Below are 109,415 nucleotides of genomic sequence, written 5' to 3' on the forward strand. Positions count from 1 at the left end.
TGCAATGTATGTGGGACACAGGGTTTGGTGGCAGAATAAAATGGAGTCGTAAGAGGGAGGGAGTACAGGGAAATGAGCCCTGGAGAGGAGAAGGAAAAGGCTGAATTTGATAGAGAAGGAGAGCAACAAGGTGCTCCAAAGAAAGAAGTGATAAACACTGTGTAGCAGGCAAGGAAAATACAATTCTGCTGTAATTGTTAGTCTCTTTTCCCTCCAAACACAGTTGTCTAAACAACTACATGCAAGTTTGTATACATGTGTATGTCTATGTCTATACATGTATATGTAAATAAAACACTCTTTTTATGAAACTCGTTTAATGGGGGGTTCTGTATATCCTAAATTTTATTTTTCTTCTGACACGGGAAAATTCCCTTAGGCTACCAACATCAGCTGCTTTCTGTTATGCTGCCATCTGTTATGTAAAATAACTAGAATTCCTTTTTTCTCTTCCCCCAGTGGCTTTCCTGTTTTCCAGCTTTGGTCAGCTCTGGTTAGTCATGTCTTTTTAGCTTTCTTTTATCATGCAAAATAGCCTTTTACTTGTTAAACAAATAAAATATTGCAAAATAGGATAAAAAGGTTTACCTCTACATATAAAATGCATCAAATGAATTTATGTAAGTCATTTGAGAAATACCCTTTGCTTTGCTTTCTAGTTGCTGATTTAAAACACAATGTGTTCCAAAGCGTATGGGGCATTTATGCTGGGAGCTATAGCAAGTCCACTCTGGTGGTATAGCAGAATACTTCAGATCTGAATCCAGATTCACATTTTAAAACATCTTTGAAATGCAGATGTGATTATGGGTTTCAGTTTAGAATTTTCATTCATTCAAGAGCCAATACCCAAATTATTGTGCCAGGAAGTAAATATCCATAATATTTATACTGCCAGTACTTAATAGGGCACAGCACAGATGGCTTTGAAGTCTTTGGAGACTTCTTAGGTTGAGATGGACTTTGAAAATATGTGAAATGCACTGTAAAACAAACTGTACAGTTGTATTGTTATCTTATTTTAATTCTTTTCTTAAAACTAGAACTTCGGGGTTTTTTTGATGACCCTCTGATAAGTTTTTAGGCAAAAACCTCCTCATGTCTTCTTGTGCAGCCTATACATTCACAGTTTTTTTGAACTGAATAAATATCCAGTATACATGTAGAAAATCCAATTAGTGTCTGACCAAAGGGTTTTTACAGAATAATGACTTTTCTGCAGGTTTTTAGAGGACTGTATTAAAACCAGGATTCAACAGTCCGTATTGCCCTCAGAACACAACAAACGCTGCAATGCCATGTCTATCCCTCTAGCTCACCTTTCCCCCAGGAGTTTGTGCACCTCCCTCTGTTCCCTCAGCTCATGGAAATTATCTTGGAGTCTACATACTCTCTACATCACAAATGTCACTTTATGAATGTAAGTGATGGGGAGGCTTTGCCATTTTTTAGCCTTGATTTTGAGCTAGATTTCCAGGAGGAGAGAAAATGTGATGTCATTGGAGCAGCTACAGGGTTTTGCTGATGCTCTGTGGATTTAAAAGAAAGGGACAATGAGAAGAAAGGTGTTCACTGCCTGGTGCAAACAAGTTCTTCAGCTGTGAACTTCTGGGAAGGGGCTCTGGTTGCCCTTCAGAGCTGATCAAGGAGAAGCGGAGAGGGAATGAATGAGAGGATCCGCTCTCATCTGGGACTGTTGTGTCTTTGTGTCTGCTGACCTCCAGCAGATGAGCTGGTGAAAACGGTGGAGCATTCATACAGTTTGTTTTCTAAACCATCTGAACCTCTTTTTTTTTTTTTTTTTGTCTTTGAGATGAAAAGCCACAAAACCCATGCAAAGCCTGCTTGTGTCTATGTGTAAGTGCTACCTTGCTATATGCTCCTGCAGACCTTCTTGGGTCCACAAGCTCACCAGCTTCCGGATAGCTCTCTGTATTTATATAATCAAGATGTCCTTCCTGGGAGCTGTGAGTATCCTAAGGTCCACCAAAAATGGGCTTGTGGGCCTCTTCTTCCATGAAGGACTAAGAGACAGAGATGATGGATATAATGCCACTTAAATTCAGATATGTAAAATTCATAGATTCATGGAATCATTTGGTTGGAAAAGACCTATAAGATCATCGAGTCAAACCATTAACCTAACATTGTCAAGTCCACCACTAAACCACGTCCCTAAGAGCCTACATCGCTCAAGTCTCAGCTGCTTTTCTGGCTGTCCTTTAAAATCACTATAGGTAAAATAAGAAATCGCAAGACACTTCTATTCTTATTTGACATTCCCCTTTGAATGCAAAAAATACCCCCTCAGAGCAGTCCTTTGATACCACAGATGGCAGAAAGAGCCTAAAACCAGTTTTTACACACTGAAATTTAGATGAACCTGATTCCACCTGGGCCTGTGCCTGACATGTCCCAGGAGGAGTCTTAGTGAGACACAGCAAAGCTCAAAGCCAGTGAGCAGTGAGTCCAGTGGGCTGGGAGATGTCCAGATGTGGGGATGTTGACCGGCTCTGTGGCACCAACACAGACCCAACCAAACATGATTGAATTCACTGTCTTATGCCACTCACATATGGAACCAAATGCAGCTCCACAGCAACCTTCACTGTCAACCAGTAAGGTCCCCTGGAGCAAATAAGCAGCGTGTTTTAGAGGTTCCTTTGCAAGAATATTCAGCATGAAGGTGTGCTCACTGTGTGGGGAATTACTCAGACTTCAGTCTTGTAGCAACATGACGGGAGACTGAAGACACTTCCCTCTCTTGTAAGAAATCGTGCTTTCTTGGATTACCTGAGGAATTTGGTAATAAATAGTGGCTTTGAACACTACACCCTTAAGGTTACTAAATATGGGAAAAAAATTACAAATATGCAGTTTTTACTCTATGTGAGCCCTCTAAGAAGGGACTGCATATCACGTATTTACTGAATCATTTCACAGGAATTCTCCAATTAGGAAACTGCAGGAAAGCTGTAACTAGTAAGTTACCGAATCCACACAGCAGTGCAGTTTTCTCCATGAGATTTGACTTTTGGGGTGTTTAAAGGGAGTTTAGAGAGATTTGAATATTAGGAAATTTGAAGTAGGATGGGAATAGAAACTTTTCTGTTATATGACAGATGAGCTGAGCACTACGATGAGTTGCTGAAACTCTTCAATCATGACAGCATGATCAGTATCACTAACAGAAACAAGGGATTTATCAGGGGGAAAAAGACAAAACAAAAACAATAACTCATCTGTCTGACACTTTAGAATGATATATACTTGGATTGCTTCCTCCTCCACTGACTTGCGGCCACCTTCAGGGATGGGACAAGTGCAGCTGTTCAAACAGCGTGTAGCAACCCTAAACCATGCAAGGAAGCAGAGAGATTTATCATTACTCTCCATCTGCGTGGAATTCTAGGAAGACAGTTGAAATTGCTTTGCATCCCCAAAATGCTGTGTCTCTTCTGACAAAAATATGTCAAGGTATCTTTGGTGTCCAAGCATATTTGTCTTCTTTGTTTTATGACCACCAAAGCAAGGGCACATCATTGCACATCTCATGGAAAGAGCCATATTTACTTTTCAGCTCAGTTTTGATAAACTGATAGCAAGAAAGTGTTCTGACTGAGGAAACATCGTTTAATGGGAGTACTGAAAAACACAAGTTCTGAATTTTATTTTTTCCTAATCTCTCTAAAAATGCAGAGAAGCTGAAAGAGCTTATGAAGAGATCTGGGCAAAAATCCTTTTGTTTATGGTCATTTCTGACTCTCTTATCAATACCTTCTCTGCAAGCAATATTTTTTTCTCTCAAAAAGAAGGTGGAGTAGTCATTCCCATGTGATTATCTTCAGGAGAATATTTCCAACTTGAAGATACCTTCGGAGGGTTTATCTAACCATGAAAAGAAGCTATTCTTCTAGTTGTGTTAAGGAGCCAGAACCATGTTGAGAAGTGCACTGCAAAGGAGATCTACATGGTTATACAGATAACACACCTAGCATTGTACCAGAAACTCTTGCAATCAATTTAGTTGAAACTCAACCACTGGCCTGGACTGGCAGGGCTTCACTGATTTGTCCAGAGCTCAAAACATGAAGAAAATCACAAGCAGGAGGAGTCTTTGCTGTGTCTTCATGATCCAGACATGTTGTACTATTGATACGCATTGTGAATATTACACCAGTAAAGGGTATGATCCAACAACTGGGCTTTGGATCTCTCACACAGGCTCTGCAACACCGAAGCATGGCAGCTGAAAGCGAAAAGCTGTCTGAGACTTCACACATCTTTGATTTCAGACAACGAAGCCTCCCTCTCTGGTTGACAGATCCAATGTTGCTCCTGGCATGGTTTTATGCAGCTGTAATGTCAAGGATTTACAAAATTTCAAGCAGTCGAGTATAGCCCAGGGCTCCAGCAAGAACAGTTTAAATGGTATAATTGGGCATTTACTGAGATGCTTCTTTCTGCAAATTATATTACCTGGTTTTCACACATACTTAGAGCCTTTGTTAGTGTAGGCATAAGATACTATCTTAAACCCTACTGAAGTATTCGATCTATGTTTAAAATGCTGTATTAGTAAAGCCAGCGATTCAAGCATTTCTTAGAAACACAATTTTCAGACCTTCATGTGCAACCACGAGTTGCTTATTACTAGCCAGGTCCATTGGACCTCGTGTGTTCTTCAGGCATGGCCCACAGAAGACCAGCCTGGAAGTGCAGAAGAGCAGGGCTGTCCTGGCTGACCAGCACACGTCTTTGCTGGTGACTTTGCCTCCTCCCTTGGCTTTCATCCCCCTTGTCTACCTGGACTGCAAGGTCTCCAGAGGAGCAATTCTTCCTTACTCACAGCAAGTAGTCCCAATGTAAATTGACGTCTGTGGACAGTACTCTAACATATACATATATAACATTTTCAGAGGAATAACATGACATTTGGAAGCAGGAATTACCTGCTTTTCCTCTTTGAGTTCTCTGCAATGAGACCTGCTTACCAATCTACCAGGAGCCAACACGTCCTGTCATTCTTTTAATCCCCTCTCACCCTGAACTTCCTACAACTCTAAAATGTCAGGATATAATATTCCTAGTTGTGTCGAACCTTCCTTTCCGAGAGACAAAGTTCTGAAAGTGTGACTTAGAGCAGAAAAACAAACAAACAAACAAACAAAACAAAACAACAACAACAACAACACCCCAAACAAACAAACACAAACAAACAAACCAACCAAACCAAAACCAAACCAAACCAAACCAAAACCAAACAAAAACTCTCACAGGAGATCTACTCTTCCAGATTAATTCCTCTTAATTCTTCTAATTCTTGAGGTCAGGAAATTACATAACACAAACAAAACATGGTTTAAAGTGGAAACTTATATTGAACAAGTATCTTTCCTGTTAGGATGCTCCTGATGAAAACTGCAAGCAGCTGTCAAGGGCAGCCCTTCACTCAGGGCTGTGCTTTCTTTCCTGGCTTGGGTATTCTGCTCCTCAATAATAGCTCACCTACAGCCTTAGAAAAGATGTTGAATCTCAAGCAGGTAGAAAATATCTGCCATACAAATGTGCCATATGATTTTTCAAACTATTGTTGGTAGATATTTCAATAAAGAACTGCAGATAAGATGGAAGTTACTGTATTAATAAAGGAAACCATTCTGTAGATCAGAAGCAGTTTCGCTTCTGTCATTGGGGATACAAGAAGTAAATCACTTTGGCTTCTAGTGACAATATTCACCCCTACCTGCCACTTTTATGTATTAACATGGATGCTTAGGCTACCACTTTGTCTTCATTATCTTCAGGGATACGTTCAAGCAAAACTTTGAGAAGCACCATAAGCACCACAAGCCCCAAGGCCGAGCAGCCGTGTCTGTGCTGCTGGGGGGTGTCCAGGCACTGCCCAGCCCTGGCCAGGACTCCAGAACCACCCTTCTGGTGCCCGGCCGCTCTGGAACAGCCACAGGGTATTTATCACTCGTGACCAACCCACCCCAGTTTCCACCTCTGTGCAGTGTATGCTGCCCTCTGTATCTGCAGAATACGTAAATCAAGAATAACTTGTTCTCAGTTATTGTGGCAGATGAAAGATGCTGGAAAGTAAATCTGGGTTGTTTCAGTTCTTTCTGTGCAATTTTCTTCAGCTTCAGAAAGGAGAGAAACATGCAGCGGCAAGTCTGACTGTGAATGGTTTTAGGGAGGGTGAATCTGTGGGTGTAACTATGTCATCCAGTGTACCCAAGTTCACAGAACAGGCCTATGAGCCTGAGGAAAAAGGCAGAGAAGCAGAAAGACAGGGAGAATGAGAGAAAAAAATGGGGATTGAGGTGAGAGGAAAAGGAAGAAGGAAGACAGACAAAGACATACAAAGATCAAAGAAATAAAGAAGGAAACAGAAAGAAAGAAGAAAGGAAAAAAAAGAAGAAAGAGAAAGGAGAAAAGAAAAAACAAAATAAAAAATAAAAATAAAAAAAATAAAAAAAAATAAAAAATAAAAAATAAAAGTAAAAGAAAAAAAGAAAAAAGAAATAAGAAAAAAAGAAAAAAAAAGAAAAAAGCGAAAGAAAAATAAAAATAAAAGGAAAAAGAAAAAAGGAACAAGAAAAAAGAAAAAAAAAAGAAAAAAAAAGAAAAGGGAGACAAAAAAAAAGAAGAGAAGGAACAGAGGAAAGCAGGGAAATTTATACATCTTGTTTATAAATTATGACTTACCACATAGCCTTATTTTCATCACTGAGTCAAAATATGAGATTTAAATTTTAAAATGTCTTTAGGAAGTAAAACACAGCAAATACCATCATGATGGAAATATAATCACACGCAGCAGTGAACTGAAATGTCTCCAGGGCAGGCAGACCAGCTCTGCAGACTAGCATCAAACAACACTCCATCCCCAAATACTGAGGAACAATATAAAGCCACATTAATATCTATGAACAACTTTTTCTCTCAAACTGTTCAAATCCATATCTGACCTCTGCTGGCCAGGTTTTTCTAGTCTCTTTACATGATCCATTACAGAAGACCACACGCCAGCTTCCTGAGCATGGCTGAGGCTGGTAGGAGTCACCATCCCTGGACGGTTGGACTTGATGATCTCAAAAGTCTTTTCCAACATAAATGATTTTGTGATTCTGTGATTTTGTGTCTGGTTATTTTGCTTGCTCTCTCACCGGAGCAATGACACCAGGTTCTTAAGCAACTAGAAGAGTCCAGCCACTATTTCTAACTGTTTCCCAAACCCCGAGCAGACACCAATACTCTGGAAGATAGTATTTAGTGGGATGAGGTGTGTGAGCGGTCTCCCAGCAGATACCCAGGCAATGTGGCCTTGTTTCTCTCGCCTGCCTGGGAACTCCCCAGGTCAGGTTTCCCACGGGCTCACACACCTTCTGCCACCAGCCATGGGACAGTGACGGCTGGGCTGGCAGAAAAAAACCCACCCTTGGCTGATAGAATACTCTGTGGCCAGACTATTATTAACACAGATTTTCATGTTCACATTCTTGCTGTGTTTATGTAAAACACAATTGACACTACTTGCTTGTGTTGAGCTTTTAGCGAGTGCAGGGAGAACGTGCCTGCATGGGAACAGGCTGGACTGGCCATCAAAGAGGGACAAGTTCTCTTTGGCTCAAACATGCACCCAAAATGCATGTGACAGGTAGCTGGCTAGTCTAATACATCACTGAGTGGCATTCTCATGCTGTAGTGATGGGTGTGCTGCAGGGATGTGGTACGACACAAATAAACCATGGTGAGATGCACATTGCAGAGATACAAGTTCCCACAAACACCCCAACCTTGTGCTTGGCCCTCACCGAGAGCCATCAAAGCCTCCTGGGGTTGGGGAAGCGTCCAGAGCACTGTGGGGTGCAGCCCAGCTCTTTGGGAATAATAACCATATAATTTCATGTGAACATCCAACAATGACAGATACATCAACACTAATCACAGGTGGTCTCTAAAAGTAGTTTCAGACACAAATTGCAGCGTTCCTCAGAATGGGCAAGTCCCATTTCAATGGCAGAGCTTGTGAGCTCGTTCGCTGTGATATAAAGCATATTGTGCACAAGAATCAACAGCTCCATCTGACTTTCTTTTTTCAAGCATCACTATGTATTATAGTTGGGTTTTTACTGTAATCCTTGGCTAGCCACAAAAATCTGCAGACTTTTATTTGCTTGTCCCCTATTAATGAGCCCACAAGTCTGATTTCTTGGTGTTATAACATCAATGAAACTTCATATTTACATGGAAAAAATCACTGGCAAAAAATATCAGCACAAGTCAAACCCTGAAATCCTTTCCTGAGCAGAAACTCTCATCAAAATCAGCAAGACCAAAGATGTAAGGATCACTCATGTAAGAGTTTCAGGGCTGTTCTTTCATTCTACATATCTAAAAAATACCTATTAAAATGCATCAGATCAGTTTGCCTTGTGTCTTTTCTCTCCAGCATGAAAAACGCCTTGATGATTGCACAATCACAGTCCTTCAAAGAATAGCTCTTATTTGACTTAAAAAACTTCATAATGCTGGCTTAGCCACGTAGGCTACACTTGCCTTTGGGATGAGTGAGATACTTTCTGCATATCAGGCTGAAACCCATGCGGCAATTCTCAGATTTTAATGAGCAGAAAATCTTTGTGGGAAAGACAGGTTAGACTTGATTTATTTTTTTTAAAGATGAGAAAATACTGTCAGCAGCAGTGAGAAGCAGTTGACGTGTGTTCACTGGTTATGGCAGTTACAAAATCTTGTATATGAAAAAAAGGATTAGAGCAGCATGAATTTCACCTTTTGCAGACCTGGAAAATTTAGTTATGGGTGTATATTGGTGAATAAATGCCATGAGCCGATCCTACTCCTATCAACATTAAAGGGAATTTTGTCATTCATTTTCTAAGGAACAATTCTTATTTATTTTCTTTATTTCATACCCAAGAATCTTATCAGGACATTATAACACAGACAGCGCAGAAGATCTGGTGTCTGAGATACGTCTTACTATGGGCACTCCTATAGGAACAGGGAATGGAGCCTATTGTGTAGAGAGCAGGTAGCCATGGAAATCAAGACTGAATTTAAGGGCGGCAACATGAGCTCCTAATGTAAAGCAAAAGGGGATAATGTGATTCATGGATGTATGAACAAGGAAGCAGTGAGTAGGAGTGAGGAGCTGATCTTATCTCTCCTCACTGCTCTGGTAAGACTAATATTGGCATGGTGCAAAATGTTCTGGTGCCTGTATTTTAAATGGGAAAAGTTGGAGACAGGTCAGAGAGAGGATAAGAGAAAATGTCTCTCTCTAGTGAAAGCCTGGAAGGGCTTTGCTTACCTTATCAAAAAGACGGAGACATGACTTGATTAAAGTATACAAGTACCACCACAACAAGATAATACCATATGCAAAAGATCTCCTTCATCTAGTGGAGAAAGCGTAGCAGGAATCAAGAGCTAGAAGCTGAAGCCAAACAAATTCATACAAAGAAACCCAGGCATGCATTATTAATAGTAAGAGCAATTAATCCTGGGAACTACTTACCAAAAGTAGGGTTGGATTCACTGTCTCTTGATGTTTTCAGATCAAGATTGGATGTCTTCCTAGTAGAGATGCCCTAGGCAAACCCCTATGAAAGGGAAGCAAGGTGAGACATAATAGTCCATGATATACCATCAGACCAGTTGACTGGGTGATCCTGTTGTTACTACTCACTGGCTCTATCTCCGCTAGTAAATTAAAGTGTCAAGACCCAAGTACAGACTCCAGAACATGATCACCTGCGCCATTAAATTGTTAGGATGGTCCTTCACATGCTGTTGACCTAGGTCAACTAGCCCGCTCCTAGACAGGCTTTGCACAGTTTGGGAATGAGAATAGTCCAGGGCTACAGGAAATTTGGACATGGGCACCCTATTTTGAAGAGAAAAAAAAATGTAATGTTGGTGCATGCTGACCAGAACACCCTTTGGTTGGAAAAATCAATTTTTGCCTGTATTTCTTGCAAAGGCATGAGTTGGCTATGGCTGCACAAGGTTCAATGTCAAGCAAGAGACAGGCCTGTGAATCAGATATTCCAGAGTAGGTGGAATGATGTTGCCACACTCACAGCTTTGATGAGCCCTAAAAGGGAGAAAGGAAGAATGTTTTGACATATTTTGAATATTCAGAAAGGATAATTGTTTCCTTCAGTAACTGACATTCCTCAGGAGTAGTGTATTCCTGCCAGTCATGCCCATACTAGATAGAGACGTTGAAGCAGCCCTTCCCACACAGCCCTTGCAATTAGGCAACATGGAGCCTGTTAACTGGGATATTTTAAATGTCAACACAGCTTCCTATTCCAGTGCTCACTCGGTGCTCATTAGCAGCACTGAGTTCACGTGTTTTGTTGCTGACAGTGATGATGTACAGGGACCCAAATGCTACCCTTCGATGTCTTCTGTAATTAGAAAACAAGGAGTGCAAGTTCATTACAAGATTTAGTATCTCATTTCAGGGATGCCATAAGGATGCTCTTCATTGTTTCCAAGGACTGGAAGCACTTCTTGCCTCCTGAATATTAAATAGATACTAACCCTCAGGCTTTTTATAGGAGAAAAAATCCCATATACTCTGACTAAAGATTTAGCAGGCTCTAAACAATTTCTACAGTGGAATTGCATTTGCAATGCATGTTTTCCGGCACTGCTGAAACTGACAGCACAGTAAATATTATGTGGACCATAAACACTGTTGGGCAGTAGTTGCTGAGCTACCACTGTGCACGTCAGATGCATAGTTTGATCTGTTGGGAGACGTGGGACAGAACACTGGCATTGTAGTGAGCATGTACGTAAAGACATCCAGACTTCATCTCCATTCATAAATCAACCAACGCAGAACCCTCAAAAGAAAACAGAATAGTATCATCCTTTCTTCTGCTTGAAGAAATCAAGATGGAAAGGTGAGGTACTTTTGGCTCATGAGACATCCAAAGAGAGTTGAAGGGCAGGCCTCCACTGCAGGTCACTGTGCAGACACCACTTTGTGAGCACTGCTTACCTCCAAATCAGATGTTTTCCTCCATGCTGACTACCACAGTGCCAGGACTAACTTAGCAGACAGTATCTGAATGAGTTTAGCATTAGTTCACACATCTCCACAAAACACTCAAACCTGCCATGTGCTCTGTGTGTATCACGAGATGCTCCTGACCAAGAAAATGAGCAGTTCTGAGGCTTGCCGAAAGAGCATGACAGCTGCAGCAAGGGAATGCAAAAAGACCCCTTTCAGTTCTCTTCTGAAAGCGTAAAGATCCTACGCTGACAACAAGGTCATCTATCTCAGATCAAGGTTTATTATATTTGTGACTCGGATCACTCAACACCTGGAGGCAATTTCCTAAGCATCTGCATTTTTACAATGTGAAGCCAAGGTGGGATGAAAGGGCAAAACCCAGTCAGCTCTCAAAAAACCTGGCACTCCTGGGCTTTGCAAGTTTGCCTTAGCTGAGTAAAGTTGTCATTTGCAGGGTATCCATGAAAAGCTTCTGGTTTAAGTGAAGAAACGCTGTCTGGGATTTTCCCTTTGTTATATAGAACACCCATCTTTTAGAAAATTTCAGTCACATTTCATCCTGGCCTTAAAAAACCATGTTGTCGTAAGAAGTGGATATAGCACTAGAAAAGCAGCACTCTGAGCAGAGGATGCAGTTATACCAGCAAAATGTAGAAAGGCCCATGGGCTGGCCGGTGCCCATCCCCAGCCTGGGCCAGCTTGCACTTTTGCAGACACAGCTCAGGTACAGTTCGGGAGCTGGACCGTTGCCAGCAGGCATTTTGGATGTGGCCACTTGGTTTTGGGGGAGAAAGTTGCTTACCTGCATGGACATGAGGCACATCGCAACTCCAGACCATGGGGCAGAAAGCAGTCCTTGAACTATTTTTTATTCACAATTCATCTTAGTATTTACCTTGCCAGGACATGAGAGGACAAGAGCAAATGAAGCTTTCAGCAGCACTTCAGACATCAGGACTTAGCAGGAGGTAGTGAGTTCCTGTAAAAAGTCAAGATTCAAGTTAGGACACTTAGTTGAGGTGTCTACATGTGGCTGTCAACACGTGAGGCAAATGAGCAGTTCACGTTTTACCACTTGAGATCTTCTTGGTGCCCCCTCTGGCTTCTGGACAACCATGTAAAAGACTTCGGGTCTTTTCTGTGCTGTGTCATTTCTCACAACACAACACAAATGTCTTGTGCACTCCAGAATATTTTCCTGGGCAACCAAGCTGATCCCATAGCTGTGGGGACCGGTGATCTGAATTGCTTGTTGGGCTTCACTGGCCGTACTGACAAGCTCTCCACTGATCATGACAGTCCCACATGTAAAATGCACGCTAGATGCAGTTTGCATGTACACACTGAAGTTCAGGAGTCTTAATATAGAGCTGAAACCCACCCCAACTTTCTAAAGGATTAATCTTTCATTCCTTGATAAATGTAATGGATTTTAAGACAGACAAATAAAATGATACATTGGTCTTAAGATTATTATAAAGAAAAGAAATCATAATACTACTCTTATTTGTTCTATTTAAAGCAGAGAGAAGCACAGTTATCAAGGGCTACCAGTGCTGTTTTCCATATTTTGTATTATTCTTCATTATGTCATTCTAGGGACTGGAACTTTGTCTATGGGAGATGGTATTGCATTTTCAGAGAAGGTCATGGATGGATCATATCTGTGGATGTACCACTGGCCTCTAAGTTTTTCTTAATATTTTTACAGAGCATGGAAAGCAAAGGTGGTAATAAATTCCCAGGTCATATCTAGCCTTCTACTGCCCTCTCTGCAACAGTGACCGTGAGTCTTTTCAGATGGACATACTGCAGTGTGAGAACTTCCAACAGAAGAAATGAAGGGGCAGTAGCAAGAAGAGAGAGGCTTGGCAAGTGACTGACTAACAGACTTTACTGGGCGTATTCAGACTTGCCAAACTGAGACCAAATGCATGACCTGGCATCTGTCAGAACGTGTCCATGTCCACTATGTGCTGAGTCTTGTGATGGACAGGTTGTCAGGCAGAGGTGCCTGACTCAGAGATCACTTCTCCACTCAGACACTGAGCTGGATCTTGGGACCATCCCTCACCTCTTCATGCCTTTGCTGGTCATCATTCCATCTTTTTTTGTCTCATCTGCTTACTTCTGTAACACATTCAGTGTGTGCTGCTAAGTTGAGTCCAATTTGAACTATGCCTCCTTGAAAAATGGAGCAACCCTGGCTCAATTTCAGGTTCAGAAACTTGGGAGACTAAACAACGCTGTGCATCCCAGATGGAGCGGTGTTTTCCTGGTCACAGCAGCAAGCTTTAACAAAGTATTTTAAATGAGCAGAACTTTATTAGAGGGAAGAGAGGCAAGAAAACAGAAGGAAGCATTAGTCTGGGAAAGCTGAATTAACAGCCAGCAAGCCCCAACCTTGCTCCTCAGAGTGGTTATTAAGGAACTAGCCTGGACTCAGCTTCCTGCCTGCAGCCACTGCCCTCCTCCCTGGTTGCACTTCTCTTGCAGCATGACCATGCTGAGGATGGTTCAGTGGGGTGGCTGCTCAGGCCATTTCCAGGGCTGTGATGGAGAATGTGGTTGATATCACCATCTCTCTGGTACCTGAGAAGAGATTTGTGTGCCCAGGTACAGGAGGAGGCACAATGCAAAAGGAGGGTCAGGAAAGGAAACACAGGGAACAACAAGATGAGAAATTATGAGCAGAGTGCATGATGTGAGATGGGGCAGGAGACCAGATGAGTCAGAGAAACAGCGGATTTGAGACACAGTGCAGCTGTGGGTGCATCCTTTCCATGATGTTCCATCTTCCCTGAGGATATCCCAACCCCTTCCTTCACCCCTTTCAAGTCTTCACGACCTTGGGACTGCAAACCAGGACACCTCCTGCCTGGACAGCCACAATGGCACAGGTGCTAGTGACATCCAAAAGAGCCTGAAGATCCTTGTTTCCAACTGGTACCTCTCCTCCCCATCCCTTGACACGCTTTGGCACTGATATTAGTCTTGAAGGTCTTTACATCAGGATTAAGTTGCATTTGGTTCTGGCCTGCCAAGCGCTTTCATAATTCATATTTGTATCTCTCCAAAGCCTTTCTACCAGGTCCCAGGATATATTGTCCCTCTTATTACATGTTACAGAAAATCCCTTCGAGCTGTCTCCCCTCCCCGTGCACACAGAGCAGCATGCACAGGGTTAACCGAGTTCTTCACAGCACTCAGATTTATGAAAGACGGGCCATGGGTTTTGCAGCTTTCAGCACATTTCCTCCCGTGCGGAGGCGCGGAGCTGGAGCGCACTGTGGGTGGCAGATGTGAGTGACATGGTACAAAGTTTGGGCTGGTCTGACTCGGCTGAGGCTGCAGTTGAGTGTTGGCTCAGCTCGGGAGTGAAGAAATGTCTCTGTTGGGTATGATAATGGACTGTGAGAGATGTTGGGAGGTAGAAGCTGTGGCAGACCAAGCTGGCAGCAGGACCCCACGGACACTTGCGTCCCAGTGTCGGCCAGCCAGGCTGCTTCACTCTGGTTCATGGAGATACAGTAATCAAGGGAAACATGAAATATCTGATGTTTCCTCCACCCTCTTGCAGCCAAAAATGTGTTGGCTTTCATGTCCTGCAGGCAGCTCGCTCTCATCCATCATGTGTTTCTCAGAGCAAGGCAACAACTAGCGGTGTTTCACCAGAGAAGAGAAAACACCCAAGAGGTGATAAGGACCATGCAGGATGAGAAGGAGAAGAACAAACAGCCCTCAGCACCCAGAGCTGAGAGAGGCTGTCCTTGGGCCCGGACATGCCAGCAGCCCGAGGGACATCGAGCTGGAGTGACAGTGACATATTCCCTGCAGCTGACAGTGAGGAGTCGTGGGATGAGATGGAGACTCACCTTCTGGAAGAGCCCTGGTTCACATTAAAAAAAAACTGAAAGAAAACCCAATCTAGTGCCACACATGCAGCCTGGCCCTGTTATGACTTGCGTGTGATTTTTGAGCAGTCCTCCTCATGGCTGGAGAGGCATCCATCATTTTGTGCTTAGGCACAAATTAAAGGATGTCTTGTCTTTGTTTTCCCATCATCTGTCCTCTCTGTGCTGCATACAGCTGACCTTTACGCATCCTTACTTTATAGCAAAGGGCAGAGCACCCAAGAATTCAAGTGCATTGTATCAAAGATAGTGCTTTTAAAAAAACAACAAAAACCAAAACAAAATAAATCAAACAAAACCAACCAACCAATCAAATAAAAAACACCAAAAAACCCCCAACAAACCACAAAAACCCACTCTGGGTGAAAGGAACTCTCCCTCAGGTGGAGATGCGATTTGGGGACTTTGCAATATCAATCTGGCAATTTGGGGTCCTGTTTCAATGTATCTCCTTCATTAAATAAATCCTATTTAAATCTGATTCTCTGTCACCAGAAGAACCACTCTGGGCAAATCCTACCCCTCTACCTTCTGTAAATGACTCTGATGAATTCGCTCATGTGCACTGGATTTGCATTGCTTCAAGTTAGTAACAAAAAAACTTAGTGAAATAAAATGAGCATTTTAGCCATTTCTTTCTCAGATTCTCATTTCCTGATTTCTCATTGTTATTTCCATAGGAGGAAAGCAAGTGAGATCTTCTTCATCCTTTCTGGCTGTGAAGCAATTAATTCCTCTTTTTAATTCTAAGGGTGTTTTGCCATAAATGGTTTAACTTCTACCCAGGTTGTCTTCTGCATCTCCCACTGCTCCTCAAAACCTTTAAGAAATACAGTGTGTTATTGCCTCATGGGCTCCCTAGCTCCCACACTATGCTACCTCTGGAAAATGCTCCCATAGGGGTACCTATTATGTCAAGCTTTTTTTTAAGTTTATAGGGACACTACACTATCCTGCTCCCTGCCAGTCCTGATTGCATTGCTGTGAGGACAAACAGACGCCTGGCACGTTGTCCATGCCAAGGGTGCCACTCTAACCCCTTCCCATGGGGAGTGCCTGCCTGCCCCAGCAAGGCTGATTTTTGGGGAGCAACTTCTTCATTTACCACCTCTGCGACAGTTTTTTCCCTTGGTGAAACATGAAAGAAAAATAAGTTTCCCCACAATGACCCTGGCAGCTAGAGAGGGTTAAAACTTTCCTCCAGAAACCTTCTGTATCTGAAGATTTTGGTTAATATGAACCAAATTTTTTTTGCTAGAACATGTGTGTCCAATTTGGAAGGGGCAAAAGGGGCTTAACACAAGAGAAATTTATTCCATAAAGGTAGCTAATAGGTAAGTGTCAGGGATCTTTGCCTAGACCAGAGTTCAAATGTCCTTTCTACAAATAACTGGATGTGAAGACAGGGACTTGACCTTTAGTCTTCTGTCTAGATCTGAGTATAAAAAAGATATCTGTTTAGTCAGCAGTTGAATGAACAGTTAGAGAGGGAACTTTGGTTTGGGTTGAACCAAGAGACAGAAATTTGGGATTTCTGGAGAAGAGAAATGCTTTTGTTACAATCTAAGATATTTTGGTCTAAACCAAAGTGTTTTAAGACTCTTGGGGGAGATAGAACTTAACCCTTCAAAGGTTTTCTTTTGTAGACTTAGGATAATTTTAAAATTCAAGATGCCTTTCTGCAATGAAAAGTGAAAAGTTATGTTTGGCAAATGACAGAAAGAAATACCAAAGGAACAAAGTAATAGTTTCAAAAAATATGTCTCTATTTTGAGAATCAATATTTTTGGCCAAACGTAACCCATATCTATAAATAAATTTGGTCTTTCTAAAGGTTTTGTTTGTTTGTTTTGTGTTTTGTGGGTGTGTTGTTGTTTGCTTGTTTGTTTTTTTTTTTTTCCAGGAAAAATACATAATGTTTGTAAAAGCAAATGTAAAAAGCTTCTCTCTCCACACTTGGTATAAAGCCCTTCACCATTTGGCTATGGTGGAGTAGGTGAGGGGCTTCTCCCTCACTCACATTCTTTTTTCGTCTCCAGAAATGATGATTTTGTCCTGTGGTGAAGCAAGAAATCATTTTTCTGGCTGGGCTGTGCCGTGTCTCCCAGGAGGGGTGAACTCCTTTGCAAACCTACTTTTCCATTAAATGCCTGACCGAGGCGTGGGAGCAGATCACGACCGGGAACGCAGCCAGCAAGCCCACGTACACTTGCCAGCCCTCTGGCATCTCACCAGATGGCTGACAGAGAAAGAGGTGGCAGAGAAATTAGCTAAAACTGTGGCACAGTCTCTCGTGGACCAATTCCAGAGGGAAGCAAGACAAAATTATCCTACAGGTTTGAGGCTCTTACCTTCCAAGGAAGGGAAAAAAAAACACAAATGAGTTTTGGTGAGCTAAACATCAGGGCATGTACCTGTAGGTGAGCAAGTGTTTTATTTCTTGAGCTGAATATCAGTTACACTATTGTGAGCAATATCAGCCGGATTATGACTATTCCGCCACTCCTGCAGACTCAAAGGATGGTGAGCCGAAAGAAATTGCTGCCCTTATCTGTTCTGCCTGTTTGCTCTTGTGAAGAGCCAGGGACAGGTTTTTGAGCGCGACAGGTTTCCGAGGGCTCATTGTCAAAGGCTGTGACTGCTTTCATCACAGTTCCCACCCAAAGGTAGCCAGCAAGCATTGTTTTCATGTTTTCCCTTGGAAATGTACTGAGAAACTGAGATTTTATGTAACGCAGCAATGTGGTACAGCAATCTGCAGGCGATTTACTGGACCTTGTGATTTAGACTAGCATGAAGAAGCAAGGTTACTTTCTTAAAAGCTCTCTCCTGCCTCTGCAGTATCGTCGAAACACAAAGTTTTACACGGTCTCAGCGTCAGGTGTGCTGGTTTTCAATGGCAGCGTGATGCACATGGGAACTGCAGTTTCACAGCCAATGCACATACCATAAATTCACACAAAAAAAAAAAATCTTTCCCTATATGTATAGGGCCAGGATGTTGCCGTGCCTACGATTGTATTTTTAGATTTTACAGTAGTTCCCTTCTGTGGGCAGAAACCTTATTGCCCCCAAAATAAATACCATGAAACCAAAATAAATGCCAAGGGAATACTGGCTTCAATATAAACCACCTAAATTCTGGCTCCTTAACTGGTACTTTGCTTGTGTAATAACCCCTGAGTCAGAGTATGACCCTGAATGCTCAGTTGTTGCCTCCCCAGGTGTTGTGGGGAAAGCGGGGGCTCATCTCCCCAGCTGCTAATTCTCAAAAGTGTGTAGTGAAATACAACATATGAAAGGGCAGGACGAAGCTTTACATCATTTTTTGATTCAACAACGCATTCATTCACATAAGATTTACAAAGACATTATGCAACTTTGCTGCATGCAGTCATCAAGGGTGTGTAATGAATATCTATTTCACAGCCTGAGAGATTTAATTGGATATAAATGATCTTATGACCATGGTCAGAAAGCAAACAGGGGCTGTGCAACAAATGAGCTTGTAACAAAATGTGTTAAAGTCTCTGACTCAGTTGTTGTCTTATATAAAAGAGAAATGCTAGAAGATTGTGAAACCTTGTGAATTATGCAAGGAGGGAATTTAATTACTTTTATTGAATTTATAGGTTTTTTTTGCACTGCTAGTAGCTTTTAATTACTCATTACATTTCGACTGCTTGAAAATCAGAAATAAGAACTGCAGGTTAATATGTCTTTGATACTGTTTTTAGAGAAATGAAAAATTAAATCTATATGTACCGATTATTTTACAGTAATATTTTCATTCACACATAATATAATGAATGAGAAAACAAACAAACAAACAAGAATCTTATTCCCTCATCTCTTCCCGAAAAGTAGTCAAGGACATTAAACAAATATTTCTCAGTAATCACATAACAACATTTTTACTTCCACTAGAAAGGCTCCCTCGCTTTTAAAAACTCCAAATGTATTTATTTATGTTACCAAATATTATTTCGGGAAGCTATAACACACACATATCTGTTTTCCCGCCTGCAGTTTACTGAGAATACTGGCATAGTTTCTGGCAAAAGAAAAAGGTAGGAAAAACATAGAAACATAATATCAATTGCTAGATGTATAAAAATCTAAACATAAAAACTTGACACACGGATTAATTGGAAGAAAAAGCTATTTATTTTTCACATTTAAAAATTCTAAATGTATTATCAAGTAGGAAAAACAAAAACTTAACTGTGCCTCCTTGTCTTCCCAAACTGTTCAGTGGTAATGGAGTGAAAGACATGGTGTTTTGAATTTTTTTACATGGACATCTGCAACCCTTCATTTTATAGAAAACAGCAGAAGAAAAACAAGTGAAAATGCATTTGATAATGAGTCTTACTTCCATTTGTAAACATGGCATAAGCACTCAACACAAGGAAATAGAAGTTAGATCTGAGGAGTTATGGAAAGAAACATAATGTACTTTAGCCCAGACAATTGCTGATTACTTCAAGTAATGCTAAGCCCAGTCTCCCTCATCCCTTAACATAGTCACTGGACTTAACTGAATTCTGAGTTATATTTGTGTTGCTACTTTTGGGTTTGGATTATGGGGTAGTTAACTAATTGTGTGAAACTAAGAGTGGAATTCAAGTGTCTGTGATTATCAATATCAGCATCGCTCAGTACCTGAGATTGCATCTCCGTTGATTTTATTGAACAGAAGAGACGTCAATTTGATTTGAGTATTTTGATATCTCCTCTATCATCTTTACAGCGTGAGCACAACAATAATAAATCACTACCCTTATTTATTATTTGGACCCAAAAGCCTTGGCCGAGCTCAGGAGATGACTGCAGCAACTTCTTTCTGCATAAAAGTGATGATTAGGTCTCTGCCCTCAAAGGCGATTAAAAGAAATAATTAGTATAACTCCAAGGTTTAGTCTCAATGACAGGTTCTCCTTGTAGCCAGGAGGTGGCACGACAGAGAAGGTGTTTTGGGGCTGGATGGCGCAGTGGCCTGGGCCAACACCACGGCACAGGTACCAGTGCCTGGGCTTGGACCTGCGCCCTGCAAGTGTGGAGTTTGCTGGTTTCAGCAGTTTACAAACCATAACCCAAATTACACGGTGCTCATTCATCGCACCGCTGTATATTGATGCAGTCTTGTCACTCTCAAACAAAGTTTTCAGCTAGTGGTGAAGAATTTGATGCAAAACACTGAAGAAAAATAAAGCGGGGGGATAAGTGGCAGTGGCAAAAAGCTGCGGATCCCAGCAGTCTGCGGTGGCTCTCGCTCGCCTACCCCAGTTTTGGGTTACACCACGTGTGTGACTCAGCCAGGGGGAGCCAGGATGGGTCAGAATTAAATGTGTTTGGAGGAGGAAATTAAAGGAAGAAAAGCGTTTTCTGTAGGGGAATAGAATGTTATGTAGGGCTGCATGGTGGAAATCCAACATAAGCCTCAGGAAAGTCTAACTGCTATGATCCCCCACAACTGTCTTCTCATTCCTTAAGTAATTGAGGCTTCAGCTCAGCAAAGCGTTTAATCTCAGGCTTCATTTTATGCTGTCAGTAAGTCCTTTGCTGAAGAGGGGCTTAAAGTATCAAGTTTGTTGCATGGGATTTATCCCACCTAATTTTAAATGTTTGCAGTGCAGATATCTACACCAGAGCTGGTGACCCCAGGCTCTCCTCATTATTAATGGGGAGAAATAAGTATTTCTGGGGTGCTGTTCACTCAACCTAACCTACCTTAGCACGAGAAATACCATTCACTAAAAGTGTTTGCAAGCAGAGCTTTAAATAGCTAGATCAGATGTAAACATCTACAGTCCAGATACCTACATTCATATATCTGAACCACAACAACCTCTGATGACAGATAAGTAGGAAAAAACATACCAACTGGAAGGTGTCAGGCAAATGCGAGCTGAATTTTTATAGAGTCAGAGGGAGAAATGAAACTGGAAATTATTTTCTCAGTGAAAAAGTTACAGCTTTAATTGTTTTTTAAGACAAACAGAGGAAGAAAGAATAGACCATTGTGATTCCCTTGTTTAAGGCGTTATTTCTTTCATGCTTCCATTGTCTGAAATTGCCTCTCTTCCTCCACCAGTTACTGAGGGTTCCTGCTCGCCAGCCAAAGCCCTGTGTCTCACTTCTAGAAAGCTGCAGCTAGGTAAGATTAATCTTCTCTTGCGTCGGGCAGATATTTTTGGAGGAGGAATCCCAAATATTCAAGACATTTCTGCAGTGTTGTTCAACTCAGAATTCATGTTTCTCTGAAGGCTTTCCCTGAGTAGGCAACTGGGTTGTAAACTTCTGGGAATGCCTGGAATCCCTGTGGGAAATAAGTGTAAAACCTTTAATCCTTGCTATATCTAAGAGCACGTATTTTTGTTTGCTTGATTAGCAGTGGGAGAGGATGACCGATGAGCATGTTGGGCAGTAAAGCATCGCGGTGTTTCTCTGCCCACCTCAGATGGGTGATGCTGGTGCCAGGGCAAACACCAGCCAAAAGAAGAGCAGCAGCACTTCTGGGTGTGCAGCGGTGGTGGGATCAGGGAACATGTGGTAACTGCAAAAAACAGCAGCAACAACTGAAGTTGTTGGAAGCACAACACAGCAGCAAACGCACTTTTGTTTAACTTAGGGAGGTGGTGCTTAATGTGGTCTGACACCTACAGCTGGAGCCAAGGACACCCATTCAAGCACTGAACTGAGGCAGTAAGTTAGGAGCAAAAATCGCTTGATATTTACTTCTACGAGAAGTGGAGACAGCCACCTCCAGAAAACAATTCATCCAATCCCAAGGAAAAGATTTAAAATTTGTGAATTCAGCAGCCTCTTTCTAACTGGAAGAACATCACCAGATCCTTAACCAAGGTGGATAGTCTAGTCCTTAAATGTTACTAAAATAAACTGTGTGCTTCTTAGCACTGGAAAAGTCTTGTTTTTTCTGCATTTTGACTTCTACCAAAATGAGGATGACGCTGAGATTTCTGTTTCTATGTGTTATCACAGAGCAGCTGATAACAGAGCTCTGGGCTCTGTGAAACCCGTAGAAGGAAAATTCATGTACAGGACCACAACACGTCTGGCGGTTACATGGGGACCAAATCTGGTAAAGGGTTTATTTTACTTGGGGACAGATTCTGTCTGGGTGTTTTGTGGGCTCGAGGAAAAGGAAATGATTCACTGACAAAGGAGGGAACAGACGCCTTGACTCACATTTTCCTGATCTAACCACTAGACAATTCTTCTAGCAATTCCTTAGTACATCAAAATGATGGATTAGTTTCTTAATTCCTTAAACATAATGAACTGGTTATCCTGGATTATACACCCAGGTTTACCGTACAGCCCACTGAGGGAAGATCTTCAGAGTTTATTCTGCAAGGTTGTAGAAAAAGTGCCAAAATAAGACTGTTTGCCCAACAATCTCATTGTTGCTGATGGAACCAAAATGCCAAGTCTGCTGCATTGTCTTTCTCATATGCACAGGGTTGGGGTTCTTGGGGCTGGTATACTCAAATCTCACTTATTTCGTAAAATTACAAACATAACAGAAAACATCTTTTAAGTCTAATTCTGTGAGAACCTGGATGATGGCTACAAAACACAAAAGGATTATGTCCACATGAAAGCAAATTTAAGGTATTACTGTTCAATTAAACGATTCTGGAGTTTCACTTTCCTTCCAGTAAACAGAATTTCTTTGTATCTATGGTCACTATAATTTTTTTCTAGATCACACAAAGATAATTAAAAAACTGGTTTGAGACAGAGATGTCAAAAAAAAGTTACAATTACATTTAAGCTGTCAGTTGTACTTGACAGTCTTAAACTAAACTTCACTGCTATCCGGTTACCTCATATATGCAGTTTCTTTTACAAATTATTTCCCTCAAAGAGAAAATACAGTATTTTCAAAACCAGTTTATTTATTTTGACAAATCAGTAGACGTACTCCAGGGGATCCTTTTACAGGAGCTTTCATTCACAGCCCAGGCAGTGCTCCCCCACTGCTGCCTTGCAGGCTGGTTTTAGTTTTAGGACTGTGCCATCTGCTGTTGGAATTGCAAATTTCCCTGGGTCTGCACAGTCTGCAACCGCACGCTCCGGCAGCCTGGCCATGTGTGACTGTGATTTGTTCCCATGTGAGGGACAGATGTTGTAGGGTGACTCTGTCTGCTGTACCCGTCAGAGGCTTCAGCCTTCCCAGGGTCATTTACTGCACTGATTTGAAGGGCTCTGCTTTGGCACAGACTTGTTAAGAGCCTCCCTTTGTCCCTGTCTCTCAGAGGTAATTTTATCAAAGGTGATGCGACACACATAGGATGCAGGGCCATATCTGCAATATTAAATTTTAACAGAAAATTGAACCTTCTTTCTGCTCTTCATTTCCATGAGCAGAGAAGGTGCACAGACAACTAAGGAATGGGCAATTTCAGCTTCCCAGCATATTTGCTACCTCTAGGTACCATCGCAATTGCTGTTGAGAGAGGCTATAGCTCCTGGTGAATTGAGTGGGAAGGGAAGAGTCACATTGGAGGTTGGTCCCACAAAAGGGGGCACAAGGGGCACCACAGCTTCTCAAGGGCAGTGGGGAGCACTCCTTAGCAACATGAGGATGCTGGGTCTCAAAAAATGGTTTAATACAAAGACACTTCTTAGGACGTCCCATGGCTTAGTCTGTTAGTGCCTTTGTCTGATCCTCATTATGGAGCTACTGCCATCCCTGAGACTCAAAAAATCCACTTGCTCACAGAAGTGTTTTCCTGAGGTGAGGAAAATATGGCCCGCTGGATGGCATTAGCTGTCTTGGCATGTGAGTTAGTAACACGGTTATTACAACTGCATTTCTAATCACACAGATGGACTCTCTTAGGTCTCACACAGTGGTCCTGTGCTCAGGGCTCCAAAACTTTCATCTGACTTAAGGGCTGTGATTTGGCCTCTGCTGGGCAAGAGGTCTGGAGCTGCAGGCGATGCTCTGCTTTCAAGATCTGATATTGCAAAGAGTTATTTCCAGACTCTTGCAATGGCATCTGAACAGCCATAGCCCCTCCATTTGTGCATTTTCACACAGAACCATGTATTGCATCACATGACTGGTCCCTAAGGCACATGTCTAAGGCAGCACTGTTTGCTGGTGGCTTCACACGGCACAGAGTGCCTCGTCACCAGCACCAAACACACAATCTCTTGATCTGGAAAGTGCACAGGCACATCACCACAGTACTGCAAATAACCTAACTGTTCCTGCTGGGAGACAGAGTGGGTTAGAATATATATTGTACAGACCTGGTACAGTTGTGCAATCTGCAATATCTCAGGACAGCATTTCACCCCCTTGCGTAGACACCACATGTGTGCATTTGGATCAGCCTGCGATATCTTTAACATTGCAATGAATCATGTGGCAGAGCCATGAACTGAATGTCCTCCACTGGGAACCAGCATGTTTATGAGGGCTTGGACAAGGGCAGCACAGAGCAGGATTGGCCCATTAGGGCATGTTGAATTAACAGTAAAAAAGTGCTAACAAAGTTCAAAATGCCATCAGTTTTCTGGAAAATAATACTTGCTCTGCTCACGTATTACCTCAGTTGGGGCTTAGATTGGTGTCATCTCCAGCACATCCAAGTGCCCTCCACTACGTGCTAACTCAACACTGGTGGTTTGCTCAGCAGTGTGATAAAGTAGTCTGAAAATTAGCTGCTGAGAATTGAAATAAAGTGCTAGTTTCAGTTCTGGAAGCTTGTTGGAGACTCCCATCATTTGTAGACTGGCATCTCAGAGAGGTTGCTTGTGTGTGAGAATGAGAGGATCGAGAATGAGGAATGAACTCTGACTACTACCTTATATTATACCTTAGTTCCCGTTGTTTATATGCTACTGGGATCACAGACCTATTAAAAACTAGGCTGAACAACAGAGACTGAAACTGCACTGCACTCTTAACCACAAGTATCTCTTATCTAATGTCATGAAAGCAAGACCTCTTTGGGAAAACTGAAAATGTCTGTGCATTTGGGTAGTCAGATTCCTCACAAGGGTAACCCACAGCCTCTGAAGGGGCTTTTCTGAGCTCAAAGGTCCACCAGGGAGGACTGGCCAGGGAAATCATCCTAAATGTCTTTTCAGTTTTAAAATTTCAGCAAAGGGCAGTCACTGCAGAACAGGGACACTGTGCTCCATACCTGTCTATGGCAGCTCGGGAAATCATGTGCCTGGTACAGTGATGAGCTCTCCAGGGAAACAAAGTCATGTTTCAAGAGACACAACTGACCTGGAACCTTTTCATCCCACTCCTGGTTCCTGTTTTAATTACATCCAACTGCCTCACATCAGTAGCATGTTTAACTACTGACACTATTAGGAAAGGAAATGTCTTAAGTTTTTGACAAAGAATTATGTTAGCAGTTAGTTAATAGGATTTTTTCACTGAGGGTTGAAGAATCTGGCATCTTTGGCATCTAGACTGTATAATGAGAAGGAGGTATATGCCTAGGCATCAAACCAAGAAAGGCCAGCACACCGCGCAAGAAGCTGCTTAAGCAAGCTGGTTAGAAATACTAAGAGACATATGCCTTAAATCCCATTCTTCTTCAGGTTTTAGGCAGTTTTTAAGGCATGTTTTTCTCTCTACAGCATGAAGAACTCCCAGATCAATAAGCATCATTCATACTGACAGTTGGCATGACACCAGTGCTCTACCAAATACCTGGCCTCCATGTCCATCCCAACACCAGCAGCTCCCGCACTGAAATGTCACCCCCTGGCCACACTCTTGGGAACCTGCCCTGATGCTACTCAGAAATGTGGAAGTTAAAACTGAGGCTCACAGGCAGAGTGAAGTGTGGTGTTGCCTAGAAAAGTTGTCTCCTATAGCCCATGGGCTGGTGGAGTTTGGGGAGCACTGATCTGAGGAGACAGGTAGAGGAAGGATGTAAAAGCAGAGCCATTAACCAAGATTAAATGTCTTGGCCATAGTTACTTGGCAGAGCTGGGTGGTGAATATGGCCTTCAAATGGCATGTAAACCAAAAGGTTATGTTTTCTACTTGAGAAATAAAATGGAAAGTAGCAGGAACACTAACAAAATCCCTTTTGCAGACTGAAAGTGTGTCTAACATTGCTGTGCCTCCTCCGCTTCATTTAATCATCTTAGAATTTGCCTGTAACAGCAAATGATTCATTTCCAGACAGAAACATGACGAAGTGTCAGCAGAGACCCTTGACATATAATGATGGCCAGCATTTCCTTCCAGGACTTCAGTTTTTCCCACAGGGCATGCCGTCTACTCCAAACCCTTTTTCTATGGTAGCTGCCATCACCTGCACTGCCTGTAACCTGACGCTAATTAGAAGAGAGCTGTTAAGAGGTTACATGATGCTGAAGACCTTTCCCAGTCTCCCTGACTTCATGAGTTTTCAGAGCAGACCTTGGATCAGCAGCAGGACTACAAATGCAATGGGAGCCTGAAAGTAAGAGGAAGAATGAGCTGTGAGTTTTTGGCCACAAGGGCTTCAACAAGAGCAAGCCATGATGGGAAGTGAGCTAGTCCTGGAGAGAAACTTTGGGGTCCAGCCATAGCTGCCGATGAGGAGGGCTGTGAAGTTGGTGAAGGGTTTGGAGAGGAAGTCATATGAGGAGCGGTTAAAGTCACTTGCTTTATTCAGCCTGGAGAAGAGGAGGCTGAGGGAAGACCTCATCATGGGTACAGTTTCCTCACAAGGGGAGAAGGGGCAGCTGCTGATCTCTTCTCTTTAGTGACCAATGACAGAACCTGAGGGAATGTCAGGAAGATGTGCCAGGGAAGGTTTAGGTTGGACATTAGGAAAAGGTTCTTCACCCAGAGGGTGCTGGACACTGGAACAGGCTCCCCAGGGAGCTGTCACGGCCCCAAGCCTGGCAGTGTTCAAGACTGGACAACGTCTTCAGACACATGGTGTGAACTGTGGGGTTGTCATGTGCAGGGACAGGAGTTGGACTCGATGATCCTTGTTGGTCCCTTCCAACTCAAGATATTCTGTGATCTTCAGTGGGTTGACCCAGGCATGGAGTCACCTGCCCTTCTCCTGCCTGTCCCAAGGCCACCACGACTCTACCTCGGGACAGCTCCACTGAGACACAAAGCTTGTCCTGCCTTGCCATGCCTGCCTACCATTTGCAGCCTGGATTTCTTCCTCCTGAGATACTTTGCTACCCATATTCCCTAGCTAGGCTTAAAAATAGGACTGCCTCTGATCTGTGCTGGGTAAACAGAGCTTATTATCTTGTTACCATGCATGTTTTGCATGGTATCTAAAGACCACAGCAAGCTGTGGGAAGCACAGTTATTGATAGCTGAGAAAAGAGACATCTTATCTCTGAAGATGCTCTCTGTACTGAATTTAAGCTTAACATTCTAAATTTGGGAAAATATTTTGTGAAAGGAACCTGTGGTGTAGGGAACAGCTGAAGGACTTGAGCTTGGTTTAAACACGCACTACTAGAGAGGCTCAGAAAATTGCCAGATACTCCCTTCTGAAACACACCTGCCCAACATAGCCCTCCCTTCTTAAATGGTGCATTATTTGGGAAGAAATGTGGAGGAACAATTAACCCTGTGCATGGGAGTCTCCAAAAGCACTGCTGCAACAAAATATCACACGGCGCAGCTGGCAGGGGGGTGCAAGAACAGGGTGGTGGGATGGCTTTGGATGCTAAATTATGTCAAGTTTTAAAAAAGACAGCCGCAGAAATTAAATGTTGCCAGTCTAAGTTAAAATATAGTTGCCATGGCAATTAAAAAAAGGGAAATCATTGCCGTCATTACTTGCATTGTCACATGCCTTATGGTAAAATCATGGCTCTCTGGGTTATGGAAGGAGACAAATAAAGTAGGGTTCATCCCAAAAGGCTGCATATTTTTGTGCAGGGTGAGCTGAGGAGCAGCAACTCCAGTGAAACCTGCAGGTTGCTCTGACTATGGCTGGATCCTCAGGGCACAACTCAGGGACACAAGCCTGGGATCTAGGCAAAACAACAGTTTGAAAAACCTCAGGACTTAGTCATTAACAGAGATTTCTTCTGCAGAACCAGATCCAGAAGATTCTTCATGATGACTCTAGGCCTTCAACCTGGCTGCTCACAGGACAGAGCCTTCAATAAAACAAACCTTTGTTTTAACACTTGCATCCCAGGCAACTACCAACCATGGAGGACGCTCAGCCCTTTGCTGGGACATCTCCTTCGAAGGACCCGGGGTCATGCATTTTGTCTCATGCAAAGACCAGTAAGTTCCCTGGGCATGTAGGGTTCACTCATGGGACACTTAGGAACCGAGCATTCATTTCTATGAGTCCAGGAGACCACAGCAGTCCACAATGTCTGAATTCTTTGCGCTTGTCTCAACAGTAATGCCCAAGAAGGATGATCTTCTAATATAAGGAGATCTGGGATTAAAGAAAGATAAGACAAAGCAATAAATTGTCTAGGACCAGGTTGCATCTTGGGGGCAGCACCCCCATAAGTCTCAGGTCTGACTCCCCATGCTGAGATTATTCATCCGGATCTCCTGGCCAATTCTCTGGAGCATGAGCTCCTGTGATGGGTCAGCTCTGGGTACTTCGCTGTGGTCTTTTATGGGTGAACTCGCAATTTCTCTGCCTCCAATGTAAAAGCACTGAACACAAACCAGTTCTGAGCAACCAGCTGCATATATACCGTGGGCAGCACAAATCGGCAGGTACCTACGGAGCACTGTGTAAACGCAGCCTTCATAAGCTACTTTTATTCTCGGGAGGTATGGCAGAAATATAAGATAGCAAATGCATTTATAACAATAGTTCATTACAAAGAGTGATACTGTGAACAGTTCAGAAGTGAATTTTAATCCCCTGACCACAGCTGCCGTACAGATATGATGGGACAGACCATCTGAAAGAAACACTAAGGCATCAGGGCTTTGTCTGCTAAGGTTGTCATACTGACCAAGGCTACCAGCCCAGGCAAAAACCATAAATCTCTTCAGTATCCTCAAAAGATCTGTCTGTAAATGCTCCAGATTCCCTGTTAATCACAGAAAGATTAGACTTCTTCTTCCCAACATCCTGATGAGATTAGTCTGAGCTGACAAGGTGGACTATGTGCTGTAGAAACATTATTTCTCCTTTTCAGAAGAAGGAATAAAGTACAGGGCAGTCACCTGCTGACAAACAAGTCTTACTAGTTTGTGGATGTCATTCACTCAAGTAATCCAATAAATACTTTTGAATTGAAATTGGTAAACTGTCTAAGGAGAAGGAAAAACATGAGTAAGCAGTTCCACTGGAGGTGCTAATGTCCTGGTGTGGAAAAGAGAGAGAAAAGTGATCCCACAGTGTATATGCCAGGAACAAGTGAATACGTACAAGAGGCTGAATATTACCTCTCCATATGACCATCCAGAGAAAGAATGTCAAAGGGATGTACAAAATAAAAGCCTTCAAAAATAGCATGAGACCTGGCGGAAATGCCTTTTGGTGAGAACTATAAAGAGATTTAATACATTTTATCTATCAGAAGTGAATTTAAGGGGTAACATGATGCTGAAGCACTTTCTCAGGAAGAATACAACAGCTACGAGGATATCTCTGTCAGAGAAAGTCACAGAAATCAGTGGTGGGAAACTGAAACTAGATAACATTAAGAGAGAAACAAGATGTCTTTCTTTTCATGTGGAGAATGACTAAACATGAGGAGAAACCATGAAGAATGTGGAGGATGTGGTACACTTTTCAGATCTTCGTGTCTCCAGATCAAAGTGGAGGATCCTCCTCAGATACAGAGGTTATGTGAGCATTTCTAGGGAAAACTTTGTGGCTTTTGATACCTAAATGGCATGAGAATATGATATTGTCTGAACACTGTAGCATAAGCCACACTTTTATCAGTGGATGGATACATATTCCCACATTTTTGACACCAAAGCCGCCCTGAAAGTAACGATCTCTTCCTTCCAGTGTGTGAGCTGCATCTCTCTGAAGGCTGTTTCTGACAGCAATAAACTGTGTGTCATCACTAATTTACTCCGTGTTCACTGTGTCACGTGCCAGTTTGGAATAAAGCAAGGACAGACACTTATCTTGATTTCAGGAGACTCCCTTGTAGTCATCCTTATCTTGAAAAAATGCACACGTGCTGCTGATCTCTGATGAAGGGACCTTAGAAGTTTATAAAGCAAGAGCTCAAGCTGCCTGTCAAAAGAAATAGAAAACTACCGGCTGGTTTCCCAGACAGCTGGATCAGAGACACGGGCTGAACAGCATGGAGAACAAATATACATGTAAAGAACACAATAACAGTCCTGATTTCTGCTGCTAGACAAATCCATTTTTTTATTGTATAAAATATTTATAATAGTATGTCATAGACTGCAATCAGGTTTTCTGTAGAGGAAAAGGGAATAAATTCTCCTGCCACATTCTCAGACATCCACTGCTGATGGGATGTGCAGAAATGCTACCAGTGCTGCTGTATATTCTTGCAGCTCTGCGCAGACTTTCATCCAGGGGAAGAACAGATGCTAAGGGTGCAAGAGTGCCCTGGGGCACTGTAAGATTCAGTCTGAAGATGTAGCAGTATTTGCCTGAAACATTGTCATCAGGAACTGAGAGAACTGAGGCCCTGACAGAAAGAATAGATGGACAATGACTTGGAGAGAGGCCTGAGTAGAAGAGTTGTGTTGCATAGGTCTCTCCAACCCCGGGGGCTACTGGTAACAATGGCTGCTGTATGGACTTTGCCTGCTGCCTCAGCCAAACTAGCCCCAGCCTCCTAAAGGGTTTGCTATATGGGTCTCTCTGACCCAGGGGCAATAACTGTCATCCAGAAGACGGATTCTCACCTGCAGCCTCAGTCACACCTGCCCCCCACCTCCTCCCTGAAACAAAGGCCAATGAAGAAGACCATGCCCAGAAGCTCGCCAAGGGTCCTGAGGTCACCCAATGGACCAGAGAGAGACCCCTGACTGCGAGGCCGTGCAGGTGCAGATGGGTCCTGGCACGCAGAGTGGAGATGCTTCGGGCCTGCGCAGTTAAGCCTGGATTGCGAAACAAAGGCAGAGATTGGCCTCAAACAATGGGAATGAGGAGGGGTGAAGAAGCATAAAAGATGACTCCTGAATGGACATTATTAAGATCTTCCCACCAGAGGATCCTGGACCATGACGCAAGACTGGCAGGAGTCTGCAGGACCAGAGACCAGAGGGACACTTTTGGAACTCGTCTGGTGGCAACCAGATCCTCATTTCCACCTTTTTCTTTTCTTTCCCTTTTTCTTTTCCTTTCCCCTTTTCTCTACTCTCTCTCTCTATCACGTGTCGCTTTACGGGCAAAATAATAAAGTAACACTGTTTGATTGAATTATAACCCCTTGGCATTTTGGTTGCCTTAATTTTGCACTTTGAGATCAAGGTAAACAAACCATCACGAGTCCATCACTGAATGGACCATGACAGGCACTTAGCTGCTTCTTTCTGAATTGTTTGACAGGGATGTAACCTCTCCACCTTCAGAAAAGCCAACTCTGCATATTTTTATGTCTACCTCTGCTTTGCTCTCAAGGGCTTTGATTCTATCTTTAAACCAGCAGTGTTTACAGTTCTCAAGATGATTGTGTTCTGCTAAACAAGTTCTTTTGTCCTATACTGTTGCTGACAAATCTGCCAGTGAAAGAATTTTACTATTCGGTAACTGCAGATTTGCCTCCAATGTTTTCACGGTACCCTTTGAACTGGCAGTGTTGTATGAATGCCTGCTATGACTTTGGCTACCACGCGTGTCATTGCTGTAGCCCATCAAAAGCAGTTGCAGTCGTGCTTACCGCTGGCTTCCTCCCTCCTTTTGAAGCCATTTCCTTTGACTGGTCTTAATTAACACAAAAGCTGGGAAAGCGCCTTCTTTCCTTCTTTCAAGAGGTTTTTGTTTTTTGTTTTAATTTCACATATTTGGCTGAATAGACATTTCCAGTATGTTCTTTATGAAAATGAGAGGGAAACTGAAGCTTGCACAACTTTTTATTGGGGAAAGAAACCCAGGCCATGGTTTTTCTTTGACTGCATTGCCACCGCGTGCCTATTGGACTCCATTTCTTCTCCCTATTCAGAAGAGCCAAGTAATATGATTAAGGTCCTCTTCCAACTCAAAGATTTTGACAGCAAACAAAGATGGATCACTTATCAACCGAGTGAATCATGTACAGGAAACCAAGGCAAGTGTTAAACACATTTACTAGGGGAATCAGTTAAGAATGGTATGCTGCATATCTGTAGTTAATTTATGCCAGTTCCATGTACTGAAACAAGAGACTGAAAAGCTATTCATTAATTAGTAAAAATCCATACAGCCGCATTCCTAAAAGCAGCCACAGATGCCAAAGGGAGATGCTGGACTGCTAGGCCAGATATCAGCTTGTCAAGGAATTAATCATCTTATTTGATGGCAAATGCCTGGCTACATGGGCAGCCATACAAAGAGCTGAATAGTCTGAAGAGACAGAGCACTTCTCTCTCATTACTGGTTATTGACACTCTTTTTCCAGGTGTGCAGCTAGCACATGCCTCAGTTTCCTCACCAGTAAGCTAAGTGAGCTCCGTAGTTCATGAGCTTCACATGTGTAATTGGAAAGTCACTGGTGCGCCGGGGCTTCAGCCAGGATTTAAAACAGGGAAAACTTTGCAAACTACAGATAAGGCTCACTATTTCGTGCAAACACCCCTTGGAGCCTGTAAATAAGTCAAGGGTTGTGAGATCATCTCAGCCTGTAAATTAGGTTCATTTCAGCAGAGCAAGAGGGTCGCAGGAGGGAGCATGGCCCGGGGCACATGTCCTCATTCTGTGTTTCATTACCCGCAAATGCCTGAAACAGAGACATGAGCTTTGATCTTGGCCACATCCGAACATCCTCCCGTCTGCACCAGAAACAACTCCTGAAACAACTCCTCAGAAACAGGCTGCTGGAAGGAAAGCTGCCATGTGTCGCTTAAACCAATGCAAAAGCCCATTGTTTTCTATGTAGTTGCCCCAAATTTCCATAATTTCAGAGAGGAGAGGATGAAGCCTTGTAGTTTAACGAGAAGGGTCTGTTCTGCACAACCGGGTAAGGACCAGATGCTTCTAGTAGGGAAGTGACAGCTCGTTCTCTCCCTCACTTAAGGCTGAGCAGTGGTTTGGAACAGAACTCACCTGCCTTGTTTCACCTACAGTATTCTGAACTGTCAGGGAAGCTGATTAAAGAGTATTAAATACTGACAAGAGGTATTCTCGCTGTCCCTGAAAAGGTGTTTCTTCTGAGGCAGTTCAAAATCTTCCTCTTTACCTCTCTGGCTTGTGTGAAATCACTAGTTTTTCTGTCACATTTGTTGCTGTTGATTAAACATGAGCGAGGCTACAGAAATTCAAGGTAGGGTACTGCACTTAGCTTTGGTGGGGGAATCATAGAGTGGTTTGTTTGGAGAGGATCTTAAAGATGATCTTGTTCCAACCCCCCTGCCATGGGCAGGGACACCTTCCACCAAACCAGGTTGCTCCAAGCCCTGTCCAACCTGGCCTTGAACACTTCCGATGGTGGAGCATCCACAGCTTCTCTGAGCAGTCTGTTCCAGTGCCTCACCACTCTCATGGTGAAGAATTTCTTACTTTAATCTAAATCTAACCTCTTCCAGTTTAAAGCCATTACCCCTTGCCCTACCACTACATGCTGTTGTAAAAAGACCCTCTCCAGCTTTCTTGTAGGTACTGAAAGGCCGCTATAAGTTCTCCCTGGAGCTTTCTCTTCCCAAGGCTGAAAAACCCCAACTCTCTCAGCCTGTCTCCATAGGAGAGGTGTGCCAGCCCTCTGAACGCCTTTGTGGTCTCCTCTGGACTTGTTTTGGAATCCTTAAGTCTACCGCTAATACATCAGGTCACGATCTTATAGCTTCTATGAAATGCTACTAAAGCAATTCTTTTGTTCTCTATTTTTTTTTTTTTTTAGAAAATGTAATTTTTTCCACAATTGAATAGCAAATTGAAAGAAAAGCTTATGCTTGGCTTTTACAATGAAAACTCTGCTTTGTTTTTAGCAATAAAATTGGTCAAAAAAAAAAGAAAACAAACCAACTTTGCCTTTTGTTTGTTATTTTTTCCAATTGCAATCAAGCTGTTTCATGAAACATTTAAACACTAAGATGACAGGATTTTCCCCCAGAAAAACTCCCAAAGCCTACCTTCATCACTTCAGCACCTCAAATGACCAACTCTGCATGCAGAAGCAGACAGGTTCAAACAGGGCCCACCAGGCATTAGCGACTGCACTACTTTATCAGTGTATGTTAACTGCATTTTGATCTGCAACAAATTCATGGTTCTGTCTCCCAATTATTGGACTTTCTTTCTGAGTCTGAATGGAGAACAACTCCCCTTCAGAGGTTTGCAATTTGTTTATGTCACACATAAGCAGAAAAATATCTTCTCAGACTTGCAATAAAATTGCAGGCTTTCCATATAACATGAAATCGTGATAACTTGTGCTATTTTCATAGGCCAATACTGTAAGTGACATGCTGTTAAATAAACCTGTATTCATACTAAAAAAATACCTATTATGGATATGCTTGTCTTTAAAAATAAATGGCATCACAGGCCAGCTAGAGTAATTGTCTTTATTTTGTGGAGGAAAAGAAATAGCAAGAAGTGGTGCAAAGCAGTAATCTCATAGTCAGTTAAGCAATGCTGAGTCCTGAAATGTCTTTCAGCTTATGTTTCCCTGCAAAAAAAGAAAAGCAAGCTAATTTAGATGAGCTGAAAGTGGTGATATTTATTTATGATTCGAGGTATAGATTGTATGCTTTTTAACAGCTCAGACATTGAGAGATGTATCTTCATTTTACAAACAGAGAAATCAAGGCAGGGAACAAATCAAAGACAAGCATCAAATTAAAATGTCATAAAATAATCACATAACTGCCATCTTTTAACCTGGGGGAGGCCGGCCCATTTTTGACATTTGCACATGACTACTCAGTTACCAGCTCAGGGCTCTAGATAGGTACAAGATAGGCATATTATCATAAGAAATCAGTTTCAGGGCTAGGAACAGAAACACAGAAATTTCTGAGGTCTCAGACCACAAGATTAGTCAGTGCTGAACTTTGAGAGATAGGAACAAGAATGGCAGAGAGAAGGCAGATAATTTGTGCAATCCATGTTCAAATGGAAGCTTCCCATCTCAGCAACAGCATTCAACATACCACCATACCCCTGTGGCCCTCTCCTGCATGTTAAGCATTTCTCCATTCTTCCTAAAGCCTTCTTCTCCCCATAAAGCCAGTCAGCACATCATTCTATCAACAATGCTCCAGTATTTTGTCTGGAGTTCTGTGACATCTTATTGCATTTTCAAAAACTAGAGTTATTCAGAATTAATTGAAATTAGGCCCATGACACAAGAATCATAAATCTTTCATCCCTGAAGAGTTGGTAATCCAACAGAAGGGTGGCTAATGAGCCTTCCCCATTGCTGTCTCTTGAAGGGATACACTTTTGGGTTCCAGCTCCAGTGCCTGGATCCATACTCAGGAGGGAGCATTCCTCACTGGGTGTGAAATAAATCCAAGACAGACAGACACATTATCTTGCCAATCCCTTGTCTGCACTGGGTTTACTACAAACATGATTTTTTATGCTGTTCTAGTTAGATAAACTTTACATAGTGTCTTCTTTGTAGTAATGCTCCCTAGCCCTGGTGAGTCCCAGAGTTTGTGCCAGTGCAAGATACCATGCTGAGACACGTTTCTGAATTAGGGGTTCATTCCTTCCCTTCACTGCTATTCCCTGCTTATTTATCAGAGGTTGTCCCTCTAGACTGGCCAAGATAAAATACAACTTGTCACTTTAAAAGAAGCTCTACGGCTTTGAAAAAAAGACTTTCTGAGAGCATCACCTGCACTTACGCATCAGGTGGGTGGAAAAATTTTCAATACAGCAAAGCAAAGAGGTTTGTGGTTTGAGGCTCTTTGCTTAGTGTTCTGCTAGCGGTGATAAACTGTTATTTCTCTGAGGATCAGCACTAGATGATAACGCGTCACGTGCTGCATTGCACAGGCAATTTTTGTAATCATCGCAGGGATGTTGCTCGATAACGACATATTTATAACAGCACCTGAGAACAGAAGTACATTGCTAAAAACTCTTCTGTCTAGACTGGAGAATTTTGCAAAAAATGAGTCACTTGTGAACAATCCTTATGCATCCCGATCCGCGACCAAACATCTGCTCTCAAATTAACGCTGACGCCCGCGGCTCCGCTGCTTTGAACCGCATCGCACTGGCGTTTAATTCACCACTTTCACTCTTGCAGAGAAAAGATTCATTCGGGGCATTAACTCCTTCCTCCACGCCCGGAATAGCCGGCGACCTGCACCTCCCGAGGTCCCCCCGCCCCCCGCACCGCGCAACCGCCCTCACGGCCAAACCCTTTGCAACGACACTCCCGTAAGCACAGACGTGTCCGCGCCCCCCCGCACCCCCCCATCCTCCACCGCGACCAGCCGGTCCCCCCGCCCGGCACGGCTCCGCAGCCGCACTGCCGCCCGCTCCCGCCCGCGGCTGCCACCGCGGCTCCGCCACCAACTTTCCGTGCGCGGCGGAACGGAGCGGAGCGGAGGGGAGCGGAGCGGAGCGGAGCATCCCCCCGGCCCGGGGATGGCCATGCTGGGGCCGGCGGTGCGGCTGGCGCTGGGCGCGGGGGAGCTGGTGCCCGCGGCCGCGGGGCTGCCGGGGCGGCTGCTCGCTCTGCTCTGGCCGGCGCTGGCGCTGGCGGCGGCGGCTCTGCTGGTCCTGCGGGGGCTGCGACGCGGACGGGCCGGGCCGGGGCCCCGCCGCCACCGCCGCGCCGCCGGGGACGCGCAGGAGGAGGAAGAGAAGGAGGAGGATGAGGATGGGGATGGGGATGGCCCCGCGGGGGCCGGCGGCCGGGCGGCCGGGGCGCTGCCGGCGCGGCGAGCAGAGGAACAAAGGCGCCCAGCGCAGGTAAGGGTGGCGGAGCGGGGGCTGTCTCCCTGGTCTCCCACGGCACCGGCGTCTCCCCGGGACGAGCATCCTTCCCCCTCTCCTGCCCAGCAGCTTTTCCTCTTGCCTGTCTTGCACTCTACAGCCCCGACGGGCAGCCCGGGGCTACAGGCATCGCATCCCACAAGGCCAGGCAGCCTGTCCTGCCTAGAGATGCTCTCGACGGGCTGAGAGAGTTGGGGTTGTTCAGCTTGGAAAAGAGAAAGCGCCGGGGAGACCTTATTGTGGCCTTTCAGTGCTTAAAAGGAGACCATGGGAAAGACAGGAACAGAAACATGTTGCAACAGAACAATGGTAATGGTTTTAAACTAAAGGAGGGGAGATTCAGGCTAGACATGAGGATATATTTTTTTTACAATGAAGCTGGTAAAATACTGGCCCAGGTTGCCCAGAGAGGTGGTGGATGCCCCATCCCTGGAGACATTCAAGACCAGGCTGGACGGGGCTCTGAACAACCTGATCTAGTTGAAGATGTCTCTGCTCATTGCAGGGGAGTTGGACTAGATGGGCTTTGAAGCTCCCTTCCAACCAAAACTGTTCCATGATTCTATGATTCTATACTGTGATCCAAACCTCTCTTTGGGTGGTTTAGGGGCTCAGAGTGTCAGCATTCCTCTCTGAGCCCTGTGGTGGCATCAAGACTATAGTGCAAGTCAGCAGGTTGCTAGAGCACCCGTCCTGGGATTGCTGGTGTTGGCCTTTCTTCTGCCACTTTGTCTGACACTAAAACTCCATATGAGCTTGATCCTGTTTGCAGGGAATTAAGGAAACTCCAGTCAGTGTCCATTATACTAAGAAGGAGGACCCAATTATTGTATTTCTGCTATAGTGTAAATGTGTCAGTAATGTGTATTTATTCTGAATCAACGCTTCGTTATTATTGCATTAATATATGATCATATCTGTGAGCTGATGACCATGGCCACCTTGTTGAATATATGTTGTGAGTCTGATATGATGCACTGCAATGAAGTTTCCATATGGCATTGTCAGGGCTGTGTTGCTTTGACTTGCTGTAATCTGTCTGTGGCAGAAAATCTCATAATAAATTACAGAAAACAATTTCACCAAGGTATTGCAATATGAAAAGTAAAGCTTTTAGGAGAACACACTGAACATAAGTAAATACATATTTAAAATTAATACATCAAACATTTCTGGACATTTTTATCAGTTACTAGTATCTCCTAGGTCTTAATTCTGAGAAACACAAAACCAAAATTAATTTGCAGAGTTTTTTTTTAGGTGGGCTATGAAATAATTGGTTTTTCTTCTTCAGGAACAGTGTCAGCCTTTCCATCACAACACTAGTTTTCAGGGGTTTATTACTTTGTCATGGATGTTTTAACTTTTAGTGTATTTTAGTTATATTCTTAAAGGATATTCCATTTTAGAATATTTTGTCTTTCATCAGTGAGAACAGCATTTTGGCCCAACAGCATGGCTATCCCTGAATAAATAAAGAATAATTAAATCAAAAAGCAACCTAAACAGAACTACCTGTGTCAAGGGACAAAAAAGGGTTTCAGTAACAATTTTATTACCACATTATAATAATCAATTTTAGCTGATTTGGCTGTATAACAAAACAAAATTTTGCAGAGCCACTAATTACTGGAGGCCATGTGGGACACAAAGGGATGGACACCCACCCTGTTGTCACAGACAGGCCTGATGCTGTAACAGTGGTGGGGTTATTAGTTCAAGTGCAAGACATTGATTCAAATAGATATTTTCTGGTCAGAGATACTGTAACTCACAGGTCTGAATAACAGAACCCAAAGAAGAGGAAGAAGAGATAAACTGAAGGGATGAATTTTTTTACAGTCATCTGCAGTTTCTATCATTTATCTCATCACTGACCTGATTCCTACTCTTTACGGGTCAGACTCTAGCAGTCGCATTTACACAGACTATCATCATCCCCTACGTGAGAGCCACGGATTATTCTGTAAGTGCAAAGGAGGCAAAATATGGTCCTAAGGAGGTGGAGGATGAGAAGAGGATGATGCAGAAAAATAGCCTAAAAGATCCTAAGGAAAGATAATCCAGAAAAAAAATCTTACACATTGAAATGAGAAAATCAGGCTTCACCTCCCCAGATAGTACCCTGTCCTTTCTCTTCTCTATTTGTTTCTTTTGTTTTCTTTTCCCTACCCCCCTTCTTGGCTGTTCCTTGCCATTTCCCATCATGTTATCTCTGTCTTTGGAACATCATATCCTTAAGGCAAAAACTTTATCTCCTTATGTAAGTGTAAAATGCTGCATACTGCTTTGGCACTTAGCTGATGCAAGGATGCCAGAAAAGCAGAACACCTTTAATATGCCAAAATTTGCATATGAAAATCTCCACCGAGGCAGCATCAGATGCATATAAAATGCATATAAAGTCTTCCATCTATAGACTCAGCCAATGCTATAAACTGGGGTATGCAGGTATTGCAGGATGGGAGCCCCACTCTGCTGCCTGCTGGGGTGTGAAGCCAAGAGACGAATCGCCTCCAGTGCTCAGGTGTGTTGATACATCCCAGCAGCCAAACATCTGCATATCCTGGAGTCGTGGATAAATCAGGGTCTTAATTAAAAGAAACTAGGCGGTTAATTATTTTTTCGGTTTGGGAATGCGTGTTTGCTGGTGATTCCCAGCTGCTGCCCCGTGGGTGGGCTGTGAGATTGCCTCCCCCAGGGAATCTGCTCTGACGGGGCTCCAGTTCCTCTGATGTAGGACTGATCATTCCTCTGTGTGCCCCTGTGCCCCACAGCATCAGGCAGCACAAGGAGCCTTCACTGCAGGGTGCCCTCACCTCTGCTGGGCTCCTTTCCTGCCTGCAGCTCCAGCCGCAGCCCAGCCCCTGCAGCCACCTCCATCCAAATCCTTCTCAGGTCCAAGTCACTGAAACGCAATGGTGCATGACTAGGTTAGTCTCTCCCCGTGCTGGTGCTGCTGTCAGGCAGCTTTCAAGCTGTTGGTAGAATCATATAATCATAGAATCACAGAATAAGAGAATCAGAGAATAGTTTGGGTAGGGAGGGACCTTCAAAGCTCATCTAGCCCAAGCCCCTTGCAATGAGCAGTGACATCTTCAACTCGATCAGATTGCTCAGAGACCTGTCAGGCTCTGCCTTGAATGTCTCCGAGGGTGGGGCATTTACCACCTATCTGGGCAACCTGGGCCAGTATTTTACCAGCCTCATTGTAAAAAAAGATGTCCTTATGTCTAGCCTGAATCTCCCCTCCTTTAGTTTAAAACCATTACCCCTTGTCCTATTGCAACACCACCTGCTAAAATGTCTTTCCTCATCTTTCCTATAGGCCCTTTTTAAGTACTGAAAAGCTGCTATAAGGTCTCCCCAGAGCCTTCTCCAGGCTGAACAACCCCAACTCTCTCAGCCTGTCCTCCCAGCAGAGCTGTTCCAGCCCTTTGATCATTTTTGTGGCCTCCTCTGGCCCCTCTCCAACAGGTCCATGTGTGTCCTGTGCTGACGGCTCCAGAGCTGGATGCAGAAATCCAGGTGGGGTCTCACCATATTACTACTTATTAACTTATTAATCTTAGTATTTATTAACTTTGCGCATAGCAGAATAACAGGATGGAGAATTTTCTAGTCTTGGAGCAGGCTATGTGCTGTAAGATCCAGTCTGAATTGCTTTCACAGCCCATGTGAAATAAGTCTGTTGAATCACCTTTGTTCAAATGCATACATGGCCTCAACACAGTCATACAAGCACATTTTTAATATGTTAGCATTATGCATCACACATAACAAGTTACGTTCTGGCTATTGTCACACATTAAAAAAATCTCTAGAAATGACGCTAGAGGGTATTTAGCCTTTTTCAGGATAGCCTTTTCCCTAATAAAGAGCCTTTTAGAAAATTGCTAACATGACTTGCTTGAATCCAACTGATGTGACCAAGATTGCTGTTGGGTTTTAAGGTTTGTGTTTATTCAAGGTTTTTATGTTGTTCTGCAAATTGGTCAGTTCCAAATAAAAGCTTTTTGCACAAACTCAGTGATATCATCTTCCTTAGGCAACTTATAAAAATATGTATGATCTGATACATCCCAAAAGAAAGCTTTCTGCTCTTCAGAAGTGCCTTTATAAACTGGAGATAACTTTTTGCCTCTTGCAGGGGTAGCTTAACAGCACCAGAACTAAAGATCAGTCCCCTCAGCTTCAGAGATACGCAGATAGACCTTTTTCTCCTGCCTTTTCAAGTTATATGGTGCTCTTCATGCCAACGCAACACAGTTGCACCGTTATTTTCATATCACTGTCTTGGATGAGAATTGATTTCGTAAGTTTCCTGGAAGGTGTTGGAGTTTGGTAATTGCCTCCTTAAAATGGAGCCTTGATCCCTTGTTGTAAAGCTGCTCTAATTAATTAGAATAGCAAATCCCAGGATACTGATTCCTTCATCCCTCCTTGCAACAGTGGTTTTAATCTGCTCACACTGGGGAAACTCTTCTGTCTTTCTCCAGATGACAGGAGCAGCTGACCTGAGGCAGAAACCTGTATTTACAGCTGCTGTCTATGCCCTCACACATGTCCCGGGAAGGCTGGCCGGCCGGAGGACGCGTAACGGAGGCAGCAGCATCTTTGGGCTGCTTCTCTAATTTTCCTCTTGTAATTGCCTTTGGATATGAAGGGCTACGACTGCTGTTCTGGCTTCCGCTCCTTGTCCTCAGCCTGCATTTGTTACCTGTTAGTGCCCAGGGGGTTCCTATGGCAGCTTCATCCCTGGGAATATGTTCGGAGGAAGAGGTTTTCTGTGCTGGTGGCTCAGATCCTTTTTCCTGAGGTTCTTGCAGTATCCATTTGATGGAAGCACCACCTCTTTCCTCTGCCAGGTGACTTAGATGAAGGGGAATATTTCATGCATTCCCAGAGCGTATTTCCCATATAAATCTGTCTATTAATTGCATGTGCTTCCCTTGTAAGTTTCCCTTCCAAGAGACTCTTATTTCCTACTAGAACCACATCTGTCTGAAGTTATTTTGCCATGGAAAACTTTGTATTAATGCATATCAATAATACCTGTTAATAATAAGGTGATTAATATTTATAGTATTGATCACAAACCAAGATCTTGCTCCTTTTCCCTCTCCTTTGCAGGTACGTGTGCATAGTGTTCTGAGCAGGCATGGCCCAAAGAAGTTCCCTTACGTTCTTCTGCTACGTATGAAGAACCTGTTTCCTTTGCTAATGAAGCCAGTATGTTTTTGTGGCTTCCCATTGTCACCTTAGCGGAAATCACCATTGTCTTATCCTTTCTCTAGCTATTAGGACTGAATGAGTAATGTTCTTCGAAGCTGGTGCCTTCCTGTCGCTCTGGTGCTCTGCCTAAACCCCATTCTTTGTCCTTTCCCATTCACCTGGTTCCCATCAGTTTGGGAACAAGTCTCCTAAGCTGAACTCCACCATCAGGCCAGGATCACTTGGCAAAGCCTGGCTGACCAGGATATCTGCTTCTATTTATGAAAAATTAATGAAACTCAGTGCAGCTGCTTTATTTCCCAATGCATTTGCCATGCAGATTGCTCGTTGTCTGCTGGTGGAGCAATACAAGTTGTTGGTTCGTTCTGGTTTGCTTGCCCTGTGCTTCTGTGCACTGGAGAGAAGAACCTATTTTATTTTATTTTTTATTTTTTCTTGTTTTTTTTTTTTAATTTAACATACATTGGTGTTGCTTTTGCTGTACCAGGGTAGCCTTTCAGCCTAAGTCCACCACATGTATCTTGTGGCATAACATAAGGTGAAAAAAACAAAAGCTTTTGCACTGGAAATGAGCACTAGGAAACAATTTAGTTGAAGTATTTCTTAAATCTGGAAATGGTTTTGTGTTCACAGACCCCCTACCAGAACAGGGTAGTTTTTGCTTCTTTTCATTTCCAGTGTCCAACCCACTTAATTGGAGTTTTCTGAAAGTGGTGGCTGAAAACAGCTTTCTGAATCTTTATTCATGTTCTTAAATGAATTCCATGATTTCCCGTGTGGGAAGCAAATAATAGCTCCCCTTGGGTTTCATACACTGAGTTTATTTTGTCTGAGTATCCCTCTGCTGGGGAAACCATTCCTGGCTTCTTAATGCAGGCAATTTCAAGCACCTTCCCCAAGTGGGACAAAGGGCAGTTAGTGAACCTGAAGGTAATGTTCACATAATTTTTAATTAATCCTGTAGCCGGTTGGTGGCACTGAGATTTGAAAGCAGCCTTCCTGACCTGATAGACACTTACAAAGGTGCTTGGTTTTGTAAAGTTGGCTAGTCTTGTGAAACTATTGAAATGCATAAAGGTAAGTGTCTAGGGGTACAGTTTTATGGCTTTGAATGCGCGCTTTATATATTAATAATTAAAGCCAGTATTTTTTAACAGTTGAAGACCTATCACTTTGCCTTCTTTCTTTGTGACTTCATGCAGAACTATATTAACAGTATAAAATAAATTAAATGCTAGCTCAAGAGAATAAAGGTTTCAGAGCAATCATCAGAAATATAACCTGAGGTTACACAAAAGGAAAAAAAGGCAGGGGGTGGGGGGGAAATCCTGTTCCACTGGGTCACAAACTAAATGGCCATGAGCTAAAAATAATCTTTCTATTGTTACACAGAATGTGAGTAGAAATTAATATGCTAAGTCTGATTCTGCTAAAAGCCCTGATTCTATTTCTCTGCATATATTTAATGTATTTGGAATTGAACTGATGACTTTATACAGTTGCTTAATGCGGCAGGTTTAGATGTGTTCTCCCTGTACAAAACTACATTTTTCATTAAGAAAAAAATTACCCTGACAAAATTCATTTCTCTTTAACGAGTCCATTAGGTTGAGTACAATAAAATAATGAAAATTCCTTTTCAGAATGGCCAAATGGCATGATAAAGAGCCATGACTAATTCCATATCCTAAGGGTTTTGAAAGGGAAGAATAGGGTAGGGTGGGGTTCCTCAGCCATACAGTGGCTTAATGCCTAAAAAGGGGATGGATAAAGGCAGGATTTAATACACAAGGTCAGGCTAGAATAATATCTTTCCACTGAAAGGAAGCTGAACTTGGTAGAAGTACTTGGTGATGAAAGGAGGGGAGTTGCTGCTGTTCCTGGAGGATGGTGGGGAAGCAGCAGATATTGCAGGTTTGAAAGAACAGCATCGCCGGAGCAGTGGGCTATTTGGTGATCATCAGTCAGTGGTCAGATTCGGTATTTTTCTTGCACTCAGCTGCTCATTAGGAAGGATGTAACAAGGTTCTAGAGGTAGATATTTAGGCCTGAATAGCCGGTCAGTCGGCATGAAGACTCCTGGGATATAGTAAATGATTGTCAACAGTGTGTTTTTAACCTCTTAGTGATGGAGAGAGAGGGATGTTTGCCTTGCAGGTGAAATATCATTTAAGTAGGAAATGTTGTGCTCGTCTGCTAGAAGTTCACAGCAGTCAGACGGGCAAAGCATGAAAGTGCTGCAATTTTTCCAGCTTCTTGCTTGCTGCCATTGATGTGGAGACAAGGTCCAGGAATGCGATGCTGCCCCAGCTGAGATGAGTCTGTCAGAGCAAATATAGTTTGCATCTTCCCTAATTCTCTGTTGCACTCCACATTTTCCCTCTGTGGGGGCTCTGTACAGCCTCAGGCTGGGTTTGCTTATGGCAGCCTGGGGGAGGAAGATACTTGCACACCCTTCATCTTGACACCTCCTCGTTTCTCTGCGTGTAGTCTCTCACGCTTGCAGAAGCATCTTGATTTAAAGAGAGGCTAATAGGAGGTGGGATGTCTCTTATCCTCTATGTGTGTTGGAAAGAAAGCAAGAAAAGCATCCTCCTCCTCCTTGCCTCGTAAGGTGGTATTGCTATTTCTGTTGCAGATGGTGGCAGTTGTGCTGAAAGTGCCTTGATTTGGGAGGTCCGTTTGCAAAGCCTTTAGAAAACGGTGAAGATTTCCTTATGAGAACTGGGAAATTGCCAGGGTTTGTTGAGATTGGAAAAGAATATTGAGCTTACATGTTGCGTGGCTTCCTCCAATCATCCCTTCTGGTATTTATCCCAAAAAATTCAGTTTTCCTGAAGTCCTGTGTTATACAGTAGAAAGTCACCTCCCCCCAAGAATTTATATTGCATAGGAATTCTTGTTCACTAAGACATGATCTATTGGTATTTTTGCATATCTAATTGAACAGAAGCATATGCTGAGGAAGAAAGAATAGTGTAAGCTCAAGATCTTTCATATTTCAGTGGTTCAAATTTTCACCAAAATTCTTCTAATTTTGTATTTTGTTTCTCATCCTATGAGAGAGCCTGCTTTTCCCTCTGCTCTAGGGACAATGGGATTCTTGCCTTGAGCAGAGCAGGATATGAAAAATAGTCCGTTTTGTGGTGGAGTTTATGAACCCGAGAGCCTCAGAGGACTGCCCATGGGAAAAAGCAAAGATGGCCTTGTTAACTGCTACAAAACTTTGCTGGGTTTTAACACAGAAGTAATTATTTTGCTAGTGAAGGTTCAGAAGAATATAATTGTAAACAATTATGTTGTTTACAATTGACAGCCTAGGTAGACAGAAGAGATACTGACCACTTGGTCTGAGCTTATAAATTGAAGCTGGTGGAATTACTGATGTAATCAGGCAGGGATTTTGGCTGCTGTTACTGTGATATTTTACTGGAAGCCCCAGAATAGGTGTTGTCTGTGTGTTCAGAGGGGTATGTTGCGAAGTCTGCAATTTTGGGGCTTCCCGTTCTAATAATTGTGGTGGGTCAGCTGAACACCAGCCTGCTAGGTCCATGCTACACCCCTGCCCACCACGAGCTTGTACCTGGCCCAGGTTTCCAAGCAAGCGCCTCCAGGGATGAAACTTTTGCCAGCATGCAGGTGCCTATCGTGCTGTCTTTAACGTGCACTTCAAATCGGACCCGAGACTTGTGAAAAATAGCTCTAAATTCTCCAAAATTCCAAAGAACCAAGCATTAACAGGCTGAAGGACTGCAGCCCCGCTGGGTTTGCTGAGGACAGGCATGGGCAATCACCCACAGGTTTTATTTACTGGTAATTAATCATTGCAAACATCAGCAGAGATTATTTTTTGGTGTCGTCGAAATAACTCTGGTTCATGTCTTGGAAGAAGCTGCTTCAAGTCCCGAAAAATGTTTCAGAGTGCCTTTGGGATATCACACAAAAACTTCTTGTTGCTCTGTGGAAAAGAGTTTCCGTACGCCCCTGTGCAGCTGTATCAGAGCTGTTATCTCGCCCGTCACAAGGTGGCTCCCAGCCTTTGCCTCTCGCATCTGGGGTGGCGTCCCTGTCACCTAAAGGCATGTGGCCACCCAGTGAGCCTTTAATTTAAGCAAAATAAAATTAAAAAAAAAAAAAGGTTTTCGCTTTCCTGATTAATTGTAGAGTGTTTTGCAGAGTGTGCTGATTTCTATCTGTCTTTTCCATTAATTCTTCAGCCCTGCAATGACACCTGTGGTGGTGCAGAGCGGGTACCGCTGCTCTGCAGCTCAGTCAGAGCAGGTTTCTTCACCCAGTGTGTGTGTGGTTAAACTCACCACAGTGTCTCCAGGGTCAGAGGTGACTTGTGAGGGGACAGAGATGGCACTGTGAGGGTGGGGAGGAGGAGCAGAGGGTGGAAAGCATCAGCAGTATTCCCTTCCCCAAGAGAACTTTGGGCACCTGGATCCCCCTTGTCACCAGGTCCTGAGAGCGTGCCTGCTGTCTTCTGATGCCAAGGGGACAGCTCTGGCCTGCAGCTGGGGGTTTTGCTCTTTGCAGGGCTGCCTTCACCTGCCAGACATCACCCTGGCTCACTGTCACCCCTCGCTCCAGGCAGAACTCAAGGGAATGGCAGGAAGATGTGCCACGGGAGGTTTATGTTGGACATTAGGAAAAGGTTCTTCACCCAGAGGGTGCTGGACACTGGAACAGGCTCCCCAGGGAGGTGTTGTGGCCCCAAGCCTGACAGTGTTCAAGAAGAGACTGGACAACGTCCTCAGACACATGGTGTGAACTGTGGGGTTGTCCTGTGCAGGGACAGGAGTTGGACTCGGTGATTCTTGTGGGTCCTTCCAACTCAGGACATTCTATGATTCTAATCAAACTGTAATTTGAAAAGTCCTTAAACTTTCATGGTTTACTTTACAGGATCTGGGTAGCATAAAAACTATTATTTTGGTTGGTCAGATAGACGTGAGGGGGAACATGAGGGCCTCTCCAACTGCAAATAAGAATTAAAATAAGCCTTCTGTCTATGCTGCTTTTTTAAGACAGGCTTATTCTAGTTGAAAAACAGCTTTGATCCTAGACAAATATTAGGATAAACCACAAATATGTCTGCTTTGGAATAAATCTATGTGGAGTTTCTGGATTTACATTCATAAAGGCTTAGCTAACACTAATTAATTTTGAATAAATTAACTCAAATTGGAACATGGCCACAAATTCTAGCCCAGATTTGTACTGGGGGTTATTTTTGCTGTGTCTGTCAGCCATCGTATGTATTATATAAAGGTATTGAAATAATTTGGTTCATATATTTATTTTCATTCATTTATTTATATTTACACATAAACATGCGTGCATGTATATATTCCATAAAGCATTTTTATTGTCCATCTTCTAGGTTCCAGTGAATGGCCAGCTTATGACATCAGCTAACTTCGGAGAGAAAAAGCTCCTGAAGGTACCAGCGAAAGTTGTGGAGTTTATATATGGGCTTTCAAGAGACACTTTTTTTTTAAGAATATTCCTATTTGGCAGTCCTTTTTAAAGATATTTTGCCATTCCTGATGTTGGAACACTTAAGAAATTACTTAGGAATATAAGCCCAAGTAACTCTGGCACAGTCACACCGTGGTGCTTGTCACTGCCACCACAAGTGGGACATTCTCATGGTCCAAAGCCAAGAAGTGTGAGCTGGGATCTCCTGTAGTTCAGTTCCAGCTCTGACATGGGACATTTCCTTGGGTCTGGGCAAGGGTTTTATCTTGGGCATTGGGTACTTGTACTGGTGGGGAGGAAAGTGTCCGAGCTTTCCAGACACATCCAAGGGAGGAGCAGCCCCCAAGCCTGAGCAGGAATATCCCATCTTGGAAAAGCCAATAATTGCTGTGTTAAAACTAGAGCATTCAAAATTGAAGGCTTAAGGTTAGCTCTACTGTTTCATGGAGCCATATGAAAGTGGACTCAGCCACTGCTGTCCCCTTTCAGATAAGTGTAAACTACAGATAACTTTCATTAAAAATAGCCTGTTCCACAGGTATTTTTTTGTTTATCATAGGCAGGGTCCTACCTGTTAATTGCTGCACTGCTGATTGTAAAGGGGATGAACAATTTCAAGTTTTCCCTCTTTACAGGAAGAAAAATAGGACTTAGGAATGATGAATGCAAATCTTACTATAGAACTGAACAGCCTGAATTAAAATGTGAGCTTTCTAATGTAGCAGATGAGTCAAATTTTGTAGGCCAAAAGCTATAACATTAATTGCTTCGGAGTTTGCAGTACAATCTGCTCAGGAAGACTTCTGCACCCACTTCAAGACTCCAGCAACCTACTGCTCACTCTGAGTACCACCATGCGGTCTCCATTTCAAAGCTATCACCTTGACTTTCTTCACAATGACATGTAACAAATACCTGTTTTATCTCTCCGCCTTGTATCTCCTGTAGCCTAAGAAGAAGAGGAAAGCCCAGTGCTCAGACAAGGAGCTGCCAAAAGATCTGCTTTCTGTGGAAAAAGACAAACTGCAAGAGGAGGAAGGTAACAAAATATCTGGTTCTTCTGTTATCTGATTTATATTATAAAGTAATAACATGGGATTAAATATTCCAAAAGGGAGGCCCTCTCTACTATTCTAGTGTTCTGCATTATTGGGGAAAATTGCCAGTTTGAGAGCTGTTTCTGTCATCTGCTCCTTATTATGTGTAGCTATGTGGACTGGGACCATGTGTTTTCCTGCCACACTTCTCAGGTCCTTTTTGCATTCACAGGGATGGCAAATCTGCAGATGAGGAAGCATCTCTGAAATGGCCAGAGGTCCACCGGGTAGCAGGGTCCAATCTTCATGCCCTTGCTCTAATCCTGTGGCCTCTGCCATGCTGATCCACAGCCAAAGCTGTGGACTTACCAGGCAGCATTTTCTTGTGCCCATGACTGAGGCTGGTAAAGGCACTGGGGTAATATACAGCAAATTTCTTGCACACTCATGAAAAGGCCAAGATCTTTGGTTACAAGCAAATATGCAGAGAAATCTGGCACAGGCTAGCAAGGCTCAAGGAGCTGGAATTTCACTGGAAAATATATTACATCCCATGAGCCCCTCTCTACCTTCCCTACCAAGGGTCATATTGAAAACAACGTAATCTAAGCTTTTGCAGGCTTAAAAGATTATAATGTGATTAGTGTGGCGGTGAGAGCAAGAGGAGCCCTCGCTGCTGTTGGACCGGAGTCCTCCCCGTGGCCCTTGTGTCAGGAGCAAGGCTGCTGGAGGAGAGGTGGAAACTGCAGAGGTTTTCTTCAAATGGGTGTTGAGATGTTTGAACAGATGAGCTGGCTGAACTGTTTTGTGCGTTATCCAGGAATGCTTTAGAGAAAAAAAAGGTTTGTCTGGGTGAAATCTGCAGACCATGTTTTTTCCTTTATTAACCATTTGTGTCAGTCCCTTCCCTGGCTTCTTAGGTCATGGAGAGCATGGATGGGGCAGAACACGGCCCCGTCAGTGTGAATGAATGTGTGCGGAAACCAACTGCATGGCAGAGGGTCTCCACATTGCAGAACAAGTCCTAGGGTATGGTTGGGGCTAGGGAAAACCAGTAAATTGAAGCTTTGCTTGACAGTTAAGCTTTTCATTAACTTCTTTCTGCTGTCAGATGTACAAGGCAGTTGATGCTCTGTTGTGACATTGCCCCAAAGGGAAAGGGGGGGTCACATCAGGCTGACACAAAGGCCAGGAGAATATGTGCAGTTACATGAGTCAGGACACATGACAGACAGGTTTGTGACGGGGTTTTCTTATATAATGTGTTTCAGCAGAGACAGCAAAGGCTGTGCATAGGGAAGATGCTCCACGAGACCAGGGCAGCACTCACTGCCCTGGTGCCACTTTTACAGCCATTGTCAGAAACTATCAGATAGCCGTTTACCTTGGTGCTAAAACATAAAGGCAGTAAAGGGAGTTTCTTATTCGCTTAAAGATGAACTTTGCTCTGTGTTGTAGGAGTTTGGCAGACCAAGATCAGCAGCCGAGAAAAGAGACACTTAAGGAAGGAGAGGCTGAAACAAAAAGGTAAATGTACAGGCTCAGTGTACACACCTGATCTGTTTGGGCTGGTCACCCCTTCTCACTTTCCAGCATCTTTCCGTTTGCTCTATTTGTCATTCAGAAGCAAAATCTTTGCTATTTACTTAGGAGAAGACAGCTTTGGAAGCTCTTACTTGGGAGCTTGCATTTTACTCCAGGCTTTCATTAAAACACATAGCATTACTTGTGTTTTGAAAGCAAATGTTTCTTAGATCTGAGATCTGCTAAAGGTTCGGTGTAATGTGGATTAGTTACTTTTGCGTGACATGGCAGAAGAAGATTTCTGATAATGGATATATAAAAACCTGTACAATCTGTTCAGTTCCAAACAGGTTCTTTAATCCAGGCCTGCCCAGAGTAAATAGCTATAAAGGGGTGATATACTCTTATCCTAATGAGCTAAAATGAAACAACGCTTTGTGCTCACTCCACATTTTGCCTTCAGGGATTTCAAAGTGTCTGCCATGCCCTTGTGCCTATATACATTTCTACTAATTATGTTATTATAACTGCTGTATGAAAGCAGGTCACGGAATCAAGGCATTTGGGAATATTTTAGTAATCCGTGATAAAATTATTAATATAATAGACAAACCTGTAAGTTTAATATATCAGAGTAATTTAGAACCTAAGAGGGAAGTTTGGGACTGGGAGACACAGCTGGATGAATGTGGGTGTTTGTGCACTGTCTGCAATAAGACTATCTTAAAGTGCTCTCAGATGCTCTACTAAAACTGAAGATTGGGGTAAGCAAACAGCAAATTTTAATCTAAAAATATACAGACATTTTGAGACCACTTTATCATTTGACTTCTGTAAATTAAGTGTTAAGTATCTGCATGACAGTCACTGAGAGCTTAAGGTGCTGAGGTCTCTATTTGCTCTCCAGCAAAGGAGATGGATCCACGTTTGGCTTTACTCATGTAAGCTGGCCTGTTCAGTGGTGCCAGCTGTATATGCCGAAGATTAACCAAGCATGGTGTAACACTAGGCCCACGCAGGCGTTAGGTGCTTTGCTGGTCCAAGCCAAGCGAGCTCAGCAGATTAAGTCACCATTGAAGCACCAGAAGTTTGTGGTGCAACCCTGGGTTGTGCAGGAGGCTCAACCAGGTGACCGAGTGGTCCTGTTTAGTATGGACATTTACAGAGCAGTAAAATGTACTCTTCCAGGAAGAATCCCTAACCCTGCCAAGTGCTGATTGCTATTTCCTAGCAGGGAAGAAGCACAGCAGCATTAAAGTGTGTGAAGATGGGGTTGGTGCCAGCAGTGGTCCTCTCTCCACCACAGTCATAGGCAAATAGAACCCTAAAGTGCTTTGGGAGTCCCCTGGAACAAAAGATGTTGGCAGTAATTGTCATTACTTATAATATCCATCTGCCTGACACTGATTTCTCTAGCAGCCTTGAACTACCAGCATCCAAGAGGTTTGCCCTCTTTTTCCTTGGAGGTCCTGCTGTTCCCTTTCTCTCCCTTTACTGCTCTCGGTCCCCAGCTGGACTCTGGAGGCCTTGATCCACCCTTGCAGTCAGGGAGGGATGCCCAAGGCCTCTGCAGTGCAGCGTCATCTCCTGTGGGACTCATTGCTGGGCCGCATGGTGCTTTCCTTCTCCTTCGGCCTTCACGTTTGTTGTTTCAGTGTCCCATCCCAGGGGCTCTGCTTTAGTGACATTGCATCTGTAAATAATTTCATTTGGAATAAAGCCATTACATCCGATGGCTTTAGATCAGGCTTTGCTCCGTTGTTTCCCTTGTACAAACTCTTTATTGTAATTAAAAATAATGATGACCCTGTGATAATGTTTATTCCCGAGAAGACCCCAGCAGAGCATCCATGGGTAGCTCAGCAGTTGAACCAGCCTTTGACTGGGATGAGAACGGAACAGTGTGGCCACTCACAGAGGACACTGGTTGCAGTGGAAGAGGTGCTCTCATTGCCAAGGCAGAGTGTGGGACCACGCTGAAGGCCCCAGGAGCCCTACGGGAAGAATCCGTGCCCTCCCAGTCAGAAGAGGATGTTTTCTCCAATGTAGGTGAGTGTTGACGTTCAAGCATTGCAGAGGGAAAGCTTCATGAATTACCGCATCCAGCAGAGTACAGCCCCACTGACATTCATCCTGCACACATGCAGTGTTGTCCACCCACTCTGAGCCCTGCTAGCTGTCATTTATTCTCCAGCAATGTGAAAAGAAGGTTCTTTACGGCAGAATTTTATTCTGTGTTGCAGAGTACCTGTTGGGTGCACCTGTTGGGTGCAACTTGTTTTCTACCCACAGGTACTTAGTGTTCATTCCTTCATGACCAAAGCCTTTCCTTTGGAGGACTCACAGGTGGTCAGAGTTAGGCTTCAGGGTATATCTGTGCGTTTCAAAGCAGAATGAGAGAATTTGAGAGTATTTGAGAGTATTTGACAGTAGACTGTTCATGTCAGCGCTGTGCTGTATCCACACAGTTTGTCCAGCTTCTCAGCTGATTCACCCCTCGTTAGTGTCCAAACAAGGCCATTTAGAGCTGCCTTGGGTCTCAGGTGTGCTGTTGGGACATTCTCTGTGTAACATAAGCTGGAGGTGGGAGACTGTGTCTCTAAAACCTCAGACACCTTTAAAGCAGTGAAGGGATGGACTGCCAGGAAATTAGGCTAAAGATTACAAGATGCTGATATCAGCTCTCTCACTGGTATTTGATGAATTTTCATTTCCATCATGGTTTAATTTTTATGTCAAAAGGACCTTCTTCAGTCTGAGATCCTTGATATAAATCTTTTACCCACTGTAAGTCAATGTATCTGAGGACCTGTTGTGATACGACAAGGGGTGATGGTTTTAAAGTAAGGGAGGGGAGATTCAGGCTAGAGACAAGGAAGAAATTTTTTATAATGAGGGTGGTGAAACACTGTCCCAGGTTGCCCAGAGAGGTGGTGGATGCTCCGTCCCTGGAGACATCCCAGGCCAGGCTGGACGGGGCTCTGAGCAACCAGATCTAGTTGAAGATGTCCCTGCTCATGGCAGGGGGGTTGGACTAGATGAGCTTTGAAGGTCCCTTCCAACCCAAACTGTTCCATGATTCTGTGTTGTATTTCTACTGTGGGTGATACTGTAGATTCTAGAGCAATAGCAATAATTAATAAGTATGTGGTAATTGGGCCTTTATATCTTTATATCTCTCTTCCTGACTTCTTGGTGGGGCAGAAGAGTTATGAGTTAAAAGATAAAGTGGTCAATGCAGCTTTTTGGTCAATTTTCAAAAGCATTTGATTTTCATTACAATGCCACTGATTAATTGAGCTTGATGGCTGGATTGATTGGTATATGATGTCTCACCTTCAGCAGCAGTAATCAAGTACTCTGGTGATTCAGAAAATAGTCTTATCTTGCCCCTATGTGAGTTGCTTTCTCTTCTACAGTCCTTTTTTTGTGAAGTATAGGGTTGGTGAGGGGAGTATATCAGTACCATTTTTTACTCTAATGCTTTCAAAAGGCCAAATTCCAAGCGGATACAGGATGACAACTTCTGTCAGCCGTGCATAAAAGGGACATCAGTTCAGATGAATGAGGAATTTTATTAGGTCCAGAGAAGTGCCATGCTGGTGTAACATGCACTTGGAAGGGATGAGAAGGTGTATGTGGCGACGGCACTGGACTCTCTCTGTCCTTAAAAGATAATTTCTCCTTGCTTCATCCTTATCCAGCAACAGCAGTGGCTGCAGGCTTGGAGTGGGGAGACCATGGAAGGGCTGTAATGAGATTGTGAGAGTCAGATAGAAACTGTAGTCACCAGCTGTGAATGTGATGTTGCATTTCGGGCTACTGTTTGTTTTTTAAATGCAGGAACATGGGATATTGCAGAAGTAAAATCCTGTCCTGTGACCTTTGGGACATTATCAGAGTTCTCCAGGGAGTTAGGTGAGCCGTTTCTCTTTGGACTTCTATCTGAATTCTTATATCGCTTTCTTAGATGCTTTGGGTTAAAAGTACTCTCATTGCTTACATATGGAACCATGTTTCATTAGTTACTCTCCCTCGCAGACATTGCTCGCATCTGCAATCCAGCGCTACCAGCGTTTCAAGGAGTGACATCAGATGTTACATAGTGCACTTTCCAAACTTTTGTCTCATCTTGGAAGCAAGAAAAAAAAAATAAAAATTGCCTCCCCAGCAAATTCTTTCTCTGTTAGGTTAACTTGCACAGAAGTTTGCTGTTTTGTTCTGGTGACCAAGAAATTCGGGGAATTTCAGACCGAGGGAGGGAGCCAACGCCCAGGTTGGAGAGGCCCTGTTGGAGGCTGCTGAGCCAGCAGCTTCCTCTCCAGCATGGCCAGGGTTCTTCAGCTTTTGCCTCTCTATGTATGGCCTTGAGAAGGATGGAGCATCTTCTGGTTTTGCATTTATCTTAAGGCTCATTTCTGGCTTTCACTTTGCCCCTGTGCAACTGTCAGTGCTTCTCACTGCCTGGTGCTGAGCACTCCTGCTTCACACAGTCTCTGCCTATCAGAAGTTCGAATTTGTCTGGAGGTCCAACTGGCTGATGAATGTAAAGTCTGGTCCTGAACCTTTTAGAGATGCTAAAGGCAAGTATAGATACATACAGATAGACATCTATGCACAAAACAGCATGTGCAGTGTAAGCCAGAATGCTGAAATCAGCTTCTGAAGCCAGACGTGATAGTCAGCATAATATATGTCATACTTTATCACCTATTTTCAAGCACTGCATCAGTGGATTGAGGCAGTTCCTAATTTACAGGTACTCAATGAGGAGAAATATTTATTAATATCTGCATTTATGCAACGAATCAAGTTGATACAAAGCAAAACTGCATAAACAAAGGAGTTCTTTAGGTGAAAGGAAGAAAGGAAAAGCAGAAACTTGAAAGAAAAATCTGTTGTGTGTCAAAGAAACAAAACACTGGTCTGTTATGTACAGGCCTTAGAAAGGGGCCAAAGGGAGTCATTCACGGAGGCACATGTATCTTACCGGTTGTTTTAGTTGTTGTAAATAATCACCTAAAAAACTTTAACTCTTCCTTTTCCTCCAGCAGCTCTCATTCTCATCTGTGCTCTTGCTTGGAGTAATTCATGTGGTAATTATGGATTTCTGTTAGAATGAGCAGAAGCTTTCTCACCGGAGGTGCTGGGAGTTGGCGCTGCCTTTACTGGATGCAGCTTTTGCTCCACAGGAGCTACAACTCCTACTTACATCCCCAACAGAGATGTGTCAGAAGCTTACATCTCTCAACATTGTTAGTGTAGCCACTTCTGAGTGTTTTTTTTTAATAACTTATGTGTGTAGTGTCCTCACCCAGACTTTAATAAAACCACTGTGATGAACAGCATAGATTAATGTGTGGCTTAAATTACATAACGTCCAGGCATCATGACACAGTGAGCAGATAAAGGCATGATTAATTTGTTTTAATAATGTGAATATAGCTATGTGATTATCTTTCACGTTTTGTTGGGATTTGTTGTTGTTGTTTTGTTTTAATTTTTAAAAAGGTGCTTTTCCTGTATGCAGATAACATGAAGCATAAATCATCTGAGGACAGTCCTTCCAGATGCAGTTGGCACATCAGCTCGACTTTCCTCCCCGCAGACGATGTATGGCAGGGGCAGGGTATGCCTCTTTGCTTATTTTCTATTGAAAGACGAGTGTACTAATGCTGATACCTTTTTCAGTCCACTTTGTAAGCCTCAGGAATCAGGTTCCACTTCCCGCCTGGCACAATGCTGGCAGAGGTAAGGGAGAAATTCGGTTTGGGTCTGGTTTCTGGGCAGGTGCCCAAAGCTGCCGCACGCTCAGTCAGAGCAGTAGGTACCCTGTGCAGGACCCTTGAGAAGCCCAAGAACGTGCATTTCATATATGTTTTTACTTAGAAGACAAAAAAAAAAGGGATGTAGTAGGTGCAGTCTTGTTCGGTACACACATACTGCTGTGCAAAGTGTAATTAGAGCTTCTGGGCAGCAAGAGCAGCTGTCGGGAGGGTGTCTGAAGACTCCTGGAGCCCCGTGTCCTCTCTGCAGCAGTTGCACACAGATAAGGAATTGCTGGCAGATAAGCACAGGAACAGGGCAAGCACAGGGCGACCCTCGCCCCATGTCCCTCCCCACACCCAACAGAGTGGGTCAGGGACATCCTGCGTCAGAAGCAACAATACGGACCCTGTGCTGTTGGAGCGAAATAAGGACTCAGCAAAACAAGTCGATTCAATGTGAATCACGCTAAAGCCATTTATTACAGAAACCAGCCTCCTTAGATATGCAACTATATTCTAATCACGCGTCCACGCTCCAAGCATGGATTCGCTAAATGAGTATCATGGGCTGTCCATGCACTGGAGTCTCACTGATGATACGTACGATGATTCACGCCACGCCAGGACCCTGCTGATTGAGGAACACCCCTCTTTCTCACAGCAGATTCTGTTCTCAGCTTCTTGAAGTGGCCTTGAGGTTCCTTTGAGCCTGACTAATTCAGCAACAAATCTTTATCTATCAAAACCCCTCCACACTGTGCTTCAAAAAAACCAAATCCCACATGTTAGCAATCACGTTAGATGACTAAATTTGTGAAAGGAATTCAAAGTTGTGTTTGGTTTTCATAACTGAAGCATTGTGTTTCCCTCTCTGCCATCACTGGGTGGGGAAGGTGGAGCTCGGTGTCCTCAGCCCTGGCTCGGTGGGGTGGCCAGGGAAGAGCCACAGGGAGGACAGCGTGCTGCTAGAGCATCGGTACCTATGGACTGTGGCAATCGGGATTTCAGTCTTTTTATGACTGGCGATGTTTTGTTTTGTTTTTTACCTTTAAAATCTGCTTGAAAGGCCAGTGTGGGTCCTGAGCAGCTGGAATGATTTGGCATGAGCAGTGTGGGTATTAGATGGCCTTTTCTCTTGACCTTTTGGTCAGGATCAAGTGAAGTATCTATTTATACCCCTGTTGTTGGGAGGCCTTACCCTGCTTTTGCAGGAATGATAGCTGATGAGTTGTGCAGACCCCTTCTTGCTCTAGCTGCTCTGATTGCCTTAACTCCAGGAGAACCCAGAGTGGTCCAATGCACTGAGGAGAAAAGACCGTGGTCATCTTGCTTCTCTGCCCAGTGGTAACCAAGACTGCAGCAGACACACCAGCTTGGCCATCAGAGGATTTTATAAATAGCATAGTTTGCTTTAAAACACAACAAAACAAACTCAGCCTCAAGCGTTCCCTTCCCTTAGTTCTGTGTTTGTTTAGTCCATGTTGCTGCTGGTGAGCGCCCGGTCCTTTGTATTATAACTCCTGCACCCAGGCTCGCCCGTGCAGCAAGGAGGGAGGTCATGTCGGTGGCTCTTCAGCAGCGTTTTTGTGCATTGCATTTAGCACATGGCACACTTGGCACGCTCTGGATTTGATCTGTGCTTGCAAAGCTGGGCAAAGCTCCATATTTTCGGTGCCACGTCTGTCTGAGGGCAGAACAGATCGGAGCAAATTCAGCATTGTGCTCTTGCAAACGTCGGAGCAGAAGCATTTTGATTGAAAGCAGAAATGGAAGGATTCGTGCCTGCCTTACGGCTCGCTTCTTAGTAGTGGTAGGTTTTTTTTCCTTTGAATCATCAGCCTTGATATTGATGCAGAGGGGAGTGTCACGAACATGTATTCCCTGAATTTAGATGAGGTAATGGTTGGCATTTGCCTGTGCTGCAGGCAAAATGAGCTCTTTGACAGTTAAACAAGGCTTGTTGGCTCTTGCAGGCCTGTGAACTAAAAAAAAATGCCATTCATAACCTGAACTGGGGTCATTTTATCAAATCTAGATCAGTACATTTAATGAGTCTCTTTGTTCTGTGACGGGCTTGTGCAGAAGAAAGAGCTGGATGCTGGACTCCTGCCTCTGCTCTGGCTCACGGAGCATCCTTGTCCAGCTACCTGCTCCACATCGGGTTATCTTTTTGCAAAGTACCAGTAGTAATAACAACCTAACTCACAAAAGGTTTGAGGCTGAAGTGTTGTTGCAACTGAAAACATAAATACATAGGGAGAGAAGGAGGGGGGTAGTTAGGGAACTGAGCAGTCACTGTGATACAGGAGTGTGATACAGATAAATCAAACTGGTTTCAGAACAACACACTGCTAGGTTGACATTCATTAATGATACATTCTGCCGATGGTTAATTCTTAATTATTGTCACATCTGGAATGCTGTGCCCATTTCTGAGATCCACACTACAAGACGGGCATGGACATAGAGTTCATCCATGTGCACGAACACATGGGGTAGTTGCCTCTGATCTGCCCAGAGAGTGGGCAAGAGGCAATGGCTATGAAGTGAAGTATGGGAAACTCCATGTGTACATAAGAAAAAGGGGTTTTTATGGTGAGAGTGGTCAGGCAGCAGAAGAGGTTGTCCAGAGAGGTTGCACAGTCTCCACTCTTGGAGATATTTGAAACCCAGATGGCTACGTCCCTAGGCAACCTGCTGCAACCAGCAGTGTGGGACTAGACAATCTCCAGAGGCACCTTCCAACCTCAATGATTCTGTAACCCTCATTCTGTCATCAGTCATTGTCTCTGCATATTCAAACAATTAGCCCTTAGCAATCTAAGCCTTCGTTAGCCAGGGCTATGCAGTGTCTTGGAGCTGAAGACACATGATTGGCACTGATGGCTGCAGTCCCTCATGAGGGAAAGGGGCTCCAAAGTGGGCAACTTCTTTCCTCCTCATTTTTCCCTGCTCATTGCTACTCTTTGCATGCTTTTCAGCCCTGCCATAAAGAGAAAACCTCTGGTGCTCCTGGCACAGTTCACTTTACTGTCAGGCCCAGGAGCTGCTCTGGTGTCACCAGGCACCTTTCTCGCTTGTTCTGCAGGGTTGTCCTGGATCCACCAGATATCTCCTGCCTGCTCTGCCTTCTGTGCTCTGCCTTGATGTCCTCACTGCTTGCACGCTTCCCCGTACTGCCCTTGTGCGACTATACCACACATCTGTCACTGCCTCTTTGGTGACATTTACATACTTATGCTCATCTGCCTCACAAAATGCATTCCAGGCTGTGGCTGCTTTTGCTGTTACAAAATGTGTGACCCGCACAGTGCGGCCAGCTGGGCTGTTTTACAGCACTTGTGTCTGGTTCCAAGGCAAGCAAATACAAATTTTATGCCGTGTTTCTGCTTCAGTAAGCCTGCACTCTGGCAACAGTGCAGGGCACTCTCAGAAGAGCTACTTTCTGCTTTGCAAATGCAGCACGTCTCATGACCAGAGGGCTGTCTTTTTACCTGTGTCTTGGCGTTTTCCCAGTGAATTCTTCTTGTTTGCCAAGGCAGATTTTCCCTGGGACCTTCAGAAAGCTCCCGGGTTTCATGACTCCCATTCTTCCTTCTGTCCCGGGGTTAAAATGAATTTTCATTCGTTTCATGGGAATAAGCAACTTATGTGGATTGAAAGAAGTCTTCAGTCTGGAATTTGATATTTTTGCATCTACTGAATTATGCTAGAGGAAGGTGCCAAATGAGGAACTCCTACACCCAGCTGTTGGCAGCGATAATTTTGACTTGTAACACATATATCAAGCTTTAGGCTGGAAATTGTCTATCCATTTGCACTGAATCGATTCTATTTGTTCTATGAGTGAGGGCTCAGCAAGGATTTGGGTAGGACCATGCTCATTACACAGCCAACTGACCTTTGCAAAAGGATGGGTTTTCTACAGTAGCCACAGAAGGACCCAGCACCATAGACAATATACAGTGCACTGAAGATTTTGTCCTGACAGGTGAAGGGCTGCTCTCCCTTATGCTTCTGCTGACCCTTCTGGGGGAGAACATGCCAAAGAGGGATGCTGATAGCACAGGATCCAAACCTACAACTCTGGCTAGAAAACTGTGTTCTTGGGAACACAGAATGATTTTTACTGCGGTACTTTCTATTTTTTTTTTTTCCATGCCAAATAATTAGGCTCAGCCAGTAGGGTACTCTTATCAGCTGGCAGAGGGAACCTGCTGACTGTCCCCTTTGACCAGACCCTGCTGCTGCAGGACCCCATTTACCCACTCCCATCACCATTCCTTCCACTCCCCAGGATGTACCTGGCTGCTCCTCAGCATCACCCAGGCAGATGGAGACCAAGGGCTTTCTGGTGGTCTGTGCTGGGACAGACTTTCTGTCTGCAGAAGTGCTGGCATCCTCCCTGATTTCTGAAGACACCTTCAAAGTGGGGCCCTTCAGGATCTTAAAGTATTACATGGGGTGTGTGGAAATCACCTTGGTCCTGAAATACATGCTGCAAATGGGAGATGTTTGCTGCTGGCAGGGAAAGTATGTTTTTGTCCAGGTGGAGCTGCTGAGGTGGGCTGCACGCAACTACTTGGAAAATGTCATTTAACAGCACTGCTTTTGTGAAAATGAACAGCAGGAATTAAAAGGATGTTGGTCTATAGATGCACTGGGGGGGATCACCTTGATTAGTGCTAAACCCACCTTGGAAGCAGGAGTACTTGCTGCTGCATGGCACATTCTTTTTTTGTGCTCATGGTTTTGGCCTACTGAAGGAATTACTGAGCAGTTTTCACCTGTGCAAAAAGCTGCGACCCAGGGAGGACCAGTTGCTGACTTAAAAATATTAGAGGTTATTCAAAGTTTAAAGCTTTTCCAGGATATGTCACTGTAGCTGGAAGGGAAACACACTATACAACAGGAGAGGTTTTAAACTAGAGATCTAGGATAAGTACATTTAATCCTATTTTCCCATGAAATCCAGCAAATAGTGAAGAATCTTATATTGCACTTAATTTTACCTTCAGTTTATTTTAAACACCCCTGAGACTTTGGAAAGAATAATTCTGAGATGAGGCAGAGTCACCGCTGCCTGGCTGAGCTTCACGCCTGTCCACGACGAGGGAGAAGCATGAACATAAGCCCATTGCAGGAACTTAGTGATTGAAAGTATTTTCATGTTTAAAAATAAGTATGTAAACATACCGTTTAACAGATCAGATGTTAAATAAGTGAAAACAATAGCTGTGGTTCCCAGTGTACTTTCCTTAAGTTACAGTCCATTCTGCTTGCACAGCCACAAGAGCATCCATCGGCAGAGCTGCTGTCGTGCAGCTCAGGAGGGACTGTCACTCCTGAAGTCTTGGTGACATTTCACCAGTTCCTGCATCATGCCATGTACCTTCACAGAATAATAGAATTACTTTCCAACAGTTTGGGTTGGAAAAGACCTTAGAGGTCATCTAGTTACAATCCCCCTTCCATGGGCAGGGACACCTTCCACTAGACCAGGTCGCTCAAAGCCCCATCCAACCTGGCTTTGAACACTTCCAGGGATGGGGCATCCACAGCTTCTCTGGGCAGCTGTTCCAGTGCCTCACCACCCTCATGGTGAAGGATTTCTTCCATACATCACCCCTCTTTCAGTTTAAAGCAATCACCCCTTGTCCAATCACCACGTGCCCTTCTAAGAGGTCCCTCTCCAACTTTCTTGTAGGTCACCTTCCTGGCAGCCAGAATTTGTCTCCTCACTCTCTAACATTAGCAGCATAGGTCTGCCTATTCTTTTTGCTGCCACGGCACACTTGTGGTATATAAATGTGGAGAAAGAGCGTGTACGCACGGGCTGCAGAGCTGGGACTTGCTGTGTCCTCACCCTGATGCATCTTCTCGGTATTTGCTTCAACCACAACAGCCAGATCGTCCAGAACTTGTGAGCCTCAGGTAACCCAGCTGAGGAGACACAGCAGGTTTTGGTGGTGCTATCCCATGCCACAGCTTACACAAACTGTTCTTCAGATGTTTAAAGCCATTCATTTGCCTAAAATACTTAGACTGGGATTTTTGGGGGGGAATATATTAGAAAATACTGGTTCCTGTCCCTTTTGAAGAAGGAAAGAAATACTGTCTATATACAGGGCATGGATTTTAAACTGAGAAACTTGAGCAATGTTTATAATCATGTTTATAACATTTGGCAGCAAACTGGACAGAGCAACTTTTTGGAAAGAGTTTTCTTTTATCATCCCCAGCATGCTTTTGGTTTTGGCCCCGCTTCAGCTAGAAGTTTTTCCATCCAGCCTGGGATTTTTTTATATCTGTTTTTATTTTAAGATACATGATCAGCTAAGAGTTATTATTATATGTTGTGTTTTGAAAGTCTTTCTCCCTGTTAGGATAAGACTTAAGATTGTTACATTCAAGCCATTAAAAAATAATCAACTAGTCCTTTCAACATCTTATGCTGATTTATCTGCTTTTTTGCACTTCATTCAGTTTGGGCAAATAAATTAGACTGGTCTGTTTTGCCTTGTTGCCTGAGGATCATTTGCCAGTACTTCATGGAGAAGCAGCTGAGGGCTTGCAGCCAGATTTTCAAAGGTACCAGATGCTGGCAGATACAGAAACCTAAAAGATTTTCAGAACTTTCCTGCCTAGCCCCCATGAAATGATCAGAATTGATGTCGGGTAGGTGTTATCTATTTTGTGCATATTTAGAGTTGCATGTTAGGAAGCTCTGAAAATCTATGTCATGTTGGTGCCTTTCTGGCTTACATTGAAGAAAAGAAAATGTAAGACAAAGACGAAGTCAAGAATGCAGTTGATACTATTTTTTTATAGGAAAGAAAAGCCAATGAGAGCATTAACAAATGCACAAATCCTTTGCTAATATTACTCTTCTATACAAATAATAGCCCTGAGGATGTTGTGTTGCAGATAGTGGAAGAGCCTGCCATCTCTGCCAGTGTTTCTGGATATGCCTGAATCCTTCTCCCCAAAATTAAAAGAAGAAGTTTGACAAGCCATGCTGTTAGTTTTGTAAAGCTTATTTTATTGAAGCACAAACTGGGACGGCTTTTGCTCCTTCCTACATTTTTTCTGCCTTTCTTTAATTTTCCTCCTGTCCTGAAGAGTGCAGTCACTCATTGTGAATTAGCAATCGATGTATATTTTAAAAACACACTTAAGATGTACACACTCAGACATCTCATCAGCAAGCAAGATGACAGAAACTCTTTGCATCATTAGTGTTACTAGTATAAGCCTGGAAAGGAGGATGGATTTGAACATAACTCATTCCTGTGCTTGTCCTAATAGATGATCCTTCAGCCATTGACCCAGACTCTGACTGGAAGGCTCCCACGGAAGAGTGGGGAAACTGGACAGGAGATGAGGAGCATCAGACAGGGGCCGAGAAGGAGAAGGTGAGACAGCGGTGTTAATGACCAAGGGAGACATGCTCTGTTGGGTCAGACTCAGCCAGACTGGGCTGTCCAGTTCAACCCTAAAGCTGGACTCCTCCGGTCGTAGGGGCTTTCTCATGCTGGGAGCAGGCACTTGGCGTGGTCACTCTCCTGACCTGTCCGAGATGATATGCTTGCAGGACATCTGAGATGGGTTGTGGGAGTTGACTGGTTCTGGGAGTTCATCATCCAGATGGCATTGCTGTCCTGAGCAGCAAACATCAGCTGTTTGCCACCCTGCATCCGTAAACTCTTCCTACTGCCACTGATCTTCCTGAACACCTGGGGTTTGACAGAGGTGCAGAGTACCCAGCTGACATCAGCCTTTGCATCATCCCAGCTGCTGGGATGTGTGTATTTAAGTGAGGGGGTTTGCTGATAGTGATACAGTCATAGCTTGGGTGGAGAGGTAGAAGCCGAGGGGTTGCTATTTAAAGGCTTTCTAGTAGCCCAGGGAAATGTCCCTCTTTGGTAGAAGTGGCAAGAGTGTGCTGAGCTTTTTGCAAATGTCTGCCTTAAGCCAAGGCATGTACCTTATCTAGAGAGATGCCCTGCTTGTACACTGTCAGTGCATACTCCTGTAGGTAACCAGTTTTCCTGAAAAACATGAATCTGCCATCCCAGGCTGCTTCTTATAAAATCTCTGATGCTTTCAGGATTTGCCAAAAGGCAAAGCAGGCATCCATTTCTGCCTTTCTGGACTTGAAAGCAAAACGCAGTGGAAGAAGAAGAAAATTGAAGTGAGGGAAGCAAAGGGTGGAGCTGGACTGAGGCATGTGAGTATTTTGTATTCCCAGAGTAGCATCTGGTTTTCCAAGAGCAGAGGGAGGTGTCTTCTCCATTAGATGATGTGACCTAAGGGGGACTTCTCTTCCTCTCCTCTCCTTTCTGGCTTTCTATTATCTTTTCTCCCTGCCCTCCTGTAAAAGAAGGGTGAGCACAGTGGCCAGTGGGTTTTTGCAGCACAATATTCCCTCACATATTTACAAAACAGTTTGATTTTGCAACGCAGAGAGGAGCAGATGGCTTTAATAATGGAAGAAAAAATGCTTTCTAAGGCAAATGCACTCCAAGTTTAGCGTACAACTGGGCTGTGTTTCGCCTATGGCAGAAGGTCACCTAGTGATATTAACAGTAATATAAAGGTGGTTCCCAAAAGCCATTGAAGATAAAGCAACACCAATGTTATGCTAGTGAAAAGCATATTGAGAGGAAAATGTCTCAGAGTGCAACAGGGAAAGACTGTGGAACATGTCAGCTCATTTGGGATGGGCAGTACAAAGGCAGAGAGTGTTGATTGGGTTTTGGACCAGTCCTTGGCTGTGATGTCCTTGCTGCTCAGTCGGGGGGGAAGGACCCGGCAAAATATCTTAATTGCTTTTCATTCACTTGTCACTAAATATGTTGCTCTGGACAGTTACGGCTGTGTAGTGTCATTTTTCTTCCCCTTGCACCCACTGTGGTCTCTCCTGATCCTTGGGACAATTTTGCTCCCTGAACTCCTGCTGCTCGCACTTTAGAGGAAAAGCTTTTAATAACTCACTGACCACAATCCACATAGTCATTAGGACACTCCATCAGTTACCGGAGTGCTGCCAGGCCACTCTTGCTCTTGCACATCCAATTAGTTGCTTTAGCTTTGTATGTATCTTACGGAATAATCTTAATAGTGCTGTTCAGACGCCTCAGGACACCATTGTTCCTTCAGGCACATTTATGATATTTATGATAGTCCAGAAGGAGTTTGTGCTGCATGTCAGCCCCAAATGCCAATGTCTGCTGCTGTGCAAGCTTGTCCTTTGGAGACGGATATAAAAAAATGATATTACTTATGAAGCCAGATACACAAAGTTGCTCATCACACTCCCTGTGCTCCCTCCAGTATTTCTGTGAGCTGTGGTCATTTAGCAGCCACTGGGCACATCTTAGTCTTCAGTCGCACCACACAATTACAGTACTTTCACATCTACATGTCTTGCTGTTCTTCTGTTCGTGGAGGAAAACAAGGCAAAAGATGGTAATGAAACACGATTTCAATACTTAATCTCAAACAAATAAACAGGAGGTATGTAGACGACATGCCAGAATATTCTAATAATTTAAATACTAATTTGTCCTGCAGTTTCTTTAAATACCCTAATTCCCTCCAATAATGACATTTTCTCTCATATTTTGTACTCTCATATGCTTGGTTTAACTCACATGCTTAGTGAAGCATATTGTTTCAATTAAGCCCCAGCAAGGTTTGGAAACAAGAACAGAAGGCGGCTCAAGGGACTTGGTATCTACAAAACACAGAAGTGATGCAGTCTGTGCTTCCTTCAAAAAATCCTTGGATGTTGCTAATAACTCACCCAATAATGGTAAGTAATTGTTTTTGCACATCTGATGAGTTTTGGTTTCAGAATTAATGCATAATCTGAGGAGTGTTCTCAATTACATTTTTAGGTAAATATGCAAAATGCCTATTTTCTAGCTGTATTTGTTAATTCTTAGAGAGGCTCTCCCCTACTTACAGATTCTTCTGTGACAAATACCTGTTCCTATTCCTCCTAGAGTTAACAAGCAAAACTGCTATTGCATTTAGTGGGAGTCACTATTGCACAGCACTTTTAAATGTGAAACAGAAGCAAATGTATATGCGAATGAGTCAGAGCCCACTGAAAACATTCAGAGCCCTCCCCATGACTTTGGATTACCCCTGTAAGTAGGTGGCCCTTGTAAAACACATCAAAGGACCCCAAAATATGCTTCTTCATTTGAAAAGCCAACAGTTCCCAGGGACATGATTGCACATGGGAAGCTTGTGCACTGACCCCTGTTGTTTGCATGGCAGGTGTACCTGGAAAAAAAGAGAGGAGGAAGAGGAAGAAAATGAAGAAAGAGACTTGAGAAAGCTGTGTGGCTGCCAGAGTGACATCCCGACAGGGCAGGCGTGCCGATGAGATGCAAGGATTCTGCTTTCTGCGCTGTCGCGCTGAGCCCAGTGTGAGGAGAGGCTCTAGGAGACCTCCCAGCGAGAGGGAGAGGAGAAGAGGAGCAGGGAGCCAGAGTGTGAGTGTGTGAGAGGACAGAGAGGATGCTGAGCACCAGAGGTGGCGTTGAAATGGAGCAGCTGTTCGTTAACAAACTGCTGCCCTTCATTAAAAGCTGTTGAATGGGGTTTGACTGGTTGCATTAGGTACTTTCGGTTTTTCACTGTCACGTTGTTTGTCAACTTGTAATGTTCTATGCCATTGTAGAAATGGTCGGGACGCACCTGACTGTGGTTGTACTTTAGTCCCCTGGAGGATCCACCAGTGGGTCTGGTCTCCTCTGGCATTTTTGCAGAGGTGCTTATCAAGAGGCTACTAATGTACAGAAGGAAGCACTGTTCAGAGACAAAGGGAGAGTAACATGGATTGTTCTCAAACCTCCTAAACCTTTTAAATCCTTGTTGGCTGCTACAGTCAGACTTTTGCCTCTTACCTTGACGTGTTTATACTTTTCACCCCACATCAGGCTAGTTTGCTCCACAAGGGAAAATTTCTAAAGGAGGTTTTAAGCTTATTTGGAAAGGTGGTCAAAACCCTTTGTTTCTCCTTGGATCCCATGGTGGGCTAAGGTTTTAAGTCTGTATTTCCAAAGCATGTTGCATTTTTACCTATAGTAGACCGAAGTAACTTTTAAAAATAATTTTTCTTAATCTAATGTTTGGAAGTTTTTATCATTTTGTTATTTAAGTATTCTAATATAAGCTAAATTTGTGAATGAAATTTTTTAAAATGTCATTTTAGCATTTACTGAAGAATGTGTATTTCTTGTTGTCAGAGGGCTTATAGTGTGGAGGAGAAAGTGTGTTACAGTTGAATATTGCGGTTTATAAGCAGCACCAAGCTGACACCACGAAAAGCTGAAGCCCTTTATCCCTAGAGGAGCTGCAGCTCTGGTGATAGCTGTGAGGGTTTATTCAGATGGCCCTGAGACTGTGCCTCCACCTGACCCGTTCTGGAAGTGCTGCATTAAAGGATGACGTAGCGATTGTCAAATCTCTGTTTGCATTCGACTTTGTGCCTTTGGAGATTGTGTGTGACAATTACCTTACTAATGCATGTTAAATGTAAGCACGTTTGTAGGCATTGGGCTGATGCTGCTTGTCTGAACTTTACCTGTAGCACAACCTGCATCTCTTGCATTGCTGTCAGAGCAGCTGTATCCTTCAGAGAAGCAATTAATTGCACCAACATATTTGTGTTTGGAGTTTAGCCACTGTGTGTTAAAGGGTAGTTCTCTTGTGCTGTGGTTTTGGGGTAGCTAGTTGTACGGTGTACCCTGAAATTCAGCACAGCGGGATTGTTTCAGACAGGCAGGTGAAGGGTAAACTTAAGTGACGCCACTTACCAGCCCACTGTCTAGAATCTGCACATCTTGGTGTTTGTGTCTCAGTGTGGGGGAAATACAGGCAGTTTATGAATGGACCGAATAGACCAAATGGCTTTTATCTGGAAAGTAACTGGTTTGGAGCAGATGCATAATAAAAAAAATAAATACATGGCCTCACTGGAGAAACCTGTACAGCAAGTTCAAGGATTTTGAAAGTATGTTAATGAGTATGTGGGTAATGAGTGAAGTTCTGCTATCTCTGAAGCCAATGGAAAACAGTCATTGACCTCATTGGGGCCAGATGTTGCCCAAGGTCTTTGTTTAACATTGAAGATAACCTCTGTCATCCAAAACAAAAAGATGGAGATAAAGAGAAGCTCACAAGATTGGTAGACTCCAGATTTCTTCTGCTTTTTTTCCTCGATATCTGCTTGCAAACTTTTTGATGTCTGTGTAATTATGTTTTACTTCAACATGTTATTGTATTTCAAATGTTCATTGTTTTTATAATAATAAATCAAAACTTTTGCCCAAAGCTGAGCACTCATGAACATTTTTATTTTATTGGTTTGTATGTGTGTAAGAACACATGTTTTTGACTAAAATTATTTCATTTCAATCTTTTTCAAGGTATTGTAAGTGTTTTTTAAGATACTTCCTCCACCTGAACACATTTATGTTTAGGAAATCCCCATGAAATTCTTCTATTGTTGGGATAAAAGAGCAATTAAGACCCATAACACTGACAGGTTGACTGCGGTGCTGATGACAAGCAGCAGCAAATCGTATTACCCAGTTTTTCTGACAAATTCCATCACTACCACTCTTACTGCCATCAGTGGTATCAGGAGAGCTGTATTTTTCTTCTGGCTCTGCAGTTTCACAGATGGGAAATCATCACTGTAATACAGATGGGCTCAGTAGTTTATGGCAGCACTTTATTTAAAAACACATTCTAATGTAGGCAAACACTCCTACAACTAAATACCGCTGATTGTAGGCTTTCCTAAATAAATAATTGCAAAGCTCTCTTCAGGGCAGATTTGGTGGCAATGTCCTGTTTGTGTGATTCATCTGCTGTATCGGTACCATTGCTGTGAGCAGTTAGGAAGGGTACGTTGGGTACTGCTCGGGTGATGCAGCTGTGGTTGTGCCGGGAGCCTTTCTGCACCGCATCCTGCAGCACTGCCGCTGCCACACGGGCTCCCAGGGATGGGCAGCTGTGCTGAGGGTCTGGTTCCTTGCTGAATGAACTGTATATAAAAAACCCAAATCACAAAGCATTCAGCCACGGCTGTTCACTTCCATTCTTTCACTTCCCAGTCCTCAGAGGCTGAAAAACCATCACTCAGCTTAACAAACGGTCTTTGCAGATGGCCATTTCCTTGGAAAGGCAGATCTTTGAGTGCTTTATGAAATGCCCCTTCCTCGCATCACTGCGTGTTCAGGCTACTCCCTGGTTTCTATGCTTTTAAGACGTCTCCCCTTCCTTTCTGTGACAATTAACCATTCTGCGCAGATCATCAGCCTGCTGCGCTGCTTCTGGCACCAGCAAAATTAAACAAATGTACTCAATACGCTCATTCTCCTGGTTGCTGATCTTTACTAGCTGGAGACTAGCATTTCAGATGACATCCCTCCAACAAGCTGTAGCACTACTTGTGCTATAGCTGAATGTTTTTATCCTCCACAGAAGTTATCCTTTAAAGAGTAAATCTCGAGCAGCCTCTCTTTGGTCATTCATCAGCCCAGTGTAGTCTAATTGCCAGTTCATGGGCCAGGTCCAGCTGGCCCCCCTGCCTTTTCCCTGAGCAGTTTGTTAGTTGCTTGAGTAGCACAAGTCTCAGGAACAGCCAAAAACTCTCCCTGTGCTCACAGACGGCCCAGCAGCTGGAAAACGCCTCTAGTGCAGCCCCGGTGTGGGAGGTGGGATGAACTGTGGCTGGGAGAAGATCTATGACCTGGTTAGGAACAAGCAATTAATTGGTACAGCAGCAGCTGCAAATGATGAAATACACTGGTTTAAGTTTCAACTTTCTCTTCAACTCGGTCTGCTCTATTTTTGTAATGGTGCTCTTTCTTGTGGGAAGCCTTTTGAAGGTGGAAGATGAGCTATATCCCTAATAATAGGGCCATATCTGTAAGTGATGGGTCCAGGAGATGGTATCTCAGGCATTAAGATGTGGTTGATGCTGTAACTGATGAACTCCTGACCTACAAAGCTGTGTTTACTCACAGACTGCAGTATGTAGGCACAGAGGCTGAAGCTTTCCTTCAGACTCAAACCAGGCTGTCACACCAGCAGGGTTAAGTGGAGCAACTGCCGAAAGGAATTTGGCTTGCTGTTCCATCATTATCTGTAATTGATCATGATAATTATCTATAATTAGCAAGGTTCCACCCAATCTGCAGATCAGTGGCACAGCTGACATATCTGTGTGAGCTGACTATCAGGTATACCTGCTAATTGCTTGCCAGATAATTTCTTTACTATGCTAACAACACAGGCTTGTTCCATAATATCGAAAATGCTCTAAGGGGACCTGGCTCCTTGTGAGGAAAGAGGGATTCAAGTCACAGGCTACAAAGATCAGACATAGGAAATCTTGTCCTTCTTCTGGGATCGTGCTGAACCAGACTCAGGGGTATTTTCAAGGCAAACTGGAATTTCCAGGATGTGCCATCCCTGATATTCAGCTTCGCAGATGTTCTCATCTGGACTGGAAGCGTCCTCCCATCCTGAAAGGAGACTGTAATACACTGGTCTTGGAAACAAACGCCCAGTGTCTTCTTGGGAAAACGCCACTGTACTAGCAATTGACCCTGATATTGTCCCTTCACAAGAATATTAGAAACCTAGTAAACTTTATTTCCTGACAAAATTTGATTTCTCTTTGCCTGCTCTATTTTCCTTTGCTGGTGGTTTTATGTAGTGGAAGTTACAGAGACGTGTGATAAAGGGCTTTATTGAGCACTTTTGGCAGCATCAGCTGCCTACCACTGTGTTCCCCCTGGAAATCTCTGCTGACGTCCCAAACTGCAAACCCATTCAATGTGCAAAGAACTAACGATCACTCCTCCTCTTTCCCTGAGCAAGTAGCTCAGGTCCTCAGGCTTCTCCTGTTCACCCTGCCAGGATCCAGGGAGAGGTGAGTTCGGGCTGCGGGCTGGAAGGTAGAGACAGCCAAGAAGAACAGGACATTTCCCATCTCCAGCGCTCACTCTTAGTCATGTGCAAGTATGGAAATACCTGAAATTGCAAGTACCATTTTAGACTATGTTATTTTTAGACATTTATATAGCTCCTCAGCTGTGTAAAGGTGGATATAAATGAACCACCACTATTTTACTTCAGCAGATTTTGATTCTGTAAATGAATACAAACATTTTTATTCAGTGTTAGATATATTCAGAAAACCTGAGTGTACAGCAAGTATCCCAGAAACACAATCTCATTCTAATAAGAATTCTACATCATGATGTCATATTTTAGCTGGTTTTCTAACTCTGACTTTCTGATCCATCTGTTACAAGTTAAAAGGTTTGGAACTGAGTTAAATTGACTCTTGCTGGTAAAACATAATTTATATCGTTAACAGCAATCAATTAGAACAAAAAGTACAGAAGCTTGGAACATTACATTAGGAATCCCAAAGTGATGTTGATTAATTCAATAAACAACAGTAAAATCAAATAACCACAAAACTCATCACGATACATTCTTATTACTTTCTTATCTCTTTTACAAGAAACGACTGAATGTCTGCATTAGCTTGTTTTCTTCTAGCAGAATACTTCTTGGAGAAAAAGGCTGGTAAAATTAATTAATGCTGACTTCAGGACAGCTGGGATTCCACTGTGTGAGTCACCAACAGGAAAGTTTCCTTCCTGACTATTTTATTTTAGTGTTCTGGGTTTGTTTGTTTATTTTATTTTCCTTATTGATATGTTCATGCTTTGCTTTTACTCCAGTACATTTGTACCTTTTTTAAGGAAGCAAAAAGCCAATCCATGCTCTCAGCCCAGATATTTTTCACATCTTCTGAACCAGTTCTATTGATTTTTCTAAATTCTGTTGAAGGGATCTGGTGTTGTTTAATATACTGCAGTATCTATGTAAAGACACTAGTTTATCTGGGATGTTGAAAAACCTTGCTTTTTTAATTTTAAAAAGGTTGTTCAGTGTGGAAAATAACCAAATCTGAGAAGCAAAGTCACCTTTCCCCCCTTTTTTTTTTTTTAATTTTATACTCTAGAGTAGCAGACACAAGCACAAAGTTATAGAAAAAAAATACACAAGTAGTTTGTTACTGCCCTCATAGTCAAGCACCTTACATTTGGGATGGAAGAGCTCCAGCACAGCCTGCACTGCACCTTTTATCCCCTGGCAAAGAAGCCACTTGACAGGAGACTTGCTTGAAGTCCTTATCGCTTTCACTGGCCTTTGTGGTATTGATTGAATCAGTTCATTTCACTGTGCCTCAGTTTCCCCAACCAGGGCAATATTTTAATTATAAAGTGATATGAACTCTGTCCATGGAGGTTACATACCATTATCTGCTTGTGGTCTGTAGGTTTTTACACACACACACACTGAAGCAGAACAGCACCTCATTCTTCACAAGGAAGCTGGCCATTGCTCATTGCGTGCAGAGACTACAGCCTAAGTCTAAACCACCATCTCTTAGCCAAGGACAGACTGAAGAACGGCACAGAAGGGAATTACAAAAATCAGCATAAAACAGTCTTAGTGCTCTATTGTTTTGACATCTTGCAGGTGTTGAACTTAAATTTTTGAAGAAGCTGAGGGAGAATGCAGCCTAGCCTCTCATTTACATGATCTCAGCTGTTCTGCTGTCACATGGGGTTTTCTATTACTTTCAATTACAATTATTCAAAAATCATAATTTGTGTTTGGTAAAACATTGCCATGCCCTCTCAGGCGAGAAGTTCAAACCTCTTGTCTAGATGTGGATTTTGAAAGACCCGACTAGTTTGTTTAATGAGGAACACCACAATACCAGAACCCCTTCCCTCCGTACCTGCTGAGAGGGAAGGAGTTAAGTCTCACACTGGTAAAGCAAACTGAATCATTCTTTTGCAGCTCCTTCTGACTTGCAGATAAATGCAGGGCTTTCTGTTCTTACTCTTGTGGAAGTGGACCATTTGCTTGCACAGTGTCAAGGTCTTTTTGCTATCTGGGAAAAAAGAAAGTTTATTACCAGTACTCCCTGTCTCTGGCTGCCATGACTGTAAGCTGAGCCCTTCAGAATTTTTCATCTATTTAGCCTCACAAATCCTCTCTGAACTAGCGAAAAGGAGCGAAGAAAGGCTCAGAGAGGATGAAGTGTCTTGCCTGAGGTAATCTGGGTTGCTTGAGGCATGGAAGACCTTGAAACTTTCACAGAGGATAGGACTAAAATAATTAACCTATCCTCTCTTACCCAAGCACAGGAAACAATGGAATCATTCTCAAAATACTCTCTTCTTCATCTGTTTTTTTTTTTTTTTATTTTTTTTAAGGGAGGAGAAAGCGGAGAGGTTTTTTATACCCACTCAACAGTTCCACATCCATCTATCCTACTGTGGAAAGCTGCTTTGTGATGTTAAATGACATTCATATTATTCTTCCCAGTATCTTTGTTGTCCGCAGGGTATAACAAGCAGTGAAGCTCAAGGGAATCACATCAATTTTTATTCTGGGCCTGGATGACAAAGATATGAACACTTAATTAAGATTTCTTTCATCTCATAAAAATAGCCCTGAGGATCTGAGCCTGACCTGAGAGCTGCCAGTGATACGAGCAAAGGCAAAGAGTCTGAGATCTATGATTCCACCTTAGTTGGAACACTTGCCCTTGCAAACCACTTGAATTGAGAATGGGATGTAGGTGTTTCCCAGAGGATGCCCGAAATCAAGTGTGAGGCTCCTGCTTTCTCTTCTGATTCACTCTGGTCCTGTGAATTCCTCTTTTACAGAGGGACAGACCAACAGGAGGGAGAGCCTCTCAGCTCCGCAGGAATAATGTCACCAATTCAGGCACGCACGCTGCAGAAACAGTTGGCTTAGGCTTCCCAACATGCCATCTGTGAGAAAAATGATTTTTTAAATGACTGATTACAACAAAATGCACATTCCTTTTCCATTTATTTACATGCACGCATGTATATTGATTAAAATTAGCCTGTTTTTGCTACATTAAATCAGAGTGTTGATAATTGAGCATCTGTGCACAGGGCTGAGAACATTAGGAGCACTAAAGAAACAAACAATAATTTATAATAGGATCATTAGAGTAGTCTTAGCAGTACTTACAACATGTTTATTCAAAAATGAAATATGCCCTAAGGAAGAAAAACACCAATTATGGAACGCAGGGGATTTGAAATAAAAAGGTCAGTTTTAAAGCCCTTAAGCAAATCATCTCAAACAACTCAGCTAACAGCTCATGTTTAAAAATAGACTGAGTAGCTAAAACAATAAAATGTGTTAATTGTACAATCTGGAATACATCAAAAGGACAAGCAGTGTCACCCTCATTACCTTCTCAGAGTGAAAAAACTCAGTACTGTTACTGACATATGATATACATCTTGGTATATATATGAACAGCAAATATTTATGGTTCTGTGAGTGTCTCAAATTGCCTGTACATGGCCAAAAAGGAAACACTTGCAGCTGCACCAGGGTTAAAATAAACTGTGTGCCTATCTGTATCAACAGCTCAGGTCTGCAGAAAACACTGGCTGCCCTTGGGTCAGAGGAAGTTTACAGGTCCCAATCCATATGGGCACAGGAGATCTTATATCCAAGTGGTGGAGCAACCTCTTATCACATATACGAGGGCAGCACTTGGATTTATTATACACAATATTTCCAACTAACACATCTAACTGGCAGTACCTGCAATCTTTAGTGGGACCAATCAAGTATTATTATTATTATTATCCACTCACAAACAGAGACTTTGACTCACAAAAAAGCTTCATTGTCAACTAAACCTCACCTGTTTACCCTCTGATCACATACCCTCTCAGCATGTAACACACAATACTAACAGAATCCTAGAATCATTTTGGTTGGAAGACACCCTCAAGATCATTTATCGCAACCATAACCTAACTCTGGCACTGAATCATGTCCCTAAGAACCTCATCTATGCGTCTTTTGAACACCTCCAGGGATGGTGACTCCACCACTTCCCTGGGCAGCCTGTTCCAATGCCTCACAACCCTTTCCGTGAATATTTTTTTTCCTAATATCCAATCTGCACCTTCCCTGGCGCAACTTGAGGCCATACATTATATATACAGATATTTATACATTATATATATTTATATGAGGCCATAATAATTTAATCCAAGGAATTAATGCAAAAGAATAGCAAAGGGTTCAAGCAAATTAAAGCCTCTACACTACTGGCTAAATTTCAGGGAAAGCTGTGGCATGTCAGTAGTATCTCGACCAGACCACTTCAGGCCCTACTAAAGAGACACTTACACCATTTTTTGTTGGAAGAAAGGGTTGTTGGTAGGACCACAGGGTTTTCCCCACAGGCTTTTGTTTCCCTGCTCGGAGGCCAAGCACCGGCCCTTCGCCCAGGTGCACCACGAGCAAGCACGGCCAGGGCCCGGCCCCAGCGCGCCCGGCCCCACCGAGCAGCACCGGCCCTGAGGCGGCTGCGGCAGCAGGAACCGGCCCCCCCAACATGGCGAACGGAGGAGGCGACGCCCCCCGCGCGCCTCGCCTCAGGTGAGCCCCGCCCCGCCCCTCAGGTGAACAACAGGGCGTTGCTTTCAGCGCTGCTCTGATTGGCCTGTGGCGCCGCCAATCGCCCGTTCACGTGGAAACGCCTATGCCCTCCCGCAGGCACACCCCCGCGCGGCCGCTGTCGGCGCCTGATTGGCCGGGGCGGTGGTGACGCGCGCGGGGGTTGTAGGGCCCGCAGCGAGAGGAGAAGCGGTTAGAGAGGGCGGGTGGCGGGAGCTCGCGCGTCGCTTCTGCTGCCGCCATGACGTTCAAGCGAAGCCGCGACCGTTTCTACAGTACCCGCTGTTGCGGCTGCTGCCATGTGCGGACCGGCACCATTATCCTGGGCACCTGGTACATGGTGAGAGACGGGGGTGGCGGGCGCTGCTGAGGGGGCGGTATTCGGGGTTCTGCGCATGCGCCTGGGCTCGCCCGTTGCCCAGCCCGGCGCGGTGGGCGAGGGGGCGCGCCTGCTGCATTTGGAACCGCGCGGGGCTGTGAGGGTCCCTGACGGCGGGCGGGGATCACTCGGCGTTGTTGGGGCCTCCCTGCCTTCCCGGGGGCTGTTTCGGGCTTGCCAAACTCCGTTGACCCTTGGCGACCTCCCTTGTGGGTAGAACCCGGGTCCCTGAGGGGTTCTGTTACTATTCCTTTTCCTAGATTGGAGACGTAGCCGCTTATGTTTCAAACTGCTCTGAACCTGTGCTCCTTAAGAGTGGAGGTGCTAACCATTGGGGAGACCGCAACTGGGGGTTGTGTTGACAATAGAATGACACAACGTGGTTTCCCTGCGTGCCGTGTAACCTCTGAGAGGAAGGTGAGGGTCTTCAAAACGAGTGTGACCTCTGCTTGTTGAAGAGCAACGTGGAAAGGGAGGTTCCCGGTTATTCAGTGCTCTGTGTTCTCAGTACAGGGGGCACGGAGTGACAGAAACAGGTTTAATTTCCAAAGCACCTCTTGTTTTTTCACTGATGGGTGCTTCTTCTCTGAAAGCAAACTGCGGTGGTAAAGCTGAAATATTGAAATATAGCTTTCAACTAGAGTAAAAGAGAAATGTGAAAACAGTGTTAGCAAGTTAAGGCCTGGAGCCATAACTTCTTTAGTTTCCTTAAAGGGCAACTGAGTTCCCCTTTACTGAAGTAATTTCCTTATCTTCCCTTCCCCTTGCCCTCGTGGGCAGTAAAAATGTGAGGGTAGTTTAAAATGTTGCATCATAGCTTTTCTGTTCTCCTGAAGCTGTAACCAAAGTCTGTATTGTCCTTCACCTTTCCCCAGATCGTAATAAACAGAATGCTGGGGGCTTTTTTATGCATTGATGTGGTGGAGCCATGTACAGAGACTGCTTTTACAGGCATGGGGATAGAAGTTTGGAGAGTTCATGGTTTATTTTCAGCTGCTGAACAAGTCCAGTGTTCAGTACTGCAATGGACTTGTTTTGTAAACCTGCAAAACTTCTGAAATTTTATCCTGTCCTGATGGAAGGAGATCAATGATACGTTTCTGGTACCTGAAGTAAAAGCGTAAATTGTTAACAGTAAGGGGACACTCATCTTTGTTATGGAACAAATGCACCTTCCTGCCTTCCCTGCTTTCGTTTCCTGCTCACGGGAGTCTCTAGAAACTCAGGTACTGGGCAGAGGGCAGGGACCTGCTTTCCCTCTGGTACTTCCAGTTTCTACCCCTCTTGCTGTGCTTCTGTTTTATCTTGTTGCCTGGATGCTGCACCTCTTCCTCTTTTCTGATCTCTGCAAATATCTGTAGTGCTTACGGACAGTGAAAAGTTTGCTGGTTGTTGAGGCTGATGGCTTCAGAGGTGGAGCAGTGTCCGAGGCAAAGTGTTCCTTTGATCTCATGTAACTGCGATGGATTCAGTGTCTGCGAGCTGCTAGAGGGAAAATACAGTTGAGTTCGGGATAGGAGGGTGCATGCGAAATACTTCAGAGCTGCGTTTTCCTATAAACTGTATCAAAAACTTCTTTAAACTATGCATTGAAAATTGTTACCTGGTTCTTCCCACCTGTCAGCTGGGAAAAGGTGATAAGTCTGTGAGCTGTTTGAGCTGAAATAAGGTTTTACCATGAAGTCTTAGGTGGTCTTGCCTAATGCTCTAAGTAAAAATTCAACTATAATTCATCCCTTTTAAAAGTAAAGCACAGTTTTTACATTAAAAATAAAACATTTGTGCTGACAAGGTTTAAAAAACAAACAAACCCACAAATTAAATTTTCTAGGGTATTTCAGGTTGTTTAGACATGTTATTAATTAATGCAGCATTTATCACTAACTTAAGTCTTTCAGACACTAGCTTGTGGTATTTCTACAAGAATTTAATAATCTGTGCTTGTAAGTTAGACAAATAGTAATAACTATGTGTGGGTTTTTTTGTTTCCTTTGGGTTTGTGTTTTTTTTGTTTGTTTGTTTTGTTTTGTTTTGCAAGGAAGGTAGTTTATTGCTGGGGAAGAATACTTAGTTTAACAACAGCTTTGTGTTACTGAAAAATCTTTATCAGCCTGTGTTTACTGGATTCGCTTGTGTTCTTGTGCTGTGCAGTCCTGAAGGAATTAGAAACCAAACATAAAATGGAGTCTGGTAGCAATCTACTCCAGATGTTTTAAGAGTTTTGGCTATTTAATACATATACATTATTCTTATGTAACCATTTCTTTAGGCATTTTCCTATTCTTTGCTTCTTTGTATAATCTTAAACTTTGCATCTAATTAACTCGTGTCCTCACTAAAAAACTTTAATGCTGCCCTTGTGTACTTCTGTGAGGCTAGAGAGAACAAGAATGTTGTCTTTTAAAATGTCTGCTGCTGATGCTGTGTGATCAAACCATGCCTTTTAAGCATCCTTCAGTCCACATGCTGCCCCTGTTCCTGACAGATGAAACTGTATTTGCAAAAAGATGAGTTAAGAACATTTCTAGCAGACTTATACTTGAGTTCCAGAACTAATAGAGTTTGGTTTACCCTGCAACACCCACTACTGTTCTGTGTAGGAAGGAAAAAGAAACCTCCTGTTCCTAGCTCCGTAATTGCAAGTGTGTGGCTTTGAAGTTTGTTTCTTCCTGTAAACTTTCTTATTAGGCACAGGGCTTTCCAGAATCCGGAAGCGTGAACATTGCACTGGCAAAAATCGGATTAGAGTTCAATAAACAGTTTAAAAGTAACAGCATTGTTTTGGAGGGAGTGGCTGTTTCATTCTGGCAGCAAACTTATAGTGACGGAGTCAAAATGATGCAATTGCTACTGGTTAGCAGGAAGGTCAGGATGATCTCTGGAGTGGTTTATTCACTGAACAGGACTTCCAGAAACAAAGGAATGTAACTGATCTCAATCTGATCTTGACAGTGCTAGAAGCTCTGAAATACCTTTTTTTTTTCCTTTCTTTTTTTTTTTTTCCCCAGTTTTTATTATTTCAAGAAAGAACCCACTCAAAAAAACCCCACACAAGACAAAAACCCCCATCTTGGTTTGTTTTTCAGGAATGCATTTAAGGAAAAATACTGGAAAAGTGAGACGAACATGAGAAAGTGTAGCAGTGCAGGGCAATTTCCCCCTTCTTTCCCACTGATAAAAGGAAATAAATCATAAGTAGGAATTCTTGTCCAAGACCTGTAGTCACTCGGAGTGCGTGAGGAAAGCTAGAGTTCATGTGCAGGCCTCCAGAGAGTTGAGGCACTTACATGATTAGTCATTAATTTTATACCATGGAGGTAAAACTCACTAATTAAAAAGATAATGCTTGTTATAGTCCCGCAGTCTTTTGATTTCTAGTCGTATGGGCAGCTAATATTTCTGTTACCAGGTTGTAAATAAATGCTGACTTTCTCCTTTAATACCAGCTACTGGATTTTTTAAATTTTGATATAAGCTGCACCAAACTTCTGTGAAGCTCGATTATCAAAATTGTAAGAGTGAAAAAAAACCCACTTCTTAACCTACAAAACTAAATTAAGTCTTGTCATCTTAATGGAAATATCCTTTGAATAAGAATTCGAACGAACATTTTGTAACTTTTAAGAAATTGTTAATAAGTCAAAAAATAATAATAAAAAAGACTGGGATGGGGACTGCTGGGATTTGAGAGGTGTTACCTCAGACTCATGCATTATCCACTGGGTCCTGGGTTGTCAGGGTTGGTGTGTTGTTTTTTTGCCCCCCTCCCCCTTTTTTTTTTCTTGGGGTGTGTGTGGTTGATTTGTTTGGGAGGCGGGGGCTCATCTTCAGATTACACTGGGTCTTACCTGCTTTATTCACAGTGAATATATTCTTTTAAGTTCTGACAATGGCTTTCAATCCAAAGTGTACTCTTGCTGCCAGTCATGTTGACTCTCAAGTTGAACCAAGCCTTTGATCTTGCTGTTATCAAGCTTCTGTGAAAGAAGAATGGTACTAGTTAAAATACAGGTTATGGTTTTGTGCTTCAAAAGACTCCTAAATTGGAGTTGTTGGTAACTCTTAATTGAAATCCATATGTTGATTATGATGAATTACTTGGTGCTATGGCATGATTCACAAATAGAGTACTGGAAACCCTGAGGTGTTAATTGGCAGAGGTTTGGATTTGTTGTTCATTGTGTTTGGTTTTTTTAAAAGTTAGTATTTTTATTCTGTCTCATCAATCCTAATAGGTTGGATTTTGAATGACTCTTCAATTTCCTATTTATTTTTCAACCTCAAATAAATGATAAAGCTTTAATACTTTGAACTGCACTCAGTAACTGGTGAAATTACTAAAGACTTTTGTATGCTAAATTAGGACCATGGAGAGGATGAAAATTAAAAAAGTGACAGATGTAAGATCACAATCTCACAATTCCAAGACATTCAGGTTTTTACTTCTATATTCATTCAAGGGCTCCTTAGTCTTTATCTTGAGGCAGATATAGCCTATCATGGCAGTACTGAAGTAGTATTGTCTTTTGTCCTGAACTTTACCACGATTTAAGTCAAAATGATGACTGTATGTAAACAAGAAATTATTTAGCGATAATTGAACATCTCTTTGTGTTTTACGAAATAGAAATCAATGTTTCAAGTGCCAGAGATCTGATCCTTGACACAGGCTTTTTAAACAGGTATAGAGCAGGAAGTTATTTTCTGAAGTATAGATTGGTATCTCTTGTTCACTCACAGAGAAGAGGAAATAGAAAGCTTGAAAATACATTAGGAGTAGAAAGCCAGAGTAGAGAAGGGTGAAACAGGAATGGTGAGAGAATATAATATCCTATACATTTGAACAACAATGAAGCAAAGTAAAAGATTTAGACAAGTGGCAGATAAGAAACTTGACAGTTTGCCCTGTACGAAGTGTCTTGCAAGGAAGAAAATATGTTCATTTCAAAATAAAGATATTTGTAGCTAAACTTGGTTCTTTACTGCCAACTGTACTAGTTATTATTTTTTACATTCCAAGGAATAAAATGGAGGATACAAGTGGCCAAAAGTAGCTGGAATTTCTAATAAGTTTGTAAAATACATGATTACGTGATAGTGTTTCTACAAAATTATCAGCTTTGATTTCACTGAAGGGCTGCTCTTAGCAGAAAAGGGTAAGCAAACTTATTACCATGATATCTCTAAACCCTAGGGGGGGAAAAAAAAAAAAAAAAAGGAAAAAAGAGTTTGTAGGAACTATGAGTCTTAAAAGCTAAAACTCTGTCTAAATGTTCAAAAGCTTTTTTTCTTTACTGAAAGCTTCAGTAATTGTGTATAGGCATGCCACTATTACTGTGATTGTTTCCTGGAACCAGGCCAGTAAAAGAAGATATATCTGGCAAATATTCATAAGTTGTGAGAAACTGCAAATCAGTTTGTTTTTTTCTTTTGAGGCTCTAATTGTAAGAGATCCTGCTGGTGGTGGTGACGATACTGAATAGCGATTGGAAAATAACTACAGCTTGAAAATACCATAATTACTTTTTTTGTTATGCAGTCTTTTTTTCTTTGGCATATCTCCCCGCATATTAGTAACAGAAACTGTGCCCCTTTAAATCTTGAATAGGTTATAAATGCTGTGAAGGCAGTTTTGCAGAGGCTTAAGCCACTTCTGACTTTGAGCTCTTGCTGTTACTGAAAGCATTTCTGGTATGTACTAAAATGGGGAAACAGAAGTAGCCTTCGATGGCAGCGTGAGGAGAACAACTGGTAAGCACATAGCCAGTGCTGAATGCTTACAAATTTTGGGGTTCAATCTTTGTGTAAGATTTTTTTGTTTTAATTTCACCTGTGTTTTTGTAGCCCTTCTGATAAGGACTGATGAGGTTTTTATGAATGGTCTAAGAAATGGACAGAGGGAGACAGTTCTCCCCTGCTTGTATTACAGCAGTAACATGGGAGATGCCAAGAAGCAAGTTACATTTGAGGATCAGAGCTGTAGCAGCAGCTTTCCCTCATACACTGAGTATTTACTGTGAGATGCTTTACACATCCCTTTGCCCTCCAGTACTGTTTGAGTGGGGTGCAGTACATTATTTGTGCATTAAATAAACTGCCTTCAATTTGTTGTAGAAAACAGAAACTCTTTCCAGATGTTCTGCATTGTATCTCTTGCACCTTTTCCTTCCTGGCCTCTTTTAACTATTTCCAGTCTTCCTGTTCACAAATCTGTGCATTCATCACAGAACATCAGTTTAATTATGTCACTTGAATCCCTACAAACCCTACCCATCTTAATTTGCAAAGTTATTTAGTTGTGATTCATTAAAACTAGCAAGCGTCCAGTGCTTTGTTGACTGTTTTTATTGTGGTTTAACTAAATCAGCTTGAAATTTAATCATAAGTTGGATTGGTTTTTTCTTCTGCATATGGGCAAAGAGTTATTTCTAATTGAAACAGAAGATTTATTACTGTGTCCTTAAAAAAATCATAGCTGTTGCAGTGTAAATAACCTTTATGTTACTGTGATCTTTCTCAGGTGGTGAACCTGCTGATGGGCATCTTGTTGACAGTAGAAGTGACTCATCCAAATATAGTGCCAACTGTTGATATCCAGTATGAAGTCATCGGAAATTACTATGCTTCCGAGAGAATGGCTGGTAGGTGTATAACTGCTGTCTGATTGGGAAATAAAGTATGCAGTGTCATGGTGTATTTGCCTCAGACTTGTGTGTATTCCATGTATACAGCTTTTAAGTGGGGCTGTCTTGTTTTCTGAATTTCTCTTTAATTATTCTGGGATTGAGTTATTCTAGAAGAATAAAATAAAAATACTTTTATGGAATGTTATTTTACTTCATATTACTCCTAAGTATCTTAAAGGAGAACATTTCTAAAGACTTGTCTTCTCATGCTTTGAGTGTTGAAATATGTTTGGAATATCTCTAATTCACTTTCTCCATGAACATTTAATATCCTTGCTGTGTCAGTAAACAAAAAGCAGAAAACTATTTTCAAGGACTTTGGGGAATATTTGGTGATCCTTTTAGACTTAAGGAAAGAGCTTACAACTATTGTGCATGAGTTTACTAAGAGGAAAACCATGCTATCTTTCTAAGTAAATTGGAAGAATTGGGAAGCCGAGTACTTGAGTGAAATCAAAGTATTTATATAAAAAGTTTGACTTGCAGAAGCAATAAAAGAGAAAGCATTAGGAGCAGAATTAAGCCTACTTTCCACTCTATAGATTAAGTATATGATGTGTACAAGTGTAATTGGTGTCCAACTCTTGTCTGTGATGACCAAGCGTCTTAACGTGTTCTTAACATGCAAGCTTGTGTGCATACTTTGTGTCATGGTTTTTGTCGTTGGTTAGGTTTGCTTGCTTGCTTGTTTGTTTTATGTGCAGAAATATGTTTAACATGGCAATTCTAATGTCTCATCTCAGTCTGTTTTACACTAGAATTTAGGGAGGGTCAGATCCAGCCTGGAGCGAAGATAAATAGTACAGCACAAATCTGGGAATTGACAGTTCTGGTTTACAGTCTTCATGTTAATTGTTCATGACCTAAGTTGAGGATCTGTCAGTTCTGACCGGTGACTGTAACTCATGTTTGTTAGTAATGAAATGGGAGTGGGAACAAAGACCAAATATTTCACAAAGCCAAGACATTAAGTAAAATTACAGCAAATATCTGTAAAATGTCATATTCTATGATGAATGTTGGTATACTTGGTAGCCGTAACGCCCTTATGGCTGAGAGATGCTTCTAAAGCTGGAGGTGCTTTCTCCACCCTTTAGTGTAAAATGGCTATCATGTGCTTTTGCCATTGAGATTTTTGTTTCCTATGATGGGATATGGGCTAAATGGTTTTGTGTGCATGAAGGGATATTATATTATGATTTTGACTGTGCATGTGGATATTGTGAGTAGCAAGTCATCAGCAGAAAACCACACTTACTGGTTATTGCCGAGTACTCCGGGCTGCCTGATCAATGCAATGCATTTCAGGCATGGGAGTGCCTCCTTCTTGATGCCATCTGTATGCAAATATTATCTCATACTGAATTGGGTACATAAATGATGCACTGTAGAAGCACTTTCAAATCAGTTGCAGACTACAAAGTTATGGTTCTCAGATAATTTCTTGTAAGCATGGGAACTATAAAAGTTTGGCTTTAGTATTGCAAAAAAAATTAGCTTACCACATCTATAGACTCTCAAGCTGGTTTCTTTCTCTGTGTTTGTAAGTGTAAACTGTGCTTGCTGTAGGGGAAGGAGTATAATCTAACTCATGGAAAGCAGCTGTCCTTCTGCCGTCAGGAACTGTGATGCACAAGGAGAATCTTTATCATTCAGTTTCCATGAGTGTCCTGGATTCTGCTACCATTTAGCTTCTGTTCAACTGCCTTTCCTTATAAATAATGGGATACCTTCCACACAGTGATTTCCTGTTTTCTTTACTGTTACTGAAGGAGCAGTGCTGCTCCCCCTGCCAATGACCAAATTATATAATAAAACCATTTTAAAGTGTAAAGGTTGATACTCAGCTAGCCTCACTTAAAATTCTTTCCAGTTGTAAAGTTAATCACCGACATACTTTTAGCCCTGACATATATTGCAAATCAGCATCATTAAGTTGCATTACTATCAAACTATGTCAGGCTTCTAATTGGTGTGTCTGAGCTTTATTCAGGCTTTTCATTAAGGCAGAGGGATTTTTTTCTGAATGCCTGCTGGCTTTCTTGAACCAGATTTTTTTCCCCTTAGGAGAGGTCAGAGTTACTCAATTCTGCTGCTACCAGTTTGCACAGATGAAGGAGTTGAGTGAGAACAGATCATAGGAATGGTTAGAGCTTGTGTACTTGTCAGGTGCAGTGTGACAACTTCAGGAAATCACTGATGCTTGTTGTTTTTCTCCTAATGCAGAAAATGCCTGCGTTCTATTTGCTATCTCCCTCCTCATGTTCACAATCAGTGCAATGATGGTGTACGGTGCAATTGCTGTAAGTATGTTTATAGTCCATTATTTTAAACTTGTTACTTGAGTTTTTGACAAAATACCTTACAGGCTGCTGCTCTTTTTTTTTTTTCATAGCATCGCGTAGGCTGGCTGATCCCATTTTTCTGTTACCAACTCTTTGACTTTGTGCTCAGTTGTCTGGTTGCCATCAGTTCTCTAACCTACTTGCCCAGAATCAAGGATTACCTGGATCAGTTGGTAAGTGTTCAGCTCAAGTTGATACTTTACATTTGAAATTAAAATTTGGTTTAATTTGGTGTCTGAGCTATAGTTACTTTCCTGTGTATAAGAAAGAGGAATTTGGACTGCAGCAGCTGTAGGTGGTGACTGCCAGGGTGGTTATGAGAATGAGAGCTTGCCAGAGGTGGAAGGGCCAAAGGTGTCATTGCTCCCCAAAAGGAGAGCCAGGGAGAGAAAAGAATTGTGATGGGAGCTGTTAGTGTAAACTACCTTTGCTACATTTGCATTCAAAGATCTTCCTGACCATTTAAGCAATGTGGTTCTGTGGCAGGTTTGCTACAACGGATTAAAAATGTGTTAACCGTTATTTGGTAGGGGAAAGGGAAGAAAAGTATAGGTAAGGATTGATATGATGTAGGATTTTACAGCGTTTTGGGATGGAAGCTGAGATTCCTTTTTGCATTCTCTGTGGCTCTTCTCATTTTGAAACAATACCTTCTAAGTCAAACTGTAATGGGGTTGTCATTAACTCTGCCTGTGTTTACTGCAAGAAAATTCAACTGATAGAATACACTGTCAGTTAATGAGGATCACAAGCTCTTTCCAACTTATGTTTAGATCTGTTCAAGTAGATGTTTAAAAAAAAAATCCTCTTTAAAACAGAGATTTAAAAAAAAATGGATCGATGTTGGAGAGGGGCTTTGTTACTGTGGTTGGGGAAGACAGGAGTCTGAAGTTTGCAGAAGCTCTTTGTTTTGGCTTTTCTGAAGTTTTGTGGGCAACTTTTTTTCCTTTCTACTCTGCACACATGTATATTACTGGGTGGACCGACAGGAGGTAATTAATACTAAGTCATTAAAGAGTTATCAAGTAAAGGACCAAAAGTACAAATGCCGTGTTGTGGCTGTTAAAAAGGAAATGACATGAATATCTGTATTGGCATGAGTTTGAGGAAGCGAATAGGGACATAGACAGTACAAAGCTGCTGTAGAGGTAGCCCTTTTCTGCAGTGACCTAATCTAGCAGGACAGAGGCAGGATTGTGTGAGGATAAAGAAGAAACTAGTGAGAAACGGTACTTTTTGTTGTTACTGGGGGAGTAGTTTATGCAAGAATTTTTCATTTGGTGTGAAGTTTGGATGTCCTGTCATATTTGTGACTGTGCAGTGTTCATGCTTATCTCCTCTCTTTCTTTCCCTTCCCTTTTTTTAACTAGCCGGATTTCCCTTACAAAGATGATCTCCTTGCCTTGGACTCCAGCTGTCTCTTGTTTATTGTTCTGGTGTTCTTTGCTTTATTTATCATTTTAAAGGTAAGTTAAAACTTAAGCATATGTCTATTTAATGAGTTACTATATTAAGATGCTATTAATCTGAGTTAATTCTTGATGCTGATTTAAGAACTTGGCTGACTTCTTAATGCTGAGAACTTCTTTGAGCAGAATTGTTAGGATGTTCGATTACAGTATGACTTAAATCTTATATTTTGTGTACTCTTGTCTATAACTAACTTGTTTGTATGCAGTGGGGCATGTTTGTGCAGCTCTGCCTTTCCCGATTAGGAAGTAGGAATGCATAAAGACTTCTAATGCTATCTTTTTGTATATGTGGAGATAAATGTAATATTTGTAATTAAGCTTGTAGCAAAACAATATTGAGTTACTGCATACAAGTTTTCTAAACAAAACTTAATTTCTCACTGCTGAACAAAACAGGGTGCATGTTCTGGAAGGAAGATGGTGGAAGGAGGAAATGCATAGGTTAATTCAGAGCTGCATCTTTATTCCTACTGAAGGGTGATATTACCAGTTATTTTCATTTTTAAGGTCTAAATAAAGAGGCATTCATTTGAATTACAAAAACTTGTGCAGACAAAGCATATTAGAGAAATTATTTGATAATATACATTGGCTATGACAATATTCCTTTATTGCATTCAGATTGAATTTAAGAAAAAATGAAGTAATGGAGAAGTATTTTGCTCATTTTCTATATTGTCTTTGAGAGGAATGTCTGACTGGAAGCCTAATACAATAGATGATATATTTGTATTGATTGGGAAGTTCAATACCTTGTGTATAACCACGTGCTAACTTGCCAATGAGAAATTCAGAGATTAATGTTACATAGATTAATTTAAAAAAATGTAATACTCATCAGAGCATGATAGTATATCTTTCTACAGCAGTTAATGTTGACTTAAAGTCCAGCCTGTTTTGCTCCACCTTGTCACGCCAGTGTTTGTTCATGCCCTGTCCTTCGCACTGGTAGTTGGACAAAGAGCAGTGCCAGCTCAGGGGTGAGTGGGATTGTGCTGTTGGCATCTCCTTCTGGCAAGCTTGGCCTGAGATCCACAGCAGTGTGAGACAGTTGGGAATTAATTTGGTTGGCACTGCTGAGGCAGAGAGATTAGTTGAATGGATCTGTGAATTTCTTTGTTAAAACCTGTGTGGTTCATCCTTTTCTGAGTCACTATAATAGCAGAGCTAAATGAGGAACAACATAGGTATGTGGCTAAATCTGTGAAATAGCAATCCTTTCTCAGATATGTATCAACTAAGTTGATTTATGCTTCTTTTTGTCATATGAATGTAACCCAGCATCTAATTTCTGAGTCAGCTAATGCATATGAAGTCTTTAAAAAGAGAACTCTCTCTTCTTTCAGGCATATCTAATTAACTGTGTATGGAACTGTTATAAATACATCAGCAACAGAAACTTGCCAGAGATAGCTGTGTACCCTGCTTTTGAAGCTCCTCCACAGGTAAAATATTTTCGAGATGAAAGGAATCAGCATCGTTTAATTTTTAAGTAGAAAGCCACCATATCCATATATGTCTACAAGCCTTGTCCAGCTTTCTGAACAAAGACTGGAAAGATTAGAAAAGTTAAAGCAGCTAATGTTATGATGGGTTATTTCTTAGTTATGTTCTTATAGTACATAAAATAGGAGGTTTTATAGAGAAGGCTTTGAATGTGTTTTGTGTAGTGAGGGAAGCTTTCTGACTGCACCAGTCAAAACCTCCCTTGCTTCTTTGCAAACCACGAGGCAGTGGGTGGAGTGGATGACCTCGGGTTATGTTCAGCACAGCAGTAACCTGCTGTTGCACCTTTTTTCACTTCCTCACCAGCTTACTAGAAACATCATGAAGTTTTTAAAATATTTGCCTGCAATAGAAAATTAACTTGCTGGTGGGGCATATAGGTTTTTGTTCTTTTTTTTTGTTTGTTTTTTCCCCCTCTAAACCCTCTGCATTAATCTCTTCAAAATGTCTTCTTTTTAGTATGTTCTGCCAACCTATGAAATGGCAGTGAAGATGCCTGAGAAGGAGCCTCCACCTCCCTACATACCTGCCTGAAGCAATTTTTATGTTAATTAACATCTGTACCAGCTTCCTGGGGGTTTTGTCCTTTAATCTTGCAAAACTGCTTAAGTAATAGAAATATTCAGGTTTTTAGAAGCAAACTGTTCTGTTTAAAATATGTTTGATATAAACGTACTAAGCAAAACACATCTGGGAGTGATTTTTGTTTGCTTTAATTTTTGTTCTTAATGCTTTTAAACATTTTTTGCCTTAGGGCCTTATACTGCGAGAACTTATGCATGTGACTAACTTGTGGCTTTTAATAATACCAACTATGCCAATCTGTGATTGAAGTTAGCTACAATTATAAGTGTCTGCAGGATCGTGCCCTTAATTTATATTAATTTTTTTGTAAAGTAGTTCATAAAGACAATCTGATCGTGCAGCAAAACGACAGTTTGCCTTTGTCCAGTTTTTGGAGGGGGTTTGAATGTGGTATATACGTGGATTTTTTTTTTTACTTTGCACTTTTTATCATACGTTATCTTACCTTTATTTGGGTTTTTTTTTTGGTTATCCTATGTCTTGAAACATAGTATTTTTTAGGATGAAGTGAAGATGGCACAGGAGTTGTATTACAACGTGCTGCAAATACGAGAAAAATAGAAATGTGGAAGATGGTTGCATGCTTCTAATCTTATATGTATTTTCTTCTTTGTGATAAATGATACTGAAATAAATCTTTTATGAAACATTTACCAGCTGCCTTGGTTGATCTGTTTACCTTTTTTGTTTGTTGTTTTTTCTGTGCTTCAGTGTAGTGCAGATAGTCCCAGCTTAGTGAACACTGGCTTGCTACAGTTGTTTAGTGGTTGATACGTGTTCTTCAGCAAAAGTTGTCCCTTGGGTGGAGGACGGTGGTTCCCTTTATCAGCTTGTATTGCAGCTTTTGCAGTTCAAGTACTTGGTTGTCTTCTACTTGCCTGGTTGCTACTTGCACGTAAACTGGGAAAAGAGAATTGTACTGGAGGCTTCCAGCCCTCAGCGTGAATTCAATGTCTGATGAGCTCAGGCGTTAAGAGCAGGACAGACACCCGGTGGGACTATAACATTATTGACACTGGCAAGTGTCCAAAGTTGTTGGACCTGTGCCATGACTTCAGAACTGTTCCTCTAAAAAACTAAGCAAAAAAACAACCACAAATGACAACTTTTCTACTGTTCCTCCTCTGCAATAAGGAGTAAAGATAACTTAATGATCTGCTGATATATCTGAATTAAAAATGGCTTTCTACTTTGGAATATAAAAGCAATCTGGGATTAAACTCTGGGGAAAAGAGTTCAAGTTGCTGCAGCATACAGGTAGTTGATTATTCTAGTTTGTTAATGAATTTAGCTCTTTCCTGTCCCCAGGTGTGTTTAAAAATCTTCTCTGGCGCTACCACACCACAGGTAAAAGGTTTGTTAGTTGTCTCTTTACTGAAGATGCCATCTGCAAGAGCACTTGAAGCTGTGGTGATTAAAGAACATCTTGCACTACTGTCCTGGCAGCATTGGATATGGACAGAACTCCAGCAAAGGGCTGTGCGGGTGGTTCCTGTTCTAAATTGGGGCTTCTGTTCCCCTTTGGAGGGTGAAGGGAGAAAAGATGGGGCCTGCAGTACACGTTGACTGTGGCTTCAGCCAAAGTGTCTTCTAAAGAAAAGATGGTGCTGGAGACCGCAGTGGATTTGTGCCCTAACCTGTGCTTTCCTGTAGAGCTTGCTGCAGCTTCCCCCAGGAGCTGGCAGGATTTGCAGCGCTGGGGTCTGGACACAGATTTGACAACAGGGGAGGCACTTTGTGATCACACGGTGAGATTTTTCTCCCATGCTTTGCAAATACTGCCTTGGAGGTAAAGCCCGATGCTTGCTTGAGACCAGAAGTGCACTTGGCAGACCTGGATCAGATAGCTCCAGTGGGGTTTGAACCCTTGCTTCACCGTGCAGTAAACTCACAAATTCAGCTCATCCTTCCAGCCCTTCCCTCCGCGGGGCGGGGGAGCGGGGCCTGGCAGCCGGCACCTTCCTGGCCGCCGGCCCCCCCGGGGAGGAGGCGGCGGGGACAGCCGATGCCACCTCGGTTTCTCCCCCTTTCAGCGGCCAGCAGCTTTAAATACAGCGCCGCGGGGCGCGGGGGGGCGGCAGCAGCAGCATCATGGGGCGAGCGATCGGCATCCTAGGCTGCAGCCTAGCGCTGCTGCTGCTGCTGCTGCGGGCGCCCCCGGCCCGGGGCTCCCCGCACCGCCTGCGCCGGCAGCCGCGGACGGGCGGCGTCTCCCGGAGCCACGGGCCGGCAGGTACCGCGCTCCCGCGGGCGGCCGGAGCTGCGTCCAGCCCGCCTTCCCCCCGCACCGCTCCTGCCTTCCCCCCGCACCGCTCCTGCCTTCCCCCCGCACCGCTCCGGCCTTCCCCCCGCACCGCTCCGGCCTTCCCCCCGCACCGCTCCTGCCTTCATCCCCCGCACCGCTCCTGCCTTCCCCTCGCACCGCTCCAGCCTTCCCGCCGCACCGCTCCTGCCTTCTCCCCGCACCTCTCCAGCCTTCCCCCACACCGCTGCCTCCTGCCTTCCCCCCGCACCGCTCCAGCCTTCCCCCGCACCGCTGCCTCCTGCCAGCCCTGCCCGCCGGCGACGCGCTCCTGCTCGGTCGCTCCGCGCTTTGCTTGCTGCTACCCAGCCTCTCCGGGCACCGCTTGCCATTGCCATTGCTTCTTTGGGATGTTTCCATACCTGCCGAGTTTTACGAACACTTACAGGAAGATCCTGCCACAGGGACATCTTGTTGGAGCTGCAATAATCCGTGGTCCCTTAGCTCGTAGGCAGAAGTACTAACTAATTTTGGGTTTGTTTGTTTTTAATGCAAGGCTGGCCTTCCTAATCTTTAAAACCTACATAACTCTTCTCTAGCTGTGTTAATTTCTCAGAACGTCTCTATTTCAGACTCAGAGAGAATCAAGCTGCTGAAAAGTGGCAGCTTTTTTTTTGTTTTGATTTTGTTTTTCGTTTGGTTTTCCTTAATCTAAAAAGAGAATTCTACCTATAAAGCTTGGATTATCTATTTATTTATTGAGGACAACCTGTGTGGGTCTTTCTCTTTCATGTCTTAAGCTACTGTGTGCATGCACTAACTTTTCTTCATATTTTCTCAGCTTCCCAAAGGGCACAAAGCCATTTGACTAAATCTTTATGCAAAATCTGAGTTAGGGAGTGCGTGTAGAATTGTATATAATATACCTGGACGAGATCCTAGATTCATCCAGTGTGTTACTGTGTCCAAAGGCAAAATGAACTCTACTGCTGTGTTTCCTGATGGAAGATGTATCTCTGCAATTTTTTTTCCTCTGTTTTCACATGCACAAGAGAACAAAACAGCTCTTCAGGGAGTATATTCTAACTGAACTCCTCGCATTTTGCTATTCAACGCACTGTTGAGCAGCAGTGTCTCTTTTGTACAAACATTGTGCTTGTGGGTTGTCTGTTTTTCAGAAACCAGGAGTACAAATCCATACCTTGATGGTATCATCAATGTCAGGTCGTCAGGACAGCAGTGTACAGCTTCACTTGCCTGCTGTTGCTGTCCTGATTATTTTTCATCTTCCTTGAAGCAACACTTGTGTCTGATAGGAACTATAGCTTTTCTGTTTCAGTGTAGATTTATATGTCAGTGAGGAATTTAAAAAGCTAGAAATACTTGTGTAAATGTTCATTTTTACATGTAAAATTACTTCATATGTAGTATATTCATTTATTTCTTTGCCTTTAGACAGTAGCAACTTCTAAAGAAGCCTTTATCACAGCATCATTTGCATCTTTTTCCTGTTGGTCTTTATTTCTTCTTCTTGTGTACTTTGGGATGTGAATTGCAAACAAGAAATAATTCCTGATTAGAAATCTATGTTTTTACTATCCCAACAAATATTGTTAGGATCTGTGCACTATGTAACCCAGCCAGTTGTTTTACCGTCTTACTTATGTAGCTTATAAAAACGGAATTCAGGCTTTATGCAAATAAAAAGTAAGTATGTTTATATGCCATTGCTGCGCTTCTGTGTTGGCTGTTACATGTCAACTACAACACTTTGTTTCAAGGATAGTTAGACATTTTGTGAGCTCTAATGTGGACCTATCTTTCAATGCTTAAAAGTGTTCAATTATTTATTACGTGTCAAAATTAATATTTAAGAATTTCTAATGAGTTGCTCACTATAATTTTAAGCCTCTGCCTAAAGAATTAAGAGTGCCAACATTTGTCTGGTAGGAGTAGTTTGCCAGGACAGCTCTCACTGCCCTGGGGTGAGAGCTCAGGTCCAGTGTAGGGGATAACTGAAGTGTTTTCTGTCCTTTTTGACAGGCACCACCTGCAAGAACCAGCCCTTAGACCTCGTCTTCATCGTAGACAGCTCCCGTAGCGTCCGACCTGAAGAGTTTGAGAAAGTGAAAGTCTTTTTGTCGAAAATGATCGATACTCTGGACGTTGGTGAAAGAACAACCCGTGTGGCGGTCATGAATTATGCTAGCACGGTCAAGGTGGAGTTTCCCCTCCGGACGTACTTTGATAAAGCGTCTATGAAGGAGGCTGTATCTCGCATTGAGCCCTTGTCTGCTGGCACCATGACCGGCCTTGCCATCCAAACTGCCATGGATGAAGTCTTCACTGAGGAGATGGGCACTCGGCCAGCAAACTTCAATATCCCCAAGGTGGTCATTGTTGTGACAGATGGACGACCACAAGACCGGGTTCAAGATGTGGCAGCAAGCGCCCAGGCAGCTGGCATTGAGATCTACGCCGTTGGGGTAGACCGGGCAGACATGCAGTCCCTGAGGATAATGGCCAGCGAACCACTGGATGAACACGTCTTTTATGTGGAGACCTATGGTGTGATCGAAAAGCTGACATCCAAATTCAGAGAGACTTTCTGTGGTAAGGTGGTCAGTCCAAGGGGTTAGTGTAATTTGGCACCTTGTGGCTCCCACTGTGGTTCCACTCCCTAAGAAAGAAGTTTTTCTTTTTGAAAAGTGTTACGTATCACATTTAAATATTTCCTTTGCCACCCATTGGGCAAAAAAGCCAACCCTTTTATTCAGTGGAGGCCAAGTGTGGGTTGTTATTGTCATTTACAGAAAAAAGGTCATGTATCTGGAGTCTTTAGAACTGCCTATAGATAGCTATGACACAGCCTTGCTCACAAAAATCAAACAACTGTTTGACAATTAAAAAACTTGGATGAATTAGATTTTGCTATTAAATATCTAAGAAAATTACTCATAAAATAAATCTCCAGCAAGGAATGGGTAAAATCAGGTGTAAAGAACATTGTAAGAGAATTAAAATAACAGCCATTGCCTTGGGAACTTGGTTGGCAATGTCTTACGTAGTTATTTCAGAGCCTAAAAATTACCACAATTACCACGGCTTTTGAAGGGAGTGAACAGACCTCTTTTTCTAGGTATGAAATAAATGTGTAGGACCATCTGTAGACAGGACACTTTGCCCAATACCTAACCTAGGAAATGCCTTGAGGTTTGGCTTGACATCATGTTGTGTTGCTGATGTGACCACATCCTCTCTCTGGCAGCTGGAGGTGGGTATGAGTGCCCACCTGGCTGGACAGGTATGAGTGCTGTGAACATAGCACTGATTTTCCATCTATGTTCTCACCAAAGCAAGTCCTTTCATAGCACCAAAGAAGAACCTCTTGTTCTTAAGAGTAAACAGACTGTTTATTGTGCTGAAGCATAGGAATTATACCTCTACTAAGGTGGAGGAGAAACCAAAGAGAGCTTACACATACACACTTCTAGTGTAACTCTGAGATTCTTGCATGCAATTAGCCAAAATCTGTGGACAAAAATGGGATGAAGGAAATAGTTTTTCAAAAGGTTCCTACAAAACAGATGAATCTAAGAGGGTCTTGTAAGACAGTGTGGGTAAACTGGGTCTTTTCCAGCTCCAGACTGCTTTTTGGCCAGAAATATAGACTCACCAGTGACAATTAGGAGTTTCTTTGCTTTGGCCAAGGCAAATAAATTTGTAGGGTGAACTGAAAACAGGAAGACTAATGTTCAGGGGCAAAATAGTTGGCTAAGCTTAAGTTCTTGATGCATTGAGAGCATCATTCAACATGAGACCATCCTGGAGATGGAAAATCTTAGCCTTGAATAGGTGTCCAAGTCAGTGGAAGCTTGACCTTTTCTACCACAAAAATCTGACCATTTGAGCCTGAGCTTCTCAGTTATGGTTGAAAATATCACCCACAGATTTTGTTCATAGTCATGGAGATGAATTCTATAATTTCCAAGGGTGTAGCAGAATGAAAAGACACTGTCTTGGTTTGAGGTTTGTTTTTGCCAATGGAAATACAAGACACACTTTCTATCAGCCTTATTAGGAGACATCTAAATCTTCCATATTTTAGAAAATGGGCCATGTTACCTTCCATTCAGAAATACATGAGAAGATTTGAGCATTCTTGCTTCTTATTTCTTATCTCATCACTATTGCTTTGGAGTTTGATTTTACCAGTAGTCAATATCCACATTCTCAGGTAATAACAGACGTGTCTTTCCGTTTTTCTCTTTTCCTCTTTCATTTGCTCCTTCTTTATTGTCTTTCTTCCCCCTTTCCACTTTTTTTCCTCCCCCTTTTTTTTTCTCCCCCCTTCCCTTTGATGACTAAATTTAGATGACATTAAAAAGTCATATAAGTTTTAATATCTAGGTTTCCTTTACAGTCTGTGGAGAGAAACAGAGGCATCTTGAGATGACCAAAGATGCAGAAGATCCAGAGCTGAATACACGTGAGAAAAATTGGTCAGAAGTTAATTAGCAGTGTAGTTAGACCATCTGTGAAGGAAGAGATTGTCAGCACACGCAGTGTATTGCAGTGTTACAACAGTAGTTTTGTCCGCCCTGTCACCACAACACACTCATCTTGGCTGCCATCCGTCACGCTGCTTTTTGGATCGTTGTCATGTGTCTTATCAGCCTGATGAGATAACCTGACTGTGAAGAACGAGCTGGTCCCCAAAATTTGACTCTCATTTCGTAGTTTGCAGTTTCAGCTTCTCAATTCTCTGAGGTTTGGACATTATCTATGTCTGTACTGTACTTCAGTTAGGAGGCTCACATGCCTGGAAAGCTGCCTTACTGCAGAAACTTTCCTCCATATCCTCTTTTGGTTTTGACTTTTTCAACCTGATGGATCAAGGCAGCTGTAGCCTTCACATCCCTGTCATGCACTGGCGGCTTTCTTTGCTGGCTTATACATCTGAACCATCATTATGCAGAAACACTTTTCATCCCTAGTGCCTCTGAGTCATTTTTCTCTTCCTCCTGGTCTTGATGCTCTTTCTGTTGCAAATTGATTTGATATTAGTATAGTTTAGTTTTGTTTGCTTTCTATTGCATTTTAGTTTACATGTGTAGGGTTTTTTTGTTTGTTTGTCTGTTTTTTTTAACAATACATAAATCATACCAGTGAGCAGAAGTCAGTAAGCTGTCAGACAGTGACAGATACATCTTGGGATTGTTTAAACTGGTTGTTTGTAATAGAAAGGGACTGGATACAAAAATACAGAAGGTCATTTTCATTGCCAAGTTCTCATTTCCAGTGTATTGCTACTGGTGAGACCGCATCTGGAATATTGTGTCCAGTTCTGGGCCCTCAGTTCCAGAAGGACAAGGAACTGCTGGAGAGAGTCCAGCACAGGGCAACAAAGATGATTAAGGGAGTGGAGCATCTCCCTTATGAGGAAAGGCTGAGGGAGCTGGGGCTCTTTAGCTTGGAGAAGACTGAGAGGTGACCTCATTAATGTTTATAAATATATAAAGGGTGAGTGTCAGGAGGATGGAGCCAGGCTCTTCTCGGTGACAACCAATGGTAGGACAATGGGTAATGGGTTCAAACTGGAACACAAGAGGTTCCACTCAAATTTGAGAAGAAACTTCTTCTCAGTGAGGGTGACAGACACTGGAACAGGCTGCCCAGGGGGGTTGTGGAGTCTCCTACTCTGGAGACATTCAAAACCCTCCTGGACACCTTCCTGTGTAACCTCATCTGGGTGTTCCTGCTCCAGCAGGGAGATTGGACTGGATGATCTTTTGAGGTCCCTTCCAACCCCTAACATTCTGTGATTCTGTGAAATGCTTAAAATCTCCCTGTTTCACCCTTTTCAATTCACCTTGTCTTTCTGCCACCTCTGGTGGTGAATTATTTCTGTGTGGTTGTTCCAGTGTCACTTATGACCCCTTTCTTCTGGCTATAGAGTGACACAAAGAAAGATGCCTGTATCTTCTTGTGATGGTGATACAGCACTGAAATTCACTATGCTAATCCAGCAAACAGTGCAAGATGTACTTCTGTAAACATAAATTATTAATGACTGTTTCTTTCCTTTGGGATGACTGAAATGCCTTTTCTGTAAATGCCCTTTGTAGCTGCAAATGTGTGCGCACTGGGGACCCACGACTGCCAGCAGGTCTGTGTGAGTGACGGTGGATCCTACCTTTGCGATTGCTATCAAGGCTACACTCTCAATCCAGATAAGAGGACCTGCTCAGGTATTACTCCTTCAGTAAATGTGTTCAACTAGGAAAAAAAGTCAGTTTTTTGACACCATAATTAGATTTGGGAAGCTACTTGTGTACTTCTGTTGAAACTGTGAACTTCTGTATCTCCTTCAATAACGATAAATCAAATAATAAAAAAGTAAATAAAAGTCTGCTGCAAGTAATGGTGAGAAGTAGTTTGAGTCCATCACCATCCTTTTTATTGTGCCTTGTAGATCCATTCATTAGGGCCAGATGCCAATACAAATTCTTCATATGTAGACACTGTATAGATATTTTCTCCTACCACTTATTCTAATTCCTTTAATTACTGTTGCCATTTCTGAGCTGATTCCAAATAGAAATATATTTGAATATGTGAATATGTGCCCTATCCCATATGATCTTTTTTAATGAACAATGAATTGTTGCTCTAACGTGCATCTTGCAGCTGTGGACCCGTGTGCACCTGGAAGGCATGAGTGTGAGCAGGTCTGTGTGAGTAACAACGGATCCTATGTCTGTGAGTGCTATGAAGGCCACAGCCTGAATCCAGATAAGAAGACTTGCTCAGGTAAGAACTGAAGGCTACTTTAATATATGAAACTCATGGAGACATGGATGTGTTTTCTGTGAGTTACCTTCATTATTTCTAATTGAAAAATTGCTTACAGAAATCAGCTCTTAAAATGAGTTCACCTGTAGACTTTCCCCTTGGTTCTTACAACATTTTGATTATAAAAGTGCAATTTGGCACTTATCTACCATTTTATGATCTTCCCAGTGCTTCGTAAATATCCCTTGTTTTCTGGGAGAGGATGAACCTATTCCAGAGATACCCACCAGCACTGTGTCTCCATGGGAGAATGAGTGCCACTCATTCACAGACAACTTAAAACCGGATGATTTTTCCATGACCTCTCCATCTCTTCCATCAAAACTCATTTTTCTTTACAGTTTGCTGCTTCTGCTTCCACGCTGTGCTGGGATTTGTGATATAGCAATCCCAGTCTTATACCAGCAGCAGCTTCTTGAATTGTCAGCCTGAAAATTTAGCCTAGTATAAAAACTCTTTTTCCCCTCAAATACTTCTCTGGAGTTGTTTCTTTAAATCCAGAAGTTTTGAGCAGCACCACCCTTAGGGTAGCTGTTTCATAACTGGGAAGTGCATCCTTCCTTTTGACAGCACATAAGGATTCTTCTCACCGAAGTTTTCACTGTTCTTATTTCTGGAGGGAGAACATAATCTTCAGGCACTCCTGCTTGTTTGCTTTTGTTCTCACTAGGCTTTATATCTTTGCCATTTAATTGCATTTCTACATATCACGCCTGGCTTTTTGTGCCTGCCTTCAGCTCATGGATGAAAATATGGAGTTAAATTTTGATACACCACAGTTCCCGCTAACACGGCAAGAAAAATCAATTTCTGCCTTGATGTGTGGCAGGTCATCTCAGTATGATGTTTTGGCTTCATCCTTACTGGGGATATTCAGGACTGTTAGAATTCCTGGTGAAAATCAGAATCACATGAGATGTGCTATAGTAATGTCTTGGAGTCCAGATATCTGCCTCCTCTATTAAATAATTAGTAAATTAATTCAGTTGTCTGCAGTGTAATATAATAATATAGTAGCTTGGATCATTATTTCAATCTTAATGAAATTGTATTTATAAATGTTGAAGTATTTAAAATGCTTGAGTGTCTGGGAGGGATTAATAGGTTTTTTCTCTGAAACGTGGTTCACCGCAGCCATGGACATGTGCACACCTGGAAGGCACGACTGTGCCCAAGTCTGTCTGAGCAACGACGGATCCTACCGCTGTGATTGCTTTGAAGGATACACTCTGAATCCAGACAAGAAGACTTGCTCAGGTAAGACCTGATCAAAGAAATATTGTATTTATCTAAAAGCAATATATTTTAAAAATCACGTTAATTCATGTTATTTTTTTGATAAATTATCCAAGTGTTTCTGTACAACTCCTGAAAACATGGTGCAACTTTATTTCTTCTTATGTCTAGTAATACAGGGTGTTTCAAAAAGGTGGACCCAATTTGCAAGCACTATGTCTCTGCAACCACGAACTGCCCATGAATGAGACTCTTAGCACTTGAAAGGGCAGGACATAGAGTTTCAAATGATGACCGCTAGATGTACTGTTTGTAAATTTTTGTGCAATTGTAACATGTTGCCATTGTGAAATATACTGCTTTGAAACTGGGTCCATCTTTTTGAAACACCCTGTAATTTGAGAGCCACGACTCCTCCACAGTTGCGCGAAGCTTTTAATTGGTATAATTAAAATGCCATTTGGCATTTCCCTGAGGACTTCGCAGTATTTTCACACCCATGGAGCACAAATTGCCATATCCACCTGAGAGAGGAGAAAGAGAATACATTAATATTTGGTCGGAATATGAGATGTGTACAATCTATGCCATAAAACTCTTCAGAAAATCAGCACAAGGGAATGAGATGAAGAACAGGGACTGTGCTGGGACAGAGATTACAGTATGTATCATCATGAGTGTGATCACTCTTTCTGGTGGATGTGTTTGGATGTTTAAAATACTCCAACCTTAGAGCTCTAGAGGGTGGAGGGAAATGTTGCTTCCCAGTGCTGGTCTCTTGTGGAGAACAGGACTGTAGATGTGTACTTAAGGATGTATATGTAAATATATAGTACCTACAAATTAATATGTATTCTCTACCATTTTCACTTAATTAAGATTTAAGCTTCACTCATTTCTTTGGATGTTTCACTGATGATTTATTTACACAAAATCTTTTTGTCTACTTCCATTATAATCCCTTTCCTTACTACATTTTGTGTGATAAAGCATTGAACTTAGACTTCAGTTCCAGGAGGTTCCCAAATCTCTCCAATTAGTCATGAGTCTTGCATCTCAGAGATGAAGCCAGAGGATGACAATATCTCTTCCTGCCTAGTTTAGGAGCTGAGTTTGTAAGTACAGGTCCTAAGGTTAACTCTGACCTGGCCAGAGACTATAAACATCTGTGCGGGAATGTGAATTCAATTAGACATCCTCATTGGGAGTCCAATCCTGAACCTCCTTTCATAGTACTGATTCTCCCCCACATAGTCAAATTTCAGATTATTTCCCTAAGATGCTTGCTTTTATTCTCTTTTGAACCTTATTTTGCAATAGGCTGCTAATGATTTCTCAGCCACCTGGGTCTTTGTGATATAATAAAAATAGTCTAAGTCTAGGAGGAGGGGCTCTGTTCTCGCTTTCTCTCTCTCTTTCCTTGTTCCTTACTGAACCTCCTTACTGCAAAGATATCCAAATATAGGAACTTCTTCTCAGCTTGGCCTTTCAGAGTTGGCGTGTTAAATTTGGCAGAAAACATCAGCCTCACACATCAAGTGCCACTTTGTAACTGGCAGCGGGTGCCATGTCTCTTTTTCTTTTTTTCAACCCAGCCATGAATACTCTTCTGTTTATGGTCTTTTCACTCCATAAAACAGTGTCTTATCCAACTCAACTAGAGCTGAAATAATGCCAAATGCTCTCTTAAAATCCAGATATTTGTTCTCTGAAATTCTTTTGGATAATTATTTTGTAACTAGGTCACTGCTAGTTCAGCCCCTTTTGCAATCTGTTACAACTGCAAAAAAGTATTGCCAGTGTTCCAAAAATCGTATTAATTTTATGATGATGACAGCCAGATAAAAACACAGTCCGTATACCCTACGATGGCTAACAGCGTGCTGACACACAGCACGAACATCCTGGTTCGAATCTCAATGAAGAGATATTTGCAAATGGAAATTACTAACAGTGACTAAACTGAAGTTTTGAGTGTTGATTAATATTCTTCTCTTCTCAAATGCCTTCCCCAGCTGTCGACATGTGTGCACCTGGAAGGCACGACTGCGAGCAGGTCTGCGTGAGGGATGATCTGTTCTACACCTGTGACTGCTACCAAGGCTACACCCTGAATCCAGACAAGAAGACTTGCTCAAGTAAGAGCAGATTGCTGTTCCACATCCCCCCATGCCCTACCCAGCTAATACCTGTGTTGAAATAGCTCTTATTAGCAAGTTAATCTATTTGGATCTGTTGAGAAACTTTCACATGCATTCAAGTGTTACAAGGCCGCTCTACGTCACTCTGCCTGTTCCACTTTGAGCAACATTCAGAGATATAGAGCACTGTATATGTGATGGTGCTAGTAACGTCTTACCATTTGGTCTGTCTTTATCAGGTTATAACCGAGGCCTTCACTGTATTTAAAAAAATATGTGCAATATTCAGCAAACACAAAACTGAGAAATAATTGTGGAAACAGCATACCACCATGTAGGGGACAGTTTGAGGTAGTCTCTTCCCTTCCAGGCTGAGTTTCATGTTGCTGTAACTTTGTTACAGTAAAAATGTAATTAAAAAAAAAATGTTTCTTTCCTTCCTTGGCTTCTTACTGTAAGGTTATTATGTGCTGGAAGTTGTTCATAGCATGTCTTTGGAGGTGATCTGGCACTTCACATCTGGTAGGGCTAGGGGGAGCATAGACTGTACAAAGGCAGGACTGAGGGAGACCCCAGTTCAGCTCACTGCCCCCAGGCAAGGTCACTTACACATCGCAGTAGGTCCTGGTAAGATTCATAGAATAGTTTGGGTTGGAAGGGACATTCAAAGCTCATCCAGTCCAACCCCCCCTGCAATGAGCAGGGACATCTTCAACTAGATCTGGTTGCTCAGAGTCCCATCCAGCCTGGCCTTGAATGTCTCCAGGGATGGGGCATCCACCACCTCTCTGGGCAACCTGGGACAGTGTTTCACCACCCTCATTGTAAAAAAATTCTTCCTCATGTCTGGACTGAATCTCCCCTCCTTTAGTTTAAAACCATCACCCCTTGTCCTATCGTAACAGGCCCTGCTAAAAAGTCTGTCCACATCTTCTAGACCCCTTTCAAGTACTGAAAGGCCACATGTAGGATAGACTTCCAGCATGGAAAAGGATTGCCATTGGGAAGCGTTAAAAAAGAGTTATCTTTCTTCTGGATACATATTAGAGAGCAGTGAAGGGGAAAGGGACCTGGGGGTCCTGGTGGACAGCAGGATGACCATGAGCCAGCACTGTGCCCTTGTGGCCAGGAAGGCCAATGGCATCCTGGGGTGTATTAGAAGGGGAGTGGCTAGTAGATCGAGAGAGGTCCTCCTTCTCCTCTACTCCGCCCTGGTGAGACCACATCTGGAATATTGTGTCCAGTTCTGGGCCCCTCAGTTCCAGAAGGACAGGGAACTGCTGGAGAGAGTCCAGCGTAGGGCAACCAAGATGATTAAGGGAGTGGAGCACCTCCCTTATGAAGAAAGGCTGAGGGAGCTGGGGCTCTTTAGTTTGGAGAAGAGGAGACTAAGGGGGGACCTCATTAATGTTTATAAATATATAAAGGGTGAGTGCCATGAGGATGGAGCCAGGCTCTTCTCGGTGGCCAACAATGATAGGACAAGGGGTAATGGGATCAAGCTGGAACACAAGAGGTTCCGCTTAAATTTGAGAAAAAACTTCTTCTCAGTAAGGGTAACAGAGCACTGGAACAGGCTGCCCAGGGGGGTTGTGGAGTCTCCTTCTCTGGAGACATTCAAAACCCGCCTGGACATGTTCCTGTGCAACCTCACCTAGGTGTTCCTGCTCCAGCAGGGGGATTGGACTAGATGATCTTTTGAGGTCCCTTCCAATCCCAAACGTACTGTGATACTGTGATACTGTGATAACTACTTCTCCAAAACGCATTCTGTAGGAACTGGTGTACATGTACCGGGGACCCATGACTGAGCAGGTCTGGGTGAGTAGTGGTGGATTGTATACCTGTCACTGCTATGGAGGCTTTACCTTAAATCCAGATGAGAAAACATGCTCAAGTAATAATTTCATTGTTTTTCCTGAATATACTTTTTGAAGTACCTCTGAATGTGTTAAATCCTTTTCATCTGTTTGAGAAATATTCTATCAACTCACAGACTCCCTGAAAGCACAATCCTTTTTCGTTCCCTTCTGCCTTTTGCCTCTAATGTTTTGAGCTATTGACAGTTTGATCCTTCTTGTTTAGTTATGTCAGTGACTGTATTTAAAACTAGAGCTGACTCTTACCTATCACCACACATTTAAGGACTTCACCATTAAAAAAAAAATCAGTTATAATCGGCATTTCCTTATGAAATGGGAATAACTGGAGGGACTGGCAAGGCAGGATTCTGGGGATCTGTCTCTGGGGCATGGGACACAATGGTGTACCAGCATTTGGAGGATGGTGGGAGGCCAGAGGTGAACAGAACTGCTATCAGAACTACAGCAGTGCTAAACCGTATGTTCTTGTCCACTCCTCCATGCTGAGTGGGGCAGGCATGAACTCACCAACCGTTTTTGCTTCAGATGGGCAGTGATGGCACCAGCTGTTGGCAGAACTTCTGCACCATTTGATGTAGAGTCATAGGGAAAGTTGCATTAGAAAGGACCTCAAGAGGTACCGAGTCTGATCTCTGGTTCAGAGCAGAGATAACTTGCCATTGCATCAGGTGGCTAAGGACCCTTGGTAAGAGCAAAGTTATAAAATAGGTGGATATAGCCAAACACCATCTGCAAAAATAGTAATTTTTTTTTAGGTCTGGACTTAAACATAAATGCAGTGTAAAAACACAACTCTAGCGTGTTTTGTATGACTTGTTGGGCATCCCAGTGGCAATGAGAGTGTCCAGGATTTTGAACATCAAATACTGGAAGACTCTAAATTTTCCAGAAAGACTGTAGAAAACTTCAGGGTACCCTTGGACAGTTGCCAAAGTGGGTTGGAAAAGTAATTTTGTTAAAACAGACATAATCCAAGGAGGATCTGTATCTGTCATTGGAGAATTTAAATTTAAACATAAAAAATTAACTGGCAGTTGGTTGGAAACGAACCATGTTGGTGTGATATTTTGAACTGAATTTCCTCCAGCTGACTCTTGAACAGCTCTCCTTTGTACATTGACCATAAAGCTGGTGGAACGTTCCAAAGAAGGGAACTGAACAAATACAGGTTCAGTGGAATCAAGGAGACACCAGTTTCAACATTGGCTCTAAGACAAATGAATTTCTGCACTGCTAGAAATGAATCTGTTCATAGATTTTGCAGTTCCCCTGCAAAATGTAAATACCAGTGGCATGACTGATAAACAAGAAACCAAAACATTACAGAAAAGAAGAGCTATTGTGTCCAGGTATAATATTTCTGTTGTTCTGTATAATGCTCACATAATTTGTTTGGCTTTGATCAGCTATGCATTTATATATCTACAGAAGAAGTAGTGGAATAATCTCCTGTCATTGCCTTTGCAAGGAACGTAAAAACACATGTATCTAGAGACAGGTATTACATACAGGTAATACCTCCTGATAACTTGTTGAAAGGGTATTTCTTAATTGTAGGCCCTATTTTAAGAAGGAAGCTTGTTATTCAGGTCTTGGATGTAGACAGTAATCTCACTGCAGTACCTGTGCTTCAGTAGCTGTTGATATGTTTGTTCTTAGCCTGCGGCAAGTACTGCAGCTCAGTTTAACTCCTCTTTTCTTTCATGAGTAGGTGAGGTTAAACTACCTTTCATGTAGCTATGAACATCAGCTGATGCCTGACTTTATTATATTACAATGACGTCATAATCTCTCTGAGCCCTTTGTGATCATCCCTGGTTTTGCGGTGGATTATGGAGAAAAAGTAATTCTTGAGGACAGCTGAGGCTGGTCCCTTGTCAGTCTGGAAGACTGAGCGCAAGACCTAGGAACAGATTCAATGGCACCACTGTGGAGTATGGCAAGGCTTGTTTTTCCTTTCTAACAGATTGAAGAAATCTCTGTCATACTAACTGGCTCCTCTATTAATATTGCTGTGCCTTTCTACTAGATTTTAAATTCATTTGTGCCTATCTGAATATTGTTCTACCCTCCATCCATATTCACGTGACATTGGAATGGACTTGTGTTCACATGTCTTGAAGAATCAAAAGTGATACTTTCTACACATGTGTATTGCCAGTGTTATAAACCAACAGCACATTGATGATTTAGCTGAACCGTGTTGCTTAGTATTTAAAATTAAAACATGTGTTCCTCCTTTCTTTTTTAATTATTTACCAAGTGGTAAATTCAATTCTTCCAATTCCTTCCCAAGCTGAGACTTAGGTATCTAAATTCCACCTGCATCTCAGAAACTGATGCAAACCGATCAACTTCTGACACTGATTGAGTATTAATGTGCCTAAAATCACTATGTGCCTTCCTGTTGGGCTTGCAAAACTGCTGGAGGCCTAGCTTTGGACTAATGCATTCTCAGGAGTGATGGATACCCCAAATGCCATTGTGATCCAGCTTTGACAGGGCAGCAACCTTGATTTTGTATAGACAGATAGATTAAGATTTTATTTACATACATTTAGATATGAGGAAGAAATCCTTCACCATGAGGGTGGTGAGGCACTGGAACAGTCTGCCCAGAGAAGCTGTGGATGCCCCATCCCTGGAAGTGTTCAAGGCCAGGTGGGACGGGGCTTTGAGCAACCTGGTCTAGTGAAAGATGCCCCTGCCTGTGGCAGGGGGGCTGGACTAGGCAAATGGAAGATTCACTTTAGTCCAGACATTAGAGTTGATGGGGGAGGCTGGTTGGTCCCTGCACCCAGGCCTCTTTTTATATTGTATTCAATAAAGGTCTAATTTAAAGAGTGCAGAGGATCCATGTAGGCAGGTGAGGAACTCCTCGGTTACAGTCAAGGTCTCCCTGGGATTTAAATGTTTGATAATTGCCATAAATGTTCTAAATGCTGTTTTCTCTCTTAGGAGCCATAACGAGCAGTCTTGTAACAACTGAAGAGTCCTGTAAGTGTGAAGCCATAGCTGCCCTGCAGGATTCAGTCACCTCACACCTTGAAGCTCTGTCTGCAAAATATATCCTTTTTCTTACATGATCTTCTGCATTGAGCTCTTCACTGGTGTTTTAGAGGGAGCTGCTTGGATGTTTGCTGGGGAAGGAACAGACCTCACAACAAAAACTATTTTCCCGGTAATTTTAGAAATGTTGTGCAGCTAAATCTTGCCTGTTACAAATACCATTATGCTTTCACATTACATTGGAAGGCTTTAGTGTCAAGATAAAGATAAAATACACGTCCTCATCCCCTACATTATACATGCTATGTTGAACATCAAGCACTGCTCTGTTTGTAATTCTTCCCGATAATTTTTACTGTTACAGCAAATGCTCGGTTTTGAACCCTCCCATTAGTAGTGTGTGTGTGTGCCCCAAAATTTTCAAGATGCCCAAGAGAGGTGGTGGGACAGCAGTCTGACCATTGCTGCTCTATTATTCCCCTGCATCCCAGCTCTGCAGACAGGCAGTGTCTCCAGCCATTTTCACAGAATCACAGAATGTTAGGTATTGGAAGGGACCTCGAAAGATCATCCAGTCCAATTCCCCCGCCAGAGCAGGAACACCCAGATGAGGTTACACAGGAAGGTGTCCAGGAGGGTTTTAATATTTCCAGAGGAGACTCCACAACCCCCCTGGGCAGCCTGTTCCAGTGTTCTGTTACCCTTACTGTGAAGAAGTTTTTTCTCATATTTAAGTGAAACCTCCCATGTTCCAGTTTGTACCCATTGCCCCTTGTCTTATCATTGGTTGTCACCGAGAAGAGCCTGGCTCCATCCTCGTGACACTCACCTTTTATATATTTATAAGCATTAATGAGGTCACCCCTCAGTCTCCTCCAGACTAAAGAGCCCCAGCTCCCTCAGCCTTTCCTCATACAGGAGATACTCCACTCCCTTAATCATCTTTGTGGCTCTGCACTGGACTCTCTCAAGCAGTTCCCTGTCCTTTATGAACCTTCCTCTGCTTCTCCATGAGAATGTGGACATCCAGCTGCTGGGATACAGGAGGAGAGCTGCGAGGCAGGGTGACGAGGCTGGAGGCACTGGGCTTGTGTCCCTGGGACATCCGAGGTGCAGGCTGGTGGGTGCAGCTACACCGTGCTGGAATTTACTGCCTTCATTTGCTGCAGTGTGCTGCCTGTGCCAGTGAGGAGAAATGTGGTTAGTGCCCGGATTAGACATCACAAACATGTGGGAGAGAAAAAACAACAACAACAACAAAAAAGAAAGTGATGAATGCTTTGGTACCACAGCAAACCTGAGTGCTGGAATAAGTGCCCTCAGATGGCATTGCAGGAATTAATTACTGGAAGTTAAAAGTTGGGCGAACTGTGATTCATCATAAGGCACAATGTTTAGAACTGTGTTTGATCACTGTTAGAATTTACCAAGGGTTTTGGTAGATGTTCATCAGTGGAAATTTTTGAGACTGCACGCTTTTTTCTGTAAAAGGTGCTCTTGTTGAAATAGGAATTGATTTATAGCAGCACTACGTCTATGATTGTCATCCTGATCCTTGGGGATTCAAAATCAAGGGAGAGTGGGGTATTTTAGGATTAATCAAAGAACAGAGCAAACCAGTAAGTTTTATATGTGAACTCATCATTTATACAGATAAATGAACTTTTCAATTCATGAAAGTTTCTGAAAGCCAAATGAAAACTTCTGCCAAGGACACAAGAGTCTCCCAGTTCTTGAATAAATTCAACTTTCTTTTTATAAACCCTAATTGCAAATCCCTTTTCTTGCAGTGTGCCTAGAGTTCACTTTATTTGCTTCAGAAAGGTGAAAGGGAGACTCTGATTTTCCTTGGTTTATAACATATAATTCCAGGGAATCTAAGTAGTTAAAAATGAACACCAAGATAATTAAACCTGTAATGTCATCTCAGTAGCAGCACGTCCTTCAGAGAACAATCTTTCTGCAAAAAAGAGCTAATGTTAAGCAAGAAAATCTGGTGGTTTCAAGTCAGGAATATATTTTATTACAAATAACTGAGGTTTTCTTTCAAAGTTACTATTTGGGGGACAATTTGTACCCCTAGCATCCTTTCAAGACAACTTGGGAAAAGCAGCAGAGCTGATCACCTGCTGCTTCTCAGCCCTGAATGTCACTTGGTCCAGCTCCTAAGAAATCAGGGTTTGAGATCATGTGGAAGTTACCAGACCTTGACAGATCTCTACAACATTTGAAATCTCTGGTTCAAGAACGTATTTGACCTCGTTAGAAAACAGACTGTGTTTTTTGAAAATGCAGGAATGAGAAAGATTATAAATAAACCAAACCTTATAGCTATAATTTGTTATATTGTCCTTAACAACTGACCACTAGATGAAGTGTCTGAGAAGCTGCAGGCGTATCAAGGCAGACAGCAGGTTGTCTGAGTTATCGTTCTACTTAATTCCAAAATAATCTTCCAGAAGCAATCCTTTTTATTGTGTTCAGCAAGCTTTATTTTGTTGCACAGCTTACAAAACAGCAGTTGGTTTGTTATTACTGACAAATATCAAGAAGGCTTCAGGAAGACACCAGTCTTGAAAATAGTGACCCTGAGGATCTTCATGTACAGTCACTTTATAACCATAAAGCTACCTATACCTGCTGTGCTTCAGTTTGTACTACAACTATTACAGTAACTGCATTTTTATTGTTTTATTTAAAAGCAAATACAGAAAAAAATAGATACAATATATCACATATAAAACTGTGAAATGGCAAAGCAGAGTAAAAAAATGGGCCTATCTCATCTGTCCATTAAATAGGAAAATAATTTGGGGTCTTGTAACTTATTTTAATAAAATAAAGTATGATGAGCACACTGATGTTGGGAGTATTTTTGTGTACAACTTAAATACTTTATTTCATAACACATCTTTTTACAAAAACAAGGAAATAAAAACTCAAAGGAGGCATAAATGGAAGAAATCCACATAATTAAACAAGATACTATCCCCAAGTCACATAGCTGGAAAAAGAACCATTTGATTTTAAAACCTAGAAGTCCTTGTTAATATAGATAAGAGGTTTAATAGTAATTTCAAGTATTAACAATATTGTTTAATGCTCAGAAGGATGAAAGACGTTCTCCAACTTAAGGTTTTTATCCTGGAAGACTTATTTATGTTAATAGTCAGTAATTTCCTGTTGTCATACCACAGACTTTACTGGGACTACTTGTGTCAATTGGGTTTGTACAATAAAACACTCAATTAAAAAATCTAATTGTTAAAGGAATCTACTTGTTTTCCACAGTTGGCATTTGTAATCATCCAAATGCTTTAGAAACTACACTTAAATACACTTGAAGATGGAGGCAAACCTATGATTATTAATTTTTTTTTAGAATTGAAAAATACAACATACTTTGTAGAGCTTTG

General features: G+C 42.7%; 3 protein-coding genes across 6 annotated transcripts; all 3 read left to right on the forward strand.

Moving 5' to 3' along the window:
• Window positions 1-36,446: 36,446 nt before the first annotated feature.
• LOC110362038 (protein LYRIC-like) lies at window positions 36,447-68,424 on the forward strand. 3 transcript variants are annotated; one of them, XM_065055823.1, is made up of 11 exons: window positions 36,447-37,001; window positions 47,647-47,706; window positions 48,693-48,783; window positions 50,240-50,308; window positions 52,139-52,354; window positions 54,149-54,223; window positions 55,836-55,934; window positions 63,382-63,488; window positions 64,184-64,299; window positions 65,761-65,890; window positions 66,364-68,424. In XM_065055823.1, exons 1-11 carry the CDS (start codon window positions 36,675-36,677, stop codon window positions 66,403-66,405), a joined length of 1,332 nt encoding a protein of 443 aa, XP_064911895.1. In that variant the 5' UTR covers window positions 36,447-36,674; the 3' UTR covers window positions 66,406-68,424. The 3 variants fall into 3 exon arrangements, with proteins under 3 accessions (XP_064911895.1, XP_064911896.1, XP_064911894.1); XM_065055822.1 differs by having other exon boundaries at window positions 36,454-37,001; window positions 64,184-64,303; XM_065055824.1 differs by lacking the exons at window positions 54,149-54,223; window positions 55,836-55,934 and having other exon boundaries at window positions 36,448-37,001; window positions 64,184-64,303.
• A 7,352-nt stretch (window positions 68,425-75,776) lies between these two features.
• Window positions 75,777-89,286, forward strand: LAPTM4A (lysosomal protein transmembrane 4 alpha). Its single transcript, XM_065055825.1, has 7 exons — window positions 75,777-76,000; window positions 82,560-82,680; window positions 84,952-85,028; window positions 85,121-85,243; window positions 86,441-86,536; window positions 87,889-87,987; window positions 88,508-89,286. The coding sequence occupies exons 1-7, from the start codon at window positions 75,902-75,904 to the stop codon at window positions 88,580-88,582; spliced, it is 690 nt and encodes a 229-aa protein (XP_064911897.1). The 5' UTR covers window positions 75,777-75,901; the 3' UTR covers window positions 88,583-89,286.
• Window positions 89,287-90,507: 1,221 nt separating this feature from the next.
• On the forward strand, window positions 90,508-108,860 carry MATN3 (matrilin 3). Of its 2 annotated transcripts, none has more exons than XM_065055821.1 (8): window positions 90,508-90,866; window positions 92,919-93,488; window positions 97,004-97,126; window positions 97,566-97,688; window positions 98,865-98,987; window positions 100,982-101,104; window positions 105,949-106,056; window positions 108,367-108,860. In XM_065055821.1, exons 1-8 carry the CDS (start codon window positions 90,725-90,727, stop codon window positions 108,420-108,422), a joined length of 1,368 nt encoding a protein of 455 aa, XP_064911893.1. In that variant the 5' UTR covers window positions 90,508-90,724; the 3' UTR covers window positions 108,423-108,860. The 2 variants fall into 2 exon arrangements, with proteins under 2 accessions (XP_064911893.1, XP_021149257.2); XM_021293582.2 differs by lacking the exon at window positions 90,508-90,866 and adding an exon at window positions 91,175-91,382.
• Window positions 108,861-109,415: the final 555 nt, after the last annotated feature.

The sequence above is a fragment of the Columba livia genome, chromosome 3, assembly GCF_036013475.1.
Source record: "Columba livia isolate bColLiv1 breed racing homer chromosome 3, bColLiv1.pat.W.v2, whole genome shotgun sequence".
NCBI classification, from domain to species: Eukaryota; Metazoa; Chordata; class Aves; order Columbiformes; family Columbidae; genus Columba; species Columba livia.

Excerpts from the sequence above, each read along its gene's own strand:
- LOC110362038 (XM_065055822.1), top strand. The coding sequence starts at position 36,675 with ATGGCCATGCTGGGGCCGGCGGTGCGGCTGGCGCTGGGCGCGGGGGAG. Across the intron at positions 48,784-50,239 it reads CAAACTGCAAGAGGAGGAAG|GAGTTTGGCAGACCAAGATC; the intron begins GTAACAAAATAT and ends TCTGTGTTGTAG. Across the intron at positions 63,489-64,183 it reads CAGGGGCCGAGAAGGAGAAG|GATTTGCCAAAAGGCAAAGC; the intron begins GTGAGACAGCGG and ends TGATGCTTTCAG.
- LAPTM4A (XM_065055825.1), top strand. The coding sequence starts at position 75,902 with ATGACGTTCAAGCGAAGCCGCGACCGTTTCTACAGTACCCGCTGTTGC. Across the intron at positions 82,681-84,951 it reads TGCTTCCGAGAGAATGGCTG|AAAATGCCTGCGTTCTATTT; the intron begins GTAGGTGTATAA and ends CTCCTAATGCAG. Across the intron at positions 87,988-88,507 it reads CTTTTGAAGCTCCTCCACAG|TATGTTCTGCCAACCTATGA; the intron begins GTAAAATATTTT and ends TCTTCTTTTTAG.
- MATN3 (XM_065055821.1), top strand. The coding sequence starts at position 90,725 with ATGGGGCGAGCGATCGGCATCCTAGGCTGCAGCCTAGCGCTGCTGCTG. Across the intron at positions 93,489-97,003 it reads ATTCAGAGAGACTTTCTGTG|CTGCAAATGTGTGCGCACTG; the intron begins GTAAGGTGGTCA and ends TGCCCTTTGTAG. Across the intron at positions 106,057-108,366 it reads TGAAGCTCTGTCTGCAAAAT|TAGATGAAGTGTCTGAGAAG; the intron begins ATATCCTTTTTC and ends ACAACTGACCAC.